Source organism: Dermacentor albipictus, chromosome 3 (genome assembly GCF_038994185.2).
Source record: "Dermacentor albipictus isolate Rhodes 1998 colony chromosome 3, USDA_Dalb.pri_finalv2, whole genome shotgun sequence".
Classification (NCBI taxonomy): domain Eukaryota; kingdom Metazoa; phylum Arthropoda; class Arachnida; order Ixodida; family Ixodidae; genus Dermacentor; species Dermacentor albipictus.
Window position 1 is genome coordinate 136,855,968 of NC_091823.1, and position 144,179 is coordinate 137,000,146.

A 144,179-nucleotide genomic window follows, 5' to 3' on the forward strand; every position below is an offset into this window, starting at 1 on the left:
TAAATAGTTTAGCTACTGTGCTTCGACGTAACAATATTACTGTAAGCACCTTATTAGTCCAGTTTTGTTTAACTCCTTCATATGAATTATAATGGAGTGGCAACTGAAGAAAATTTTGAGAGATTAAGGTGGAAAATGAAACTGAAGACTAAATGAGGCACTGCAATGCTGGTTTCATAAAAAATTTAGTTGTGCAATTGACTGCGTATACTATATATTGAGGGCTTTTTCATCGAGCATGGAAAAGTGTGCAAATATCTCGGAATCTGAATACCCGGTAACCTTTTTCTGGCTCGTGCATGTTGGTTACATCGTGGCATAATTTCTCAAGGGCACCTATCGCTCTTAAATTGGCGTTAAGAAATGCCTTGGTCGTTCCAAACTGGGTCATGTATGGTTTGTACGGGACCCGGACCGTGAATCTGGCATATGTGCTTTAATATATATATATATATATATATATATATATATATATATATATATATATATATATATATATATATATATATATATATATATATATATATATATATATATATATATATATATATATATATATGGTTGATAGGCGCGGTTGTTGAAGAGCGGTCTCGCGGCAGCTTGGCTAACGTCGTTCTCTTCTTTCTTTCATCTCTTTGTCTGCGCTGCAGGTGTGGTTCATGACAACTTGTGACATTTCCCCGCTGGCAGACGAAGCGCGCCAGGCGAGTCAGTCATCTCGTGGGTTGTAACGCCTCAGACGCGCGACGTGTCACAAACTGTCATGAACCACGCCGCCTGCCGCGCAGACAACCAGGTGAAAGAAAGAAGAGAGTGACGTTAGCCAAGCTGCCACGAGACCGCTCTTCAACAACCGCGCCTATCAACCAGATTCATCTGGTTCTGCATTAAACACCTCGTGTATAACATTTGGTGGAGCTGTGCGGGGTAACTCCCACGACCTACAACGGAGCCACCAGCACAAGAGCTACGCCGAAGCCGTCGCCTCGCCGGACTTTCGCCGCCGCGCTCAATCATGGCCCCAGAGCAAAATACCCTCGCCAGCAGTGCCTTGGCGAGCCTAGTCCCTATCCAGCACTACCGAGAGCCACGCACGTTCTCGGTGAAGGCAGAGGAAGATGTGGATGAGTGGCTAACCCATTATGAAAGGGTAAGCCAATACAATAACTGGAACGCTGCCAGTCAGCTTAGGAACGTTGTTTTCTTCTTGGCCAGCACGGCGTTGGTATGGTATGACAACCACGCGGACATGCTAACTACATGGACACGCTTCGTTGAGGAGATCAAATAGTGTTTCGGTGACTCGGACGCAAAGAGGAAACGTGCGGAACTCACATTAGCCCAGAGAGCTCAGGTACCCGGCGAGACTAGTACTACCTATATCGAAGAAATTTTGAAGCTGTGCCGTACCGTGAACCCTCAAATGACAGAGGAAGATAAAGTGGGGCACGTGGTAAAAGGAATAGTGGAAGACGTGTACAACTTCCTCATTGCTAAAGAGAACTTGAACACTGTATCAGAACTGATACGGCACTGTCGTATGTTCGAGGCGCTGAAGACTCACCGAATCACACCAAAGTTTGGACGGCTGGCCAATGTAACGACTGTAGCAAGTGTTGACACGAGTCCTCGGCTCCGTCCGCCACCCGCCACATAGTCCGCGAGGAGCTCCAGCGACATGAAGAACAGGCGTGATTCATGACATCTTGTGACATTCATCCTATATATATATATATATATATATATATATATATATATATATATATATATATATATATATATATATATATATATTGTAGCAGCACCGCGCGACTGACGCAGAGAAGGAGGAAGTATGGTGCGCGCTTTTGCTCGGGGTACTCCGCGCCGGTTGGGCATTGCCAGTGGCTTCCCCCTGGACCTCTTTTCCCCCTGTAAATAAATATATTTTGTAACATCTTTGGTGGAAGTGCAAGGAAAATCGTGGACGATCCACAACGCCCCAGCTCTACGAACTGCCCGATGGAGTAGACGCTTCGCCGGTTTGCGACTACAACAGTGGACATGGCCGATTCTGGAGAAGGCAATGACGACCCCACCTACGGCGAACCAGACAGGAATCGCGCAAGGCAGGCTGGAAAGAGGACACCACTGTGGGAGCCATCATGTTTACGGGGAAGGCGAACGAAGACGTCGACGACTGGCTGAAACACTACGAAAGAGTAAGTCGCCACAACCACTGTTGCACTACGAAGCAGCTCGGTAACGTGTTTTATGCGAAGCATACTAGCCGCACAACCACGCTCTTCCTTGCTGCGCCGCGCGCGGCCGCGTAGCTACCATATCCCCGATGCTCGACGAGCGTTCGGGCTGGCATGGGCCGCGTGCGTTCGTAGACGGCGCCGTCGTTTTCAGTGCTGGCCGCGTCTGTATCCGCACGCTCGTCGCTGCGTGTCTGTGCAGGAGTCGCGGAGGGGGGGCATCGACTGCGGAGGGACGCCAGGCCAGGCGCAGGTACTTGCCAAATTACAAAAAATGTGTTAAAAGGTGTAGGTTACCCTTTACTACCCTTTATGGCCGATGCCTGTACTAAAGTGTTGACTCCGATGACTGGCCCCGAAAAGACTTGATCCTGCACACAGAAATGTGGCGAGAAAATACAAGATAAGCGATGTTCAAAAAAAGAGCCACTACTTTACTGATCACCACAGCGTATTTATTGGTTTGAAAATAAAGGAATAAGCAGAGTAACGCATGAGTTGTTTCTTCGTCTAGCCGAACCAAATATAGCCAAGCAACAGCAGTTCACCAGGCTGAACAGCGGTTCAACGACTAAAATAAAGGCTAGTATGCTTCGCATCCTGGGCTTAACCTTAGCTAAGCCACAGCCATTTTTTTTTGTTTCTCGCTTGAACCGCGCTCCTCTGGTTCTAAAACCATGAGAACGTTCTGACAAGCTGGGATAGGTTTGTAGAAGAATTCACCAAGTGTTTGGGGGACCCGGTCTCTAAGAAAAAGAAGGCTCAGCAGACGCTTTCACGACGAGCTCAGTTACCTGGCGAAACTTGTATAACAGACATAGAGGCTGTTTTGAAATTATGCGGAACTGTCAGCGACACTATGACATACGAAGACAAAGTAGGACATCTGCCTAAAGAAATTGCTAAATATTTTTATAATTTTCTTATAACGAAGGAAGATCTTAGTACTCCGTCTGATTTGAAGAAACACTGCCAGGAGTTTGAAGCGCCGAAAATGGGAAGAATTTCCCGAAAGTCGTACGCTTGGACAATGTCACCCCGATTGCAAGTGCTTCTGTCCCAGCCCATGATGACATCTTCTCAGTGAATCGGCAAGTGGTTGAATAAGAGCTTGAATGCCTTATCGTTCGTTGTTGGCAACGCTCATGTGTGCCATCAGTGTGCATTTGACGATCGCTCTCATCTGCCACCGGCCACCTGGGCACGTCAGAGTTACCGAGAGCCTAGCAGGACTTATGCTGATCCTCCGGAAGCAGAAAATTGCCACCGCAACCGACAAGTCTGGGAGGCCGGCAACGTGCACCACAACGAATAGTTCCGTGGGGTCCTTCCTCTTACAACTAGCTTGCGAGTTCGTTTTTACCTGCGACATCTGTGTCACCGGTGTCACCCGTGACAAGCCGCGACTCCCGCATTTGCTACAGCTGTGGTGTGCCTGGCGACATTGCTAGGTATTGCTACCGCCGCCAGCAGAGTGCTCCACTGTGTAATGCTCTTGCATCCCTTGTGCCCGCTGACAAGCCCTGGCCGTATCCCAGTGCCTATCAACGGCTCCAGTAGGGGCGCGCGAACCGCAGTGACTGCCCCGTTTCCGAGCGCAGCCTCACACCGCCACCGACACGACAATGGCGCTCTCCGTCACCTCGTCGCCGCTCGTTGTCACCTCCGCCACTGGGAAACTAGCTCGTGCGAGTGACCGGTGTGAGGCCACAATATATTCATCTTCATCAAGCCCACTTGCACCCCCTTGCAAGGGGGTGCAAGGGAGCTTATTATTGCACCTCCTTGGGCAATAATCTTCCAAAACAATGTTTGTGTTTCAGTTGACAAGGTGAGTGCTTTTGCTATAGTTGATACCGGGGCTGCAGTTTCCGTTACGAGCCTGTCTTTCAAAAATTGTCTAGAACAAGAAGTTATGTTTTCTTGGGATCGGAACGTTACTTTTCGCGGAACTTGCGGGGAAATGTTACGCCCACGTGGGGTATGTTCTGTTTCAATTATGATATGGGACCAGACATTTCGAAGTGAATTTACTGTGCTTGCACTCACAACTTATGACATTTTAGGAATTGATTTCTTGCGTGAGTGGAGGGCAACATTGGATTGCGCCACTGGCGCGATTTCTCTTCGCCGCGACGCGCGAACTGCAATGACAGATAACCCCAGTGATGCTGCTGACGTTCTCCCCGTATCGAAAGATCTGTGTTTGCTCCCTGAGACTGCAATGCTTGTGCCTCTCAACACTTGTCGCTCTCATGCGGGTTCTTGTTGTGGTTTAGCCGAGCCAGATTATAACAACGCGCTCAAGAAAAATGTTATAGTCCCTCGCTCCCTCGTTTTCGCCACTGATGGTCGTACTCGTTTGCGGACAGTGAACGTTTCAACCCCATCCATAACATTGCCGCTAGGACTTAAACTGGCAAGTTTTGACTAACAAACCATTGTCAGCGTCGGAAAGGTCGAAATGTCAACTGCGGGAAAAAAATCCAACCTCGATTGCAGTCATTATACTTGTGCTGACTTTAAGCGCATTATTAACAAGTCGCTGTCTTCTAGTGAGCAGTGTCTGCTTCAAGGAGTGCTCGCTCGATACGTCACAATGTTTGATTTTGCTTAAGACCAATGAGCGTTCCATGCACCACCTTCGTCTCGTGTGCAACACCGCATCCATACACTGCAAGTCACGCCAATTCGTCAGAAGCCTTATCGCATTTCACCTTCAGAGAGAAAAGTCATCGCCGAGCACGTCGAATAAATGTTACGGAATGGAGCGATCCAGGAATCATGTAGCCCCTGGGCTCCTCCTGTGATCATAGTCAAGAAAAAAGAAAACTCATGGAGATTCTGTGTAGTCTATCGCCGCCTAAACACCGTCACAAATGAAGACGTGTACCCCTACCATGACTAGACGACGCCGTCGACTGCCTTCACTCCGCATTGTATTTCTCTTCGATTGATTTGCGATCAGGATATTGGCAAATTTCAATGCACCCCTCAGACAAGAAGAAGATAGCCTTCGTGACACCTGACGGTGTCTGAGGTCAATGTTATGTCCTTTGGCTTATGCAACCCTCCAGCAACATTCGAGTGATTTATGGATACCGTGCTCCGCGGACTCGAATGGGAAATTTGCATGTGCTATTTGACGGCGTTATTATCTACCGCCGAACCTTTCACGAGCACAATCAACGCCTGTCTATCGTTCTTCACTGTATCCTGTGAGCTAGCATTACCTTGAACTCAATGAAATGTCATTTAGGTGAGCGTCAAGCCTTCGTACTAGGCTTTGTGGCCGACAAAGACAGCATATGACCAGACCATGAAAAGATAGCAGCGGTTAGCGACTTCCAACAACCACACACGGTGAAAGATCTGCGAAGCTTTTTGGGCCTTTGCTCATATTTCCGGCCCTTTATTAAAAATTTCGCCCAGCTTGCTTCTCCCGCCACGTCTCCCTTTCACAAAGACCCCTCATACTTGTGGACTGCTGACTTTGAGTGTGCGTTTCAGCAGCTGGAATTCTTGTTGTCTTCTGGATTGGTTCTGCGGCATTTGGATCCGCAGGCTTCAATTGAACTGCATACTGACGCCATCAGTGTGGGTCTTGGCGCTGTGCTTGTTCAGATCTGGCGTGGCCGTCAGCATGTCATTGCCTATGCTAGTCGGACACTTACAAAAGCAGAAAAAAACTACGCCGTAACTTAACTCGAGTGCCTAGCAGTCGTATTCGCCATTCAAAAGTTCCGTCCGTATATGCACGGCCGTGCATTCACCATAGTGACTGACCATCATTCACTCTGTTGGCTCGTTGGGCTGCGTGACCCACCTGGATGGTTGACCCGTTGAGCTTTGCGCCTTCAAGAGGACAGCTTTTCCGTTAACTACAAGAGCGGACGCTGTCACATGGATGCTGACTGCCTGTCCCGTCTCCCTTCGTCGAACACTAAAGCTGACGATTATGACTTCGATGACTACCTAGTTTCCATCTCTTCCGGCTTTTCAGACTTGAGTACCTTTGAGAGCAAGCAACGTTGCGACCCTACCTTGAAATCCCTACGGGCTGCTGCACGTAATCCACCAGGAACAAAACCGTTTACTTTTCGTAATGGTTTGCTGTACAAAAAGAATAGTCGGTTGATGGTCCTCAATTGCTTCTAGTTGTGCCCGGCAATCTGCGTCGTGCTGTCCTTCGTTTTATGCATGATGGTATCACGTCCGTGCACCTTGGCTTCGCACGCACAGTACACCGACTTCGCCAGGGATATTTCTGGCCCAAGCTCTGGAAAACAACGTAACAGTATGTCGCCAGCTGTACAGTTTGCCAGCTACACAAGCAAACTACGACGGCTCCAGCAGGCTATATTCATCTAGTTTGGCCACCGACATTGCCCTTTGAGAACGTCGGCATCGACTTACTCAACCCGCTCCCAAAGACGTCAGCTGGCTACCACTGGATTATAGTATGCGTTGATTATCTTGCTCGCTACACGGAAAGCGCGGCACTTCCATCTGCCACTGCAACAGATGTCTCATCCTTTCTATTGCATCACCTCATACTACGTTACGGTGCTCCACGGATTGTCATCAGCGACCGTGGGCGATAATTCACCGCCGAGGTTGTTGAAGAAATTTTACAGCTTTGTGGTTCTGCATATCGTCATTCCACTCCTTACCACCCGTAAACCAATGGCCTCACGGAGCGCACGAATCAATCCCTTACCAATATGATACCAATAGATGCCGCTCGTGACCACAAAACATAGACGCCGTCTTACCTTTTGTAACGTACGCGTACAATAGTGCCAAGCATGAAGTTACTGTTTATGCGCCGTTCTTCTTGCTGTACGCACGCGCTCCCCAGAGCTTTCTGGACACTATTATACCTTTATCGTGTCAAGGAGATCCTTCAATCGCCCAAACTCTGTGTCGTGCTGACGAAGCACGTCAACTGGCGTATCTTAGGACGTTGTCCACACAAGGCAACAGCAAGGTTCGCTACAATGTGCGGCATATCACCGTCAGCTTTACTCCCGGTGACTATGTTTGGTTGTGGACACCTGCTCACAAAAAGGGATTGTGCTGCAAGTTTCTCGCCACTTATTACATTGGACCATTCCTTATACTCAATCACTTGACTGATGTGAACGGCAAGTAATCGGCGTTCACGTGTGACGCAAGTTGTTCACGTGGCCAGACTCAAGCAGTACCATCACAGTTCTCGTTAACTCACTCAGCGAGCTTCGCCTGCTCTCACGGAAAATGTAGCAGCACTGCGCAACTGACGCAGGGAAAGAGGAAGGAGGGTGTGCGCGCGTTGGCTCGGGGTACTCTGCGCCGGCTGGGCCTTGCCTGTGGCTCCCTACTGGACCTTATTTCACCCTGTAAATAAGCATATATATATATGCATACATATATATATATATATATATATATATATATATATATATATATATATATATATATATATATATATATATATATATATATATATATATATATGCTGTCCATCTTGGAACTGCGTTCCACAAATACGCGTCCCTGTATATGTTCTTAAGTTTAACGACGACGATAGCGCACTCCCATGTGATCAGGTTCCCCTTAAGCTCTATCTATAGCTCTTCTACCGGGTTTTCATTTCAACCCTGTTGCCAAATAAATGCATATCGATTGAAAGGGTTCTGCGTAGGCGTGAGGGAATATGTGGCTTTTTTTTACCCGCCGTGGTTGTTCAGTGTTAGCTGCTTTCAGTGTTAGCTGCTTTTTTAGTGTTCAGTGTTAGGCTGCTGAGCACAAGGTCGCGGGATCGAATCCCGGCCACGGCGGCCGCATTTCGATGGGGGCGAAATGCGAAAACACCCGTGTTCTTAGATTTAGGTGCACGTTAAAGAACCCCAGGTGGTCGAAATTTCCGGAGTCCTCCACTACGGCGTGCCTCATAATCAGAAAGTGGTTTTGGCACGTAAAACCCCATAATTTAATTTAATTTTTAATATTTGGCTTTCGAATAATGAGTCAGATATTGCCCTCTTCGATTTGGTCCTCCAATCGCATAGCCATTATTTGATTAGGTTCTCAAATAATACAATGCTTATTTTTTGCATAGGCGTCAACGTCGCCGTGAGGTTCCTAAAGATCCTAGTGCTATAACATTCCACCGCGTCCCAGACGCTGTATGTTGCTGAGGCGAGAAAGAAGGTGGCTTGATGGGTGACCAATTTTGGATGTCGCGTGATAAAGCACGTACAAGGTTGGCAGGGAGAGGGGTAAGTGAACTCGTGGTACCGTGATCATGCTAGTTAGGGGTGGGGGAAATTGGAGGCAGGTGAGCGCGCGTTTCCTTCTCTAGCCCGGCCACACGCTACCCGCGCCCTATCTGGAAGCAATCTTCGGCGAGGCGTAGCGTCGGCAAGATGAGATGGCTTGTGGATACATGCGCGCTGTCTTCAGGCGCACCTAGTGCTGTAGGTCGCGTAATCAACTGCGTGCACCTGTGACACGCAGTGGCAACGCATGCTTCGGGCCGACTACTGCAGTTTAATGGCGCATCGCGGATATCGTGGTTTGGACGCCTCTAGTTTTACTTCGAGGCTAGCAGCATCACCGACCCTAAAAAGAAAAAGGACATCTGCTGATGCTGCGCGGTGAGCTGACGTACGGCATCGTGGGCGCCTTTGTGCAGCCTTGGTGAAGTGGCCTACGAAGACATTACCGCGGCACTTCAGAAACACTACGAACTGAGGCCATCCGAGGCCTTCAGCCGAGAACGCTGCCAACCACGTTACCAGTCGGAGGGATAGATGGTGCGTTCATCGCGGCGCTAAAGACCCTGGTCGCCGACTGCGATATCGGGACGCTATGCCCAAAGAAATTACGCCAGCAGCTACCGGCCTTCACCGCGAAAAAGAAACAGGCGAAGGGGACACTCAGCAACACAAAAACGCGAATGCCGCAAAGACGATAATGCAAGTTGAAATGCTGCACAATCCACCATCAAAAGTGCTGTATGACTTACATAACGCCAGGCACGCGACCAAAGATCATGGTCAACCTTACTGTCCACCACGAGGCCATAGAAATTGAAGTTGATTCGGGAGCAGCGTGGACGCTCATCAGCGAGGATACGTACCGCAACGCATAGCCACAGAACGAACCGGAACCTTTAGATGAGTGAGAACATGGTCAGGACAAGATCTGCCACCTCTAGGCAATGGCACTGTAGAAGTTGCGTACAACGGAACTATTCGAAAACTGCGTGTCGTGATTGTGAAGGGCACTAGATCCAAACCCTTGGGCACAAACTGGTTCTACCCTCCCACGATCGTAATCTGCGGCACCAACCAGGCAGCAACAGAAAGCCCGATTGAGCGACAAAACCTGTTCAAGCGGCTGCAGAAGAAGTACGAGGTGGTCTTCTCTGGGGAAATTCCAGGACACAACGGGCCACCGGTTCACCACGAGCTTCATCCGGACACCAGTCCGACATTTTGGCACGCCAGACCTATCCCGTTTGTTCTGCAGCCTGCCTGCGAAACGGAGCTCAACAAACTGGAACAGAGTATCGTTGAGTCTACACAACCTCACCACCATTGGTCGCAGTGAGAAAACGGAAGCCTTCCTGTTTGCGGGCACCAGCGATTTACCGTAGACTTGTCGACAACATCGTCCTCGCACCCGCTGCCAGCACCGCATAAAGTCTTCAATACACTATACCGAGGAAACATTTACAGCATCCTGGACCTAACCCAAGAAGTCCAGCAGCTGAAGGTGAGCGAGAAAACAAGCGCTCACCATCAGAGTAATGTGCAGGGTTAAACGACTGCCATTGTGACTAGCAGCAGGCCCTGCAATCTTGCAAAAGTACATGGAATCCCAGTTTCAAGGAGTCCCTGGCATGTACGCCTACTTGGGCGGCGTAATCATCAGGGGCAGAACCAGTGAGGAACATGCAAGTCGCCTAGAGCTTGTTCTGGAAAGGCTTGCTAGCCCGAACCTCCGTTTGAGCATGAATAAGTGTGGCTTCGCTGTGCCCCAAGTGAATTCTTTAGGTCACCTGATCGATGCCAAACGAATTTGTGATAATATATGGTACGCGGGAGTTGGAAGCATAAACATATGAAGACAGTGCGCCGTGCGGTGGCGAAGAGAGCCATCATCATCATGCACACCGATTTAGAGCGTCGACAGTGGCTCCTCAAAAAGCGTGGCGCGAGTGTGTGGCCCGTGACCCCGTGGCGTGAGCAGTGCGCGAGGTTCGGCGTTCGACGGCAAAGAGCTTCCTCGCTGGGCGTCTGGCCCATAGGAGCTGAGCATGTGTTGGTGGGCAAGTTGGTTAAGCATGATTACAAAAACGACGCCGAATAAAACAACACACGAAGAAGGGAAACACGAGACAGCACGTAGGCGCACTAACAACTGGGTGTTTTTATTTCTTGACATAGCAATATATAGCTGCTGTCAAAAAACAACAAGAACTAAACAGGGCAGTCATCTGCATCGCACAAGGAAGCGAAGATACAGAATAACATTTCAAGAGTCACTCTCAAGATATGCCAGCTCCTTTGTCGAAAGCGAAACTGAGGCTTCACTGATACATTCAAGACCGCGCTTTTTTATCTCAAGCGCTTCCAATATCTCCCTAGTGAGTTGATGGTCAGCTCTGTACAGAACACCGGTTCTATCGAAATCTGGGATGCACTTGTGCGCCTTACAATGCGCACTTATATGACCGGAGAGCTCGTTTTCCATCTTATACCTATGCTCATGTAATCTGTCATTCAGACATCTGCCCGTTTGGCCTACATATGTTGAACCGCACGACAAGGGGACCGAATAAACTACTTTCTGTACACATCTGACATGTTTCTGCCCATGTTTTTTTGCGCACACCTGTTTGTTTTCGCGATTTCCTGCGTTCACTTTGGCACACATCAACCCAAGACGTTTCGGAGCGGAAAATATAACACGAACACCAGATCGTGTACCTACTTTTTTGAGATTGTGCGAAATGCCATGAACATATGGAATAATGGCAATCCTGGTTTCAGAAGGACGTGCTCGACCCTGGTTTACAGCGCTAGGATGCTTGAGCTGTTTGAGCATTTTTTCCGCAACAGATATGATCACATGGTGAGGATAACTTGCCCCATTGAGGCTAACTTGAGGATAACTTGCCCCATTAGTGTTCGTCGGTTGTGACAGTCCAGAATTGGAGACCCAGTCATCATTAATATTGACAGAGTTTAAAACAGCCTTGCATCCTCTAACCCTGACCCATGAGCTTCCGGCTGATAACTGTTTAAGATTTTTAGATTTAGAGTTAACTTTCTCATCGTGTCATGTGTGCTGGCAGTTCAAGCCAAGGGCTAGCAAACCTCTCCTCTCCTACCATTCAGCTCATTCAAAAGTAATAAAACGAGGCATCATTCAATCATGTTTAACCAACGCACTTAACAAGGCATGCGTGCATCAGCTGCAAAGCAGTTTTCATTGTCAGGTCAGCCGCCTCAATGGGGCAAGTTATCCTCACCATGTGATCATATCTGTTGCGGAAAAAATGCTCAAACAGCTCAAGCATCCTAGCGCTGTAAACCAGGGTCGAGCACGCCCTTCTGAAACCAGGATTGCCATTATTCCATATGTTCATGGCATTTCGCACAATCTCAAAAAAGTAGGTACACGATCTGGTGTTCGTGTTATATTTTCCGCTCCGAAACGTCTTGGGTTGATGTGTGCCAAAGTGAACGCAGGAAATCGCGAAAACAAACAGGTGTGCGCAAAAAAACATGGGCAGAAACATGTCAGATGTGTACAGAAAGTAGTTTATTCGGTCCCCTTGTCGTGCGGTTCAACATATGTAGGCCAAACGGGCAGATGTCTGAATGACAGATTACATGAGCATAGGTATAAGATGGAAAACGAGCTCTCCGGTCATATAAGTGCGCATTGTAAGGCGCACAAGTGCATCCCAGATTTCGATAGAACCGGTGTTCTGTACAGAGCTGACCATCAACTCACTAGGGAGATATTGGAAGCGCTTGAGATAAAAAAGCGCGGTCTTGAATGTGTCAGTGAAGCCTCAGTTTCGCTTTCGACAAAGGAGCTGGCATATCTTGAGAGTGACTCTTGAAATGTTATTCTGTATCTTCGCTTCCTTGTGCAATGCAGATGACTGCCCTGTTTAGTTCTTGTTGTTTTTTGACAGCAGCTATATATTGCTATGTCAAGAAATAAAAACACCCAGTTAGTTGTTAGTGCGCCTACGTGCTGTCTCGTGTTTCCCTTCTTCGTGTGTTGTTTTATTCGGCGTCGTTTTTGTAACCATAGGAGCTATCGCCGCCCGCGCCAATACGCCACACCCGAGTCAACGCTGTCGCCCGCTGGGAGGTTACCTCGCCCCGCTCTTCCGCTGGACAACTGGTTCAGGAGGGCTGGCGGTCCTGAACCGGTGCGATCGAGTGTTTGAGGGAGCGGCCACAAGGCTACCCCACCAGCTGTGGACGCGACCGGGTGACTGCGGCCGTGGGCTTCCGAGCGCATACCCCGCCGAAGGGAAACCGGGCACGCGGAGGCTCCCGTTTATCGACGGTTGAGCAGGGCCACCTGAGCCCCGCGAGGTGGTCCGACCCGGCTGTCCGACCCGGCTGTCCGACCCGGCTGTCCGACCCGGCTGTCCGACCCGGCTGTCCGACCCGGCTGTCCGACCCGGCTGTCCGACCCGGCTGTCCGACCCGGCTGTCCGACCCGGCTGTCCGACCCGGCTGTCCGACCCGGCTGTCCGACCCGGCTGTCCGACCCGGCTGTCCGACCCGGCTGTCCGACCCGGCTGTCCGACCCGGCTGTCCGACCCGGCTGTCCGACCCGGCTGTCCGACCCGGCTGTCCGACCCGGCTGTCCGACCCGGCTGTCCGACCCGGCTGTCCGACCCGGCTGTCCGACCCGGCTGTCCGACCCGGCTGTCCGACCCGGCTGTCCGACCCGGCTGTCCGACCCGGCTGTCCGACCCGGCTGTCCGACCCGGCTGTCCGACCCGGCTGTCCGACCCGGCTGTCCGACCCGGCCGTCCGACCCGGCCGTCCGACCCGGCCGTCCGACCCGGCCGTCCGACCCGGCCGTCCGACCCGGCCGTCCGACCCGGCCGTCCGACCCGGCCGTCCGACCCGGCCGTCCGACCCGGCCGTCCGACCCGGCCGTCCGACCCGGCCGTCCGACCCGGCCGTCCGACCCGGCCGTCCGACCCGGCCGTCCGACCCGGCCGTCCGACCCGGCCGTCCGACCCGGCCGTCCGACCCGGCCGTCCGACCCGGCCGTCCGACCCGGCCGTCCGACCCGGCCGTCCGACCCGGCCGTCCGACCCGGCCGTCCGACCCGGCCGTCCGACCCGGCCGTCCGACCCGGCCGTCCGACCCGGCCGTCCGACCCGGCCGTCCGACCCGGCCGTCCGACCCGGCCGTCCGACCCGGCCGTCCGACCCGGCCGTCCGACCCGGCCGTCCGACCCGGCCGTCCGACCCGGCCGTCCTACACCGCTGTCCGACCCGGCCGTCCTACACCGCTGTCCGACCCGGCCAGCCAACACTGCTGTCCGACCCCGCTGGCCGACATCGGTTCCACGAGGTCTTAGACACGGTGACACACGCTTCCGCCGGAACTGTAGGCCAGTCATAATCCACCGATCCATAGATATAGTGCATGTCGTCTATGAGGCATTTTGGGGAACCGTCTAGTGTGTGTGCCGTTATCTGTGTTGTGTGCGTCAATACAAGCCTGATGTGTGTTTGTGCTTCCGCGTGCTGCTTCTGCCTTTTTCTGAAGTGATCCGGCCCCAATAACATCACAGAATTCACCCCACCAGCGGCAAGGCGCGGGCCATCACGGAGGCACGCGCTCCACCAACAAGCAGGAGCTGCAATCCTTTCTTGCGCTCCTAACGTTCTATGAGCGGTTCCTAGAACACCGAGCAATAGTGGCTAACGACCTTTACAACCTACTGAAAAGCGACGTTCCCTGGAATTAGTTGCCACGCCATCAGAAAGCATTTGACGCCTTGAAGGAGCTGCTCTGTGACACCGTAGTGCTCAGGTACTACGACAAGACGTTGCGTTACTCTTGGCATGTGACGCGCCGCCTTGCGGCCTGGGTGAAGTTCTCTCTCAAAGAGACGATCAAGGCAGAGAAGCAGCGATCGCCGTCGCTTCCCGCGTGCTGTCGCCTGGAGAGCGCAATTATTATCAGTTTGATTGTGAAGGAGCGGCCATCGTCTATAGTGCCACCCTTTTTCATGAATATATCGTGGGCAGACATGTGACGATTCTAACTGATCACATGCCGCTTTTGGGCATCTTGGGGCCCCAGAAGCATATTTCGCAGACGCTGTTGCCCCTTATGACCCAATGGTGTATTACGATGTCGGCGACTTCTTGTACCGCCCAGCAGCAAGCACCAAAAAGCCGATGCTCTGAGCCACTTACCCTCAGCGAAACCATTGGGGACCCGCCTCAAGTTGCCTGCGTGTTGATGTTCGAAACGCTACCAGGGCTTCTGCTAACAGCCGACCAGTCACAATGGCAACACAAGATGACCGTTTATTGTCCAAGCTGTACAAAGCTCTACAGGAAGGCAGCGTTAAAAACTTAAATGAAGACAACTTCAGCGCTTTTTTGCCAGAAAGTTATAGAGTTGAGCTGCCATCGTAGTTATATCACGCTAGGATCACGAGTTGTCATTTCAGGCCAACTTGGCTCACAAGTCACGGTTCTGATCCACGCCGGAGACAGATATGTGGTGCAATGAAGTGCGCCCGCAGCTACATGTGGTGGCCGGGAATAGACAAGGATATCGAGACACTTGCGGCAGAGTGCACAGCTTGCCAGACCAATTAACGTTCTCCGCCACGATGCCCAGTTCCGGATTTCGACAGACGGAGCACACCTTGGCACGGCCTGCACCTCGATTTTTGGAGGCCCAATTGACGGGTCCAAGTTTCTGGTAGGTGTGGACGCCTAGAGTAAATGGGTTGAAGTTCGCCGTATGAACAAAATAATGTCGACAGCTGTTGTCGAAGGCCTGTGTTCATTGTTTGTAGCGTTTGGACAGCCCCACAATGTGGTATCAGACAACGGAACCGTGTTGTGCCGAAAGAAATCAAGAAAGCTTACAGTGACAATGGCATCATGGCGGCAACATCTGCTCCGTACCACCCAGCCATAAACGAACAGCATGAATGCTACCTTGGAGAGTTAAACGCGCTCTCGCAAGATACTCTACAGGGCCAATACAGCGGCGCATCGCGCACTTTTTGTTCAAGCAGAACGCAACCATCCCGAATACAACGGGCCAGATCCCCGCAAAGGATATGCTTTTGTGCAAGCTGCAAATACACATCTGGGTTATTCTGCTAGAACCGCCTTCAAAGGCTGCACGAGAAAACCAAGACTCTCCCCACTGTCGGAAACTCTAAAATAAGCGTCACGTGCTTTCCTGCCTGTATCAAGGATAGCCCGAGTGGGTGTCCGCCATCGTGAAGTAACGCATGGGCCTGAGGTCTTGGCTACTTGATGTCGATGGGACGGTCGTTCACCAACCCAATCAGCTATGCCACTTAAGAGAACCTTCCCCGACGTCTGACATCGCCAGAAGTAGCCGCCGTCAGAGTTCTTTTAACATTAAATGGCTATTATCAAAGGAACATGGCGTTCCTGAAGCGAAACTCCAGCCACAGCCAGCGAATCCGGTGGAGCAAACCAGACACAGGTGCGCTCCAGACAACACGGTACCCACACGGCAAGAGTCGACACAGTAAGCCTCCCCTCCGCGCACTCCCCCCCCCCCCTCTTCCGGACAGCTACCCTGCGCAAAACTAAGGGGATAAAAATTGCTATGTTCAAGCGATTGCTAAGTAGCGGTGTGCGAATAGTTATATTTGCGACCGAATCGAATACGACTTGCATAGTGTTAGAAACAAATCGAAGCGAATAGTTTTCGAATAATGAACAGCTGTTATCACAGTAATTATTAAACGTTATTCACATCCTAGTGCTCTAGATGTTAGGAAGTTTCGGTCGTTACATGGTACGTTATGAAGCGTTGTTTATTGAAGAAAATATACAGAAATTCTGAGAATTGACTACAAATGCGAACACATTCTCTGGCTCAGCTTTTTAGTTTTTTTATTTTATTCCCCAAATCTCTGTTGGCCGACCCACAAATTACAAGTTGGTCCACCCCTAAATTTAAGTTGGCCCACCCACAAGTCCAAGCTGACCCACCCCAAAATTTCAGTTTCCAACCCTTTTGTAGATGCTAGCTGCCGTTTAGTGAAAGCGGGGCGCGATAGTTCCCCGTGACAGTGCGTGGACGGTGACCTGGCAGCACGTGCTCTTTATTCTTTCGATAGAGCACGTCTGAGGGAATATTAAAAGTATGGTTATGTGACTCCTCGTCTGGTCGTCTTGCTCTTCCCTCCTGGCTTTCGCGCTCACCTCGCAGGTGCATCCCGATTCTTTTATACGAAAATACAAAGTTGAAACTACAAAGAATGCAGAAAATCGGCGTCATATGGTCTATTCATGAGTCCAATGACTGGTGTACACCTATAGTAGTCGCCGCAACGCCCTCCGGAGACGTAAGAATCTGCGTGGACCTTACACAACTGAACCAACACGTTCCGAGAGAATGGCATCCTACTGCATCTGTGGAGCAGATTCTCGGAAGTCTTCACGGGGCCAAAGTGTTCTCCAAACTGGATGCTAACTCTGGATTTGGGAAATTCAGTTTTGCAGAGATTCTAAAAAGCTCTAAATATTCATCTCACCTTTTGGGCGCTTCTAATTCACTTGAACCGGTAATCGTCTGGAATTGCGTCTGCTCCTGAATACTTCCAGAAACAAATATCATCCATTTTAGAACACATCAACAGAGTTGTCTGTCACATGGACGACATCTTTATCTGGGGTTCAAATGAGCATGAACACAATGAGACACTGAGGAATGTGCTCCAGCCACTCGTCAAGGCTGGACTGACATTGAACGAAAGCAAATGCTTGTTTAATGTCCAGCGCCTTGGGTTACTTCGACACTGGCTAGACCAAGGCAAAATACGACCAGACGAAAGGAAGGTTGAAGCCTTTTTGAATATGGAGAGCTCAAGAAAGAGGACCGAGCTGCAGAGAATTCTCGGCATGGCAACATACCTCGCCATATTTGTTGCGAATCTCTCCAAGTTCTACAATCGCTTACTCTCTTGCGTGAAAAGTAAAAAAAAGCAAGAGTTTGCTGGGATGCTCCACAACAGCAGGCGTTCAACGGATGAAACTCGGTGCTCTCTTCTCGCCCTGTCCTTCGAGCTTACGATCCATTGAGAGAAACAATCGTCACGGCAGATGCCTAGTCCTTCCTACTTGGGGTATTAATCAGGCAAAAGCAAACGAATGGCAAGTTTTCTGTAATCGCTAACTGGTCAAGATTATTCTGAGAGACCGAGAAGCGTTACGCTCAAATAGAGGAAGAGGCTCTTGATGATTCAGTGTGGGCATGTAGCAAGTTCAGCGATTACCTTGTCAGCAAGCTGTTCAAGCTGGAGAGGGATCATAAGCCTTTGGTTCCTATCTTCACTTCTAAGAGCCTTGACGACCTGACGCCTAGATTGCAGGAGCCAAAGAATAATGCGATACTACTACCAAGTGCGATACCAGTACTTTGCCTGGAACGTTTGATGCCGTACGATAGCGTACGTTCCAGGCAAGGACCTTGTAGCCGCAGACACTCTTTCCAGAGAGCCTCTACGAAAAAAGAAGACACGGAGCTCAAAGGAAACATGGAAGCTTTCGTATGCTGTTTGAAAACTTCTAATACCACAAAGGAACACTGCCTTCAATGGGTAAAGGGATCTCAGCAAAGAGACCCTATTTCTGCATAACTTTGCCGGTTGAGCAAGTAAGAATGGCCCTCCAGGCGAGATTTACCAGTGGACCTAAAGCCCTTCTACGAGAATCGACACCAGCTCACTCTGGAGAACAAACTGCTCCTCTATGCTGCTCGAGTTGTCGTCCCTGCTTCTTGTCAAAGGCAAGTCCTGTGACTCTTACATGAGTGGCACTTCGGCATAAGAAAGACACTTGCTGTTAGCCCTTTATATGTAGGAGCTGACGTCACATCCCTGGTGAAGCAATGTCAGCAATGTGCCGAAACAAGATTTAACAGGAGAATGCCGCTAATAAGCTCGTAACTTCAAGAATGACCGTGACGGCGCATTGCAATAGACTTGTTTCACTTTAAGAGCCAGTGGTGGTCGACAGCGGCACATTATTATTCAATGTACCCTGAACTGGTTCGGCTGGAAAAATTCACGTCCGCAGCTGTAGTCAACCACTGCAAGCCATGTTTTGCACGCTATGGAATTCCTGAGACAGTGGTTTTCGACAATAGCCCGCTGTTTTTGCCGACCTAAATTTAAGTTGGCTCACCCGCAAACTTAAGCTGGCCCACCCCCAAATTTCAGTTGGCCAACCCCAGATTTCAGGGTGGCCCATCCCCAAATGTAAGTTGGCCAACCCAAAATTTCAAGGTGGCCTACCCCCTAATTGCAACTGGGCCACCCCTGAATTTCAGGTTTGCCCATCCCCAAATATTAGTTCGCTAGCCCCCAAAGACAAGTTGGCCCACCCCAAAAATTCAAGTCAGCCTACCCCAACATTTGAGTTGGCCCAACCCCGAATTTCAATTTCAATTTGGGAACCCCCCCCCAAAGTTGGTCCATCCCCAAGGTTCAGTTGGCCCATCATCTAATTTAGATTGGTCAAACCAGAAAGTTGAGTTCGCCCATCGCCAAATTTCAAGGTGGCCCACCCCAAAATTTTTGTTTGGCCACTCCTAAATTTCAAGTTTGTCGACTCCCAAATTCAAAGTGGGCCCATCCCCAACTTTTAGTTGGCCCATCCACAAATGTAAGTTGGCCCACCCCCACATTTAGGTTGGCCGACCTCCAAATCTTAAGCTGGCCCGTCTCTACCATAGGCTTCCCCATGCATCTTTTATTGGGCTCTATGCATCCCGATGGTAAAGTTTCGAATTAGGGATGTGGTTTTGTTAACAAAGTTCTCTCTGTTCAGAGTTTTTTGCTTGTTTCAATTGTGTCTTACGGCTTATAAAGCTACCAATCTAAAATTACGCGAGTATAGGGATTAAATGTCCTAACTTCGCAAATTATGCATTCTTTGTGCAGATACGAGCCATTACACTTTTCGGGTGACACAGAGACTTTGCTGGGGTTCTCGCCAAAAGATGCTTATGCACTGTGAAGACCCTGTCAGGAGGCATTGTTGCCTCCTTTTTTCGCGCCTCGTGGACATCCTGTACCATCTATGTATGTCCGAATAAACTGAATTGAATTGAATTGAATTCAATTGAATAAAACACAAATGGAGAATTAGGAGCAATCAAGTAGTTTCTTTGCATGCGCATGACTTTTCAGAGAGTGTGAATGATCGCTCAATAGCATTTAACGTAAGGCTTACTAAGAGACGTAGCCTGCGCCACTGCACAATTCTCATGTTTTATCCCCGCGGAGGTGAAAATTTACCCTACATTTGGTTGAAATTTATGGTTATATGGGTGAAGTTGACGTCTCGAAATATTCTAAAAGTATGCGAAAAATATTTGCAGTTACGAATAGTGACTATGTGATTCGAAGACCGAATCGAATAGGACAGTATTCGATTCGTTATTGGAAAGTTTCGAATATCCCCACACCCCTGCTCCTCTACGAGGTCTACGAGGTCCCCTTGTTTCCGCTCGCACCAGCCGCCACCGACGCGCTGTCTTCCCTTCTCCTGACTCTGTCCCCGCCGGCGGCTCCCGAGGGACAGAGAGCGAAAGGAGACGACTTCGGACCACGCTGCGTGCAAGTCTATCTGAAATAAACACTGTTCCTTGGCATGAACGCCTTTTATTACAGCTACACAGGACATAACGTAAGCGTATGTTTTTCTGTAGTTTATATGGCCTATAAAACTACGAAGCTTACTTCATATAGTTGTGTAATACTTCGCTATTACTATCAATATCGCTTCCCATTTCGGGACTTCCTTCTGATGCTCTTTGTATTTTATGTCACAGACTGCACAAAGTAAGCCAAAATATTGAAGCGAAAATGCGATACCTTTTATCACCCTATTCACAGTCAAGAAAACGTACTAAGCCCAAGGCGTCCCTACGTCATCTAGACGTTTCCGGCTAAACACCATCACTCGAAATAAAACGTTATTTAGACACGGCATTTGGCACTGGGTATTGTCTGGTACTATTTATAGATGCTGCACCGGTGTTTTCTCATCAGTTTAAGGCCGAGTAGACTTCGTTGGAAGATACTTCCTACAAAAGAACGACTTTGCATCTACTAGAGGCACCATCTGCTACGACAGTTCGAACGACTTACAATGTGCTTTCGTCGCGACATATACAGATAATAATTGACTCATGATATTTAGTTTGCATGCGCCGCACGATATAACTTTATGATCTTTACATAATAATGCACGGCCCCATGTTCTTTAAGAGCCCTGACTTTTTGAACAATCTTCTTAGTTTTTCCTAATGCATCGTTCATCTTATAATCAAGCATGCTTCACAATATACAGCGTAGTAACAGGAACGTTCAAATGTTGGGAATATCAGGACGTTAAAATTGTTTAATATTATTTGTGACATGGCTTTGCATTATTCTCAAACTAGTTGAAAAAGATTTTACAATGAATTGGACTTGCTTATGAAATTTTCCGATTCGTATTCGATTCGATATAATCACTCACTAGTTCGTATGTGATTTGGTCTCAAAACTGTTATATTCACACACCCCTAATTATGCGCGATAGTGTATGGTTGCAAGGATCGGAAACTAAGCTTTGTTTCAAATATAAATTTTCCTAAGAAATAAAAAGCAAAATCTTGCACTTCTTGTGCGCTTTATTTGTTGTCACGGAAATGAAGACTAATTACTTTCGAGTTTCGAGGCGTAAAGATTACGTGCCTAGTTTGCTAGCATTAATTTGAAGCTAGTTTACAACGAGCTAATTTGACAATTGTTTTAGCACCTATTTGTTTTTTATTGTGCTCCAGTAAAAGAAAAAAACATTGGGCCATTCACTTAAACAAGTAGATAGTTCCCGTGAGGTGGATGTCACTGAAGTCAGTATATATAAAAAAGCACAATCGGCCCAACAAAAAACCCTGCAGTACACCTGTAGGTACAGAATAACTGAAAACCTCTGTCTTGCGGAGACATGCTTATATCTTCGTTGCTGCCAGGAAGACGCCCCGAGTCAATATGATAGTGTTCTTATCGGCTGCTCATGTCGAAGCCAAGATGCGCAGCCCGCAGCCATGGAAGAAGCTTCTCACTGGGCGAAGGGGTGACGTGGCAGGAGCTCTGGCGCGTGGTAGTGGTGCCGAAAAAGATCGCCGCAACACTGTCCCCCAGATACTTGGCTCGAGTTCGTGTATTTTGGATGCACAGCAGAGAACCATAAAGTCAAAGCGAGAACTTTTCTTGTGCTCGTCGTGTAAATGCTACGATTATTGCTACAAGTATGAACCTAGTAGGCCAAGAACACGCTCTGCCATAACGAGAGTTTAAGGTCCTTTCTACTTCATCCCACTCCCTCAACTATAGTTCAAAAGGCATTGATTGCCCTTCGTGCTTCTTTTCATGTTGCCATTTGTTTGATAGAAAAGCCACAGGCCTGCGCGGCACACGCAGCACAGTCAAAGCGTTAGCTGGGGGAGCATCTCCATAGGAGAACATCGTAAACTGTTTCAACAGGGTAATTGCAAGCAGTAAGTATAATGAAAACCGTGTTCTTGTTTGCGTACGTTTATTGAACCACACTCACGTGTGCTTTATGGTCCGAAAAGTGGGTCGAGAACGACCTGCAGCGTGGCAATAAGGGTGCTTTTCTGTTTGGAAATACATAGTGTATAAAATTCTAAATACAGAAAACCAGTGAGCGCAGAGTGGCATTGTGCATTTGACCCAAATTCCACGCCCAGGTTGTCTTGCACACAGCGTACGAACGAGGCATTGTGGGGATACTTCGCGTTTACGTTGAAATAACCCGTAAAAATAAGGGGAACATTGTGTTGAGGAACGAAGGTCTATTCTAAGAAAGTCCGCAATCTTCCCATGTTGAGAAACTTGCGAAACATATGCACTGAGGCATTCAAGATGCCCTCTGAGTTACGCACTGCGCACACGTCTATTATGTCTACTTCCGATGCTCTTACGAGTTTGAATGGCACACACTCATTTCTTCGTTCGTACATTTCCGCACCGGAAGGCCGGTGAGCAGTTCTATTTGCTGAACCGCCACAACTGTCCACACACGTGTGAATCACATGTGACCACACATGTGGAGGACCCCAGGTCTTGGAAAAACAGAGCAGGGACACTCGCATTAAGATGTAGTCATGCATGACGTCAAAACTATGCGCAGCCAGAGAACGTGCGTTGAGAGAGGAGATGGCAAATTGGTCGAGCTGATCGAGCAGTGCTAATCAGCGTTGCGTGATGGTGTCAAGGCGATGTTGCAGAAGTCTATGAAATACGTCGCACAGTGCTCCATCTGGGTAATCGGCGGCGTCGTCATACGTGACGTCGTCTTCAAAGTTCGCGATGTAAAGGCTATCAAGTGAAGCGGATCCACTCAGTGCCACGTACACAAGTTTTGGGTGATCATGTTTGTTGTATTCGTAAACGACGCTAGTATATTTGCCAACTTGAGACTTATGAACAGTTATTGTAGTGACCTGCACCATGGGAAACTATGTGGAGGCATGTGCTGTCAACCTTACGCTCCAGCATTGTGGTCACCGCGCGTTGTTCAATTGGTACCCATTCGGGGTGGACCGCGCTCCTGAGTACCCTGCGCAACGGTGCCGACTTTAGCCGTGCAAGTCTTCCCATGGCACCACAGACGACCCTGAGCCACAATCTCTTTGCGAGTCCCGACTCGTCTACCTCAGTGTGGGAGACATTTCCAGCTGCACCATTGACCACCCGGTCCATTTGGCTTATGTGGACAGCTGTCATATACGGCGAAGCTCCCGGGCGTCATTTCCGTCTGTTTACATGTGAGAATCTGGACGGCGAAGCTCCTGAGCCTCGCTTATTGCTGCCCGCAAACGAGATTCTTCGCGACGAAGCTGTCGGCCAGCATTTTCGGCTGAGCGCAACGTGAGAATCTGGACGGCGAAGCGCCTGAGCCTCGTTTATTGCTGCACGCAAACGAGATTCTTCGTGACGAAGCTGTCGGGCAGCATTTTCGGCGGAGCGCAACGTGAGAATCTGGACGGCGAAGCTCCTGGGCTTCGTGTATGGCTGCACGCAAACGAGATTCTTCGCGACGAAGCTGTCGGGCAGCATTTTCGGCTGAGCGCAACGTGAGAATCTGGACGGCGAAGCTCCTGAGCCTCGTTTATTGCTGCACGCAAACGAGATTCTTTGCGACGAAGCTGTCGGGCAGCATTTTCGGCGGAGCGCAACGTGAGAATCTGGACGGCGAAGCTCCTGGGCTTCGTGTATGGCTGCACGCAAACGAGATTCTTCGCGACGAAGCTGTCGGGCAGCATTTTCGGCTGAGCGCAACGTGAGAATCTGGACGGCGAAGCTCCTGAGCCTCGTTTATTGCTGCACGCAAACGAGATTCTTTGCGACGAAGCTGTCGGGCAGCATTTTCGGCGGAGCGCAACGTGAGAATCTGGACGGCGAAGCTCCTGGGCTTCGTGTATGGCTGCACGCAAACGAGATTCTTCGCGACGAAGCTGTCGGGCAGCATTTTCGGCTGAGCGCAACGTGAGAATCTGGACGGCGAAGCTCCTGGGCTTCGTGTATGGCAGCACGCAAACGAGATTCTTCGCGACGAAGCTGTCGGGCAGCATTTTCGGCTGAGCGCAACGTGAGAATGTGGACGGCGAAGCTCCTGAGCCTCGTTTATTGCTGCACGCAAACGAGATTCTTCGCGACGAAGCTGTCGGGCAGCATTTTCGGCGGAGCGCAACGTGAGAATCTGGACGGCGAAGCTCCTAAACCTCGTTTATGGCTGCACGCAAACGAGATTCTTCGCGACGAAGATGTCGGGCAGTACTTTCGGCTGAGCGCAGGTGAGAATCTGGACGGCGAAGCTCCTGGGCCTCGTTTATTATTGCCCGCAAACAGGATTCCTCGCGACGAAGCTGTCGGGCAGCATTTTCGGCGGAGCGCAACGTGAGAATCTGGACGGCGAAGCTCCTAAACCTCGTTTATGGCTGCACGCAAACGAGATTCTTCGCGACGAAGATGTCGGGCAGTACTTTCGGCTGAGCGCAGGTGAGAATCTGGACGGCGAAGCTCCTGGGCCTCGTTTATTATTGCCCGCAAACAGGATTCCTCGCGACGAAGCTGTCGGGCAGCACTTTCGGCGGAGCGCAACGTGAGAATCTGGACGGCGAAGCTCCTGGGCTTCGTGTATGGCTGCACGCAAACGAGATTCTTCGCGACGAAGCTGTCGGGCAGCATTTTCGGCTGAGCGCAACGTGAGAATCTGGACGGCGAAGCTCCTGGGCTTCGTGTATGGCAGCACGCAAACGAGATTCTTCGCGACGAAGCTGTCGGGCAGCATTTTCGGCTGAGCGCAACGTGAGAATGTGGACGGCGAAGCTCCTGAGCCTCGTTTATTGCTGCACGCAAACGAGATTCTTCGCGACGAAGCTGTCGGGCAGTACTTTCGGCTGAGCGCAGGTGAGAATCTGGACGGCGAAGCTCCTGGGCCTCGTTTATTATTGCCCGCAAACAGGATTCCTCGCGGCGAAGCTGTCGGGCAGCATTTTCGGCAGAGCGCAACGTGAGAATCTGGACGGCGAAGCTCCTAAACCTCGTTTATGGCTGCACGCAAACGAGATTCTTAGCGACGAAGATGTCGGGCAGTACTTTCGGCTGAGCGCAGGTGAGAATCTGGACGGCGAAGCTCCTGGGCCTCGTTTATTATTGCCCGCAAACAGGATTCCTCGCGACGAAGCTGTCGGGCAGCACTTTCGGCGGAGCGCAACGTGAGAATCTGGACGGCGAAGCTCCTAAACCTCGTTTATGGCTGCACGCAAACGAGATTCTTAGCGACGAAGATGTCGGGCAGTACTTTCGGCTGAGCGCAGGTGAGAATCTGGACGGCGAAGCTCCTGGGCCTCGTTTATTATTGCACGCAAACAGGATTCCTCGCGGCGAAGCTGTCGGGCAGCATTTTCGGCGGAGCGCAACGTGAGAATCTGGACGGCGAAGCTCCTAAACCTCGTTTATGGCTGCACGCAAACGAGATTCTTCGCGACGAAGATGTCGGGCAGTACTTTCGGCTGATCGCAGGTGAGAATCTGGACGGCGAAGCTCCTGGGCCTCGTTTATTATTGCACGCAAACAGGATTCCTCGCGACGAAGCTGTCGGGCAGCATTTTCGGCGGAGCGCAACGTGAGAATCTGGACGGCGAAGCTCCTAAACCTCGTTTATGGCTGCACGCAAACGAGATTCTTCGCGACGAAGATGTCGGGCAGTACTTTCGGCTGAGCGCAGGTGAGAATCTGGACGGCGAAGCTCCTGAGCCTCGTTTATTGCTGCACGCAAACGAGATTCTTCGCGACGAAGCTGTCGGGCAGCATTTTCGGCGGAGCGCAACGTGAGAATCTGGACGGCGAAGCTCCTAAACCTCGTTTATGGCTGCACGCAAACGAGATTCTTCGCGACGAAGATGTCGGGCAGTACTTTCGGCTGAGCGCAGGTGAGAATCTGGACGGCGAAGCTCCTGGGCCTCGTTTATTATTGCACGCAAACAGGATTCCTCGCGACGAAGCTGTCGGGCAGCATTTTCGGCGGAGCGCAACGTGAGAATCTGGACGGCGAAGCTCCTAAACCTCGTTTATGGCTGCACGCAAACGAGATTCTTCGCGACGAAGATGTCGGGCAGTACTTTCGGCTGAGCGCAGGTGAGAATCTGGACGGCGAAGCTCCTGGGCCTCGTTTATTATTGCACGCAAACAGGATTCCTCGCGACGAAGCTGTCGGGCAGCATTTTCGGCGGAGCGCAACGTGAGAATCTGGACGGCGAAGCTCCTAAACCTCGTTTATGGCTGCACGCAAACGAGATTCTTCGCGACGAAGATGTCGGGCAGTACTTTCGGCTGAGCGCAGGTGAGAATCTGGACGGCGAAGCTCCTGGGCCTCGTTTATTATTGCACGCAAACAGGATTCCTCGCGACGAAGCTGTCGGGCAGCATTTTCGGCGGAGCGCAACGTGAGAATCTGGACGGCGAAGCTCCTAAACCTCGTTTATGGCTGCACGCAAACGAGATTCTTCGCGACGAAGATGTCGGGCAGTACTTTCGGCTGAGCGCAGGTGAGAATCTGGACGGCGAAGCTCCTGGGCCTCGTTTATTATTGCACGCAAACAGGATTCCTCGCGACGAAGCTGTCGGGCAGCATTTTCGGCGGAGCGCAACGTGAGAATCTGGACGGCGAAGCTCCTAAACCTCGTTTATGGCTGCACGCAAACGAGATTCTTCGCGACGAAGATGTCGGGCAGTACTTTCGGCTGAGCGCAGGTGAGAATCTGGACGGCGAAGCTCCTGGGCCTCGTTTATTATTGCACGCAAACAGGATTCCTCGCGGCGAAGCTGTCGGGCCGCATTATTCGGCTGAGCGCACGGGAGGTTGCTCGCAGTGGCGTAGCCAGAAATTTTGTTCGGGGGGGGGGGGGGCTACGCCACTGGCCCCATATATATATACATATATATATATATATATATACATATATATATATATATATATATATATATATATATATATATATATATATATATATGTGGGGTCAGTGGCGTAGCCAGAAATTTAGTTGGAGGAAGCTTCAGCTCGGGTGCTCCTATTTAACTATATGTAGAAGGGGAATTCGTTTTTCCCTACAACCACTTCACCAAATTTGAGGAGGTTTGTTGCATTTAAAAGAAAAAGCTTAATTCTAGTGACTACTGGTTTCGAATTTTTCATTTAGGTGGTCAATTATTTATTAAAAATTGCCCAAATCGAAAATTTTCAGAAGACGAAACTATCAAGTTTAAAACTCCGTGACTCAACAATGAAAAATGATATCACAATTCTGTGAATTGCACCTAATAGTACATCGACAGCGGACAAAATAGATATGTTACACATCAATCGAAAAAAAAAAATTTAGTATTGTGGAAATACGGCTTGTGCAGAACCCTTGTACACACCGTAACCAATTCACGTAAGATACAAATTCACATTGCAAACTTGTCCAATTTGACTGTTATAATAGATGCCGTTTACAGAACCACAATGTCTGTTTTTCATGCATAGCTATTAGTTTGTAAACGTCGTGCTTCTATTTTTTCAAGCTTTCGAATTTTTCAAAATATTTTAAACAAAATTCAAGCCCTAAATCGAAGTTGTGTTTCCAACAGAACTAGAATTTAACTTCCTCTCTCTCAAATGCAACCAATTTAAATAAAAGCGATTACCAGGATTATCTAAGAAAAGCGTTTCTGCGTTTTACGAGTATTTGAATAGGCCGCGTCGGATTGGGCCCGAGCTAAAGCTTCTTCCTAAACAATTTGTCAAGGGATCAAATCCATGAATAATAACTGCATTGTCATTGCCAAATATGCTGCAAACGAATTCTTGAACCCTACGCACAGTCAAAACAATAAAATATGTATTTTTTTATAAAAGAATATACTCGTATGTGCCAAAACTTTTGCCCAAAATAACTGATATCAATGCTTCCATATTTTTGTCTATTTATTAAGTAAATAAAGTATCACATGAACTTTAGAACTATATCATTTCGAAACCAGGAAAGCAGTGCATGCCGCTGATATGAAAAATTACAAAGCAATGAACTGAACAAGTTGAGGACCAATATGTTAATGAAACTTTGTCATTCAAGAACCGTGCTTACTTTCTTGTATATATGCAATGGACAGTGAAACATCTCAATGACGCTGTAATTTGTTTTAATGTATTACGCAGGAGCAGCTGTCACCGGTCGTGTATCGTGAGTAATTGCACCGAAATTATAGTCGCAACAGAGGGCACGTATAAAAAGCAGGAATTCTGTAAGATATACCAGGGCAAGTCAAATGAATGTGAGCCAACAACGGGCTACTTTATTTAAAAGTAGTCTTCATGAGAATTTAGACATTAATCCCATTGACTAACGAGTCGCGTGATTCCCGTCTTATAAAACTCCTTGGGTTGCTGCTTCAAAAAGTCTGTATCTGGTTCCCTTGAGCTGTTTTTTCGGTTGCCCCAAAATGTAGAAGTCGCAAGGTGACAGGTCTGAGCTGTATGGCGGATGCTGCAGCGTTTCCCACTTGAACTTTGCAGTTTTGTATTAACCACATAAGCGACGTGGGGACAGGCATTGTCGTGGAACAAGATGACCCCATTCGTCAATTTTCCACGTTGTTCGTTCTTGATTGCGACACGCTGCCGTTCTGGCGTTTCACAATATCGGAAACAATTCATTGCCTCTCAAGATTTAGCAAATTCTATCAGTAATGGACCCTGACGACCGAAAAAAAAGTCAACAACACCTTTCCAGTGGAAATGATGGCCTTTGCGTTCTTTGGGTGTGGTAAATTCGAATGTTTCCACTGTAAGCTTTGCCGTCATGTTTCAGGCTCGTAGTGGCACCAAGGTTCGTCCCCGATCACAATTGCACACAAGAAGTCGTCATCCTCGTTGTGATACCCGATCAGAGTCAAGGCAGCGCGAAACTTCTCCGTCTTCTCGCGATGGATCAAAATCTTGGGGATCCATTGCGCACCAAAGAGCCGATAACCGAGAAGCTCATGAATTATGGCGTGAACCGAACCATGACTGATGTTCAGACCATCTGCCAGTTCATCGATGCTTATCCTCCGTTCTTGTTTCATCAGCTCATGAACCTTTGAAATTGTGTGGGGGTGATTGCACGATGGTTTTGGCCCGGTCTTGGAATGCCTTTACAACGTCCTTTAAACCGTTTGCTCCAACGCTTCACAGTGGTCAATGAGATGCCGTGTTCAACGTAAACGGCAGCCATAAGGCGAATAATTTCTGTTTTGGAAACACCTTTAGCTGTCAAAAACTTCGCGACACCGAGCTGTTCAACTTTTGAAGTGTCCATTATGTGACGCAATCATATTCAATCCAGTGTATGAGAGCATTAAAGAACATTTATCTTCACACCTGCGTGTCACTTTTGTAAATGAGACATGCCGTACTCCTACGCGCATGCCTCGCAGATAATGAACCGAACCATTATTGCGCGGTTAGGGTAGGCCCACTTTCATTTGACTCGCCCTCGTACATTAGAAATGCAAAGATACAGTGGGATATACAAATGTGAAAATACGGCTTGATAAAGGACAAAAAGTGTCACTGGAAACAAAGTTCACAGCATGTGTACACAAAACCTCGCAACAAGATATTTAAGTATACGTATAAGTCTCCAATGAGTCTATGTATGTAAGAAAAAGTAACTGTATATAATGCGTCAAACAAGGCAAATAAACATGTTGCACAATCATAGATTCACAGAATCCTAGATTCCGCCCCCATTCCATCCACTCCCCCCGATGTATTGCGCGCGACGGAAGGCGGCGCGCTTGGTCCCCGCTTTTCTCCTTTGCGCACACAAGACTGAGTCATCATCGTCGGCTCTCCCATTCCACCTCCTCTCCTACGCTTTCACTCGCATATACAGCATGCAGCGCGTGGTCACGATTTTATCACCCTTGGACTTTATACGAAATATGAGGGCGACGGCGACGGCAGGAATGCGCCTGGAGTGTCCATATAATTGCTTTCGTAATAATATAATAAGCGTATCCGGCAACTGAAGCGTCCCGTCACCCATTACTTTCCGCAAAAGAAGTATCAAAATCGAACTTTCACCATGCGACAATTCGCTGCGCCGCAACAATGATTTTTTTTTCTGTGGGGCGGAGGCACCGAAATAAAAAAAAAACGCATAGGAAAGTATGTTGGCCAGAATCAAATGCCTACATCGGGCACCTAATGGGGCTACGGAATTAATACCGAAGAAAACATGAGACGCTTGGCCCACTGAGAACCATGCGCATACTGCTCAGTATCCTACACCGGCGAAACAAGACTTTCCGGAAAGGTTCCGCTCAAGGAATGCGGTGCAATCCTTCGAGTCCCCACAGTGATGGCGGCGAGCGACCATTCTTTTTTTTTCTTCTCTGCTGGCCAGAAAGCTTCCAAAACTCTGTCAGGTGAAAATCCACTCGGCTGAAGCAAACCGAACGCCCACCGAAGTGCACCGCGCGGTGGTCGGGGCCATACGAGAAAAACATATGCGCTCTGGCTCGCTCTGGCAGCCCGCGGGTGGGTAGGGTAGCGAGAACAAAAAAAAAAAAAAAAATTGAAGAGGCGCAATGTGTCCTCCGCGAATAAAAGTCAAAGTAGAAAAAATAAATAAGAACGTAGTTACTTTGGCTGGCTTTAGTGGCTTGACATGGATGTTGTGGCGTAGGTTAAAAAAAATGTGGATATTTTTTATGTGACATGACGGCACAAATGAACCACCCCAACGCATCGTCTCATTGGACCTCGCTGCCTGTTTGTCAACTCGCCTGCGAGTGTATTGATTTGGCTTGTCTCGTTGTATGTTCCGATGTAAGATTTTAGAAAAGTCAGTGGGCCTTTGGCGTCAAATGTTTATAACAACATTAAACCCACAAAGTTCCGCAATAGAAAATTTAAAGCACAACTTTGGAAACGTCAATGCACGTTTCACATCAAGAGCTTATGAGATTTATACCCATAAAGTTTCGCAATTGATATCCATGCGCTCCATAGATTCCGTGGCCTCAGTGAGATGCCGCGGCGAGCCCGCTCACCATCAAAGCGCCCTTGAAACTTTGTGCTCGGATGGCACTGCTTGGCGTTATGTGACTGCCGGTGTATGGGCGTTGCCACGAAATCCAGCCCGAGTTCGCAATCTTCGCGGTTAAATGTCTTTTCGAGCGTCAAAAAGACATTCTAGACAAAATCCAGAGTGGTTTCCGGCGCCGGGGGTCGCTTTGGTCGGCGGTGCATGGACAGCACGAAAAAATTTCGGGGGGGGGGGCTCAAGCCCCATAAGCCCCCCCCCACCCCCCTGGCTACGCCCCTGGTTGCTCGCGTAGATGTGCCTGATTTACGGCCACACGCACTTGAGGGTCTTCGCGGTAAAGCAGCCGGGCTGCATTTTTGCCAGCCCGCACTTGAAGGTCTCAGCGGTGAACCTGTCGGGCGGCATTTTCAGCGGGAAGCGCTAGAGGGTCTTTGCGGCGAAGTCTTCTTGCGCCGATTGGCTTCTGCTGCGCTCTGCACAGTGGTCTGCTGAGCCCGAAGTTGTCTTTTTGCAGCCGCGTGCGTAGCTCTACGAGTCGCTTCTTCAGAAGCGGTTGGTACCTTGCGAGGAGGTGCCATACCGCGTTGCGACGAGGTAACGCTTGTAGGGAGACTACACGGCACACCATATGTGTGCCGTGTAGTCCCTTAATACGTGTCGCGATACGATGCAACTGGAAAATGCAGGGTCGAACTAACTCAGCCAGCAGGAACAGTAACAAGAACGGATTGTTTAATACCGCGGGTTAGTCACTCCTTGCTCGCTTTTTTTCTTCCAAATAGTGGTATGTCTTCTTTTCATCATTATCCTTAGCGCACTACAGACGCGGCATATTCCTACCTTTCTAATGACGCATTGTCCCAACGTGAAAGTTTAGCGTGTGCTGGCATGAAACATTAAAACGCGAATAACTTGGATAGGTGTGGCTTTATAGGGACCACAATATGGAAGTGCAATGCAAAGTGAGCACGTATCTACTCTACGCGGCGCGCCTGTGACATCGCATGACTTCTCGTGCACTAGGCGACAGCTGGGACGGACACAGGACACCGGCGGCGGCGATGGCGGACACCATTACCAGCGGACATGGCTACTAAAATGAACCTCTAACAGCTTACGATGTGAAATGTAGGCTAGTTGCAGAGAAAGTTCATTGCAAGCATGGAGGAGGACGTAATTCGTTCTTTCTACACGGGTGCAATATTTTCGGGTACGAGGCACTGCTGTAACGAGCGAATGAAGCAAAGCAGACTTTATGTACGCCAGGAGAATGGGTGAATATATACGAGGCGATGCCCAACGCAGTGCCGGAGTAAGAGAAAACGGAACGAATGACTAAAATGTGGAACAATTGGTCTGGTTACCTAAAATAAATTTTTTGCGCCCTTTCAGGAGACATGAAATATAAAGAACGATACGCTTAACTGGGTAACATGAGGAATAATATTTAATTAGTATTTTGGCCGCCAGCGGCACAAAAAAGAAGTAAAACACAAAGAAACAGGTGTGGGGAGCTTTCATGTACTACGGCATAGGAGGCGTGCACTCTTTACACATCAGTTTCGAATACTTGCTCATCCCTGCTATCCATATTTACCTGAGCTGGTTATAATGGGAAAATTATTTTGCAGGATTTGTCCAGATGGTGATTTTAAGCTTGTTAACGCTTCTACGTCTGATGCTTCCATTCGGTAAGTAAGTCCTCTTGAATGGGTTTGGAAAGATTCATTATGTGTAAGCGTACTCTTCTGCGCAGAACATTATTGCGTGCGCGCGCACGCGCGCGCGTTTGTGTGTTTTGTAGGGGTGCTTGCACAGACATACGCAAAAGCGTGTGAGGTCACTAACATGCATACAAAACCAAAAGGCGAGAAGCCTGAATAGCATGCCAGTAGCGAGTATTATTTAGGCCAAGAAAGGGACTGAATTCTGGACAGGATACAAAGATATGGCGTAGAACCCGAAGCATGAAAAGCCCTAAAAAGAGGCAAAAGATCAACACGTCGTCATAAATTAACGTCGCAAGACAAAATAAATACCGACACTGAAAGGGACGCCTTATGCAGAAATGTTTAGAATTATGGAAAGCAGCGAGCACCGGCATCGTGGTTCCTGCCGAGCAACTGTGCTTGTATTTTTATTACCCGCCGTGGTTGCTCAGTGGCTATGGTGTTGGGCTGCTGAGCACGAGGTCGCGGGATCGAATCCCGGCCACGGCGGCCGCATTTCGATGGGGGCGAAATGCGAAAACACCCGTGTGCTTAGATTTAGGTGCACGTTAAAGAACCCCAGGTGGTCAAAATTTCCGGAGTCCTCCACTACGGCGTGCCTCATAATCAGAAAGTGGTTTTGGCACGTAAAACCCCAAATATTATTATTGTATTTTTATTTTTTTATAGATCGGCCTATTACTGGTCTTTAACACGAACACAAAACGTCGCAGTTTCTCCCGAAAGGCGAAGCATCAATTGCGATAGCCTACATGCAGACGGCTGTACTAAGCAAGGACAGTCGTTTTTATCGGCCGTATAAACTCGTCTCGGCTTTGTACAGAAGATCACAGTGACATCGGTGGCGGCAATGCGCCTGGAGTGTCCATATAATTGCCGGTGCAATAAAAAAGAAAGTGCTCACCTTGAAACGATGCACATGAAAGATATAATACAGGCAAAAGAGACTGTCAACTGATTAAACAGATAGAGAGGCGCGTTTCAAGATAGCCTCGTTCGCCCCCCCCCCCCCTCTCACCCTTGAAAGCAACATCTGGCTACACTAAGATTTACAGTCCTGGCGACTCAAATGAAATAATGGGGCACGTAAATGGCTGTACTTATACTCCCAAGCTTTTGGTGAACTTGAGACACTCCAAATACTGCGACGCTGCCCAAGAGTCATGCCTTTGCATTTTTAACTTGAATTTTATAGAAAATAAATCGTTCCGTATACCGTCTGAAACATTTCGCATGTGAAATCAATATAAATGAAATTAACCCATTGTGCTGTGTACATCTGCGCCATGTAGCTTTCATGCGAAGACTAATGAGAAAGCAATTTTATATAGAATGTTGGTTTAGATGTCGCGCTTACAGAATGATGCAGAACCCGTATTTGTAATGCGAATTTCATAATAAGAATGCGCCTAAAAATTTTAATATCAGTTTGAACTAACACGCAAGCTCCTCTTAATGCAAACAAGTAAACACAAACGGCATGAACACATTTTGTCCCATACTAAACAGCAATATTCCAGACTACAGAATAGCCCAAGTTTAGGCCGTTGTATTCAACGCTTTTAAAGGTCCTTGAGCAGAATATGGACAATAGTAACGAGGACGATCACGTTTGATAGGCGTAGTATATGTAACGAAATTATTGTAACGTGTGTGTAAGGGCAAGAAACAACATATTTCTCTTTACAAACGCGTGAATTTTGTCGATTCACTCACGCACGCATTCATGCTAAGGAAATGGACACTCACAGTATAGTTTGAAGAGGGCAATACCAAACGTATGTATACAAATATACGCCAAAATGTATAAGTGAAATAGCAAAGTCATTACTTACTATGTTTAGTAAACATTAGTGGTTCCTGATCTGAGACATAGGGTACGCTGGTTATCAATAAAGTTATAATTGTTTTGGGTGTTCACCAACCGTTCCGTCAGTATGGAGCATCAGTCACATAACTATACAAATATTTCTGCCCCCCCAAAAAACGCTCTGCAAGATTGTCCGTAACGAATTCTAGAGCCGGACTGCTGGAGCTGATGCATTGAGCTACTACCCGCCGTGGTTGCTTAGTGGCTATGGAGTAGCGCTGCTAACCACGAGGTCGCCTGATCACACCCCGACCACGGTGACCGCATTTCGATGGGACGAAATGTAGACACCCGTTTACTTAGATTTTGGATGCACGGTAAATAACCGCAGATGGTGAAAAATGATTCCGGAGTGCCTCACTACAGCGTGCCTCATAATCACGTGGTTTCGGCACTTGAAACGTCATAATTTAGTTTAATTGAGATACTCTAGCAGCAAATGAATATGAACTTTATGAAATTTTATTTGTAGGCCTATAAAGTTACAACTACGAGGTTTAATTTATAGACTTTACCGCAAAAACGATGCCCAATTTATAATGAGCTGAGCTGGCTGAAATAGCTATGCAATGCTACGAAATAGCTACTAAATAGCTTCGAAACTATAGCACAGTGGACAGCAACAAGCTCCAAATTGTTCTCGGTCTATGAAACACGAGCCATATGAAATAAACAAAAACAAATGACTGAAATGCGATAAACTTCTTAGTAACGACAAAAAATAAACTTCATGTCGAGCATGGCAGGGAGAACTGGGGCACAAGTACGACCACGGCAGAGCGACATCAGAACAACCATGACAGCAAGAGGATAATGAAAACGATGCGCCGACGAAGACGCCATGACGATGGCGACAAGGACACGAGGGCATAAACTCTACGTCGATGTCATAGGTTCACAATGGCAATGATGGATGACGACAGCGACGCATCCACAACCCACAAAATGTGAGGACATCTCAAACGTTTTGTTCTGTCGGAGCACTTCCATGTTGACCTGCGCTAGCTTTGAGCTGCTACTCGCTCCTAGGCTTAGCACCGTTTTGTGCATGCGCCACATGAACATTGAAACGCGACTAAGATAGCGGGTCCCTAAACAATCGACTGCACAAGCACTCGCAGAGTCAGGACCAGCCGAGGCACGCACCCGAGCAGGCCACACTTCCAGTTTGCGAAAATTACAAAGCATGGCGGACAGATTGGTAAACCCGCAGTGTACTTGAATGGAGCATGCAGATGTGCGCAGGCAGAATCTTGGTGCGTCGTTTTAAAGATGAATCATGCTTTTCAGCATAAGCACAAGAAGGAGCAATGCCAATAAAGTTAATTGCGCGCTTTCAGAATTGCATCCAAATAGTTGTGTTGCCAATGAAGCATTGCTTAAATTGTATGTCATAACTCATCTAAAAGTCACAAGACTCAATGACCGACAACTGCATTACTGCCAATAGCAGTTATAGTACTTTGACTACATTGTACGTTTAGAGAGTGCTAGAGAATCTGCAGCACCAACTAGGACTCTTGGTAAACATTTAAAGAATTTCAGTGCCGCCGGCATGAAAAATGAAAATTTCTCAACACCTAAGAGGGTATCCCGTAATCCGTAAAGACAGCGTCAATCTTGCATGGCTAGATCGACCCGTCGCTAGACTCTTTCATGTCCTCCGTCCCCTTCCAGCAGGATCTCCGAAGATACGGCCAGTTAGCGATCACTCCGAGAGTTGGCTTTTACTACGTTTGAGATTACTCCTGGCTGATCGAATTTTATGTACGTTCTTCACGAACGCATAGATCATGAAGGAAACACGTGCAGCAATATGAGAATGTCAATGGAGAGAAAGAAGAGCGTTCGAAAAAAAAACTTTCGCCTGCACTGTGTTTCAGTGAAATGCGTTCATGGCTGAAGGCTGTGACACCCTGCACGATATGAAATTCGCAATACAGCACAGTCTTTACGAATGTGTGTTGGGACTATCGTCCGTTTGATTCGCAAAGGCGCCCATGCATGTATAGCTGTGAGCATTCTGGGCTTCAGCACTCTCTACGCGAGTGTGCTTCTTTTGGTTACACAATGCACGCCAAACATAAACCATTGTTTCTAGAATGAACCAACACGATTGACACACATTTTATTGCCTTCTGCTAATAGCTCAACAATTCATTCATCAAGTAACTGCAAACAGCATGCAATTTGCTTCGTTTGCATAGAATAAATCAGTGCTTCTATTAAAAAGAAACTTCCTGCTATGAATCTTGTACATATTTCGTACGCTTACAGTTTTTCTTGAGTAATGCAAAGTGAGAGCACCTGAAAATTTTCATTAAAACAAAATAGAATGTTGGTTGAACCTAAGCAGATCTTTTGTATAGTCCGCATAATTATGTAAGCAAAGTCTCATACAAGTATGATGGTTTTGTATCTGTGCTTTGACAAGTCATCCTTTATTTTTTGCGTCCAGGTTCTTCATTACCGCAGGGTGGTCGAATCGAGCAGCGAGCAGACGCCCAGTGCCATGGACAGGTGAGCTCATTTATAAACAAAAGGGTAGGTGCCAATGCACAGGCTTGTGAGTAACTTTTCTATGAAAGGAATTGCAGTGGGCTACGCAGCGCCAATCCCAAACTTACGCGAAGTGGCCACATTTTTCAGATCGTTGCACTTAGTTTACTTGCGCATGTATGCCAACTGTCTCAGATATAAATAAAAAAATGAAACAGTCAAGTCCAAGTGGATTTATTTAAAGAAGATTTATTTTGACAAATTATTGAATAAATGTTCCTTATTAATAAATGTCTACCCACGATTTTTCTGTGAAGGAGGGACAGGAGCATTGCCACACAGCACTTAGTAGTAAATGAAATCGCATGATGCCATGGTGGTCAAGGCTTTAATTGAGTTGACGAGCAGTGAGTTGAGCTGAGGCTGTGCTTAATCAGACTCGCCGCGGTTGCTCAGTGGCTATGGTGTTAGGCTGCCGAGCATGAGGTCGCGGGATCGAATCCCGGCCATGGCGGCCGCATTTCGATGGACGCGAAATGAGAAAACACCCGTGCACTTAGACTTAGGTGCACGTTAAAGAACCCCAGGCGGTCGAAATTTCCGGAGTCCTCCACTACGGCGTGCCTCATATTCAGAAAGTGGTTTTCGCACGCAAAACCACATAATTTAGTTTTTTACCTAATCAGGAGAGCAGTTTATCTGTCCCCTTTACTACCCTTAGTAGGCCACCCTGAATTTTGTATTTGGCAAAGAAAACGTGCGTGCTTGACGGTAGCTCGTGCTTTGTAAAGTCTACATGGTCATTCTCCCGGAACAAAAGCAGAAGAAGGCCACAGTACGTTATTATCGTCTGCGTGAATGTGCAACTCGCAATGCTTACACGTCACGTTCGCAATGCTGGGTCACCGCCATCTTGCTATGAGCAAGGCGTATTAGTTAAATTCTCGTAAACCTTAGGGATGAAGATTTATTACAAGCGCAAATGAAGGACTTGCTCGAAAATAGGACGTACGTGCCTAATTCTTTAAAACTGATGATAGTGCTAAAAGGTACGAACACCTGATGAAAAGACGACACGATGACGAGGGAACGCTATCGCTGCCGTCTTTTCACCGTATGTTCGTCTCTTTTGCGCTACCATCAGTTTTAAAGAATGCATCACCAACTAGCCCAGCACCAAGTTTTATTGACGTGCCTAATGAGTGATAGATACCGAGGAGACCATGTTACTTAGACGCTCGCAGAGGTTTACCCTGAGGGGTGAGGGTGTCTTGGAGCAATACGGCAGAACATGTCGCCGTTGCTTCCTCTTCGGAGTTCGTAGAGGTTTACTCTGAGGGCTGAGGGTATCTGGGAGCAATACGGTAGAGCACATCGACACTGCTCCCTCTAGGGTACTGGGGGCGTATGGGAGTAATACGGCAGGACACGGTGCCGCTGCTTCCTCTTAGGAGCCCGTAGAGGGTTACACTGAGGGGTGAGTGTGTCTGGGAGCTATACGGCAGAATACGTCGCCGCTGCTTCCTCTTAGGAGTTCGTAGAGGTTTACCCTGAGGGGTGAGAGTGTCTGGGAGCAATACGGCAGAACACGTCGCCGCTGCTTCCTCTTAGGCGTTTGTAGAGGTTTACGCTCAGGGGTGAGGGTGTATGGAAGTAATACGGCAGAACACGTTGCCGCTGTCTCCTCTTAAGAGTTCGTAGAGGTTTACCCTGAGGAGTGAGGGCGTCTGGAAATATTACGGCAGAACACGTCACCGCTACTTCCTCACCTTAGAGGTCAATTTCAAAAACTACACTTATTCTCAGTGAAATTTACCTATACGCAGTTATAGCAAATGTTCCTTAACTCACCCCATATGAAAAAGTAAATAATTCGAACTAGCTCTTCAAAGATTCTAGCCGGAGAATTATTCTACTAGAGCATTCCGCGTAGAATTCGGAGAAATTTCGCCGCGACCGAGATGTCATAAGCATTGCAACTCGAAAGGCAAGGCTAGCGTGTAACGGGAGCGGTGTGGCGGATGGCAGTCACAGACCAATCGTTAAGACTGTCGCTCCGAAAGGTACCCCAGGAACACTTAGCTCTTCTTGTGCAATTTTTTCGTTATGTGGCACGTGCCTGCAAAATTGCCCCTGCACCGCGCGTATGGCAAGCACGTATTTCGCTGGAAGTTAATGTGAGGCCTATTGCAGTTCCACGGTCGACGAAATCAGTATCCTGTTTAATCGATGACGTGCTCTATGTTATATAATGGCAGACATGACATGACCATGGATGCAAGTGGTAAGCTAACTGGATATTGAAAGCAGTCATGTAGAGTCGTTTCGTTTCAGGAAGCCTCAGCAGCTCCTTTTTTGGAAAGGGCTGTCGAACGCCATCTGTGATGGCAACTGAGGAACAACCAGCACTGTTGATCAAAGACAGCTTGTTAGGTCCCATGTGGTGCCTTTGCGCTGTGCATGATCGTATTGACGCGGAAGCATCAAATGGCCCATTGAGCGAAAAAGCAAGTGGCGTCTAGAGCAGCGAAACGACACCTAAATTCCCATTAGTTGAGACGCCACGTCACGAGCGCGCCTCGACGGAGCAGATACCATGTCGCGACGGCGCATGTCACCAACGCCGTCTGTGGCATGCGGCGATGGCACTGCAGGCTGCAGCTGCTTGCTGGCTCGGGCCGTACGTGCCGTTATGGTACACTACTCGCAGGCCAAAACTAGGGCTGCTTAGCGGTGCTGAATTGGACAGTACTGATTTCGCATTGACAACTCATAAGAAGTGGTTAGGTGTCCTCGGATATGCTTATTCCATAGGAATTTACGGACGCTCGAGGCACATTCACGCCGTCAACGCTGCTACTACCGCTGTTGTCGCGCTGTCCTGCTGACGCAGAATGCGCATTTCGCGCGCGGAATGTTAGACAGCCTCAAGGAACGCAGATTACACCTTTCTGCAAAACGACGAAATGAACATACAGTCAACAGTACTCCTCGATGGCGATGACGCAGTAAGGGCAGCATATTGCTTTCCACTGGTGGCATAAGCGCTGTTTGCACGCGCACTATAAGCACACTAGCGTTCATGCTGACTTGCTGTGTGTATGGCCTGAGTTGAGAAGTAAAAAAAAATAATGCAGAAACTGCACTGGAGTTGCCGAAGTAAGCGCAGGCATTGTGCCACTTGCTCATCTTCACGCAGCCCGGTGTCACTATCAATCTTATCAAACTTGATCCGAACAGTATAAACATTCATCAAATCAAGCTTATCGAATATTATCAGCCTTATCGCAATTTATCCGATCCTTATCAACCATTTTCTATCCTTATCAAGTTTACCCGACATGACTCGACCCTTATCAAATATCATCGGTCTTTCTGTATCTTATCGCACTCAATACAACCCTTAATTTTTTATCAACCCTTATCGGTCCTTATCAACGTCACCAGAATTTATCTGATCATTACAAAGCCTTATTGCTCTTTAGAGCCTTATCCATCCACGTCGATCCATTATCAGCTGTTTTAAGACCTATATTTAGGACCTATATAGTTTAAGTGCATGCTCACTGACCAGGAGAGGCAAAGCAGAAGGGTGGGTATAAAAAGTAATCTGCAGAAAACTGAAGTAATGTTCAACAGTTTCGGAAGAGAACAGCAGTTTACGATAGGTAGCGAAGCACTGGAAGTGGTAAGGGAATACATCTACTTAGGACAAGTAGTGACCGCGGATCCGGATCATGAGACTGAAATAATCAGAAGAATAAGAATGGGCTGGGGCGCGTTTGGCAGGCATTCTCAGATCATGAACAACAGGTTGCCATTATCCTTGAAGAGAAAAGTGTATAACAGTTGTGTCTTACCAGTACTCACGTACGGAGCAGAAATCTGGGGGGTTACGAAGAGAGTTCTACCTAAATTGAGGACGACGCAACGAGCTATGGAAATAATAATGATGGGTGCAACGTTAAGCAACAAGAAAAGAGCAGATTGGATGAGGGAACAAACGTGAGTTAATGACATCTTAGTTGAAATAAATAAAAAGAAATGGGCATGGGCAGGACATGTAATGAGAAGGGAAGATAACCGATGGTCATTAAGGGTTACAGACTGGATTCCAAGGGAAGGGAAGCATAGCAGGGGGGGCAGAAGGTTAGGTGGGCGGATGAGATTAAGAAGTTTGCAAGGGCGACATGGCCATAATTACTACATGACCGGGGTAGTTGGAGAAGTATGGGAGAGGCCTTTGCCCTGCAGTGGGCGTAACCAGGCTGATGATGATGATGATGATGATGAACCTATCATCACTTCTTTTCATCCTTACCAACACATTGGCTGTTTATCTTCAAGTGTTGCGCGGTCGGTGAAGGAATGCCCCAACGGAAAGTGCATCCCGCAAACACCAAAGACACCTGTGTTTGCCATAAAATTTTTGAAATGTCAAAATTTTCCTGATGTCTGCAATGCTCCAAGTTAGCTCTACCTGTCGTCCAAAAGATGGCTTTTATTCCACCATCACCCAATCGTTCAACAGAGCCATCATAGAAATTGTTCTCCTTGGACATCAATTTTGTACCACGGGTAGAACACATTCATGTGGTTCACACATGTTCCCGTTCTGCAAGCGTGCGTGTGTAGCCCAGTTTATTGTTTCCAAAAAGCATTCTCGAAAAAGCATTCGTGCGGCCCGAGCACCCGGATCGCAGTGAAACCTCGCCATACGGGCGCGCCATAGACAGTGGAGGCCAATTAGCATAATCTGGTCAAAAGACAGTTCATCATGGTTTTCTATAGATAAATGTCTTATGCCCTGTGGATCTAAAGGAAAGTCTTTTTTTATAGCCCTCTAAAGTACATCCGAAAAGAAGACACCCACCCAACAGTCTAGACATACATGATCTATAGTTTCTGGTTTCTTACAGATCAAGCAATGTGACCCCCAGGGTAAGAAAACACCACGATCTTCTCAAAAGGTTTTGACTGTCAATGTACCCATGTGAAGCTTAAAAAAGAAAGACTTGGTCCCTGGCGTTACTTGCATTCTTTTCACCCGCTTAAGCACGTCTTGTCTCTGGCCTCCACTGTATATGGTCCTGTACCTTGGCACAGGGAGAACTACATCGCATACATCTTTGTACAGAGTTTTAGGTTTCACTGAAAAAAGGTACTCATTTGAAAATCTAACGGACAAGAGCCGTACACATAAAATAACTTCTTTAAGAAATCTACCAACAGGACTGCTCATATTCTTTGTACAGACTACATAGCCAGGTAACGAGCTCCTTAGCCTCACTTGGCACACCGTGCGCAAGAAAGGACCGTTTAACTCGCGAAGAAATAAAAACCGGTTATATATATAAAAAAGCATGTTTAGCCCAGTGCGTAAGACACTCGGCTTCTGAGTGTGAGGTTTGATGGTTCGGTTCGATTCCGAGCGAAGTTCGATGTTTACCATCACGAAAGTTTTGTCTTTTGAATTTGTTTTGTTTTATACATTACTTATTTCCAATGGTTAGTCTTAGCTGATGGAAGGAGTGGTTTCCTCTTTGAGGAGGCATACAAATGCTGAGGCATTTAAAATTACGGAACAATCAATCAAACGATGACTTTCTACAGTAATGTCATTAGCATTAATGCAATGCAGCAGACATTGTATTGCTGAAGTCATGTTCATTTAAAATCCCTAATAAGCATTCTGAGACTTCCGTTTGTTCTTGTATACGCGACATTGTCTCGGGTATCGGTCCACTTTGCTATGGCACTCGCTTGCCTAGATCATCCACGAGCATAACGGTATGACGACAATGGAGTAACGATGAAGCAATGACGCCGAAGGACCTAAGGAGGCTGTATGACGAGGACGCCTGACGACAATGAGATGACAATCGTACAATGACGAGAAAGTGACAATGACAGCGCTAGCACAGTGGCAGGCCGACGTGTGTATGACGCCATGACGACTGTGTGACAACATATGCTTGACAGCAACTATGGGATGGTGATGAAATGACAATAATGGCATCAAAATTACGGCATAATCACAACCTGATGAAACAGTACCACTAGGATAGCAAAACCAAATAAAGGGTATTAACGTCGATGGATTGAAGCGGTGATATGACGACCATGGGATGAGGTTTCTGACGAGATCACGATGATAATGTGACTATGATGGCATGACAAGTGTCGAATGTCGATGTTAGAACCAAGTCGATGGAAGGACCGATAAAATGACCCCGACGACATTATGACGACGACGCAGCGATGGCGATGGCGTGACGACGACGTATGGCGAAGATTGTATGATGTTGTACATGGCAAGAGTCGGATGACTAAGCTGGAGTGCCGACGATGGAATGAGAACGACGGCATCACAATGACGGTACGACAACAAACGCATGCCAACTGCATCACGACGATGGTGTAAAGACGACGTCATAACGAGAGTCAGGTGACGAAACTAGAATGACGACGACGGAACGATCGCCATGGCGTCACGACTGCGAGCAGATATGTAGTGTCTCAAGCTGGCAGACAATTTGGGTCATTCAGTTCGCGTAAGAGGCTAGCTAGATGGTAGATATAGATACAGATAGGTAGGTAGATAGACAGGCTCAACATGCATGAACTTGGCAAAAGAATGCTGATTGCACTGAGAAAAGGGGCCAGTATATTGTGACGGAGGCGAGAAGTAGGCGAAGGACATATTTATGGAATATTAACAAAGGAAGGCAGGGCAAGAGAATAAGTCTGATCCAATCCCGTGCAAACGCCTTCATCGTTGTCTTTGTTCGCGTTCATCCGTTCATCGCGTTCGCCCATGTACAGATCGCTACGTAACATGGCCCTCATCAAGCGCCGTCTTGGCGCTCGCTATGAAGGCCAGGAGCTACAAAGCAATACGGCTTTAGGCGGTAAACACGAACAACATGAGTACGTTGAGAGGAGGGCGAAGAAGCAAGGCCCATGGACACAATCTTGTGACTGACGTCACCGAGTTGATGCAGCACCTTGTAGGGCCTGCTGTAACGTGAGAAGAGTTCGCTGATAGGCCAACGCGTCGGCATGGCTACCGTAGGAGGACCAGAGAACCAGGCGTGAAGTGCACGTCTCTGTGTCGGCTTTTGTAACAGGATTTTTGGGATACTCGCGAAGCAGAATCCCAAGTTGACGAGCTGCGTGCGCTCGGGCAACGACTTCACTGGCATAATCAGTAAGCGAGTGAAGAGCCGAAGAAAAGATAGTCTTGAACCGCAATGCAGGATGTGGGGCAAACAGTAAATAAAACGGTGAATATCCAACGATGTCGTGCCGCGTCGAATTATATGCAAAGGTTATTAATGAGGTGCTGTCCCAGCCACGGTGATCAAGTGAAAAATACATGACGAGCATTTAAGTTAGCGTTCGGTTCAGGCGCTCAGTCAATCTATTCGTCTGAGGACGACAACTGGTGGTTAGCTGATGTTCAGTGGAGCAGGCACTAAAGATGTCATCGACCACTCTTGAGAGGAAGTGCCTGCCGCGATAGGTGAGGTGCCATCGAGGGGCGCCATGACGTAGAATTACGTCGTGGAGGAGAAAGTCAGCGACGTCTGTCGAACAGCTTGTCAGCAATGCCCTGGTAATTGCGAAGCGCGTGGCGTGGTCTCTGGCGACCGGAATCCATTTATTTCCTGGGAGAGACGTAGGGAAAGGGCCTAGGAGGTCAAGACCAACACGGAAGAATGGCTCTGCAGGGATGCCAACACGTTGTCTCTGGCCTGCAGACAGCGCTGAATGGCGCTTGCGGCATGGCCTGGTTCACAAGCAGCGACGTAGCGGAGCACACAACGCTACATGCCAGATAGAAAAAAAAACCGACGCCGGATGCGCGCGTTTGTACACGAAACACCTGTGTGACCGGCTGTAGCTACGTCGTGAAGCTGGTCAAGAACGCTGGGGCGTAGATGGCGAGGTAGGAGAAGCAGAAGCTCTGGGTCATCTGAGCATAGATTACGACGAAACAGAATGTTGTCGTGTAGCTTAAACAGGCAAACAGAAGGCTCGGGTGATGGAGAGGTTAGACGGTAGATGATGAGCCGTAAAGACGCCTCTCATCGCTGTTCGGTAGGGACATTGACGCGAGTATTAAAGAAAAGCTTTTTCCCCTCTTTCTTCGATTTTATACTGCTGCTGTTGTGGTCCTGCATGCTGCTAACGCCCGCCACCTCAGGACGTAGTAGAGACGCATACCACAAACTCTGGCTGCGTCGGGAAGTGGTTGAGACGTGGCCATGTCACAAAAACATAAAAGGCATGTGCTGTTGGTGTTTTGTTTCAAGACGTGTTTATGAGCTGTCATTCTCGAAATTCCGAGGAATAACTTCATAAAGAATGTCAGACAAGGTTTGTGCCACGTGGAGGGCCTGCGTGGTTGTGGTTCAGAATGGTTGTTCGCCAAGCGACGCCCGCGGCGTTGGCAATGGATTTTCTGCGACACGGCGCCCTTAACGCTTTCGCGTTAACACATGACAGGAGTGTGGCACGAAGGAAAGACGATCCGAGCAGTTCGTGTCAACATTTACACTGCGTAGCATGTGCACAATGCCGTATTGACGCAGTAACTATGCGTGACCCCCCCCCCCCCTCAAATGCAGTGCAGGCGCTGCCGCGCTTGTCTCTGTGCTCATCCGCAACAGCAGCTACAGTTTAGGCAGGAGGTGGGAAGAATGTTAACGCGGGAATCGAGAGAAAGAGAGGAGGCAGTTTTGTGAGCTACAACGCTACAACCCGGAATGGCACCGAAGCGTGGACTTAGTGACGAGGAGACGAAGGCTCGCATAAAGCGTCGAGCGGAGCAGGCAAGGCAACATTTGACATCATATCATGACTGTCGTATGCCGTCAGTGTATCACCGTCAAATAACTTCAATGAACGCAAACAGCAGGCAAACCTTCGCTTACATCGATTTCTACAGTGCGTGGGATTTGCATATTTTTTGTTCATCTTTATCGGGTGACCGCGTTTCACCGTCTCAGAAATGTTATCGCTCAGCACAGGACGCGCCTGTATGTATAGGAAGTTTCTCAAATACTATGGATGGTTCTATTCGCTTTCTGTTGCCACCGAACTTCGTGCAATCTGATTGCATGTATGCGCGACTTGACTTGGGTAGTACTCTCTGCAAGGCACCAGCGATGACTCAGGAATCTTTGATTACTCATGTGTAAAAGCCGACGCGCTTGATCCGTTGATCAGAACTTGACTACTGCCGACTGTGTTCGCCGCTGTCGTTGTTGTTTGATTGTAGCCTGTTTTTGTGGGTTCAAGTTGGCCCAATAAAAGTTAGTTTTGTCAGTAACAGTATTGCTACTGTGTTGTTTTCCGTCACTAAAACGTCACAAAATCGTCCAAAGCAGGATTGACAGTACGCAGGCGCCTGAGTCAGGGTCAATGAGATCGGGAGCATCGACAGGGTCCCGTGACAAGCTATCTGCATCTTGTTCCCAATTTGTCAACAGTAACCCAGTATCCTTGGAGCCGTAGTGCCCAGCGAGCGAAAGGTCCAGACAGATCCATGAGCGACGAGAGCCAGCAGAGGGCATGGTGGTCTGTAATCACAGAAAAAGTTGGGCCAAGGGCGTAAGGGCTAAATTTGGCGACAGCCCACACTAAAGGCAGGCACTAGCGTTCAGTGATAAGAAAGTTTCATTCGGACGATGAAACAAGGCGACTGGCGTAAGTGATTACACGTTCCTTGGCGTGCTGTTTTTGGCAAAGAACAGCCCCAATACCATGACCACTGGCATGTGTGCGAAGTTCTGTAGAGATGAGGGGTTGAAATGGCCCAGTCTTGGTAGTGTAGTGAGTAGACGGATGAGGGCCGAAAGCGAAGATGCTTGTTCTGGACCCCACTCGAAGGGAACGGCCTTCTTCAAAAGTTCACTAAAAGCGTGGGCGATGTCCGGGAAATTGCGGAGAAAGCAACGAAATTAGGAACTCCGGAACTCCGTACGTATTTGGCTGAGCACGGCACGGGAAATTGTTGCACTGCTCACACCTGGTCGGGGTCTGATTGAACGCCGGCAGCACTGAGGAGGTGACCGAGCATAGCTATTTGGCGTTGCCCGAAATGGCACTTGGTAGAGTTCAGCTGAAGAGCGGCTATACGGTTACGGATAGAACGGCTGATAAACGGGTGAACTGGCTGCCAAACGTAAGTGAGTAGACAATGACATTGTCTGAATAGCATAGACAGATGTCCCACTTATATCCTTACAGCAGAGAGTCCGTCTTGTGTTCGTAAGTTGGTGGGGCATTACACAGTCTGTACGCTGTGATCTTGGGCAGTCTTTTCGCGGTCCATAGGGTCGACCGAAATGTATCAATAGCCGGGCCAAAGGAGAACGGATGAAAAATATTGAGCTCCATGAAGACAGTCGAGGGCATCTTCGATGCGAGGCAAAGGGTAGACGTCTTTATAAGTTACTTCGTTAATATTCCGGTAATCAACCCAGAAATCCCTGCTACCGTCCTTCTTTTTCGCGAGAACGAAGAAGGAGGCTCACGGGCTGGACGAAGGTTCGATGGCGTGTATCATTTTGTCGACCTCATTCTGGATGACGCGACGTCCGTGATGGGCTATGCGATGTCGATGTCGGCGTATAGAATTGTCGTCACCAGTGTTAATTTGATGAGTCATGACAGTTCCTTGGCCTAGAGGGAGGTCGTCGAAATCGGATGCCACGATAGGACGCCAGGACGCGGTTCAGATATTGAGCTTGCTCCTGGGTCAGATCGGGAGTGATCATCCTGTTAACGTCATCGAGAGGCGAAAGAGCAAAGTCGGCCGAGCAGAAGACGGCGAAACATCTGTACCCAAACCGGCAATCTTTCAGGTGTCAAGTGTGGAAATTGTGGCCAGCGACATGCCTTGTAGGATAGCCTTAGTCAACAGGCTGATATTGAGAAGGGGAGTGACGTAAACAAAGGTGTGAGCAAGGGTGGCATCGCAGGCTAGCAAAACGTCGATAATTGGAGACAAGACGTAGTCGTCATCGGGAATATGTGAAGACGTCAAAGTAACGTATGTAGCAACGTGAGGCGGCAAGCGAACGAGAGAGAGAAAATGATAAATGAAAGGTAGGGAGGTTAACCAGGACTGAGCCTGGTTGGCTACCCTACACTGGGGAAAGGGAAAGAGGGACGGAAAGATTAAAAGAAGAGAAAGTCCGCTGAGGATATCAGTCGGTCACTCAGTCCGGCTCACAGACGCTGACTCAATCCGGTAGCTTTCAAATATCGCAGCAGCGCTTTTGTGGCCTTTTGTAGCTGCGATATGCGAGGCCATGGTCCCAAGATCTTGTTAAAGGTGAACGGCTTTCCATCTAGCTCATTGAGAGCTGTGCAGAGGTCTTGCCTTTAATTTTCAAAAGAAGGGCAGTAGCACAATAGGTGTTCTATGGTTTCCTCGACACCACAGGCATTGCACTCGGCGCTATCAGCCATTCCAATAAAAAAATGCATATGCATTGGTGAATGCGATGCCCAAACGTTAGCGGCACAGCACTGTTTCCTCATTTCGCGGGAGACCTAGTAACAGCCGCAGTTGCAGTGGGTCTTCGCAAGAGGACGTTGCTGCCGTGTTGGGAAGTCGGGCATACGCGTCAACAATGCGCCGGCTTTTAGCCTGCCACTCATTTATAATAGCGTCGAATGGTGCAAAATTCCCCCACATTAAAAGGCTGAAGGTCCGTGCAAGGTACGAGGATCGGACATGTTATCTTGCCCTACCTTTCTTTCTAAATATTCTGTAAATATATCCTGCGCCTGGAACTCGCCCCCGTCAAACCTTGCTGGTAGTTCATGGTATGTTACGCCTCGCACCGGAACGCCATAACGGCCATCGTACCGGACGTCTCTCTTCAATGGCGGAAGATACGGCACCTACATCAGCGCTTGCCACTTCAACGGTCGTGCTTGTTTAACTCCGGTATCATGGCATGTTATGCGCTTCCGGTGAAGCAGACGTTGAAGACTGGCTCGCGGAGAACGAACTCGCGAGTGCTAACAAGCGATGGGACCCTTCCCTGATGTTGGGAAATACTGTATTCTTCCTCAAAGGCACTGCGAAAGTATGATTCGATAACCACGGAGCTTATATCGGCAGCTGGGAAACCTGCAAAGAAAAACTACCAGACTTGGTTGGGAAGCCCGTTGGCTGTAAGATCGCTGCGAGAAAGAAGCTCGCGTCACATGCATGGACGCCTACAGAATCTTACTCCTCGTACAGAGAAAGACGTGTTACCGCTATACCGAAAGGTGGATGCCGAGATGCCGGAGGTCGACAAGGTAGGACAAGAGAAGATGTCTAATCCGACCCACGTTCAAGCGTCTTCATCGTCGTCTTCATCGCTCTGCCAAGCATCGTGTTCATTCATGTACGGATCGGTCAGTAACAATAATATACCTAGCGATAGCGTGCCCCCAACCTTTGGCCGAGCACCAATGCGAAGGAGCCGGCACCTTGCGGTTACAAAGCATGGTAGAGTCGTCCTTGATAGTCTACTTTTGAACCTCCCTGATCCAGATGAAATTCACAATGGAACGAATTCCGACTTCGCTCAGCTCGTCACACTGGCACGAAGAACTTATTTTATTATAATGGGTTGTTTCTAGTTGGTTTTCCTTCAGTGAACTGCAGGTTTAACAAGCCGGCACCTTACGCGTGACAAAAGAAGGTGAAAACGGAAGTTCTACAGGAAACGCACAAACAGCAAATGCATGCGGAGGAAAAATGGCAAGCTCATGATTTCAATTTGGGAGCAAGACCCCAACAAGCAAACACGCATTATAACAAGCTTGATAACGTCGTGTGAATTACGCTGGTTGTCACAAATGGAATAATTGTAAACTGACACGGAAAGTTGCTTTATAGCTTCCTGTCCATTCCTTGTCGGCAGATAATTTGTAATTTCATATTACTTACGTGCCTTTTCCACGTCGTACATAATTTTCGCACAGATGGCTCTTTTCATGGATAACGGTTGTAGCAATTTATTCGCTGTGATGTCTGTCTAAAGAGTGTGTTCAAACAAGTCGCCCTCTGTAATAATGCAGTATTGGCACCTTTTCAATACGTCCAATGTAGCTTTTTTGATGACGCAAGATGGTATCTCACTGCAGGCCTCAGCAATCGCTGCCTTTAGCCCTTCTGGTGTAGTTGTAGGTTTGGTCTTTCACTTGGTCTTTCACATGTCCCCACAAGAAGAAGTCAAGAGGTTTTAAGTCAAGTGACCTCGCAGGCCATGCCACTGGTCCATGCCACCCATCCCACTGGCGTTTGAAGGCTTCGTCAAGCCAGGCTCGGGCAAGGCTGCTGCTGTGAGCTGGTGCACCGCCGTGCTGATACCATGTTTGCTTTAAAAACGTAAGAGGAAGATCACAGTGAAAATTTTCGACTGGGCCTTCCAAGAAGTTGGTCATGTACCGCTGAGCAGTCAGCATGTTGTCAAAAATTATGGGGCCAATTATTCTTCCGCCAAAGATACTGAATGACCATTGGTACTGGTGTCTGGTCTGTGCCACCCAATGCGGGTTCGCATCGCTCCAGTAATGCGTATTATGGATGTTGACTTGAGAACTTCCTGAGAAGGTTGCGTCATCTGTCCTGAGCATTTTGTCAACAAAATCCGGTATTTCGTTACTGGTCACAAGGATCCAATTTGAGAAATCAAGCCGCCATTGAAAGCCTCTTGCAGCTTTTCATGCAGTTGGAGGTGACACGGATGCATTTCAGCCTTGCTAAGTACTCTTGACACTGAAGACCTTGAAATGCCGACCTCACCACTCAATTCAAGCACGCTGGAATGAGGGTTTGCAGTCATGGAAGCCAAAATGTATGCTTCAGCCTCTTCAGTGATGAACCCCTTTCTGTAAAACTTCATTTGGGCTTAGTTGGTACATATTTCTGAACGGCCCCTTCTGTGCCGCGTCGTCTTGAAGCTACCTGTTTTTTGCAGCGTCAAGTAACTCCTCATAATTGTGTTCACGCAAGGTCTTCCCCGACATTGCCGATTTCGGTGTACCTTGACAGCTTTCCTCTTGTCGCGTGTGCCGCTCCCAAGGCTAAGACCATGTTCGCCTTCTGCTCGCTTGAGTGCGGCATGCTTTAGGTACTCCAAACAAATTCTTCGAAAACGGTTGCGTGGCACGACAGTAATAGAAAGTCGATCTCACATGCATCTAGCTGCTGGCATAGCTTGGAAGAGAAGCGGCGTTGTAACAAATGATGCTCTCCCTCGCACAGGTTCCAGATGTATGATGCATGTTTTGTGTGTATTTTTCTATTCCGCACCGACTTGAACGCTGAACAAAAATTGCTCTTCTCGTCATATCGGAATAAACGGCTGATGACGGCGCATTCTTCGGCGACAAGCGCGAGCGGTCGCTTACGAAACGCTGGGAATGTCAGAGCCAAGCAAAGGTTGAAGCCCTTTCTCGTAAGTGAAGAGAAGGCGCGGCGCTGGCGATGTTTTTACAACTCACTGATGAGAGCGCTGTAATCGTGGCGCATTCGGACGAACAGAGCGCGCTGTCACGTGGTATTTTCTAAACTCCGTAGGCTTTCGTTTTTCTAGAATGAAAACGGCCACGCTAATTCATTGGCAGTACCTGTGTTGGGCAATATTTGTAAAGCTCCCCAACTTTACCATTGACGTATGAACGTCTAAAGCTATATTTAAAAAGTTAATTATCTCAGCTAATTACTCAAGAAAAGACAAGCAAAAACTGGTGCTGTGAGTTTAGATAAACGCTAACAACATGCACGCAATTTCTGTTCTGAAGAACGCATAGGTTTTTTACAAAATCTTGGTCCAAGTTAGCTGGGACGCCCTGTATATTTGCAAGTTTAGTAAGCGCACACTTTAGACGGGACAAAACCAGACAGGTTCAGGAGAAACACTTTGTTAGCACAGGTTAGCGTTTGCCCTCTTTGCCTAGTTTTGTACAGTCCATAGGATGTGATTAATACACCTATAAGTTTGAACCAAGTATATCAGCAACACGTGATACTAAACTTCACGTAGTACATTTATCGTGCAATGCATGATAAATGGACTAATGCACTAAATGCATGGTGAATTCTTTTTGTGGTCATATATTGTGAAGTGCTTCACGCCGTGTGGGTAACATTTCGCAAAGCGTATCGATTCGATAATGGAACTTCATAGTGTTTATTGATGTGATCTGGTTTTCTTGCTGCTTCAACTTGCCGGATATAATCAGTAATAGTTTTTATTAAACATTGCCGACAGAGTACCCGGTATCTCAAGCACGCGTTCAAAAGTGCCTATAGCTAGGGCAGATTGCGTTCAGGGAAAATCTGATTATGCATGTTGAACTCAATACAGAAGAGGTCGCGGACGTTGAGCGCCTTAATATTCAATGCTACAAAACCTTATGGAAGCAGATAATAAAAAAAGTGACACTCCGTGCAATGGTATTAGAAAATCAGTACTGGGTGCTGAAACGCTCGCGTTAACGCCGCGACTTCTTTCCTGCGTATACAGGGTCTCCCACGTAACTTGAGCCAACAATTTAAATATGAAAGGTGCGTCGGAAGAGAATTGAACCGAACGCATACTATTCGCAATGGCCTATAGAACCTCAGACAATTTTCTGTTTTCCCCATAACTCATTAATTAGGTTTAATTACCCAACTATTTAATTATTGGCTGAGGTCCCCAAGTGAAACAGCAGATTTGTAGAGCACCTCCACAAATCACCTATCGAGTTGTTTCTTGTACGATACGGCTCACGTAGTCCTTTTTTCCGGGCTGCAGAGAAAGCCCGCGAAACATTAAAAAAATGCCAGGATATACGTAGCGAAAGCTAAAGCATAGCATGGTTAGCCTTGGTTAATCTTGATTGGAAGCCCAGGTTAGTCTTGTTGTCTAGCTATGTTGCGGCGTTTAGTCAGTCGTTCGGCGCGCTGTTCGTCTGGGTCCTGGGCGATTCGTTTCCTCTTCATCTCGTTCCGATGTAGATTCCAGGCCTCCTCCTGCTTATCAGAATTGTCGCCGTCCATACTGCCACCTCAACTGTGGTTGCGGCGCACGCGAGCTCTCCATTTCAATCCTCCGACATGTTATCAGGCATGGGGCGCAGCTGGCGAAGCAAGCGGAGGCGAGCGCAACGACGAGGAACGCGTGTGACGCCATACCAAACGACGGCGGCAAAAAGGCGCGGCATTGCGCAACGGCGAAACTGTGGCGCGCTGCTACTAGTGGCGCATGCGCAGTAGTGACTAGGGTGCAAGAGAGAGAGAGAAATATCCGCCGCGAGGCGCGCGTTCTAACGTCATATTAATGTCCCTTTACGTCATACGCCTCCTCCGAGCACCGCCACGGCGAAATCGCAAGTTCGCGGCCAGTAAAGCTTCCGCTTAAAAAAAAAAATGGCTGTGGCTTAGCTAAGGTTAAGCCCAGGATGCGAAGCATACTGGCCTTTATTTTAACGCGACAGCGTTAAGGAGCTCGTTTCGCAGAAAAGCCGGTGTCGTCGGCGTCGGCTCAGGCGTGCGGCGCTTGCTCAGGCGCATATTTCGTTGTCGCGCCGAACGCTGCGTTGCTCGACGCTCACCGCGTCCGATGCGGGGCGCGTAGTCGCTGCGCCGTAGCAAAGCCACCTAGAAACAGTCTCTGTAGCACGCCGCAACCTTCGCTTCTCATTCCAACGAGCAGCTCTGTCTCCAGGAGGCATCTCACCTCGTGAATGTCTAGCAGAGTTGATCAAGCGCAGCTGCTTGCGACGGCGCGAGTTGGAGCCCCGTTTCTCCTCTGTCGTGACGTCACGGTGTCACGTGGTATTGAAGGCGACACCGCTGCGCCTGAGTAGCTGGGTTGAGCTCTAGTAATATGCTTCGCATAAAAATCCACGTGACGGAGCGTTTGCGCCGTGATATCGTGCTGCTCTGAAGCGTGCGTTCGGTGAACAAGGTCGGCTCCCGTCATATGACGGCAAAAATGCATGCTGCGGGCCGAACGCTGCCGAGGAGATCAAGAACGCGCTACCACCTTCTCGATGCTAGTCACGACGCAGCCGACTTTGTTCACCCACGCACTCTTGAGAGCAGAAAAATACCACTGCGCAAACGCTTCATCACGTGGCCTTTTTCATATTTCACGGGCTTTCTTTGCAACCCGGAAAAAAGGACTACAGGAGACGTATCGAAAAAAACAACTCGATCGGTATTTCCTGAAGGTGCTCTACAAATATGTGTAGCGTAATTGGAGTCCTCAGCCAATAATCGAAAAGTTGGTTAATTAAACTTATTTAGTTCGTGAGTTAAGGGGAAAATTGTCTCAGTTAGTGTAGGCTATTGCGAATAGTATGCGATCGGTTCAATTCGCTTCTGACGCGCCTTTCATTTTTAAATTCTTGTGTCAGGTTACGTGGGACATCCTGTATAATCACTGCGGTAAAGCTGTTGGTTATGTTTAATTTATCCACTAAATTCAATGCCAGGAAATTTACATCGATCTTTCTACGATGGACAAAGTCGTCTTCTAGTTTATATTATACATTTCAATGCGTTTTCGTAAACAAACCTACGCTAAGCATTGAATATGTTTGTGCTCATATACTATTCATGAATATTAGCGCTTTTATACGGTATTGCCTTGCTGATATACACCATTTATAAACTATTCTACTTTGTTTCCGGATTCCTTTGATTTCTACGCCTCTCACACATCTGGAACTTGCAGACAGGGACTCCTTGTTACGTAAGTATACATCCAAATTCCCATATCATAGTTCGCATTGCTGAACAATGCTATCTGTTGTCAAGATAGCAGAAACTTGGATACATGTAGGTTATATGGATTTTTACGCAGGTCTTAATGTTCCATACGAAATGGCTTATTTTTTGTGGAAATTGTGTGTCCCAAACCTAGTGATGAGGTCCGAAAAATTAAGCGCCTATATATTATAGTAATGCGTGGTAGATGAAATGGAGATATGTGTATTATTATTCTTTTCTTTTGCTTTGCGGGGTACTGTATTCGAAAATACTCATCTATAATACCACAGCGCATCTACATACGTTGGAAAAAGTGCTTATTTGTGTTGTTTTTCAAGAAATATTCATTCGTCTCCTGTGAATTAGTATCCTGTACTTGGCTTCTTGAAGTGTTTCGGAAATAAATGAACGCAGCATAAATGCTGTTTTCATCCCAGTATTCTGTGCTATCTTCCGAAAAATAGCATAAAATTGCCGGTAAGTCTTTTCATAATTATTTTATGCTAAACTCAGTGGCAAGTGGTCATCATTGAACGATGTATTATCATGTTACCTATTTCTTAGAGGGGAGGTGTATATGGCTAGAGTACCATGAAATTTTCATGTCCACCCACAGAAACTATCATCATCAATGGATAATACCCGCGTAAATAATGGTTCATGCCCACGTATGCACTAATAACCTCGTAAGCAAGAAATGAATTCAACAGCTCATACCTCCGTAAGACAGAGGCTACAAGCACTCAGCAAAGTGAAGCGAACTGTGCTCGCATTCTTTGGAATTAGGCATACAACATAGATAACGGCATGTCTCGGTGAAACCTAGTTGGGCATTGTTGAGTATAAGTTGTGATGCGGAGGTCAAGCGTGGTTGAGATTCCCGAAGAGCAGCTCGCTTAGAAGCGCAATGGCGCGAGCTTAGAGCAGAGTGCGACGGCGGCGTGCGGCAACCACCGAAGATCGCGGTGCCCGAGAGGCCGACCGTAAGCGGCAGGTCAGACGGGACGACGCGTGTCGCGCATCAGAGAATGCGGCGAAGAGACGCAAATGTACATTCGATGTCGAAATGCATTGTCGAAAGCTTCATGGCCACGCCCTTTGTGGGAGTTAGTTGCGATGACACTACAGCTCTGGTCGTTGTCGGTGATTTCGATACAGATGTGTCGTGATCCAGAAGAAGGTGGTTTACACGTTTCATGTTGGAGACGTTTCACTTGCGATGGCACACCGATCCGGCCCAACCGACCACCCACTGGCGTAGGTGCATCGTTTTGACATTATCAAAGAATGTGTCAGCAGTTTCGAGTATGCCGATCAATGTACATAGTAGCGACGACAAACCATTGCGACCGCTATTACTAAGTGACAGTGAGTGATGCAATCAAGTCTTTACCTCAAGTTTTCTTACCACCATTTTTACAGCTCAGCAAAGTGGTCATCCACCTTTGCAGGGTGGAATGACCTTGAATTTTTTTCCTTTAACCTGAAAAGTCAATTTTTCTTTTTACCATCTTGAATTTTGGGCTATACAGACTGTGCAAGTGTAGTCTGTCCTGCAAATAATGGTTAGCGCAGAAGGTTCGGTATATTTTTGTTGCGATAATTCTTGCCATGCTTGATAGACTGGCGTGCTGTTTTACAATGTGTAACGAACAAACAACTCCTCTAGTGGCGAATGGAGAAAAAGCGGAAACCCTCCGTAGGCGCCGAGGTGTCGCAACTGAACTTGGGAATTTTGAGCGCAGCTGTTTGGGCGTATTGAATTCGCGATATACTGGTGGGAAATAATTTGATTCTGAATGACAGTGGTGGCGGCGGTGGCTCGGTGGCGGCGTTAAGCCTCTGCTTGGACACTTTTTTTTAGCAGCAGCAGTAGACGAAGCGTTTTCACCGGTTGCGTTGCCTATTTCTAAGAAAGAAGACGTGAACACGGGACGCGCGGATGGCACGGAGTGCATGTTTTAGCGGCGGCGGCGCAGTTGCTCTGAAGCCCACGACAGCGCTTTGTTTCCGTAGCGCTCGCCGTATGCCTGGTTGCCGCCGTTGAGCATGTCTCGTGCGGCTCTCCGCTTTCCCCCTTACCCTTTTGCCATACTCTCCTCCTCCACCTTTCTCCTCGCGCTCTCCCGCTGAGCTCGGCGTTCGCTCTCTCATCATTCTCTGCGCTCGTTCTCTCGGTTACAAGCGACGCCGACGGATGATGAGGCGCGCTAACGCTCAACGCAGTAACGGGCGCCTGAGCTGGGCTCTAAAAATGCGCCTCCTTTCTACTCTGTGAAAGGGGATTTACTGCAAAGCTACAGCAAACGTTAGGCTAGAACAAGTGACGTTAGACAAGTACCACTCGCAGCTGACAAACGAGAAGAAAGGGGGTTAATCGAGGGGCCCATTTTTTTATTCTTATCATGAGAAGCGAACAAACATTGACACCAAGGACAACATAGGGGAAATTTCTTGTACTTGTACTTGTAATTGCTTGTACTTGTCAGCTGCCATCTGAAGTCTGAGTGGCCGCAGCCGCTAGCTGGCGGGACTGTTTTTGGAGAATGTTTGCCATAATGTAGATTGCAGTCGCAGCACATGCCGCGTGATAGATACAATGGCCATGGCGGCCACTCATCAAGGACAGATACAGTGTGCGCCCACGTACGTCACGCGAGTGTGCACGTGTGCGAAAGCGCAGTGTACATCCTTGTTCCACTAGGCCCTACGCTAAGTGTAAGTGCCTTATATAAGTAATTGAAGTTTGCAAAGTAAATTGCGTCCGAAAATTCATAAAGTACGACTTACACACAAGCTGCATACATGACAACTTCGGTTTGTAATTCGAGTACAGGAGAAGGCATAATTCTCTCACGTGGAAACTGAAAGACTGGCCCTTCTCCAGGCTGCCGTTTGAGGTCTGTCTGAGTGGCCACGACCGCTAAGTGGCTGTACTGTTGTTGGCTGGGCACGAGCCCACGAAAAATTCTGACCAACTAGAGGCTTACACCTTCGCTGTGAAACATAGCTTGACCTCGTGATGAAGGGATGGTGCGCTTATAGTTTTTTTGCAATGCACAGATAAGCAAAACAATCAGAGGTGCACCATTAGAAAACATCGCACTCTGAAACTCTTCGAAAGGAGAAGTGCCAGCCAATCCTTATGCTGAGCAGGTATTCAATTATTGAAGGTGGCAGGCCAATGGCGTAAATCTCTTACGAACGAAATTATTTGGGAATTTGGCCCCCTTTTTTGCAGTGGTGATCTACGAACATCTTCTTTAACAACCTTGGAAGGAAACTATGCACGTAGGCAACGCTCTCATCTTTCTATATTGAGCCACTATATATTGCCGGTTCGTCATTGAAATGCTCGCCAAACGCTAAAATGCTTGATAAAAAGGTGTAATTTGTCTTTTAACCATAGTTCACTTCCTCGAACTCGGTCACATTTTAACATAAATCTCCTCGCACAGTAAATTATTGCATTATTAAAAGAAATCTAGCATTCGTTGATACTTTTTGTTTGAAGGGAAATATTTTCATAGATGATTTACTAATTACAGGTTCTAGACCGTGGATATAATGGAGAAATAGACTACAAGCGAGGCACATGCAAAGGCGAAAAATGTCAATATACCGAAATTCCGAAAGGGTGTGAAAGCAAGCTCAAGCATCGCCAGGTAAGAATCTAGGAATCATTTAGTGTTGTGACTGTGATGAGAAGAATTCGTGTGCATGTTCCCGTGAGATAACTAGAGAATTATTATGGCGAAATCCTGATGCAGCCCATGAAGCGAAAAACCCGGCGTCCGTCCGGCGTTAGCATGCGATGGTACCAAAACCCACGTGACTAAGTGAGGACGTCACGTTCCCGGCGCTGGACCTGCTGCGGCTTGCCTTGCGGTATGCCACGGCCAACAGCCGCGGCGTCGGATAGATGCCGTGGCTCTTGGGTCACGGCGTCTGTTGGGTCACGGCGGGTTGGGGTCAGGCCGCGGTGTCTATCCGACGTCGCGGCCTACATCCAAGAAATCGGCCTCGCCCACTCTCAAAATTAGATTAAGGTGCATGGAAGGGGATTAAGGTGGCTTAACGTATAGTTTTCATGCAAGGGGATAACTTAAAGAAGTCCTTATACTTTCGCATTGAAACCAATTAAGAATACCTGAGTGACTGTCACTTTTTGTTTTGACATTGCCTGGATGACTGTGCCCTGAAGCAATAATATAATGAAGTGTTAGCATTAAAAATTGTTTTTTAGCTGTCCAAGAATATATTAAAATAATAATTTCTGTGGAAAAAACGCAACCAAGTCTCGGCTATTGCTATACATCTGATTATTATCTACAAACCGCTGTCGCATGAAAACCACTCATATATCGAGCAAACTTTATTCACAGCAGAGATAACTGAAGTTTGGTCGGTACTAATCTCAAATAAGTTGGAATCTTCTACGGTTATTCTGTTTTCCAAGTTCTTGCTCTCCTATGATAGTGAGCTCTCTCGCAGCGTGTCACTGTTTCTGTCCTTGCTGTGCGCCTTGCGGAGTACGACGTGCCACTGTGGGAGAAGAGCGAAGGGAACTGAAGGCCTCGATATTTTTTTGCTGGTCATAAGTATGCGAATTTACAACGAAGCCTAACAATGATGGGGAGATTTGCTTTGTTTAACTGACGTGCCAGAAATAATAATGGAAAGGGACGTGAATGTGAGCCGTAGAGAGATAATTTGAAAAAAAAAATTTAATTTACATGTTTCGGTTTGTATAGTACTTGCACAGCAAGGCGGCGCCAATGATTAGTTAGCAATTTTAGGACGAATGCGGTGGGCGAAATGCGGTCATGCTCAAATCCGATGAAACACTTTATGCGATGCAATTATTATTGGGATATCAGTTATATGAACACTCCAAGCGACATATTTCCTTGTAGCGCAAGGTAAACAAGGACAACAGAAAGGCAAATTGGACACACATAGCGCTGTGTTTGTCAGATATGTCTTTCTCTTGTCCTTAACTAGCTTGCGCTACAACAAAATAAGAGATGCCGTACCAACAAGCCCCTGTTGCTATCCTCAACTCCAAGCGAATTTTCGCCGTCGTTGTCGCCCTCGACGTCGACTCAACATCAGGTGGTGGGCCATATTGATGGTGGTCTATATGGAACCATATGGTGCCCCATATAGATGCTTCGGTATGATAGGATAGATGCTGTATTACTGAAATGTCGAAGTCGATGAAACTATGTTTTATGGTTTTGACTGAATGCTTCCTCAGAACGTTCGGTAAGTGCAGCAGGCAAAGAAGTCATGAAGAATTTTACTTGCAGCGCTTGCGTCGAGAAAGACATTAAACAAGAGCAGAAAATCCCATAAATCCCAGAGGCCGAATTGACTGTAGCGCACCAAGCGGCCGGTGTTAAAACTTGAACCGCACTCGTTTCGGGCGCGCGTGTTTTGAACGGTATCAGGTACGCGTTACGCTCGCTGCGCTGATCTGCGCGGCATAAGTTTTTGTTTCTACTGCTCAACCGTGCGCGGTTTCAATGCGGAATCGTTTCATTATTTAGTTAAAATGACTGCGAATAATCTTTACAAGTCTCCATCGAATCTGCGCCATGTGAAATTTCATAAAGTAGACGCAAGAAGCCTTGTAAATGAGGAAATGTTTATTTTGCTCTACAGAAATGCTCCTTCGGGCTTCTTATGCATTCATGCAATGTTGTCGCACCAGGTGAGCAGCGGCAGTTCCAGTAAGACGCTCCACAGGGAGGCACAAGCTGAAAAAATTAAATTAAGAGCATGTGTAATTTTGGTGTTTAGACCTTGTAGGAATATTGTGTGCAGAGGCGAAACGTGCGAGAGCGGTGTATGGGCGGCATTACAAACAAAAGCAACGCGCTTTTACATACATGGGGTAGAAAACACCCGGCACATCCCAAACACTACCACAAAATCTGAAGAAAACATCCGATTTCCGAGCATTTCTCCATACCCGGACATTATTTTCCGAATTTTAAGAGCACAAATATATGGGCGACTGCAAGTTTTCGACACAGCTTGACCTCAGCCGACGCTATGGTACGCTACGTGCACAGCACCGACCTAAATGCTCCCAACTAGACCACGCTAGATGCTCTCAGAATGCCTCTTACTCGACCTCAAGACGAATGCGTGAGGGAAGACCCTGTTATTACTCTTTCTGAAGACGTCATTTCCGATTTACAACTTCCTGGCTTTATGGATTCTCGGCGTTATTTTTTGCGCGTTTTACCGGTGCAAGCAACGCACTCCCTTCTTATCAATCTTGGCAATCGCTCCTCGCGTTTTCATAAGTGTGAGTACCGGAAGCAGGTATATGTTGTTAGAGGGCCATAAAAAAAGGGTCACATACTTTGTCCTCTAAGATTCAGTACGTGCGAAACTAACGGCGGCACCATGTGCACGACCGAGCTGCTTTTTCGCTAACTGCGTGACAAAGCCAGGTACGGCGAGCGTGCTCAAAAAGGGCCGAAATAAGTGACAATAATGTTATATATATAGAACCCAAAGAAAGCGTTGCAAACATGCCCCAGTGTGATTCAGTACACGCCAAACTAACTGGCCACAACGGCCAAGTTGTTTCTTCCTAACTGCGTCACAACGCAAGGTGCCAAGCGGTAAGCCTAAATTGCTTGATATTCCGCGCAGACTGTCGAACACTATTTCTCACCTTGGCGTTGTCCAATAGCGCAGTGGTGGGGTGTCGAAGTACAGAAAAAAATGCAAGAATACGCCTAGAGCCTAAGAAACCAGGCTACGTCCAAAAAAAAGACCGACGAGTGGCCCAATAGGCGTGCGCACACATGCGCAGCCGGCCTCACTCGCTTCTGTGGCATGTATGGTGCATGACGCATGCATCTGGCGGTGTGTCACTGTCGTGCCGCTAGGTAACACAAGGAAAACAAGCCGCATTGTGCATATTCATTTATATGTAAAGCATTTTAATTTTAGCGGGAAAGAATATCGAAAACTAAAACAATTCTGTTAACTTCATTTAACATTATTTCTGTTTCCGATGCTCGCGGCAGCTAAGGGATGGTAATAACACTGGCGCATTTCTTGCTTCAAGCTTTCCCCGAGTGTCCGCTCTAGTTGAATTTCTTTCTCTATGCTGTGTGCCTAATATCTTCTAAGGCAAAAATCAGAGAACGTTATTACAACTAACAATGCCAAAGTGATGTAATTTCCCCGGCTCCAGTGCCATTGCTTTTCAGCGACAGCTCAGAAAAGCTTGCGCGATACCATTAAATACCTTACACTGGTTGCTAAAGTTTTCAATGGTGCCACAAATTTGTGTCACACTTGAGCTAAGCATAAACGACATACACTGCGACATATATTAAAACTGGAATGAGGTCTTTGATTTTGGTCCGTGTCTGCTCAGAGACTACCACATTGCACTTAGGTCGCGACCTCTCCTTTTCCTCTTGAAGTCCATCCCACTGCTGATCCTCGTCGGCACAGTCTACAGATTTTGTGGCCACCAACGGCTAAGCTTGTTTTTACATGCGTACACTTACCAAATGGATGCATGATACTGAGCTCCTGCAAGCTGTCTGTACTTCCCAAAGCGATCCTCCACAGCCATCCGGTTGAATTTTTTCGAACAGTACGTAAGACAACTTCAGCTCATCTAGGCATTACCTGGCAAGTTCAATGAGGCAGTAGGTTGTCTGATGAAGGGCAAGGTGAGTTTCTTTAGTAAGCTTGTGGGTGTCATAATCTTTGTTTTTTTCTTTCCATTTATTCAGGTAGTTGAGGAGGTTGGAATGAAAAATTATCTTTGGATCGTCCATAGAAAACACTGGCTCTTGGAATAGGTCCCTTTGTCTAGTGCATTTGCATGGTGTTTTCACATTCACAATTTCCCACCATTTCACAATTATCTCTGTGAAACTAGCGGTCCCTTCATCATGACTCAAAGTATGCTTGTCTGATATGGCTCCAAGGGCCGGGGCAGGATGTCATTGAATACTTGCAAAACAAGTTTTACATTTTGCTTTTCAATACCAGATGGAAAAAGGCCTTTTCTGGACAATGTATAGGCATGCCTAAGGAGCTGACAGGGCTCAATAATGTAGTCATCCCTCAGGGTGTCGAAAGACACCGAGAGCGTGTGCTGTTCTTGTGTCATTTCTTCGCCGAATTCTTGGAATGAAAAACAGTGTTGGCCATTGCGCTGCTGAATCGAGTTTCTCCGGATGCATTTTACTAAACGCAGAGCGTCTATAAAGAAGAACAGTTGCCCCTCAGCTGAACATGGATGCAGGGTAAAGAAATGTTGGGTGATCACGGCCTAGGCAAGATGCAGAGTTCTTGAACTTTTCCATTGCCTGTACGTTAATTTTGTTTTCGGTTACGACACATATTAGTTTGAAACCAATCTTCTCAAGTCTACACATGATGTGCTTCAGTAACCCGTGCAAGAAGTTACCATTGGCGCCTCGTGCGGGCACTATGTGAGCCACTTCTTTGAACTTACAGGTTAGGCTCTGCATCATTAAAATCATGACATGGTTAGCAGCTTCAGCTGAATTGTGGGCAACGCCAGATACACCACCACCTTCATAATCGAAGAAAGGTTTAATGTGGATTTCATCCACCATCAGTATGGCAGTGTGTTGGTAGTAATGTAGGTCGGAAATGCTTGTAGCCATGTACTTCAATAATGTAGAATCCTCATGCTCTAGGTGATGGTTCATGCCATATGATGAGCATATATATGTAATCGTCAGGGGGTGTGGCAAGATGACATTCCCGTAGCTGCGCATGTACTTGTAGGCGTGGGGCGAAATTGTGAATGAAAGGCAGCTGAACACCATAAATTCAGCTGAAAAGCGCCTCCGGATTCTGTTCACTCGTAGCAACTCCAGCTGCTGACGAATGGATCGAATGCCACGAGCTCTGTCCACTGTTTCTGTTTCGCTCAGCTTATCGAGCAGGAAAACGATGGCTGGGAAGATTTTTTCTGCGGATTTCTCGGAAGTTGAGCCCAGTTTGCTGTCCCATGTTTGGACCCTACTGAGCAATTCTACTTCCCTCTTGCTCTTTGCGGTCGTTGGAACGAGTAAGCAAGATCGAAGCTTTGTTGTCAAACACTTCATGAAGTGGAACGTAATTGCCGAGCCCGGTTTGATGGTCACAGAATACTTAATTCATAGGGCCTCATCTTCAACGATGTGGAGAAGAATGATCCGCTCAACGCCCTTAACAGTATGCTAGAATGAGTATTTCTTTAGTCATATGCAGACAACTATTCCTCAATTCTCAAAATTCGGTCTGCGTCTTTCTCTTGACGAAATGTCTCAATGGATTCTGCAAGAGCCTTCTGTTTTGCTGAAGCGTCCAGACGGATCCACTTGGCCTCTGGGCACTCTTTTCTGGCGTTCTCAGTCGACAAATACGTCGGACAGTCCAAGAATTTCGATGGAACTGCGCCTTGACGAAGACGCGGATATGGAAAAGAAGCCGTAACTGTTCTCCCTGAGGCATCATCCAGGTATGAAGTTTCCTTCAGGATATCATGTGAGCAGAGATGTGCCTCGGATACCTAAAAGAGAATATCACCTCTCATCAGTAATTGCTCTCTGTGATGCACCATAAATGCAAATTTGTGAAACGGTGGTATCCACAAAGAGCTCTTTTCTTTTACATTTTCTTATCACACACAAGAGCTTGATTTTTGGCATAAGAGTAAATACAATATAAAATATAACTTGAAACTTAACAATAAATAAATTACAATATTTGTTCATTAGAGCGATTCAATGTACACATCTACTTGGCGTACGAAAGAAGAATGCCAGGACGTTACTTAATGGATAGTCGTGATCCCTAGACGAAACAGAATCACAAGTTAACCACCGTTCTTCAAATGCAAATGGAGCCGGCGCGGAACGAAGACATGATGCCAGACATGATCGCACCGATGCCATTTTCTAAAATAAAAGGCTGCTCCACACGCCAAGAAATTAGCGTATTTACATTATTAAGTAAGCAGTTAACCACGACGCTTGCTTCCCACGATGGCATATTACTGAGGAATATGGAGATTACTTACCTTAGAGTTCTGCGTAGCGAAGAACGTCTGTCGGGGTATTGCGCGAATCCATTTCTTGCGCAGTTAGTCACCTTGCACGAACCTGAACACGCGGGCTTTGCACTCTGCCATGTAGTTTCTGCGGCAGTGGCGCACACAACACTTGTTTGGCATAACACCCTCCCAAGCATTCCGCGACTGCACCGACCCGTTTTCTGGACTCATTGTCACCGCAAGCGCACAAAACCCCGCAACAGGTGAAGCACAAGAGCAGCACGTGGGCATACAGTACCCTGTTATGACAGGAAAAACCGAAAATGGCGACAAAAAAAGTACGGTGGACGAAGCCACGCAAAACTCATCCGCGTGACAAAGTAGTGACCAGAACTCATAAAAAGAAAGTTTTATTTGCAACTGCTAGTTTTCATTTAGCAAAAAAAAAATCGCTGTCTTGAACTATCCTGGCATTTAGCTAATTTCGAAATTAGAGCTTAAGATCGCCATGTGGCTCAGGCGCAGATGACTATCCTGCGAACGCGTCTTTCTCGGTAGGCCAAGTCTCTTTTCACTTGCCTTCCCTCCTGCAAAACCTGCCAAACTTGTCAGCGACCACTCCCTTGGCCCCTAGCCTCCCGGCCTCCCGTGGCCTCCTTCAGATGATGACGCGCGTCACGTGATCATCAGGAGCGCTTCGGCCTTCAAGTCTAGAGGGTGTTGCCACTAGCCTTCACTGTGCTTTCACATTCAAGCTTTCCTTTTCACCCATGTCGCTCTTTCGGAGCCCACCTCCTGAAACTTTCTGTTCCGTGGGAAAGGAGGGGGTTGCTGTCAGAAAATTTCGGGGGGGGGGGCGTTTGACCCCCTCCCTGGCTACGCCAATGGGTGATAGTAGATAGATAGATAGATAGATAGATTCAGAACAGCTGAAGTAGCGAAAAATCGCTCATCGCAATAACACATTGCGTGAGGTATTGACGCGTGCGTAGTCCTGTTTCTGTGCACGCTAGTCATATGCTGCTTTCTTCGCGGCCACGAGTACTTCCATGCGGCTCATTGATGTGTATAAAAAACCCGGGACACGGAAACCATCAAGTTTCGTGCAGTCTCCTCTGCTTGCCGTAACGGAACAGTCGCTTCGCAAAAGTTTGACGTAGTAGTTCTGCGGAAACCCGCAAGGGGGAGAGAAGTAATGAATAAAGGGAAAATCAGACATCCACCCGTTCGTAGCAATTGCTACAAGGGAAACCCATACGGGTTCCTCGAAAGAAAAGCCTCATAGTTGAAGAAAAATTCGTCCTGGTCCTGGACTCAAACCCGGGACCACCGCCTTTCCGGGGCAGCCGCTCTACCATCTGAGCTAACCAGGCGGCTAGCAGATGGCAGGGCGAGGTCAAATTTGTCGACAACACGAAGCCAAGATATGCAAAGAAAGTATGGGTCTCCCTTGTAGCAATTGCTACGAACGGGTGGATGTTTGATTTTTCCTTTATTCAGTCTCTTCGCAAACGACGAAGTCGACACGTGAACTTGGAGCGCTTACTGCTTACATTTCTTTCACATACAAATGCAGTTCTGGGTACTGGTTTATCTCCGTGCGCTTTCTATCCGCAAAGTAAAACGAGCAGGCTCACAGTAAAGGTGTTGAAACCTCGTAAACAGCAATGTTATGCCGTTATCGAAGGCCCGCAGCGTGGGAAGGCAAGACGTATACTACCGCGTAGTTCACGACAAAAAACGAATACCAACCCGAGCAAGATTTCCGGTCACGAAGTCCTGTCTGTTTAAAGCCACTGTAATGATGTAACGTTTCTTAGGTGCTGCAGAAACCTGTGGACAGCCAGTGCACTCCACACAAGCACAAGCTTTTATCTCCGTGAACGTCAATTACAGGGCTTTTGCATGAGCAGCTCCCTCATTCGCTGGTTGTTGGTGCAGCCAACGACGTAACCGTGCTGCCTGGGCAATTAACATTTGTACATCGCACTGAAAATATGCAGTATGAACACTTCTAAAGCAAACAGCTCATCAGAGGCGGCAAGAGCTGCCTAAAAACTCAACAACATGCAAATACGCACCCGAAGTGAGCCCATTTTCTGCCGTTTTATGCAGTCCGTGCAGCTGTCACCAGACGCGGCTTACACTCGTGCTACGAGGCTACAAAATTCTGCTATATAGGCGTATTGCCGCTTCAACTCTAACGAAGCAATTTCACATCCTGTGCACTCCCTCTCGCGTCAGATATATATACCTATCATGCTTGGTAGCCACCGTGTTCCACCGCAGACAAAGCCCGCATGCTTGCTATCGCTATGATTCGGGCGAAAGTGCAACTAATAAAAGACTGTGCACATTAATGGACAAGCTATTTGTGAATGTGCAAGCAAACGGCCATTGCGTCTTATATTACACGTGTCAGTTTCATGTTACGACCAATTTCCGTAAAAGAACTATCAACCTATTTTTTGTGCAGGTAGAGCCTTACTCAGTGTTCAAAGCTTGTATTGGATTAACCGTGTGGTGGGTTCATCACCTAGAATTTTGCAACTCTTCCTTCACTTCCACTTTCTTTAGACGACTATCTCGCACAGCTCTTGCTGGGCAAATCTTTCTACAATGTTCAACGCCTCTCTTACACTTAAAATCGGCTTCCTCTGCCATAAAACTAATATCTTCGACTGCGAAGCCAACGGTTTGGCAGAAAACCGTCTGGCTAAGTAAATTCATAGTACAGCATTTGTAGATCTTATCAACTGCCGCTAAAACGACCAAATTTACGTTTCGGTGCCCGTGCGGAAATATTGTTCACGACACGCTTTGGCCTGGTTTCTTCGAAGTGGTGGGTGGCGAAAGCCCACGCCGACCTCCGACATACAAGTAATCTTCGAGAGTCGTCCGAAGTCTCGGAATGTTATAGCTGTCAGAAAGTAGAAAAGACGCGATAAAAAAAATTCTGCAGCTCAAACGCACGTCTTTAAATCTATGCGAGGCGAAGTTTTCGTGACGTGGTAAAACAAATTTAGTAAGCTTGCCCATTTTCATTCCTGCATCCTTGGCGTAAAGGAAACAACCACGCGCCCATGTTCTCTCGCGCACCCGTGCTACACAGCGTGAAAAACGTGGCGATGACCTCAAAGATCCATAGTTGGCGCTGGCACCATATATACCTGCGATTGTTACCCTATGATGGCACCATCGGACTGTGATCCTGCGAAGATGAGATTTCATCGAACCATCGAACCATCAGACATGCGATTTGTAATTTTTTTCAGTTTGAGCTATTCGGCAAGATAGCAGCAACACCCAGCAGCTACGGCCAGGAATGTGCAGGAAGCGTTGGCAACGAACGGTTCCCTTGAAATCGAACAGGTGATGTGATAGGGAGACCGAATCGACTGCTCTTCTTTTATAAGAAAAAGAACAACGAAAAGAGAACTGCTTTGCAATAATTGCAATGTGATGCTTTGAAAAATGGAACTGCTTCAATCAAAGCATGAAATTGTAATTCTTACAACTGCACAAATCAAGACATACGATACTACGAGTGATCCTTCATTTGGGCAATAATTTATTTGACATGGCATCTTTAATTGAAATAATCATAGGGAGTCGTTTGCCAAAACTGCTTGTTGCGTTGCCTGTAAGCAACCGAACGTAACCAAAACTTGTAATATCGCTTAATCTTCTGAACCGCAATACCGATGCGTATTACACTGGGTTATTTGTGGAGGGGAAGGAAGTACTTCAGCATGCTTGCGTCGCATGCTCAGATGGTGCTGTTGTCGCGCTGCGCATACGCAGCCAAGTAGGTTTAGCCTGTCGCTTAACATTATGAGAGGCGTAGCTCGGCATTACTTTTGTCGATCCGAGCGGGAGTGGCCTCGTTTGAGAGAGCCCGTCCACTCACAGTAGGTATCATTCATAAAGATTATCGAGAGTTGTAACGCTTATAAGTCTGCATTTTTTCCAGAAATTTGGTGGCTGCTCCCTTATGGCTCGATTACTCGGGTAGTTACCCCACTAGCTACAATATAAGTTCGGCATTTAGGTTTGCGATGAGGAAGAAACTGCAACTTGTGTATTGAGTTACGTAAGCTTTTTTACTCGAGTGCCCAAAATAATATGTATATGTGGGTACTAAGCATGGATATTATAATGAACGGCATGAAAGTACGTATAGAAAAGGCATGTCATTGAATACAGTCAAACGTTTGCAAAAACTTCAGGATATTTCTATCGAAGATAAACCGAGCCGAAATCACTTCCGAAAAGTGAGCGAATTACCTTATGCACTTTGGCTACCTTTAATGAACGACGAAAACCCGCCGTGTTTGCTTAGTGACTTTGATGTTGCGCCTGCTAAGCATGAGGTCACGGGATCAAATCCCGGCCACCACGGCCGCATTTTGATGGGGTGGAAATAAAAGAAACGAACACCTGTGTACTTAGATTTAGATGCATGTTAAAGAACCGCAGGTAGTCAAAATGAATCCGGAGTACCCCACTACGGCGTGCTTCGTAATCAGATCGTGGTTCTGGCTCGTAAATCTTCATAATTTAATTTCTGAAACAAGACTGCGAGTCGGCCTAGTTGGAACAGATTAATCTTAAAACTTATTGTGCGCAAACAAACAGGGACGAAGAATAGAAGAAACACAAGGACGAGCGCTTTTCTAACAACTGGTTTTATTTTTTGTTATTTTTTTGTGCGCTCGTCCTTGTGTTTCTTCTATTCTGCGTCCCTGTTTGTTAGCGCACAATAAGTTTTAAGATTGAATTTCTGCAACGAATTACATTGCATAATTTTCATGCAGCTGCACATTTATTCTTTTCGTTTTTAAGGTTTGAGTGTAAAGGCTACGACAATTTTTAAGGACTCAGATTTCGTGGTTGAAATTTTCACACACACACACACAAACACAAACACACACAGACGCACGCACGCACGCACGCGCACACACACACACACACACGCACATACGCACGCACACACACACGCACACACACACACACGCACACACACACGCACACACGCACACACACACACACAAACACACACGCACACACGCACGCACACACACACACACGCACACACGCACACGTCTCGTTTACCGTTCTGGCGACAAAACATGCTAGCTTGTATGTCCGAGCATTTCTGCTGCATCCGTGAATAATGAACTAAAATTGTATTCTTGAATCAAAAAGCTTGCACAAAAGAAATGAAATATACATTCATAATATTGCTGTGTTAGGAGAAGCCGTCGCGTCAATTACATGTCTATGGAAAACGAGATTCGGAAAGCCAATATTGGAAATCATAAATTTTCTTCTTTCAGAGTCCCTCCGGTAAACAAGTTGGTTGTGCGTTTACATGTTACGAGGATGGACAGACGAAGTTTAATTATTTTCTCCCAGGCACAAAGTGTCGGGTAAGATATCTTGCCACTTTGTTAGACGAATACTAGCACACTATGTCGTAGACTGTTTTAAGCATTGACCTATAGTACATAAAGTCCCTTCAGAAGTTTGTTTTAGCGTAGCCAGCGCTATAAAGCGCCACCTAAGTGATTTCCTAGAGAACAACATTATTTATGTTGCTATTTAACTTCTGTAAGTTGAGAGGAACACGGACGTCTCAACGTCTATGTCCTCTCTCTTGTCTCGATTGTCGCTCTACTGTTACATATGAAATTTCTACCTTGCGCTTGGAACTTACAGCGATAACTTTTATAATTTATACAATTGAACTCGCAATGTTCCACGCACAATGTCGCGCTAGAAACTTAGACTCTGTTTATCCGTTTGAAGGTGAGCCCCAAATGCAGGTCGTGCAATAAATAAAACAGTGGTTTGTTTCCGCTGATTTGTCTTGGACCGAGGAGTCAGGGAGATGCGCACCCCGGCCCATGTAGCACAGGCTTTCAATGTTGACTGGAACCTATTTGTTTCTATGCTATGTACATAACAGGTAGATGCTAGGCTAAAGTTTCATGGCTCTTGTTGGTCCATATACTCGCGACGTGTCATATTTAGCAGACGTTCATGGCGCTTGATCGTTCAGCAGTTTTTTCTTGCATAAATTCATGAAAAACGACGAAACCGATTGCCACTACGTCTGCAGTAAGCAAGTATCCTCGCCCTCTAGCCGGAGTGCAGCACTCATCTTCTTTTCTTCACGTTAATATCATTCAGATGGAAAGACCAAAATTGCTTTAACTTGCAATAAAAACTTGGCGTTTGTACATATTTTGCGGACTGCTTGGTTTTATGCAGTTACCGTGAGCGGTTGTTGCTTCTTAAGCATTGCTAAAACGTTTATGTTCGGGCCTGCTCTTCCGCATAAAATTAGTGGACCGCCTGTCTGCTTGGGAAATTGCTTATATGACGTACCATTCCTAGATTTCCCTGCATATAAAGTTCCAGCCAGAAGAAACGAAAATGTGCTTTTAAAGTGAGGAATACCAACCCATCCAATTTAAAATTTCTGCTTGGCTGCGACTGTGCCATGCAGCCCTATGGAAACCATTTGCCGGAAAAATTGACAAGTATTGCTTTGAGGAGAGGCAGCAGTGCCTTGTAGGCAGAATAAGACAAATAAATTGTTGTATTGTCGCCGGCAGCATCGTGTTCGCTAGAGGCTGTCACGACTAACGCCATGAAAGCTAAAAAATTCTGCTAATGTCGGGACCACGTTTCCTCTTCTAACAAATGTTATCGCTTAGGGCAGAACGCACCTGCGTGTATCGGAAGTTTCTGGAATGTTGTCGACGGTTCTACCCGCTGTCTGTTGTCACCAAAACTTGTGCGATTTGGTTGGATGTATACACGACGCGAATTGTGTAGAACGCTCTGGAAGACACACAGGTACCAGTGATTATTCTGGGACCTTCGATGGCTCAGGTATAAAGCACGACGCGCTTGCCCCGCAGATCAGATTTCGAAGATAGCCGACTGTGTTCGCCGCTTTCGTTGTGCTTTGAGTGTAGCTTGCTATTGCGGACTCAGGTTCGTCCAATAAATAGTCAGTTTCGTCGTTCACAGTTTTGAGGCTCTTTTCTTCATCGTCACTACAAGGTGACATTTGGTGGAGGTACTTTTGAGCTTATGTACCAGACACCCCATAAACCCCACACAACGAAGACTACCCCAGCGTTGTCTCGAACTATCGAGCACGCCGCAGGCTACAAAAGGCGCCCCCGGAGCACGGACTTTTAGTGAGACGACCGCAAGGACAGCCGCCAAGTCACAACCACAATGACAGCTCCAGCTTCGCCCTTCGTGCTGCAACAGCCCAGAGAGCCACTGAGGTTTCCTAGATCATTGTTTGAAGACACGGAAAACTGGCTTGAAATGTATGAAAGAGTCGCCACATTTAACAACTAGAACAGCGACGACAAGCTGGGCCATGTCTTCTTCTCACTGTGAGACGCCACAGGGACGTGGTTCGACAACCGATAAATCACCTTAACAAGGCGAAACCTTTTTCGCCGCGACTACGCGCGGACCTTCGCGAGCGTCGTGCGCAAAGAGCGAGTGCCAGCTCTGCCACGGTGGTCGTATTTCGATGAGGGCGAAATGTTAAAATACCCGTGTACTTAGATTTATGTGCACGTTAAAGAATCGCAGGTGGGCTAAATTTTTGGAATCCTCCAGTAAGGCGTGCCTCATAATCAGGTCGTGGTTATGGCACATAAAACCCCATTTCTTCAACTGCTCATAGAGACTACAGGCACTGTCACGGAAGACATGACCCGTCGTTTCCGACAGGCCGACCCAGAAATGTCTGAGGAGAAAAGAGTCCGCTTACTGATCCTGGCCGTAAAACGACGAGCCTTTCGCCGGAGTAATCCGCAACCTCGCGAATAACGTAGCTGAGTTTTTAACAGAGGCCACGGCGCTTGAGCAGATGTTAAAAAGGCGCATCCACAAATATAACCGCCAAGTGCTTTCGACAAAGAGCGAAATTCAAGCACTAGGTTCCGACGAGCTTCGAGAGACGATTATAACTGTCGTACGTGAAGAACTGCGAAGGATGTTCCCTTTGACGCCGCCTGAAGTAGCATCCGCTGCTGACGTTGTCCGAGAGGAGATTCAGCGGTCACTTGGAGCCCCTGGAGCCCCGCGGCCTCAGCCGGAAGCGAAGACTTATGCCGCCGTCACGCTCCCCCCTTCACGCCCGCGCCAGGGCCCTGTAACGCTACAGTTCCGTCGTTCACCGACGCAGCCGCCAGATCGCCCTCCCTTCGCTTAGCGCAGTTACACAAGGAAGACAGAGGTGTCGCACGCTGCAGACCACCGCCCGTTCTGCTACCACTACGGAGAAGCGGGCCACGTCTACCGCCGGTGCCCAAACCGTGACATGGGTCTGCGAAGCTTCGCCGTTAATGCGCGGCGTCTACAGCTTGGCGAACGGCCTCGTGATATCGCCGACTACATCGCCGCAAGCACAGTGGAGACTCCGACCTTCTCCGTGTTCGCTCTCACCAGGATGCTACCTGTCGCCGCAGCGCCGATCGTAGAGAGGACAAGCCCATGAGCAGTCTGTAAGCCCATGTCCGGAAAACTTAAAGCAGTAACCGATGAAGGCACGGTTGCTGTACTTATAAGTACCGAAGATGCTCCACCGCCGTCGACAACGTAGTAAAGGCATGGCGCCGTGCCGACGAAGTCTCGAAGCAAAGGATACGCCGACATAAGAAGACCTGACGAAGAGACGTACTAGGTACAGAACAACGCGATGCAGCCGGGATGCGACGCCACAACCCATTTTCAATGCATGACAAAGAACCACTGACCTCGATGTGCTTCTCGACGGCCACAAAGTAACCGCTCTAATTGACACTAGAGCCGACAACTATGTCATCAGTGTACCCTTCACCGCCCTCACTTCCGGACAACTTGAGGACCCCTTATACTGCCGAATGGCATCTAAACAGCACGAATTAAAGTGCATAACTAGACTTACACTGCGACTTTCGTTATCCTTCGAAAGTGCACACGCAACGTTTTTCTCAGCATGGAGTTTCCGAATCAGCATAGCGCAGTCATTGACATAAAGTCAAAGTCGATCAAGCTGTCCACAAACCAATAGATACCTCCCGAGACAACTTCCAGTCAGCATATCTTGACAGTACATAAAAACCAAGTTAGCATCTCGCCTCGCGCAAGCATTCTCATTTCCGTCGGCATGGAAACAACCGCAGACGTAGAAGGCGTCATCGAGGGCGACGAACGTCTACTGCTCGACCGCGAAACTTGCATCGCAAAAGGGATCGTTCGACTGCAAGAAGAAAAGAGGAAGTTGTGCTGACAAACTTCAGCCAGGAGTTCAAGCATATTCGCATGGGCCCGACAATCGCATATATTGAGGACATTGTGGAAACGATCAATGCGTTTATCCTGCCAGACTATGCCGCATATACCTTGACGACCATGGTACCAGGCTTCGACATAAATCCAAGTATCCCCATGAGTAAGCAGCAACAGCTCAAATGTCTTCTCCGACGGTACAAAGACTGCACTTCGACGGCATTCAGGATTCGACAAGTGCCACTTCCAAAGCATCGCTTAACAACCGAAGAGTGCGCTCGACCACTCCGCCACAGCCCTTACCGAGTTTCGACGCGAGAACATGAAGCTATAACGCAACGAATCGGTGAAATGCTGCGCGACGACATCGTCCAGCCGTCCAAAAGCCCGTGCGCTTCTTCGATGACTCAGGTATTATTGTCGACGCTCTTGCTCCCGAGATTAGATTTCCACGATCGCCGATTGTGGTCGCCGCTATTGCGCTTTGGATGCAAGCTGCTTTTGGGGGCACAGGTTCGCCCAATTGAAAGTAACTTTTGCGACTGTTTTAGTCATCGTCGCTACAACGTGACAATATGTCGTTGATAAGTTACTGCATTCTTTAAAAAAATCATGATGTTATATTTATTCAAAAAGTATTTATGAATCGGAGAGCTGGAACTGGAAATGAAGCAAAAATAACATTTATTAAATTATATCAATAGCTAAAGGCACTGCAATACTTTAACAGTGGAGCTGTTTAGGCTTTAGTTCTGCCGTGGAGGGCTACTAGAAAACACAGCACAGCTGTGCGCCGCGTCGCGTTGCCTAGCAACCACCTGCGAGAGCACCGAGCCACGTAACATCCACGCATCCCACGCGCGTAGGGCGCAGTCGTGACGTCACAGGTGAGTAAAAGTGCGGAACAGCAGGCGCGGCGACACACGTATCGTCTCCTGTACTCCGCGCGTGCGTGCTGCTACCATGGGAACACCGAAGAAAGTCCGGACGCTCGAAGAAGTGGATTATCAGGAAGAGCACTGTACTGCCCAACGAGAAGTGATGCGTTGCCGCCTAGCTAATCCGGAACATCGCGCTCATGGTGCGGTTGAGAAGAGGCGATGCCGAGTCGAGGATCCCGAGTTTTCAGTCCAGAGAACGCGAGAGTCGGCGCCTGAACGCGTGACGTCGCCGAGAAAGCGATCCCGGCCTGCGGCTGCTCCAAAACTTCCATCGTCAAGCCCGCCGATACAACTTAGCAAAGCCTAGCATAACCTCGTAATACCTAGAAAAAACTTACGCATGCTTACCATAACGCCGCAAAACCTAGAAACCACTTAGCCAAACCACCAAAAACTTAAGAAAACCTAACGCGACCTCACGATACCCACAAATAATTCAGGCAAGCCATGTAAAAGCTAGGTGATCACAAGCTCCGCCATTGACTCCAGCCTTGCACCACGAGTGCAAGCTACGCAGGCTTTTTTCTGGCGTACAGCAATTAAAAGTGAGCGCAAAAAGACGTGTCACACTGGGCGTTGGATTGTGAGCCTACATACCAAGTTATTCACATTGTACTCAACGTAAGAAAAAATAACGCTCGACGTGGCTTTTTAGTCGAGCCTCTCACAATCATAGTGTTTGTTGGACCAACGCTTCTTTTTGGAATATAAATGATTTTGATAGAGAGCATAGAATGTAAATGTGATACACAAGATTTTTTAGTGCAGAATGAATTATATGCAAGAAATCGCACAAAGTAAAAAAAAAGAAACTTATGGCTTGACGCCGTCCTGGCAAATTTACAGAGTTAACCAAAGAGCCCGAATTTATTTCATCAAAACTGCTGAAAAAAAAGGTCATTAGTTGCTTCTTTACCCTAATGAGAAGTTCAGGTGCAATGCCGCTCGCAGACGCTTGAGGACGGCCGAGCCCTTTAGCAGTTTGGTCGTCACAGCGCTGACCAGTCATTACAACACCGGGGGAGACGCCACCATTCGTCAGGAACGCATAATGCGTCCGGGCGGAGGCCCCTGCGAACTTGGGTTCAGGATCTCGTCAAGCCCGTGCCTGCGCACGCTAACACCCTTCCTCCAACGGTCTCTGCTTACGTCGTGGTCGGCAGACACTAGGGCTTTGTGGAAGTTTCGATGCGGCTGTTTGAAGGCCTTAAACGCAGGCGTCCTTGTGGCCCAACGAGAGTAAACCTCTGCAACCCAATAAATGCCGTCATCACTGCAACTGATGCTGAAACAGGCGAAATAGAAAGAGGCTTACGCTCGTTGGGCAGCAAGGAGCCGAGCGTACAAGGCCTTCACCCAGCCGCATCGAAGCTTCCTCGATGGCTTGGTGTCTACTGGGCACGACGTAAGCAGGGGCCGTTTGAAGAAGGCTGCTGGGGTGCGGAGGTACGGGCTTGACGGGCTCCTGGACCCAGGCTCGTAGGGGCCTCCACCCAGACGCATTATGCTTTCCTAACGACCGGTAGCGTCTCTCCCGGTGTTGCGGAAACAGGCGGCAATTCGACGAGACAGCTGTACGGCTCGGCCGTTCTCGAGCGTCTGAGAGTGTCATTGTGCTGCCTACACCGGCCGGGCTTCTCATTAGGATAAAGAAACAACTGCTGCACTTTTTCTTTCCACAGTTTTGATGAGATGAACTCGGATACTTTGGTTAACTGTACGTTCTTCCAGGGTGACGTTAAGCCAGAAATCTGTTTTCACCTTGTTTAATTGCTTGCATTCCCTCTTTTTGCACTTTCTTATTGTCATCCCGTTCCTGTCAATCGATGTTAATGTTTTGTAGACTCAATGCCATAACGCTTTTTGCCGCTGCTACGATTTCTCTTTTATGAAGTGTGTTTTTTGCGTGTCTTTAGTTGCAGCTGGCTTTATTCATTGCTGGAACCGAAGCAACACCTCGGCCTGATAAATAGGACACGAACCAATTCCTTACAATGCCGCACTCAACGAAATATTACCCTGTCAAATAGGTTCCATTTGCAGTGGCTGGATGCGCTCACACATGGCAGGGACTCCTAATACCACTTAGAAAACCTGGGATTCGTCTAGCAGTTTCACCGGTGATATTATGAAGAAAGCTTTATGGCCGGGACACTCTGATTTTCGCAATTTCTTTCAAAGACAGCATATTTTTCATTTACAGCACGCTGTCGCGCCAGGAAAATATGTGGATGGTACATGTTTCAAGGAAGAGCCGAGTGGTGAAGTCCATTGCAGCGACATCCCACCTCCAATGGCTTGCTGAGGATGACAAAGGGAATTACATCACTCGGAAACCACCATTGCAGAGATCTTCTGGGAGTAAACGCCTTGCGTTGTTAACTAGAAGCCTTAATATTAAGACTCTTCTGTTCGAAATAAAGATACAACTTCGTAATGAACTCATGCCTTACGGAGCCCATCCAAATCAAGATATTTAGACGAAAACTTCCATAATATTACTAACTAAATTGATCAATAAACGCATATTTCTTGATTATTAAATACATGCTGCTGACACGACGTCCATGCAGGAAAGGGAAAAGTAAGCTATTTGAAACAACAAAACATGTGAACCCAAAAATTCCAAAGGGGCAAATACAATTTCAGAAAGCCAAGTGATTGAAGTCATCAATGGTGAAAGAAAAAATGAGTATTTAACTATGTTAGTTCGGCGGAAATAGGCGATTCAATCACTGCAATGATTGTGGCGAGCAGCTCTCGCCTTTAGTGGACTTATGTACATTGTATGCTTGAATGCCAATTTGTGATTGAGCAGTTGAGAAATAAATTCAAGCCGTAAATATTTCCTACACAATTCAAGTAACGGAATTTCAATATGTCTCGTTAGTTCAGTGGCACAGCCGAAGATCGAAAATTTGTTGTACAGAAGCCCGACTGGCTGCCTTTGTATTCGTTCAATTGTTAAGGCAATTTGGGCTGCACTGAGTGTTGGTGTCCGTCCGTCCGTCCGTCCGTCCGTCCGTCCGTCCGTCCGTCCGTCCGTCCGTCCGTCCGTCCGTCCGTCCGTCCATCCATCCATCCATCCATCCATCCATCCATCCATCCGTCCATCCGTCCGTCCGTCCGTCCGTCCGTCCGTCCGTCCGTCCGTCCGTCCGTCCGTCCGTCCGTCCGTCCGTCCGAGCTTCGTGATCTCGCTGCTGTAATGGCGTCGTGGTCATGGCTTTAGCCTACCCAGTGGTTCAAAATGTATACCAGCATATGCAATTATGTATTAGTTTGTGATTGTGGCGCCATCGGGGTCTTGGCATCGTCCTCATTTCAACTTTGTCATCAGACATTTGTCATACCGTCATCGTCATTTCAACGGCGTGATACGGTCGTCCTGCATTGTTGCCACACTGCTATCATGATACGTCGCGGTAACCCGACTTAGCTACCCGACTTAGTAACCCGACTCTCGTCTTGCCATCGTGATTTATTTATTTGTACATACTGCAGCGCAATAAGCGCTATAGCAGCAGTGAGGTTAACAGAAGGAAATTACATACAGAAAAATACGATACGATGAGGGGGATGTGCTGGCAACATTCATCTTGAATTGCAGATTAAAATCTTCGGGGTGAACATGAGCGAATAGACCCAGATGAGGAAGTCCAGTTTTCTACGCAACGTAGGCAAAAGCTAAATTTAAGCATATTTAGTGGCATGCAAATAGGATAGGGCATCAAATTCAAGTTGTGATGTCGTCTCGTGAATGACTCTGGCACGAGGTTAGTATAGTTGATTTTTAAGTCTAAGGGAAGAATTGACGACGCTGCGCAAGAAATATAACGATGCTATGCGGTGACGTGAATTTTAAGCGAAGGTAATTCAAGGAACGAAGTGCAGGAAATGGTGAAAATTCACGATTATAACGGTGACATGAGTCTTACACTTTTTTCCTCAATTGCTTCGAGCTTGTTAATCTCACACTGCTTTTAAGGGTTCCAAACGACAGATGCGTAGGAAACAACCGGACGGATTAGCGACATATATAACCGTGGCTTAGTATATTTTAGAGAGTGGGATAGTGTTACGAACTTGGTAATGTGATTTTTTAGTGCTTTGTTATAAATGTAATGAATGTGATTAGACCATGACATGTTATACGTAAAAATAACACCGAGATACCTATACTCAGATACCCTACACAAGCGCAGTTGTTGGAGTAATGAAAAACAGACGGAGAAGATTTTTTACAGAATGACATAAGGACGGTTTTATCAAAGGTAATGTTTATTTGCCGGGGGTTGGACCAAGTGACAAACCTAGCAATGACATTTGGAGGCGGTAATGATCATTAGAACAGTTACTACCTTCGTATAAAAGACAATCATCGGCATAAAGACGAATGTTACAAGAGATGCTAACACGCAAGTTATTTAAGTCAATTAAAAAAGCAGCGGTCCAACTACAGGAGCCTTGGGGCGCTCCAGATGTCACATCAATAGATGCAAAGACGGCCGAGCTGTAACGGACAAACTGGGTACGATTTGAAAGAAAGCTTGAAATTCATTTAATCAGTTGAGGATTATTTAGTACATCGTTAAGTTTAGGAAATGAATTTAAAATGTGATCATGTGTCCAATGCTTTAGAGAAGTCTATAAATATAGCTTCAGTATGGTTGCCAATATTAAGGTTAAGGAAGATGTCATGGGCAAACTCAGCCAACTGCGTCGTCGTACTAAAACCGCGCCTAAACCCATGCTGTATTCCTGCCGGAAACTATAGATATCAATATATGCCGATGATATCTGCATATGGGTCTCCGTCTACAAGCATCGCCGCCTTGCACGAATTGCCCAGGGAACAGTAAAAGCCATTCAGGGCCACTTGGCAACGATTGGATTATCTCTATCAACAGAGAAATCATCATTCGTGCTATTTCCTGGAGTGAAAAAAAAATCTACACGCTTGACGCTGAATTTGGACGGTTACCAGATTCGACAAGTCAGCAACATCCGATTTCTTGGCGTTACCTTATACCACAGGCTACTCTGGCGCCGCGGTGTTGACCACGTTGTGGCGTCATCGTCACGCAGGCTACATGTGCTCAAGCGAGTCGCTGGCATACGCTGGGGCAACCACCCGATGTCAATGCTACGGCTACATACAGCGTTGGTTGCCAGTCGGATCCTGCATCAGCTACCTCTGACGTCACCCTCAGACAGCCAATAGGAGCGCTTAGAAGCCATTCACAGAAAAGGTATCCGACTTTGCCTTGGAGTCCCTCAGCCAGCGTCAAACAAGAAAGTGCTCTACGAAGCTGAGTCACGCCCTCTACGAATTGAGGCTTCCCAGGCTCTCATGATCCAGCCACTACGATTGAGTGAGTCTACGCCTAGTTAAGCCCTCTTACGATGTATAAGTAACAGGCCACGCTCACATTTTTATGCAGCACTGAACATGCTTCGCGTATTAGGATTGCGCTGCTCGAGACAGAGGGAAAGGGTAGAACCACCATGGACATTCGAGGACATCACAAGCAACTTAAGTGTACCACGATTGCACTCAAATAGCTGCATTACCTCTGCAGAAGCCAAGTCATTAGTCCTGGAACATCTGAACACTACTTGCCCGAATCGCCTACAAGTATACACAGATGGCTCTGTCAAGGCAGACGAAGACCGCTGCGCAGCTGCATTCTATATTCCCTCTCTTAAGTTAGACGTGGTCTGGCCGTCTGGACTGTATAGCCTCGTCGACAGTTGTGGAAGGCGTAGCAATAGCTTCTGCTCTGTGTAAACTAAAGACTGTGCCTCCGCAGAATGTGGTTGTCCTTACGGACTCAAAGGCCGCGTTACAACAAGTATACCGTGGTCTGCCATCCCTCAAGTTCCCACGCAAATCACTAGCCATCGTGAAAGAACTCAACAACAGAGGCTTCACAGTAAAGTTTCAGTGGATTCCCTCCCACATTGGTATCTCTGAAAACGAAAAAGCTGATGCGCTTGCATAGGCAGCGCTCTATAATCCTCCGAAAATCAAGGCTTCAAAGTGTAATCAAGTGCGAAAATCTCACATTCGAAATCACTTTGTGTCGCTTTGGGTTCCACCGCATGTGCCCTGCGTATCCAAAGGATTGCACCGAGAGGAAGCCTCACTTCTATATCGAATAAGGACAGGATCTCCTAATACGCCAGCCTAGTTATTCAAAACGGGACGAATGAATTCTCCGAACTGTACGGCATGCAATGAGACAGGAGACCCTGAGCAGTTTTTGTGGTCCTGCCAGCAATTCCAAGATGAAAGAGATGCTCTCCTGAAGAATCTGCAAAAAAAGGACCTTCTGCATGCGAGCCTGCAACACCTTATATTTCCCGTGGGATCAGTTATAGCCCGCAAAGAAACTTCACGTCTCCTTATCGAATTCCTAAGAGAGACTGGTTTGATGGACATATGGTGAAACCCTTCAGCGGCTTTGTGCGAGACGCTCGGGCGGAGCAATTTCCGGCCTTGATCACCAGGCTAAACCCGCCTGTTGCTTCAATTCACCACCACCACCACCACACCACAGCATTTCTACTTAAAGCTTGATCATCGAGCTTGATAATAACGAAGACGGGTTCAAACATTAAACAACAATGCTCAAATAGAATAAAAACCTGAAATGAATAATAAAAAGTTGTTTACAACAATGTCAACCCAAATAAAACAATAATTCTTCGTTCAACTAGTAAATGAATATGGCCGTTTAAAAATAGGTAATGAAAGGTTAATTGTTCCAAACAGAGTTATTACACTGGTACGTCTGTACTTTACAGCTTGGCGATAGGTTACCTCATTCGACCCACTAGTCTTGAATCACAGACACAATGATTTAAACGGCCGTAATCTTGAAAATCTCTTACTTCTGCAAGGAAAAGCTCGTGCGTATGGACTGTGTTTCAAAGATATGATTGAAGGATCAATGTCTACTCAATGTTGAAAATAAAGACGGATGACGCATGGTAGCTGGTAGCAGCAAGTGGACGAGCAGTAATTGTTGCTCGACATTATGGTGCCGTGAAGCCCGAGAGAGGATCTGTCACCGTGAAAACCGTCCATGGGCCGACTAGGCCGCTGTCGCCCCGTCTTTCTATGTGCCGCTTACCCCGTCGCAGTTACCAAAGCCCTTCAAGCAAGCGGCCAATGCCTGCGAACTTGCAAGTCTTCTTAGAAGATTAAGAACACCGACTTTCGTACGAGCTGAATATGCGCAGCAAATCACGATAAAGCACGTTCAAACAAGGACAAAGTAAGGAGTGGACAACACAAGCGCATTAGAAGGCCTTGAAGACAAAGACCTTTGCGCTTAGAAGCCATTCACAGAAAAGGTATCCGACTTTGCCTTGGAGTCCCTCAGCCGGCGTCAAACAAGAAAGTGCTCAGTAAGACAAAGACCTTTGCTTCACCGAAGTCGAAGTTATTATGAGCGACGACGACTAATGCGAAGCTTAATTGACAGACATTCTAGAATACCACGCGACGATCCGGCCCACCCTCCGCTGCGTTCGTTTGCTTCTTGATTCCCGCAGTGGCCTTCGATTACCAGCGAGTGCGACGGCCGCTAGCCTGCTGACTGATCAGCGAGAAGGACAACAAAACTAATTACCATGTGAGACTCCTCTAACGTAGACATCGTAACAAGTGTCAAAGCAACGAGGCAAGCTTCATAAGAATTAGCATGTACCTATTTTTTCCGCCGCACTTCGCATGAGACTGGGGTTCGGGGTGTGCTTTCAGGCGACCAACCATGCAAATCAAGAGCTTCCGAGCATTGAGAAATTCAAGTAGCTCAGCCGGACCTGTGATACAAGGTGTCCGGTAGGCTTGCCTCACAGAACAGAGCAGCCACGGTCGCCATAGCTGTCTTTACAGAGCTTCTCTGTTGTGATGATGTGATACGCGATGGCCATATTGACAGCCTTCAACCATTCCTTCTACCACGAGCACATCACTTAGTACAGACTATGGGTGCGCTTCCGTAGGAATACGCCGTTATCCTAAACCAAATTTTGGCGGCCTATCTGATATAATGTCTCCGATTATCTAACCGCCTGCATGCAAAGAGTTAGTAGGACCAGCAGCTCTGAGTAGAAATTGCGCGCCGAGCAAGCGCAAAAAGATACCATAGCCGCCATTGCTAAAAAGCAAGAAGGTAATTGCAAGTACGCATTGGCAAAGCATTGTTGAACACGCATGCATTGCAAGCATAGTAGTGTACTTCTTAAGTTAAGCTTCAGCCTACGACATCCTAGGCTGAACAAAGCGGTTACCCAAACAGAAGAAGCTTTCAGTGCCGTCTACGTAAACTTTCGATATACGAAGAACAAAAAGCTGTTTCTTGATTCTTTGGCAATATGACACGCTAATTTTCCGCGAAACCTAGTTAACGCCAAATAACGTATCACCAGGCGTTGAGGCTATACATGCAACGGTGCAGTACGTTATTCTGGCCATGGCGAGGGCATCGCCATGCTGTCAGAGAACTCAATCATGAATTTATCAGTGCTCTTACAACAATTGCATCTTGCATAGAGGTCCCCGTGCTAAAGATTATAAAATTAACTTGTGCGGTCGTTTACTGGCTAGTAGCAAGAAAGCAACATTTTTGGTACTGTTGTGATAGCCTTTTAGAAAAAGGTACATTTTTTTACAAAAGTTGTGTCGATGTACATTGTTAGCATGTCAGCGAGGGTCTAATTCAGGTGCTGGGTAAGACCATTCCTCTGCGGGTGGTAGGCAACTGTCCTCCTCTGGCTTGTCTGGCTGTATTGTAGAATGGCTTGGGTGAGTTCCTCCACAAAGGCTATTACTCTGTCCGTGATGAGGACTTCTGGGGCGCCATGTAGCAGCAGGATGTTCTCGACGGAAAATGTAGCCACTTCTGCTGCAGTACCTTTCAGCAGAGTTTTCGTTTCAGCAAAACGGGTGGGGTCGTCCGTTGCCACGACGATCCACTTGTTTCCAGATGTTGACATCGGAAAGGGACCCAATAAATCCATCCCGGTCTGCTGAAATCGTCGGAAAGGTGGCTCGATCGGCTGTAATAATGCCGCAGGCGTCATTGACAGTGTCTTGCGTCGGTGGCAGTCACGGCAAGTGTTCGCGTAATGGCCGACGTCGGTGGTCCGGCGCGGCCAATCATACTTTTCTTGTATTGTTGCGAGTGCTCGGGTAAACCCGAGATGTCCTGTCTTATCATCGTCCACAACGAGAAGCTAGTTTGCACGAGCTGGAGGATGGCTGATCACCAAACAACACGCAGCAAACAGTGTCTCCGATCTTCTTCCTACTCTCTCTCCTTTCATCCTTCCGTAACAATATAAATACACTGCGCGTACCAAGTATTATGCATCACGATTTAAATATATGCAAATACCACGTAACTGGTTATAGAACCACGGTAGTATTGTTTGCCGTCGCTTGGAGATACACAGATTGTTGTTTGCATTCTACTTAATTACGTAATTAGCCTTACTTAAATAATGAATTTCTCAAATATTATAACGAGATGAATAGTATAATTGAGAAAATTCTAGAGCAACATGACAATCTCCCGATTCAGGCTTCTTTTGCTGAACACGTGCTACATCAAAGCATTTTTTTCAGCATGAAAGAAGCTCGCGCAAAAACAAGCAAAGCGTCTAGAGCTGCCACTCGCGAGGCAATATTGCGTAAGTTGCCGTGGCCCTGGGAAAGTTACTCGTGAGGCAATATTGCGTAAGTTGCCATGGCCCTGGGAAAGTTACTGCGAAGCACCAAAAAAGAAAGAACACAATCTGTTAAATTGTGCAAACATATGTGGAAGAGCTCCGCGTGGGAGCGCCACGCTCAGCTTAGCGCAAGCGACGAAAACGCAAGATATCGAACGGTAAATAAGAGTTGGGACGTGGAAAAAAAATGACGGCTGAGGTGACGATGGCGTGACGATTCCGTTGTGATGAAGACAGCAGAAGTTCACCAGAAGAAGGCCAACTTCTGATGACGTGCATGGGTGTATTCTAAGCGAAAAGAAAAAGCATTCCCTCTTTCTGCTCTCCATTCTTAATGAAGATTTCTTTTTATTTACGATTCAACTGATGGCGAAAGCTTCGTAGCGTGCGGAGATGGGTTCGCAGGAGGCTTAACAAGCAACGCTTGGGAAAGGGCGCGGCACTGCTTCACTCCGCAGCGCACGTATCGGTCAGCTTGTCGGAAAAATAATTATTACATATTTAATGCATATGAATTCGTGATTCCCTTGGTTCGCGTTATGAAAAGCTCGAGATCAGTTTTTTATGTAGGGCTGTTTTGTTTCTTCCAATCGGCGCGTTGGCACTTAACATAGGTGTTTGCGCGTTGGAATGTAATTTGTCTTTCACGAAAATAAATTGCAGTAGGAAATCAAATGTTGCCTCCGTCTTTCCTGTTGGTCTTTATTTCGCTGGTGCACTGCACAGACTATCATATATTACCGATTAGCCCAGTCGAGTAGGCCAATTACAGTACACTCCCCTTTACGTACTCCTATTGATAGCGAAAATGTGCCGTCTTTTTCTCGGCACAAGGAATGATTAATTTCATCAGTCGTTTCTTACAAGCACTGACTGCCATCCTGCCAATGGGTTTGTGCCCTCGTGTTTATTACCTCCAATTCGAAATGCCTTTTTACTACTGTGGAAATAATTACAGTGTAAAATAGTGACAAAGACACAGGTCGCGAAAAATTTCCAGAGATGGTTCAACAGGACTCTAAACGTTCGCGTCACGTAATTCAATCATGCCATGCCGCAAGGCACATGCACATAAAATATAATGAAGTAGAAGTAAATAGTAGTCGCGATGCTTTTCTACTCTGCAAGGTAATAGTTCAGCGTATTTCAGAGAACACATAAAAAATCGCAGGTTTGGCTGGCAGGCGAAGCATTGATTGCGATAGGAAATTAGTAGATAGCCATACGAAGCAAGGATAGTACCTTTATCGGCCGCGTAAACGATTAAACATGCTCTTACTAATTAACTTAAGAAATATCATGTCACGCGCGCGCATGCAAACAAAAACACATCTCACTCGATAAGCATGGACACTCGCTCTCAAAACGCTGGCGCGAGGAAAAGTGGCATAGCCGTGAGAGAACTGACCTTCGTGCTACCTCTCGCTTCAACGCGAACTAAGGCGCGAGGACAGAGCGCACACGAAGGTAAATGAGCCCTCGGTGCACCTAGACACTGTACTCATCGCAGATCGCTTTCAAGATATGGGCTCGCGGGGCCGCGCTCAGCCGCGTCATACCCAGCCGCCACCGGAGTAGGAACCCCCGGGCCTGTTGCCACGCATGGGGTTGATGACGGCGTGCCTCTTCCACGCCTTTATCCCTCGCGCGCGAGACCAAGCCGCCATCCTCGGATGATCCACGCATGATTTCACTCGCACCTACAGCATGTGAGGTTCGGCTCAGGTGTTTTCGCACTTCTACTTTATACACAACATCACGGTCACGGCGGAAATAGGCCCGCAGTGTCCGTCCATACAATTCCTATCTCGATTAACTCAAGACCATGGACTGAAACGATTTTCCTAGAATCAGAAACTACGACAACGCAGCAGTCTGGGATCCAGGGCAGCGGCCAGGCAAGAATCATGAAGCTTAAAAACACAAAATAATACTCTGCCCCATGGATTAGTTGAATTTTCGCGGTGTTCATTGACTTGAAGACCGCAATGCAGGCATATTTTTTTTGTTTATAGGAAGTGACGTAGACATTTCTTTTTTCATGTTTAAATCAAGGACTACAAGTTCATAAAAATGCTAGAGTTGTAATTAAACGCCTCTGTGATGCACGATGATCTAAACATGAATCATTCCCGGCAGGAAGAAATGTTAACCAGCTTATAATTTACACGCTGCCAGGATGATGAAACGTACAACATAAAAACAAGGTGTTCTAGTGATACTTGTAACACGTACAAAGGAAATTGGTTATTGTTGTCTGTAATAATTTTTATGGGTTCCTTATTCCTGGTGTAGACTCTAACAAGGCCCAATAACAGTAATATTTCGAGTCGGTCGGAATCGGGTTCTGCAATTATACACTGAAGCTATATTCTTTAAAAATGTTTCTGCGATAGCGGCGCCTTGAACTGTCTTAAAGAGCAATAACCGAAGCCAAAGGGTTATGCCAGGCAGTCTGTATAGAGGTCACATATCACACTCATGAAATCGAGCATCTAGTATATCAGGAAAGCTGCGTCAGAAATGGCTGTGGACACTCTCATGACGCCAACAGAGTAGACGGCAAGGGAATGCGTCTACCGTTTTAATGAAAAGCTGCCCGCACTTTACTAAAAGGCTGCATGTGGATGAAATGACGGCTGTTGTCTGCGTCATTGATCCTGTTTGCGTAGCATTTCGATCTTTAAAACGCTCCGAACAGAAACGCCGAACATAATCAAAGTTTATGGCTTCTTATGGATAAATGATAAAACTTATAACAAGATAATTTCAAAGCGAAGGCACCTAAATACTCCTAAGCAACATTTTATTCCAATGATTGCGCAGCAGTTTGAGGAATAAATGGACAGAGGAACTTCTAAGCCATCCTCAATCAGTCTGCAATTGTGTGACTGTTCCTCATAGTTAGTGCTTCACACACCCAATGCGAAGATACCATTTCAAGCTTCCACTAATCACAGCGCCTCTGAAGACGAGGATGGCAAGTACAGGCCTCTCAAACTTGCAAATATTGCTGTGAACATTTCCGTGAACTTGTCGAGATAAATATTTTGCCACTACAATCTGTAATGTTGTAGAAGCCACGTGTCCGAAATGAAAACCCTTGAAAAAATTAAATTTTTGGCTTGTGTTATATTATTTACAGAAACCCCAATAGCAAACAAAGCTTTGGGGGGCAGTGTGCGCACAGCCTTTCAAAGTTGCACAATTGGTCTGATAGCACAGTCTTCATTATTCTCTTATAGTAGCATACTTCGCCGTTATCGCACCTTTCTCATTTGCCGTGGGAGTGCGAAGTGAAGCTGGAGTGGAAGAGTACAGAAGGACAAACAGCCCATAGTAATAAACAGCCTATGTGGAATACTAAAGTAGCATACACATTATATTTCTTCAAGTAGCGTAAAATGTTTGCAGATAGAACAACATGAATCGCGGCAACCTTATATTCAGCATGTTTACGTTGACTATATAATTCTTACAAAGGTGTCCCATTGAAAGCAGCCATTCGTGTAGTGTACAAGATAACAGAGTTGCATTGATATCGTAATTATTGATCTTGCGCGGCTTGATCATTGGACTAGTTCCAAGACTGTTATCAATATCATTAGGTCGAATGACAAGTTTGCTAAGGATATGTCACCATGAGAGCTGCACGAACAGAATGTTAAACGTCACAGGCTAAAAACTGCAACTGAACATGAAACAGACTCGGGAAAAGGACGCCTATGACGCCGTCTCAGAGCCCAAGTGTCTCTCCATGATGGTACCGTCGCTATTGGTACAGCCAGTTAGGGTGTGGCTTGCGTATCGCCTTCGTTATGCTTAGCTTTACGATTGTACCGTAGCCTTAATGTCTGGGATGCGATAACATAGTGGCATCATCCAATCTGCGCCGCCTATAATTCTTGGCTCACAGAGTGTATCGTTACCGAATCAATAACAAAAAAAAATTGGGCAGCCGTGAGGCACTTCTTTTAAGAACGTGTCATTGGTGGCGATGGGAAAGTAACAGAAGGCAGGGGCGGTGACATTGACGTCACAGTCAATTTTATTCAAGTCAGTTTCAGTTTCAGCCAGCCTGCTAACTAAGATGTGTGTTCTCGTACCGTTCATAACAGCGTTTCTATTTAGAGCTTCATCATCGAGCTAGATAATATCGTAGACGGGCTTAAACAAACATCAAAGAATAATGGTCAAATGCAATAAAACCAGAAGTAAATAATAAAATGGTGTTTATAACAATGTAAGCCTGAAAAAGCAATATTGCTTGGTTCAAGTAGTCAATGAATGTGGCCCTTTTAAAAATAGGTAATTAAAGTTATTTGTTCCAAGCACAGTTATTACGCAGGTACGTCTGTACGTCACGGCGTGGCGAAAGGTTACCTCATTGGACGCACTAGTCTTGAATCACAAACACAATGATCTAAACTGCCATAATCTTCAAAATTTATTCCTTCTATAAGAAACATGTCATGCATATAGAGCGTGTGTCAAAGATATGAATTAACGATCACCGTCTACTCATGGTTGAAAATAAAGGAGGATGACGCATGTTAGCTGTTGCGCGCACCGAAACTGGAAAAAAGAAAGCAGTTCGTGAAAGGTATTGCAGCAAGTCGGCGACCAGTGAAAACGGTCCATGGGCCGACTATGCCACCAGCCCCCTTCTTCCTAGGTGCCGCTACTGCAATAATCATCGCAGTTACCAATGCCCTACAAGCAAGCGACCGACCATTGCGAACTTGCAAGTCTTCATAGAAGCTTAGAATGACAGAAAGCTGAGCTAGTCGGTAAGGATTCATTATGCAAAAAAAGAGCTGAGGCGTTAGACAAAAGAGGTCAGACACAAGAGTAGAGAAGTGGACAACACGAACGCATTCGTGCTGTCCACTTCTCTACTCTTGTGTCCTGTCTGCACGCCTCACCTCTTTTTTGCATAATGAATCTTCATAGAAGATCAAGAACACCGACATTTGGTCGAGTTGGTTGCAAGTACGTATTGGCAAGGCATTATTGAACAAGCATACATTGCAAGCATAGCAATGTATTTCTTAACTTAAGCTTAAGCCTACGACACTCTAGGCTGAACAAGCCGGTTATCGAATGTGAATAACCTTTAATTTCGTCCACATAAACGTTCGATATACCAAGAACAAAAAGTTGTTTTTCGATTACTTGGCGACATGACACGCTAATTATGCACAAATCCTAGTTAACGCCAAATAACGTATCCCCAGGCGTTTAGCGCTATACGTGCAACGGTGCAGTACGTTACTCTGGCTACAGCGACGGCATCGTCATGCTGTCAGAGAACTCAATCATGAATTTGTCAGTGCTCTTACAACTACAGCTTGCATAGAGTTCCCTGTGATAAATGATTAAAAAAGTCATTTATGCGGCCGTTTTTTTGATACCATCAAGAAGAAAGGAATATTTTTGGTACTATATTTATATCCTTTTAGAAAAAGTTACATTTCGAGTGCTTGCTATTTTGGTAATGGCGATGTCCACATTACGATGCTCGACAATTGTGCGAGTTCAAAGCAACTTCTGGCATATAATTGCTACTTACGCATGCGCAAGAACTACGATCGTACTCTTGTGCCATGTCCCGAATTCACCAGGATAGCCCTTTTCCGAAGGGAAAGTTTATGCAGCGAAGCATATTTATCGCTATTTTGAGATGCATAGTCCGCTGCTCATGCAAGAAGGAGGTGACGATTGAGAAGCTCGAGATGCACGCTGTTGCCTGACAGTGTCAGTTTGATTACTGTGACTAGATCGGGTCTATAACAGGAGTGCCGATTCCTGACGCTATATTATAAGTGATGTTTTCAAACTTTTCAGACATATTTTCATCGCCGTTCCTAACATGACGACTACAGGCTTCCAACCGGCTCCTATCGCTGTCGAGACCGGCAGCGCTGCCGCGTTCATCGCTGTTCCTAACCTGTGTAGGATGGGCTTCGAGCCTTCCCTTGCCGCTGCAGAGACTGCTGGCGCTGCGGCGTTTATTGGCGTTCCTGGTCTATCGAGCAAAGAATTTGTCCCAGATCCTGTCACTCGCGAGACCGGCTGCGCTGCGCCTTTCATCGATGTTCCTGACCTGCCTAGCACAGCCTTCGACCCTTCTTCTGTCGCTGTTGAGAACCACTGCGCTTCGGCATTCACTTCGGTTCCTGGCCTGCCGAGCACGGGCTTCGACCCGCCTCGTGCCGCTGCCGATGCCGGCTGCGCTGCGGCCTTCATTGCTGTTCCTGGTCCTTGGAGCACAATGTTTGTCCCAGATCCTGTCACTCGCGAGACCGGCTGCTCTGCGGCGTTTCCCTCTGTTCCTGACCTGTCGAGAACAAGATTCGCCCAGGCGCCTGTCGTTGCCAAGACCGGTTGCGCTATGACATTCATCGACGTTCCTGAACTGCCGACAACAGGCTTCGTACCCGATCATGTGAATGGTGAGATAGACAGCGCTTCGCCGTTCATCACCGTTCCTGACCTGTGGAGCACGGGCTTCAAGTCATCTCTTGTAGCTGCCGAGACTAGCTGTGCTGCGGCGTTCATCGCCGTTCATGACCTGCCGAGCACAGGCTTCGTACCTGATCCTGTCACTGGTGAGATCGGCTGCGTAGCGGCGTTCATCGCCTTTCCTGGCCTGTCGATCACGGGATCCTCCCGCTGTCCTGGCGCGGCTGAGGCTGGATGCACGGCGGCGGTCATCACAATTTCTGATCAATCGGGCACGTGCTTCGTCCCGGCTCCTGTCGCTGACGAGTAAGGCTGCGCTGCGGGGTTCATCACCATATCTGATCTGCCGCTCATGGGCTGCGCACCTGCTCCCTTCACTACCCACCGAACAAGCGGTCATCCGAGCCACTGCCACGACGCCCCGGCGGCTCATAGTAAACTGCTTCGGTGGGGACGGTGAGTGCTTCAGTGCCTGAACTGAGGTTAGCGGCATTAGCGACTAAACCCTATCTAATGTAATGTTGTATGCCTTCTTAACCCGTCTAGTCCTATGTCTACTGTTACGTGTCTAAAGTCGGTATTCTGTTTCTCTGCGTGCTTGCTTTGCACGCGTTGTACATATGATTGGATGCACGATTTTACAAAAATCCAGAACCATAGAAAAAAAAAATCCGCTGACAATTACTATACTTCCTAAGGCAAAATTTGAGCGCAGCTCTATACGGTTTTTAATTTCGTGATATATTGCCTGGCGCGCACAATACCTCTCATGCGGCGTGTTGCAAACTGAAAGAAGTGTGGCATGACTGTTTCGCTACTCGCGATATTGCGAGAGGCAGCGCTTGGGCGACAGGTGGGTGCGATTCAGTGCAGCCGCCGCATAAAGACACCCGCTCACACAGCGCTTTCTTTCTGTATATGCTATCAGCCACGTCATCGGTAAACAGGCGACGTGTTCTACGGTCTCGCCATCTCATAGCCATCGTCGCCGCAGAGTCCTTTTCCGCGGCCCCGTGCTTTTTATCGCACGCTTTCGCTATACGCTCCTTCTCCGCTATCCGTGTCATATTTCCGCTGCTCCCTCCTTCTCCGCTTTTCTCCTCGCGCCCCCTTCACTGTGGCCGATTTTCATCCGCCGATGAGCTCCGTGTTTGACATTTCATTCTTCGCTGTGCTCGTTCGCTCGGTTACGAGGAGCAGAAACTGACGTTCGCCGCAAAAAGGGGCGCCCAAGAGATATGCTCTAAACAGCTAATAGACACCAAGAATGTTAGACATGACAAGCGATAGGCTAACCCAATTTTATAATCACCCATTCAGAAAAATGTTTCCATGTGATGTTGAAATTTTGTTGGTGAACGATAAACGCTTATTTTTTGCCAGCACGATTCCGAAGCACAGGCACAGGCAGTGACTTGCGGTATCTGGTCAGTACTCCATCATATCCTGCCCTTGTGGCACGCACCTGCATCAGTTTTCTATGCAGTGGTTAATTATGCGTAGGTTTATGTACTGACAAATACTGAAGCTTGTATTTAAGTCTATATTTTAATAGTTTGTATTCATAAACATGTTTCGATTTGAGTATGTGTTGCCATAAACAATAGATTGCGTGGCATACCTTTTGGATCGTACACATTCCTGCCGTGCAGTAGGAGACACGTTTAAGTTATGAGGCGTGTCCTCTAAAACTAGCCGACGCTTAAAATAATGCAATTATGCGGTTTTACGTGCCAAGAACTGCATACTATTTGTTGTTTACGTATTGTTTTTTTAATGACGAATAAACTGAAACTGAAACTGAACTGAAAAAAAAACACGATCTCGTTATGAGGCACACCGTAGTGACGGACTTCAGAATAATTTGGCCTACTACGTTTCTTTACCTTGACCTAAATCTAAGTACAAGGGCGTTTTTGCATAAATCCCCCATTGAAATGGAGCCGCCGTGGCCAGGATTCTATCCCGCGACCTCATACTTAGAATCCGAACACCATAGCTACTAGGCAACCACAGCGGGACTGGACGGAGCTGTACCTTCTTGTCACGCAAGTGAATGTGCATAAAGAAATTTCAGAGGCATCTTGCGATGGAGAAAGCGACAGAACACTGGGGAGTGATTTGCCAATTCTGAAAACGTTACGAAATATATTATTGACGACGTAAACGTCTACATGAGCCAACGCTAAGTCAGAACCTACTGGGACTCTCAACGCACGACACGCTATGTACAAAATCGTTAGGACTTAAGTACCCAATCGTGCTACCATCGACAGTCTTTCATTTAGCTGCGACGGGCCTTCTCGATCAATTTATGACGTTCGATTCCGCAAGCTAGTAGACAGTTATAAATGGGGACTACCTAAAGTGCTTCGTCGAGATAAAGTGATTGCTAACTTGTAGTGACATTCAGGGGGCCAAGTTTCGCCTACAATTTGGGTCCTCTCGAGTCGGGAGGCGTGACCGATAGGGGAGCGTCGTTTACGGCAGATCTTACTCAATCAGTGTTGAGTTTCATCCATCCGAGCGGATTTAGGTGTACTATAAAGCACCCCAGGTGGTCTAAATTTCCGGAGTCCCTCCCCCCGCTTCCCCCCCCACGCCGTGCCTCATAATCAAAAAGCAGTTTTGGCACGTAAAACCACATAATTTAATTTAAATTTATTCCAACCGAGCCTTCAAAAAGCAACAATCTACCGCTAAATTGTGAAGAGCGCCACAGAGCGCTTTTGCAATACACTACCCGACATGCTGTCCATACACACTAAACATTTTAACACCCTTAAGGGTGTAAATCAGTTTGTCGCCAGACGAACACCCTAAGGGTGCTGTTGTCTACACCCTACAGTTGGGGTGCCACTATAGCACCCTAAAGGAAGGGTGTCCAGCAAAATAAATTTAGGGTGTAAGGGTGCTCGTCCAAATTAACACCCATCTGTGTGGGTGTTGGAAGGGTGTACACCCTTTTATTTCTAGCGTGTATGGAAGGCAGGTTCGGCAGTACACGCCTTCAATTACTACTATGTACAGCGATCCACGCGCAACTATTGCGTGTGCCAGAAGGTTCAAGTTCGGCTACCAAACGCACTGTCGAACAGCCGGCCTTGAAGCTTCGATGGGCATACACAACACCTATACGTGTGGATCACATTACATATTAGTAATTCATGGTGTATATTGAAAAACCTGTCTTCGCTGCACAAATACAACCTAGCAAACTTGACACTTTTGAGCATGTATATCAACACCAAGGTTATCACGATTTCCATATCCAAATAACATGCAACACAGACTGGTAAGATATATGCTGCATTTTCAAGAAAACGCAAGTATATTTATTGCATGCTGCAATACAGAGTACAACATATACATAAATCACATGAAATATAAACATACACAATCACCACACATCGGTAAGTACAAGAACATGTACATTCCCCACAAAGGTACCTTAAATATATGTATTGATCAAATATGTTATTAGAGAAGAAACTATGTATAGCGGCACTGAAAGAGCCTGGGTTGATTCGCAGTGTTTTGGGCTACATAAAGGACTAAATTTTTAGTATTAGGCTCCAGTGAACGAAAATTCAAGTTTTGATGCCTTAAAAAAAGGCATATTGCAAAGGTGAATTAGGGAAGCAATTGAAATGCAGAGCAAACGCACAAGAAAGACACCTGTTATTTTGTACACTAATGTAATCGCAAAGCATTATGAAAAGTTTGGAAAGTCGATGTAAAGCATAACTGGCCAACATTTTTCAGACTGAAACAATACTTTCCAAGCATAGACATGCTTTAAGTGAGGTTTATGCTAGGAGCCTTATTGCTAATTTTCTATTTCCAACAAGATTACTTGAGCACAAAAAATACGTAGAATTTTTTAGTGCCTACATAGTTTGTCCTCTTTTGTGAAACGAGAGTTCTCTGGGCTAAAGGTGCTGTGTAGCGGTTTTTCTAACTACAATACCAGTTTCTATAAATTTTTGTTTTGTAACTCTAAGGCACTGGTACATATACAATACATAGTTTGAAAATAGGTTCTTTTCTTACTATAAATCAAAAGAGTGCACATTCCACATCTACTAGTGCCTGGGTGCAAAGTGCAGTAGGAGGCCTGATAAAAACAAACCACTGTTGATTAAACGATTTTGCTGAGCACAAAATGTGCACAGTGTTTTAAAATACATAGTAAATTTCTAAATTATTTGCACTTAGATGCAGTAATTCAAGATTAAGGCATGCTATAGCATGTGAGCATGCAAATTAGCAAATATGGTTTAATGATTTAGCCATACTCTGGTTACTAAAAGAACACAGGCATAGGCAGTCATGCAAAAGTTCAAGTTAAATATCACACTGTTAACATTTGCCAGCAAATGGTCGTATCAAACATTATAATTATACTGAACAAGGGTAGTTTCTTGGGATAGTTTGCAATTAATGAGATAAAATTACGTACGGCTTGAATGACAAGAACTTCGAGAGATGACAGACTGCGCTGACTTCCAACAATATTTAATTACGTTGCCACATCATGTGTATTTGTACAAAAGCGGGCATGCGCAGAATATGAGTCACAAGGGGCGTCTAACAGCAAGTGACTGTACTAAGACCATCGTCCTTTGAAAAAAATAAACATTACAATTTCTATCTGTTGAGATACAAGACTTCACTAGGGGTCAGCAGGATAGAGGGGTTACTAACGCACACACTAACTAGTTTTCTAGTGAAATCTGCTTCTATAGTTTCCCGGATGACCTGTGTCTCGCTAAAGCTTCCGTACCTTCAAAGAGGGGCACGCAGCCGAAGTCCCAGCAATGGATGCCGAAGTGGCCTTGAACAGTGTTATGGACGTTGTTATCGTGCTCTCCTAAATGATTGTTTAGGCGCCTGCCTGTCTGTCCAACAAAGTCAAATGAGATATTGTAAAGCTTTGCCTCCTTAACAGCCTCAAAAAATCTTGCTCACACGAGATGCAACATAGCGTTGCTGCACAGGCTGATTGCCTTTCTTGGGTTGGCTACCCTTTGGCCTTAATTTCAGCCATAGCGGAACAGCTTCTGAAGTGCACAAAACATGATGAGCGTGCTCGGTCAAGGAACCAGCCGGTTGAAAGACACAGGTTTGCAGTGCAACCGTATGTTCATGATGTCTCCCATAGGCTAAAAAAGATTAGGGAACCTGCAGAAATCACAGTCCTTTTCTCAGCCCCGGAAAAGCTGGCAAGGCCCTGTAAGTGTGTAAACGCGCCTAAATCACGTCAGAGTTGTTGCTCTGCCGGGCACAGAAAACGTTTTGCGATGTGTGCAACGAATGTGGTTTCCCAAATTCCCATTTTGAGGCAGTAAATATATTTGACAGATAGGCAGGCGCCTAAATGATCGTTTAAGAGAGCACTATAACAACGTCAATAACACTGTTCAAGGCCACTTGGTCATTCATTGCCAGGACTGCGGCTGCATGCCCCTCTTTAAGATAAGGAAGTTTTAGCGAGACACAGCTCACCCGGTAAATTATTGAAGCTGATTTCACCAGAAAACTGGGTAGTGTGTGCGTTAGTGCCCCCTCTATCACGCTGACCCCTAGTGAAATTTTGTATCTAAACAGATAGAAATTGTGATGTTTTTTTTTCAAGTGACCATGTTCTTTTTACAATCACTTGCTGTTAGAACACCCCTTGTGACTGGCTTTCATTTTCTGCGCATGACCCCTCTGTGTATACACACACGATGTGGCAACGCAATAAAATATTCTTGAAAGTCAGTGGAGTGTGTCTCTCGCAGTCCTTGTCCTTCACGCTGTACGTCGTTTTTTATACTGAACAGCCAATATTCATTCAAAATTAGAAAAATATAGTACACATCTGAGCTGGAAAAATGCAAGTGATGCAGCAAATGGCCTTTAGCTTTCCAAAAGAAAAAGAAATGTTCACGGTTAACCACGAGGTGCAGGGACTCCATTCTCTGAGCATCTTGACCAATAAATGCAGCGCATGGCATTGCTGGAATCTTGCATCCTGCATTAGCAAAATAAGAAGAGAATCATGAGAATTCAGTCCGTGCAATTACACATGTACTTTGCGGAAAATTTGATAAAGCAACAAGCTCCTCAAAGTAACAAACTTAATTAATGTGACTGGGCAGAATGCACCACTCAGGCAACTGGGCAAGACAAGTGAAAGGTAGGAGAAGTTTCTATTTTGCAAATTAAGGAATTGCATGTTACTGTGAATGCTAAACCACTGTCATTGTGAACACAAGGCACATACAGCAGCAAAAACATAAATTTACAGTAGCCTTTTCACCATAGAAAATAAGAGTGAGTAAAGTTTAGACTACCAATGACATCTCTCAACAACAGACATTTGTCCAAGAGTGTGTATGTGACCTTAATACAAAATTGACATTATGAAATCTGCAATATATCTGCATTACACTTTATAAGTACTCCAGGTGAGAAGCTTACGGGGTATGGCACAATAAGAGTGAAATGCACAAGGCATTAAAAATGACTGCTTTTACACAACATTATTACACTAGGAGACAAAGAGAACTGTTTTACAGAGAGTGCACACAAAATGAAAATAGGGGAATCCCCAGTGGCATTCTCATTTGCCCTGCAATACATGCATCCAGCCCAACAATATCCAACTCTCCAATGCAGTTTATTAGACACTTTCTGCATCCTAAAATTTATCCTGTATTTCTTATTTACTAATTTAGTAAGAATGGGCATTTTGGCATACTTTCCTCGAAAATTTACCATGTGTTGTCAACTATTTTTCTTAGAGCACGCCCCCTTCTTTCAATGGGTTAGCTTGGCAATGCACTGACAAGTAGTATTCCCTTATTTAAACTTATGATCCTTCCTCATGCTCCCACTTCATGCTCTAAACTGTGATGCCACTCCGATGCAGTTTATGTTAATGTGTGACTATTTACATGGTCCTTCTTTCTGTAGCCTCTCAACTAGAGCCTGAAATTTCTTGTCTCCTAGAACAATCGTCTCTCTTGCCCAAAACATATTGCACGGTTACCCCTCATAGGGGGGGGGTACTGTATATTATTATTATTATTATTTAGTACATACTGCAGACCTTTCGGTCCAAGCAGAGGGGCAATAGAACGTATACAAACAAAAGAGAACAAATTAAGAACAAACTAATACAGATTTATACAAATTTTAGTCACACTGTGTCTGTAAACTGTCGTTCCAGTCTGATACTGTTCTGATACTGGTACTGATACTGGTATATTAATTTGTCGTGTGGAACCTTATCGAAGGCTTTTCTGAAATCTAAAAATATTACATCTATTTGGCCATTATTGTCTATGAGTTTTCACATATTCGATGAACCTCAGAGACACAACCATTTCTCATCCTGTGTTGCTACTACCCGCATGAGTCACAATGGTTGTAAATTGGCTACCTGCCCTCTCGCTTAAAAGTACATTTTGCATGTGGAAAATAACCACAAGCATCACATTTCATTGAATGAGTGCTCCTGTGCATGTTTTTTTTTCCGTCCTGTAATGGCTAAGTTCAACATGGTCAAGTTGTTTGAAAACTGTCTAGCCTCAACCAATACTTTGTGTAGTTTCAAAATTATGATATATTCATTTTTCAAAACTTTTACCAAATTAAGCATGAGACATTTTCATGATGCAAATGAGGTAAGGTTGTGCTCAGAGACTATGATAGGCCTGCTATATCCTGCAAAACTATGTGAAATGAAATATGCTTGCAATTTTCGTGAGCAGCTAGCTCAGTACAATTAGGCACATTACCTGCGGAAACATTCTTTTAACGCTCCCGAGAGGTCCTGGTTTCTTGTAATTTCTTCAAATCCATTGCAGTCTAGATTGCAATCCAGTGCATTTTGATTTTGATATTGTATTCAAAATAAAAACAGCTGAAATTTTAAGGTTTTGATAATTATATGGGAATAAATTAAAGGTAGAAGAGTGTAATGCAATGAGCAAATAACAAGCTCATTGCAGAGAGTAAACAAATATTCCTTTCCTGCAAATAAATTGGTAGCAGGAAGGTCATACGAAATTAGCAGTGAATGCACAATAAAGAATATGATGCTACAATACCCTGGCATTCTGTGAATATTCTTGCACAAAGAAAATCCTCATTATGAAAGACCATCAAGAAAATGCAAATGTATACTTTGGATCAGCAGTCATACCTGCAGTATGCACTGTACCATCGGCAATATTTACAACCACAGACAACTGCACATCATATCAAGCTTAGGCAGCCAAGGAGCTTGAGTTTTAAATAATAACTTGACTTATTATATTACCTACACAACTATATCTACTTACAATGTTGTCTTCTCAACCGCTTTCAAGAAGACATTAACCATCTGTCTGAAGGCGAACGCAAGTGGCTTGCTCTTGATGGGGGGCGCCAAGGCTGGGCATTGTGAAATTGCTGCTACCATCTGCATGACCTGCGAGAAACGACGCTCTAAGTACAAGATAAACAAATGCTATTAGAGCAAAAGACAAGATCATTGGCAATGAGCCTCGTTTTGGTTTGCACGAGAAAAGCCAAGAATATGGACTTTGTGCTGCTTACTGAAGAAGAAGCAAGCCTCCTTCCAGATGTTGCAGTCATGCATTAAGATTGTCACACAGCTACATGCTTGTATGCTGCTGTCGCCAGTACGCCAGTATGCTTTGAAATTTATTATTTCACGTTAAATTGATTATTGTGTTTTCTTGCCAATTCTTGGCAAACAGACCAGCAATGAAATAGCTCACTTACACACATACTCCCTTTTGAGGAGAGAATTCACACACACGCACGCATGCATGGGCGCACACACACGCACACACATGCTTCTACCACATGAGCAGCTTCCTGTGCTTGACACACACACATTTTTTATCCTGTGTCACTCCTACTGCTAAGGCATAAAAAATCCTTTGTGTTACCAAGCCCAAACTCCTCAACCTACACCTCCAGCTTAAACACTTTCTCGAGAGCCAGGACAAGCCTTCTAGCTTCCCCAGTGCTCCAAACTGTAGTTACGAATTTCAATAGGGCTATAGGCGACAGCTCTCGAAGGGCATGCAAATTACCCAGAGACCTAAAGCTTGTATATGATACCTCTAAAGCACAACACTTCAAATTTTCAAAATTCATTAAAGCTCCTGAAGACAATTGCTATATACGTAGAACGTCTCGAATAACCTGCCGCTAACAATTTCAGCGGTTGTCTGCATCAAAAGAAATGTGGGCTATTGGGAAATCCACGTCTTTAAGATCGGAATTGTTGTAATGGCGAAACACACTACCAGATTTCTTAATCATTTATTTATGCTCTGGATGTAACGTTCCTTTCACAATAAAAAACAAGGATATCGATTCATCAGGGCATGGGAGGAAAAAGGACGAAGCGTATACTTGGCGCCTTCCCACTGGTCCTCCCGAGAAACGGCGCCTCATACAGCAGTTGTCCAGGGTGGCTTGAAACCAAACTCGGCTTTCAGGCGGGAACACTCGCTGCACCAAATCGGAAGAGTTTTATTGCGAGTAAAACTCTACCGGCCTCATGCAATACATACGCACGCACACAAAATGCACCCACACGCACACACAAGTATACGCACTCTCAAAGCGCAGACACAAAAGCGCGCACGCGCACATTGATGAACACAAACAAGCACACATACATGCATGCAGGCACGCTAACACGTGCACGCACACACAGCGACCCACAGACAACACACTCACAAAACACGTACGCACTAGACACGCGCAAACACGCCGGCCCATACAAACCGGCATGTACTGAACGCACGCGCACGCACGCACGCACACACACACACACACACACACACACACACACACACACACACACACAGCGAGCCGAGCGCACGCACGCACGCACGCACACACACACACACAAAGCGAGCTGAGCTGAGCGCACACACAAATCAAGCCGAGCGCGAGCACGCGCACACGCAGACAAAGCGAGCCGAAAAAATGCTGAAGGCGTCCGGCAAGCAGCAACAGCAGCACGCGACCGCATCAGGGAGAACCAATACCGCGCCGGTTCCTTCGAAAGGTGGCTAAGCCAGTCCTTTTTCTACGCGACGCAAAAGTGGTCGACCACATTTAACTGAAGTGCGAACGACCGTATTACAAGCAGCCGCGCTGAACGCACAAGAGAATCACATCAATGAACGTTCAAGCGCTGAGAAACAAAGCGTAACTATGCAGGCGCACCACGCCCGATGTAGATTTGACAAACATTAGTCACACGGGACGCGATCGAGGTAGTTAACTTGCCCCAGTAGGAGTGCAGCTGCTCTTGCTCTTACATTAGCGAATTATGAATTATGCTACGAGATCACAGTGAGATATTTCCAAAGCGAACAAAACAAATACCAAATAAAGGGGCACTTGCCTGAAAGTTTCCATCATGCCAGTACTACCGACCGGGCACGTTGCAACTTCTCGTTTCAGCCTTCGTGGATCCATCTTCCAGTGCGTACGAACGCTTTGCTTTGAAGTGGGGCACGAGTAATACACAAAGCATGGGCCACATCTTTTTCCACCCCGCGCGCAAAACTAATCACACGTTTAAAATTACTTCGCACAGCGCGCGACGCGAACGCACGCGAAAACGAGCATGATGGCGCAGCTTCCGCCTTCCCGTCCTGCCGCGCGCCGAAGTGATGGTACAGCGTCGGCCGTCACTTCCGGTCGCTTTTCATTGGGCATGGGGCGGCCGCGCAAATTGAACGTTTATTCTGACAGGTTTGCTTGCTCGCATGGCCGCCTGTTTGCTGCTGCTTCGTTGTGGTCTCTAACTAGAGCGGTGAGGCGGGTAGTTGCTACTACGTTTCGTGCCGTGCATTTTATTTTGGGGTGGGGGGCGCAGTCTGTGCTGCATCACTGAGGGTACAGTACACAAATCGGGACCGTGAGCGAGACGATCGGCGCTCTGCTGGTGCGATTAGATTATTCGCTGCGTCCGAACGAAGCAACTTTGTGAGGTCACAGTGTAGTTTCAGCGATATCATGGCTCGATAAAGACGCTCACATCTTGGTCGTGCGACAGCGACGCGTAAACATTCATAAGGAGACTGAAGACTGCGTTTGCAAGTGCGTATGCTCTGGATAAGAAATTACAGCTTTGACGACACCAGCCCTTAATATATAGGCTCAGCCTTACAAGCTGTATTTGAGGACTTAGAACGCACTTAGAAAGCAGATCAGTAGCTTAGTAAACCTCTGAATGAATTAGGCAAGGTACGTGAAAATTTGGGTTTGAGAACTTCCAACGTGATCTCGCCTCTATAAGTCTTCTTTATGGATTCACCATGCAAATTGTACGTTGATGCCATTGTACAGCAGAGGCTCAGCAGAAGCAATGTATCCAAACAGCTTCTTCCATTTCACCACTTTTTGTTGGGCTATTAAGGGCACCGAAATAGTAGTGCAGAATTGCGCAAGTTGCTCTCGTGTTTTCGCTCTGCTACTGCAGTTTTTCTAGAAGTGTTTAATTGCATGTTAATATTCCTGTGAGCACGAAAAATAATGATAATGGAATTGTAAGTGAAAGGGCGTTCTTTTTCTGGATGATACATTTTTGGAGTGGCCGTCATGCCAGTAACATCAGAATCCTTGAAGAAATATCGACAGTCATTTAGAAATGGGAAAACTTAATCGCTTCACGCATCTACACTTGCAATTGTCACGTGACCATGATACGTTACTTCATACATTGTCACGTGTTCTTCACAATTCTACCTTAATCTCCCGTAATCCACCGTGCTATAGTTTGTACGAACCTTAATGCAATTTATTCCACCCTTATTCACATTGTTTCACATTATTTACCCATAATTGCTCATACTTAACGTTGTTGTATTTACTACCTTCTGTATCACTACTGACGTCATTCAAGACGGTGATGACTTCACATTTTATTTATTTATTATATACATTCAAGGCCTAGTAGGCACAACAGAAAGAAGTGGTGAAAATATGCAATAATTGCAATGCAGCGCAAAAATAGAAAATCAAACCATAATTTGAACGGCGACCTTGAATTAGTGTTGTCACAAATTGAGACTGTGGAGGCGGGAAGGCGGTTGCATTCAGTGGCTGTTCTTGGAAAAAAGGAAGTATGGCACATCAATTTTGTGTTGATGGTCGATGCGAGACGAGAACTTCGTGTGGTGAAAAGATTTTCTTTACGAGAAGGGTTAAATTAGCATATTCTATGAAAAAGACAGAGACGAAAGTATTTGCGACGTAACCAAAGGTCAGGTTCACCTAGTGTTCTTTTCATGGACGTGACGCTAGAATGAAGTGAATAATTTGAGAGAATAAAACGGGCGGCGCGGTTCTGAATGCTTTCAAGGGAAATGACAAGATTGGCATGAGCAGGGTCCCGTATGGATTGTTGTTGCGGAGAACGCCACCTTTCCTACCTGAAAGGCCATGAAACGCTTTCGCATTAAAAATGCAATACATACACACATTGCTCAATGCGTGGACGTGTACACGTTACTCAGATTTATGCATCAATACGTTCAACACCCTTCAGGCGTCGATTTAACACCCTTCTTTGAGCAAAGTCACACCTTATGTGTGGTATCCACCCTTGTGATAGGGTGCTTTGGCCGAAAAGGGTGCTAGAAGGGTGTGGGCATGGGTGTAAATGCCGAAAGCACCCCTATTAACACCCATAAGGGTGTAAAAATGTTTAGTGTGTATACGTCGACGTGGAGCGGAAAACTATGGGCGAAGTCTTTCTCTACATTGCACTCACGTGCAACACGGCAGCGATGGAGACGACGTTCGTAATAGCTCAGTGGCTATGGTGTTAGGCTGCTGAGCACGAGGTCGCGGGATCGAATCCCGGCTACGGCGGCCGCATTTCGATGGGGGCGAAATGCGAAAACACCCGTGTACCTAGATTTAGGTGTACGTTAAAAAACCCCAGGTAGTCTAAATTTCCGGAGTCCTCCACTTCGGCATGCCTCATAATCAGAAAGTGGTTTTGGCATGTAAAACTCCATATATTATTATTATACCTTCGTAATAAAGTCCGTCTTGTGCTGTACAGCCGCTACATTGCTCTATGCACGCCACCCAACGTGAATAATGAGGATGTTCGCATTGATATTGGCGTCTTCCAAGGGGACTTTTAGTTTACAGGGTGCAATTTCACACAATTAACAATGTACAATTAACTGGTGGTCTCTGCGCTCCGGCCTGTGCACCGCCACATCCCTGTGACAATATGCACCAATAGTACAAGCGCTGCCTTTTACTGCTGTAGCCTTCATTTTTTTCCCGTGACAGGGTTCCAGCAGTAACCTTCACTTAAGGAGAATGCTTAGCATGCGAAATAAAAATGTTTTTAGGGACGCTACTATAATGTAAAATTATTCCGATATGCCTCTGTCATTTTTCTCGAACGCTAGTCCTGCGGTATTGGTTAAAAATTTTTCTGGCTATGGCCAGTTCATTTCTGTGTCACATGACTTCAGAAAAACCACGAAATGTCATGTAAAAATGACGTGTATGTACTATATATGCATGAATATGTGCAAGAAAGCTAATTTTTTTCGTAATAACCGGAGACTCGTTCGCTCCCAAAGGTGCAGAAAAGGGCTGTTTGCCGATTGTTCTGGCACTCAGCTACTCGAAGATGTCGGAGAGTATAGATTTGTATGGGTATAATACATTTTTTTTTCATCGCATATAATATAACGTTACTGAACACCTTCGCCATGTATGCGACATCACGCTGGCTATTCTTATTCGCTGAGAACCTGTTTTAACGAAGTTTCTGATTTTCTGTCGCACGCTGCTATGGTTTTCGACCAGCCATCGAAAGCTAAGGAAGGGACAGCGGACCAAGCCTAGAAGCCGGCACCACTCTCCTCATCAACTTATATACTTTCACTGCGCTAGCCTGGGCCTACCGAAACCCTCTCCATTCCTGCACCCTCCTTGCTTCTTGTCAACCAATTATATAAAAAATGACGCAGTTTTACCCGAAAGGTGAACCACTAGTTGCAGAGCAAGTGTATAGAGAGCTATATAAAGTAAGGTAGTAGTTTTATCGGCCGCATAAACTTGCAAAGATTCGATTACGATCTAAATTAGCAAGCATGGCGTTAGCAAGCAGAAAGGCACTCACTGTGTGCTCATTAGACATTGGAGCATAGAGGGAAAAAGAGAAAAGAAAGGAACGGCAGGGGAAGCCCACTTCCGGTTTGCTACTCTGCTTTGGAGGAACGAGTGAAGGGTGAACAATGAGAAGCAAGCTGTCATATTTCTCATTGGCCTCTGTTGTATGAGTGACAGTTGCGCAATTCGCCAGTTGAGGTTTAGTTTTCGGGGTGAAAATAAACCGCATTCAATTCGCTACTGAAATTATCTGCGTCAGCTTCTGGCACGTCCTTAAGTGGTTGTGAAATTCAAGGATGGTGGGCTTTAGGTCTTGCACTGTAATAAATCGTACAAAGCTGTTAGTAAAAAAGTTTATTACTCTAATTTTAATTATTCGTTCGTTATTTTTACTTTGACTTACTTTAACATGTACGGCTACGTGGCAACAACAGCCCAGAGAAACTTGCTTGCCTATATGGTATCTTCTGTGGGTATTACAAATGTGCAGCAGATGTTCTGAAAGACCTTTTATACGACTAAAACGTCTTTATTTGTTTTCATAGCAGTGCTACATACTGCTTCTTTTCTTTGTTTTTTGTACAAGACTTGACACGCAGTAAAGGAACTGTACAGTAGAGAGTTAAATAAACTCGCGGCTGTATCCAAGCAAAAAAAGCCAGAAGCTGAACTAAAGGAGTGCAGCTGCGCGTCTGCCTGCCAGCAGAAAAAAAAGAAAGAAAAAAAGGCAGCACCTCTAAATGCCCCTTCAAGTCAAATGTTCATTGAATTTGACGTCGTGCATTCGTCGAGAATTCACAGCTAGCATGCATAGATGTTCGTTATCTCTATAGCGAAGTCGTACCAAGCCATCATGTGCTTTCCGTGACTCTGTACTGACAAGTAGCACAGTTTAGGCAGTGGTAGAAACCCTTGCATATTAGAAAATACCGAAGCCTACAAGTTAAGCATGCCAGCTTTAGTTGCATTGACGTCACAAAAGATAGCGGCTTAGCCTACCTTTGAATCAGAGCTACCTTACGCAACATCCCGCAATAACTATCAACATTTCAACGCTTGTGTGTTATGCAGCTACGATAGTTTCGGGGACAGAACAAAAGAAACCTATGTCGGCAGCATCGCTGTAATAATAATGGCGGTTATTGTTTTTGTATAAGCTTCTCGTCTAATACTCAAGCTATTAAAATGGCATAATTTTGAAAGTTATATGTACCTTTAGAATTGAACTCTGTTTTTGAAACTCTTATGCTGACAATTCCTAGTCCTTCAATATATAACACGTCCCGTTTAATTCGCCAAGATCGAATGCCATTAGGCACTAATTGGTCTGCAGCTACGGCGCCTGATTCCTTTACTTACTTATTTTAGCTCGTGGGCTCCAGAGCTCCACAACGAGTCATGCATTATACATTGTGAGGTGGACATTCAGAATAGTGGTCTGGGTTAAATGTCCAGATTACATTTTATGGCAGACATGCTTGGCGTTTGCTGGCGTTTGAAAATTAGTTGTAAGGAGATACTGAAAGTCAGCAGTGCTTGGATGGGTTTTGCATGACGCACAAGCATAGGTCGAAGGACACCTTTGTATGACGCAAAGAAGACTAGCTGACGAAAAAGAGAGGTGCATTCTTTAGAGCTTTGCGCGGCTACCGCTGAAAGCTTTAGCTGAATCTTCGTTTCGGTAAGAATAGTATAGTACGATCAACTTGAAATAGTGCACTAGGATTCATTGATACGGTCGTATTTCATCATGTGGAATTAAAATGCAGTATGAATACTTGTAAGTGTTTGGTGCGTAAAAAGTTTCTCCTGTCGACTTCTTCCTCTGTTTTTTTTTTGTCGTTGTAGCCTGGTTACCATACGTTACTAAAACGAGTTACCAGGACGTCTACACGTGAAATCTATCAGGAACAGTGTTTAATAAAAAGTACGGCCGCTACCATCTCGCCATGACTCCCTACAGTAATGCCTTCAGCGTGCAAGCGATCCAGTGCCACAGCGCAATGTAGGAAACGTGTTTAAAATCATCATCATCATCATCATCATCGTAATCATCATCATCAGTCTAGTTACGCACACTGCAGGGCAAAAGCATTTCCCATACTTATCTAACTACCCCGATCATGTACTAATTGTGGCCATGTTGTCCCTGCAAACTTCTTAATCTCCTCCGCCCACCTAACTTTCTGCCGCCCCCTGATACGCTTCCCTTCCCTTCGAATCTAGTCCGTAACCCTTAATGGCCATCGGTTACCTTGCCTCCTCATTACATATGCTGCCCATGCCAATTTCTTTTTCTTGATTTCAACTAAGATGTCATTAACTCGCATTTGTTCCCTCACCCAATCTGCTCTTTTCTTATCCCTTAACGTTACACCCATCATTCTTCTTTCCATAGCTCATTGCGTCGTCCTCAACGTAAGTAGAACCATTTTCGTAAGCCTCCGGGTTTCTGCCCTCTACGCGAGTACAGGTAAGACGCAGTTTAAAATCAGTAGTGGTCATATTGAGACCTACATTGCTTCGGCTGCACACGACGTACACTGTTTCCGGCCCCGGCCCACTTTACTATGCCACTTGCTTACCAAGTCTCATTAGAGCATGACGATGACACAATGGCGATGTTGCAATTATGAAGAAAAAAATCGCGTCAATAGGACTGCAGAGGCGATGTGATGACGACAGGTCGCCGCTAATCAGATCGGAATTTTGGAACAATACTGATGGTACTGCGGTAGCAACGTGTCAACGCTGGCATGAAGGCATGCGGATGACGAAGTTGCAATCATGACGATGGCATGATCATGACCTAATGACGACCACGGTATGACAGTCGACGCGTGGCACAGACTGTCTGATGACGACGCAATGACAACGATGGCATGACAAAGCGATATATTGACGATTGAAGGACGATAACATGATGTTGATAAAGAGTGAAAAAAAAAAGATAAATGAAAGGCAGAGAGGTTTACCTGGACTCAGCCCGGTTGGCTACCCAAGACTGGGGAATAGGAAACGGTAGGGAAATGTTAAGAGAAGATGAAGTCCACTGTGGCTATTGCCGACGTGGTAACAATTTTCTACGCTGTATACAGTGACGGTCACTTCATTGCCGGCCGCTATGGCATTGCGACTTAAGGTATGACAATCAATACATGGTTGCGATTGTATGGCGGCGATGCAATGACGCTATTGACAAAGCAATATTGTTATAACAATACTACGAGGACGACGGCGTTACGACGACTGACTGTATGTCGACAACGGCGTTAGGATGATGGCATGAACAGCGTCGTATGACGAAGATGGAGAGACAAGGGTGAAATGAGCCCGATGGCTTCACGGCGACGGTATGAGGACGGTTGCATGAGGACTGCGTGACGACAACAGCATGATGAGAGCCTGATGACAAACATGAAAAGACGACAATGCAACGAGCATGAGGACATCACAGTCACATATAATATGGCCCTAGTAATTACAGAAGTGTGTGACTGGGTCAGTGCAGAAGGCGTGGCGACGACTAACGACGAGTCGAACGAAGGTTTAATAGTGACGATGAAACGACCACGACCACGACTATAGATAGATAGATAGATAGATAGATAGATAGATAGATAGATAGATAGATAGATAGATAGATAGATAGATAGATAGATAGATAGATATGCTGTACACACCTCAAGTAGGCGAAACACGCTAACCATAATAACAGGATTTGGCCAAGCTAAAAAAGAACACGTAATCACATTGTCGGTAGGAAGATATTAATGAAGTTCTAGATTTAAAGCATAGTTCGGCAGTTCAAAACTGGAGGCAGTGGAAGTAGCCCACCAGCACGGATATTATCATGACCATGACATAGGGCGAATACCGATGAACACCGCCGACTGCCATAACGCACGTCGTGAAGCGATCGTCTGAAAGGGCGGCTGGTCATAGTAATTTGTCCAGGGAGAAAACAATGGGTGAGATCTTTGAAGTCTCCTTGAAGTTCTGCTTTGCGGTGACAGATAGCGCGGTTGCCTGGCGATACTGGGGCATCTTCATGCACGCTGGGAAGTGACAACGTATAGATGGTGAGGAAAATAAGATTGACGTGTCAAGCATGTTGCTATTCACAATGTCATCATGCTATCCCTTTACTTCACTATGCGGCTGCGGGTCGTGTTCCCCAGTTGTTCAAAGAATGATGTCTATGTTCAGCATTATGCAGCAGAAGCTGTTTATCAATGCCGCCACGTTTTACACCAAGCCTCCTATATGCCTAATTTTCATAGTACATAACATGATGCATTGCCCTGGCATTCATATTTCCAAATTGATTAAATATGATACATTCACTTCTGTAATGTATCCTAACGCATACGCCTTGAGATACTATACTAAACATTCTTTCTGTATTTTTATGGAGGACTGACGCATGCCAACACTTATGCAGGTTGGGGCGCTGCATGACAGTGGAAAAGTCGCACACACCTGAACTCACCTAGAATTGAATTGCATCCTCTCGACCCATCTAAGCAAGTGCGGCTGTTACCGGGTCTTCCACGAAGTGAGCAAGCAATTCTGTGCTTCCCATTGTTTTAACATGTGAGATAGAATTTTAGAGAGAATGGAGAAGGAGAGGCAGTTCTCAGAGAAGGAGAGGTGGGCAATGTGATGTGAGAAGCCAAAGGAAACCTTACTACTTACGACAGTGGATGCGGAGAAACTGGATAAGCTTAAGTTCAAAGTACAGTACAATACGCTCCTGGTATTTCTGAAAAATGAGTAACATGCAAATATGTCAAGCGGACAATTATGAAGGGCGTGCAGAAGCAGAGTCGCGTTAATTAATGCGAGCCGTAAGGTCCTTGCAAGAGTACGGAAGCCGTGGACCGTCAAATTCACATTCTGTGCCTGCCGCTCTAGCTTTGCAGTCATGGCATTGCTAGTGGTCATGGATTTTATCCAGACCACAGCAGCCGCATTTCGACGGGGGCTAAATAGAGAACGGACGCGCACTTAGATTTCGGGACACGTTAAAAAACATCACGGTGCCAAAATTAATCCGCAGTCTGCTACTACGACGTGCCTCATAATCCGATTGTGGTTTAGGCATGTACAGTCCCGTTATCTAATTCAAGTTTAATACTTCTGCCCAGGTGCGTTGTGCCATGGGGAGTGATGACTATGCTCAACCCTCTCAGAGGTTATGAAATATGGCCCACAACGATGCCTCAAGCAAACACCTCTCCCTGTGTGTTCTGCGTGCTACGCAGACAAATAGCAGTGTTGCACGCATTTTAGCTCTAACATCAAGTCACCGGTCCAATTTTAACCTAAACGTGAGAGAAATGAAGTTTCGCCGTCAACACCACCTTTAATTATCGTTAATAAGCAAGTTTCGCTTATATCGTTTCCCACCGTGCGTGGCATTTGTGTGATTCTTTTATTTTGGGCTATTTTCGAATTAAAGTGTAAGGTAGACTTAAGGCTATGCGCAGCACAAATGTTTTTTTATTGACGCTCCCATGATATTGTTATATAATGGATGGAATGGCGGATCTCACGTTTCAAGGCAACTCGTCTGTTTCATGGAATCCCGGCAAGGACCTTTCGTTTCCATTTGACACAGTAGGAATCTTCAGGACGATTCGAAAAGTCAAGTGCACTACAAGAAAATGAAAAGACAAACCGAGTTTTTTGAAAAAGGTCACTGATCACGTCCGCACTCCACGAGTTCTAGATGAGGAGCGTCAGTTTTCTTTTTACGTCATATACATGGAAGAATGCTCACGCACTTCCTTTAACCGAACGTACAGTCATTCTTGTTTCTGCGGTTTTGTCAATGCAAATGGGCTTTGATATGTGCGCAGGGAAATATCAAGAATTAAGCATGGAACAGCTTTTTGCAAGGTCGTTGGCATATGGCAACGTAGGCTAGTAATGTCAAAACTTTAAATCTGATTGCTTGACTGATTCCACGAAATTGTGATGCTTGTGCGTCCTTTGCGGCATTTCGGGAGTTCATATTTTTTATATTTTATCAGGTATTTTACTCAGCTTCGAAGACTGCAGCCGCTTTGTTGTCATGTAGGTTGTTCTGTACCTCCCCTCGGACGTCCTTCAAATTCTAGATGTACCCACTTAAATGCTAATTATGGGCCGGGAAACTTTTTACTTGCGGCCACCACATCCGCAGTATATAGCAAAAAATGTTTCTTGCGAAATAAGTGCGAAAGGTGAAGCAAAAGAAAGCACTGGCGGGTGTATGCAAAGTACCATGTACTTTTTATGCTGTGCGGTACACCCCCTTCTTACAAATATTGTGGCAGTGGTGCTCTTCCAAATGCGTTGGTGCTGTTAGTTTTGCCCCTTGCGCGCTTGCTGAGACTACTTACTGCTCTGAGAATGCATTGTCAGACGAACTCGACGCCATTGCTCCACTTGTTCTCGATCCAAGTGACATTCTTTTCTTTCCTTCATAAGAATGCCGGGCTAGGCCAAGCGAAACACAGAACCCTGACAGATGCAAATCGATGACTTGCCTTCTTGCCTCACGTGTTTTATCCCCAAAAGCAGTGGTGGCCATTGCTGTAGAGGAAACAGTGGGGGAGTGGGTGGAACTTGCAGAAAAGTTTCTCATCCTAGCATACCGGCTGGACTGCGCAAAAACACGATGCCAGACACATCACAGCAGCGTGCTCAAGGAGTACGTGCATAGCCTCTGCGAGACGTAGCTGTGTTTGTAGATCAGAGATGTTGTTGAGGTCAACAGCTGCGTCGAAGCTTTGTGTCCTAGGCACCGCGAAACTGCTTCCCGGTGCCAAAGCCATGCAAAAGTTTGTAGTAGCAGTCGCCGTTATATTGTCCGTAGCTTTTTACGCAGATGGCGCTTTGAAGACACAAAGGGCGTATAGCGTCATCAGCGTGTTTGGCTGGAGTTTTGAGCAGTGTCTCTTTGGTTGTTATTTGGCTTTGCAGAATGCAAACGTATCTATCTATACAGCCGTGTGTGTCCTTACGAAATAAAGGCGCGCAAGGCACGTTTGACATATTGTCAACGGTAAACTCCAAGTCCTAGTTCCTAAGAGCATAAAGAAATGATCAATGAACTGAAAAATATTCAGATGCAATACTATTGTATATACGTAGACCAGCGTTTTCATTTTTATATAAAGATGAAAAAGACAGTGCCACTTGGGGTTTCTTGCAACCTCCTCAGGTAATCTAGATCACCATTCTTGATTCTTCAAGCGTCATCTTGCTCATCTATATGTATGCGTCATAACCGCGCTCTGACGTCGCAAAAGCGTGGTAATTTATGTGGGATATAGTCAAGGCTGAAGCATTACACGGAGTAGTGGCAAGGAAAATTAAACAATCAGAAAAAGAAGAGCAATTATTGCTATAACAAACTAAAGATAAGCAGGAACAAAAGTGAATCTACATATGTAATGTTAGCCGTGGCATTAACAAAGAAAATCGCAAGAAACACAACACGATCAATACGACAAATGAGATGGTGGTACAGGTGTAAGTCCTATTCATATTAGCTGGGCATATTTCAAATAGGCATTATTTCTAATCATTGCAATTTCCGCCGGGAGGTGTTTCCATTCAACAGATGTGCGTGGAAGACATATAAACGAATCTGAGTTCATTCAGCTTAGATCGCATGCACACCTTCTTAGGATCTAATCATCTAAATACCAACTGCGGCCACAAACGATTTGGTTTGTAGCTGGGAAAGATAATACATGTTATGAAGCAGACATAAACCGAGTTTTACCGATGTGACCCAAAATTACGAATTTCACTTCAACTCAGATATTTTAGATTGTATCATGTGCTTTGTGAAGGAAATTGGACTTCACTAAAATGTCTATTTGCTGTCTTGCATTCAAAAGTGGGACGCATCTCCTACCCTGTCAAACTTGTTTTAACTTTAAACCACACATTCTAAATCTTCAAGCTGAGAGCACTGCTATCAGAACTATAAGAATAATAATTGCTTTTTCAGCTATTCTCCAAGTCCATGAGGGCGACTTTATTTACAGTTATGTTTCCGGTATGTCCTTTCAAAATATCTTAACTTCTCCTTCAAGGTAACGGGCATTTCTTGGGCACACATTAACATCCAAATTTATTTGCACGCTGTCACGGTATTCTCTTCTCAGTATTGTCACGTGGTAGTGATGGTTAAGAAAGCAAAAATGTTAATGGCGAAACTAGCGTTTTATTAGGCTAAACTGTGCCAACGAAAGCAAGTTGCACTCAAAGCACAGCCGTAGCGGTGAACGTGGTCAGCGGTCGTCGATATCTAATCAGCGGGTCAAGGGCATATGCTTTTATAGAGCAGTTACCGAAGGTTACTGAGTAATCGCTGGCGCCCACGTATCTTCCAGAAAGTTCTACACCAATCGCGTCGCGCTGCATGCAATGAGATTAGACAAGGTTGAGTGACAACAGACAGCGGATGGAAACATCGATAACATTCCAGAACCTTACGATAGATGCAAGCGTGTCCTGCGCTGAGCTACACGTTAGGCGGTTATACCAGGGTGGGGAAACTGCCTATACTTTCCTTGGGACACTCGGTCCCACACAGCGGCAGCGCCGCTTACAACCACTGGCGGTTGCCGGATATCCAACTGGAAATAATTCACAAACAAAACAATGCCTTCATGACGTCACTGATGAGGTCAGAAGCCAGAGGGCGCGCTGCCTGTAGGAGGTGGCTTGCCGCGAAGCCCTCCTTTTGCACTTCGCATGCGAGCGGGCTGTGTTCGTGCTCTCTGGCAGATTCGCTGGCTGTGCGGCGACATTGGCCAAAACGCGGAGCAGAACCCGCCGAAGTGCACCGTGTTTACGAAGCGCTTTTTTAACGCGATAATGTTAAGGAGCCCGTGTCACATAAAAAAAGATTTTCCAACCACGTATGCCCGCGCCTTCCTGTGACGCAAGGAATTGACTGAAATAATTGCATTTCTCAAGATAAACTACGTAAAAAATTCTAAACTGCGACTTGCACGCAACCATAGACATGATAGCTCTCGGATTGTAATTTGGATATACGGGAAAACCTAATTCTGTTACGGGAAAACTCAAAGAAGCCCGTTCACACACAGGAAGCGGCCGCGTCGGCCGCCATTTTGCGCCCGTTGGCGCGGTGGGTGTCCTGGGGGCATGGAGGAAGAAAAAAGATAGGAGGGTGCATTACGTCACGCAGCCGGCCTTCGCAACCGAACGCTCTGTGAAGCCACAGTGGCGGCCTAACACGTCACCTCTCGCGTCGAGATCACGGAGGAAATTCGATAATTGCTGAGAGGTTTGGTTACCGACAGTTTTTATTCGGTGCGCGCTCGGCCGGCAGCTGCTAGCTGCTAAGGTGGAGGCCTCGGTAGCTGCTCAGCTGCTCTGCCTGCATCTGTGATCTCATTTTTCTCTGGACGCTTGTTTACTGATAGCCTTTTAGAAAAAGTTACATTTCGAGTGCTTGCTATTTTGGTAATGCCGATGTCAACATTACTATGCTCGACAATTCTACGAGTTGCAAGCGACTTCTGACACATTTTGCTACTTACGCACGCGCAAGGACTATGACCATGCTATTCTGCCCTGTCGAGAAGTCACAAGGATGGAACATTTCCGAAGGGAAATCTAATGCAGTGAAACTTACTTATCCCTAATTGGAGAAGCATAGTCCACTGCTCATGCAAGAAGAAGATGACGATTGAGATGCTCGAGGTAAATAAAGGGGAAAAAAAAGACGGAAGACAGGAACCGCAGCGAGCCCACTTCTGGTTTCTACTCTGCTTTGGAGGAAGCGGTAAAAGGCGAACAATAACAAACAAGCTGTCATATTTCTCATGGACATCTGCTGTATGAGTGACAATTGCGCAATGCGCCCGTTGGGGTTCAGTTTTCGGGGTCAATCAAATCCGCATTCACTAAAGCTGCTGAGTTTATCAGCGTGAGCTTCTGGCATATCCGTTAGCGCTTGTGAATTTCGAGGATGGTAGGCTTTACGTCTTGCACTTTAATCAGTCGTATAAAACTTTCGTTATAAAAGTTCAATACTCTAGTTTGAAATATTTCTTCTTTATTTTTCCTTTACTTACTTTAACTTGTACGGCTTCGTGGAAACAACAGCCCCGAGAAACTTGTTTAAGAGGAAGCTTTAGCTCGAGTGCTCCTATCTAAATAGATGTAAAAGGACAATTAATTTATCAAGGCAACCACTGTACCAAATCTGATGAGCTTTCTTGAATTTAAAAGAAAAACATAAAATCTAGTGACTGTTTGCTTGGAATTCTTGAGTTAGGTCTTTAATTTTTTATTAAGAATTGGCAAAAATCGAAAATTTTTTAAAAACGAGAATATCAGGTTCACAACTCTGTAACTCAACAACGAAAACGATATCACAATTCTGTGAATTGCATGTAATAGTACATCTAACGCGTACAAAATCGATATGTTATATATATATATATATATATATATATATATATATATATATATATATATATATAATTTAGTAATACGTAAGTACAAATTTTGCAGAGCCCTCGTACCGAACGTAACAAATTCACGTTCTTTGTAAAATGACATACCGAATTTGTCCGCTTTTAATGATCGAATGGGTGCGTTTACAGAACCGTGATATCTGTTCGTGATGCAGGGCTATGAATTTGTAACCGTCGTGCTTCTATTTTTTTCATACGCCTGAATATTCGAAAATCTTTCTAACAAAATTCACGCTCTAAATCAAAATTTTGATTCCAACAGTAACTAGAATTCATCTTTCTCTCTCAAATGCAACAAATTTCATTAATATCGGTCCAGGGGATATCTCAGAAAAACGTTTTTGCATTTTACATGTATTTCAATAGGCCGCGTCGGAGTTGGGCCCGAGCGAAAGCTTCCGCTTAATTGTGGTATCTTCCATGGCTATTACAAATCTGCAACACATGTTCTGAAAGACCTTTTATACTAATAAAAAACAACTTTACTTGTTTTATTAGCAGTGCTACAAACTGCTTTTTTTCTTTGTTTTTTTTTCGTACACGACTTGACACGCAGTAAAAAACTGTACAGTAGAGAGTTTAATAAACTCGCGGCTGTATCCGAGCGAAAAATGCCAGAAGCTGAACTAAAGGAATGCTGCTGCGCATCTGTCTACCAGCAGAAAAAAAAGCCCAACACCCCTGAATGCCTCTTCAAGTGAAATGTTAATTGAATTCAACGGCATGCATTCGTCGAGAATTCACAGCTAGCATGCATAGATGTTCGTTATCTCTATGGCGAAGTCATACGAAGCCCTCATGTGTTTTTCGTGGCTCAACACTGACAAGCAGCGCAGTTTAAGCAGTGGTAGAAACTCTTTTGTATAAGAAAATACTGCAGTATACAAGTTAAGCATGACAGCCTTACTTGCATTGAAGTCAAACAGCATTGTGGCTTAGCCTACCTCCGAATCTCGGCTACTGCACACAACATTCTGCAATAACGTTGACCATTCCAGCACTTGTTTGTTATACATCTGCGATTGTTGCTGGGACAGGACAAAAGAAACCTGCTTCGGCAGCACTTCTGTGAGAATAATCGCGGGAATTGCTTCTTCATAAACTTCTCGTCTAATACTTAAGCTAATAAAATGACATAATTTTGAAGGTTATATGTACCTGTAGAATTGAACTCTGTTATTGAAACTCTTATGCTGACAATTCTTAGTCCTTCAATATATAACACGTCCCGTTTAATTCGCCAAGATCGAATGCCATTAGGCACTAATTGGTCTGCAGCTACGGCGCCTGATTCCTTTACTTACTTATTTTAACTCGTGGGCTCCAGAGCTCCACAACGAGTCATGCATTATGCATTGTGTGGTGGACATTCAGAATAGTGGTCTGGGTTAAATGTCCAGATTACATTTTATGGCACACTTGCTTGGCGTTTGCTGGCCGTTGAAAATTAGTTGTAAGGAGATACTGAAAGTCAGCAGTGCTTGGATGGGTTTTGCATGACGCACAAGCATAGGTCGAAGGACACCTTTGTATGACGCAAAGAAGACTAGCTGACGAAAAAGAGAGGTGCATTCTTTAGAGCTTTGCGCGGCTACCGCTGAAAGCTTTAGCTGAATCTTCGTTTCGGTAAGAATAGTATAGTACGATCAACTTGAAATAGTGCACTAGGATTCATTGATACGGTCGTATTTCATCATGTGGAATTAAAATGCAGTATGAATACTTGTAAGTGTTTGGTGCGTAAAAAGTTTCTCCTGTCGACTTCTTCCTCTGTTTTTTTTTGTCGTTGTAGCCTGGTTACCATACGTTATGAGAAAAGGTTTATTGGCGGCTCCTAATTTAACGGCACAGCAACCGGGAACGGCGAAGCAGCCCGAAGCACTGTCCAAACGGACGCCAGCAATCAACAGCGCGAGGCGAGACGAGCCGCGCGTTGGCGATGCGGCTGTGCCGCGAGGCGCGTCTTCTTCCTCACAATCTCCCCTCGGACAAAAAGAGCCATCCTGGCGCCTTAAGAATCGGGAGGCAGAGGGTCGTGGTAGGGCTTGAGTCGCGAGACGTGGACAATGTCACGTCCACGCCGGCGCAAGTCTTCAGGTGGTGAGAGGGGCTCAATGAGAAAATTCACCGGGGATGTTTGCTCCAAGATTCGGTAAGGCCCTTCGAATTTTGGGACGAGTTTCGAGGAAAGCCCCGGCGTTTGGAAAGGGACCGACAAACACACAAGAACGCCTGGAGCGTAGGTCGTGTTTGGATGCGTGTCGATGCGGTTTTCTTTCTGGCGCTGCTGTTGCTCTGCCGTAAAGGAGCGCGCTAGCTGGCGGCATTCTTCGGCTTGTCGGGCGACGTCGGAAACAGGCAGACACTCGGAGGCGTCAGGACGGTATGGAAGGAGCGTGTCGATGGTATGCGTAGGCTCGCGGCCATACAGGAGGAAGAAAGGTGAAAATCCCGTAGTGGCCTGGATCGCGGTGTTGTATGCGAACGTGATGAATGGAAGGATGCGGTTCCAGTTACCATGATCAGATGCCACGTACATAGAGAGCATGTCACCAAGGGTGCGGTTAAATCGCTCTGTGAGCCCGTTAGTCTGTGGATGGTATGCCGTGCTTGTCCGATGAATAATATGGCATTCCGAAAGCAAACTTTCCACGACTTCGGAGAGGAAGGCGCGACCTCGATCGCTGAGGAGTTCCCGAGGTGCGCCGTGTCGAAGCACGAAGCGATGTAGGACGAAAGAGGCTACATCCCGCGCTGTAGCACTTGGTAAAGCAGCAGTTTCGGCGTAGCGTGCCAAATGATCAATAGCAACTACGATCCACCGATTGCCGTCTGGTGTCATAGGAAGCGGGCCGTATAGGTCGATGCCGACGCGATCGAAAAGTGTGGCAGGGCACGGGAGCGGCTGCAAGGCACCAGATGGGCGTAAAGGCGGCGATTTGCGGCGTTGACAGTCAAGACAGCACCGAACAAACTTGTGTACAAAATTGTACATGCCGCGCCAGTAGTAGCGGTGGCGAATTCGTTCGTACGTCTTGAAGACTCCGGCATGGCCACACTGCGGATCGTTGTGGAAAGCGGCACATATTTGAGACCTTAAGCTGCGGGGAACCACCAGAAGCCACCGACGACCTTCAGGAGTGTAAGTGCGTCGGTGCAGCAGCTGGTCACGAATGGCAAAATGAACTGCTTGGCGTCGGAGGGTTCGGTATACAGGGATGCTCGACGATCCAGAAAGATAGTCGAAAAGAGAAGCGATCCACGGGTCATGACGTTGTGCGGTTGCAAAGGAGTCCATGTCGAGAGATGACACGGAATGTGCGGAAGTTGTTGCGCAGGCCGAGTCCGGAGGTAAAGGTGAACGAGACAAGGCGTCTGCGTCGGAGTGTGTGCGTCCGCTGCGGTATACGACGCGAATATCGTACTCCTGGATGCGTAGTGCCCAACGGGCTAGGCGGCCAGTGGGATCTTTCAAGTGGGCGAGCCAACAAAGCGCATGGTGATCTGTGACCAAGTCGAATGGACGCCCGTACAGATATGGTCGGAACTTGCCAAGTGCCCATACTAAAGCCAAGCACTCTTTTTCGGTCACGCTGTAATTGGCCTCAGGCTTCGTCAGTGTGCGACTCGCATAGGCGACTACATATTCGGGGTGGCCCGGCTTTCGTTGGGCGAGTACGGCGCCGAGACCGACCTCGCTGGCATCTGTATGTACTTCAGTTGCAGCTGACGGGTCGAAATGGAGAAGAATAGGTGGGGAGATGAGAAGACGACGCAGCGTAGCAAAGGCGGAGTCACATGCAGGGGACCAGCAGGAGAGGGCGGCGTCACCGCGTAGAAGCTGAGTCAATGGCGCCATGATAGATGCAAAATTTCGAACAAAGCGCCGGAAATATGAGCATAGGCCCACGAAGCTTCGAAGTTCTTTGATGGTCTGAGGCTTTGGAAACTCAGCGACTGCTCGAAGTTTTGCAGGATCGGGTAGAACGCCGTGCTTGGACACAACGTGGCCTAAAATGGTGAGCTCTCGCGCGGCGAAGCGGCACTTCTTGAGGTTGAGTTGAAGGCCAGCGTTCGTTAGACAGGTCAAAACTTGTCTGAGGCGGAGCAGGTGAGTAGGAAAATCAGGCGAGAAAACCACGACATCGTCGAGGTAACACAGACATATAGACCACTTGAGGCCACGCAGCGTGTTGTCCATGAGTCGTTCAAAGCTGGTAGGGGCGTTACAAAGCCCGAAAGGCATCACCTTAAATTCATATAAGCCGTCAGGCGTAATGAATGCGGTTTTCTGGCGATCGCCGCAGCCATCGGGACCTGCCAGTACCCTGAACGCAAGTCAAGGGACGAGAAGAATTCTGCTCCCTGAAGACTGTCGAGAGCGTCATCGATGCGCGGCAAAGGATAGACGTCTTTGCGCGTTAAATTATTTAACCGACGGTAGTCGACGCAAAAGCGAATAGACCCGTCCTTCTTGCGAACGAGAACGACAGGAGATGCCCAGGGACTGTGCGAAGGTTGGATAACATCACGGCGCAGCATATCTTCGACTTGGGTGGTAATGACACGACGCTCGTCGGCAGAGACGCGATACGGGCGTTGACGTAACGGCTGATGTGAACCGGTGTCAATGTAGTGCTGCACTTCCGACGTGCGGCCCAGGTTAGGTTGTGAAACGTCGAATGAACTTCTAAATTTGTGCAGGAGATCAAGAAGGTCGGCGCGTTCGGCAGGTGTGAGGGTATCGGCGATGGCATTCGAGAACGCATCCCTGGACGCTTCTTCAAGCGCGGACATCGAAGATGGTTGGCCGGGGTCGACATCAAAAGAGTCTCCAGGGACGTCAACCAAAGACGAAGAGTCGAGGAGTTCCACAAAGCCAAGGCATTCACCAACGAGCAACGTAATAGGCGCACAGAGGGGATTGTAAAAGTATATATTGCCGCAGCCGCCAGCCATGTCAAGCGTCGCGAAGGGTAGTGGGAGAGATTTACGGCTCATGAAGACGTCGGACGGTGTGAAGAGGACCGTTGCATCAGCGCTGGCATCGCAAGAGACGGGTACGAGGGCGAAGGAGCCAGGTGGAATATATGTGTCCGCGCGCACGGTAAGTTTACAAGGGCGGTCGCAATCTTCGTCCAAGGGTGCGTCACAAGAGGAAAATTCAACTTCGGCGCGTGCGCAGTCGATCACTGCTTTATGACTGGATAAGAAGTCCCATCCGAGGATGACGTCATGCGAGCAGGTGGGAAGAACAATACACTCGACGATGTAAACAATGCCATGAATAAGCACACGCACAGTACAGGCTGCGTGCGGAGTGACGTGCTGCGCGCTTGCCGTACGAAGCGACAGTCCAGAAAGCGGCGTGGTCACCTTGCGCAGTGAACGGCACAGTTTGGCGGCTATCACAGAAAGGGCTGCGCCGGTATCCACAAGAGCGAATGCAGGAACACCTTCGACACAAATTTCGACCACGTTAGCAGGAGAGGCGCGAGGACTTTGACAGTTCGAATGGGGCGCAGTTCTTGCCTCTTGAACTGCGACGTTCAGTTTTCCTGGTCAGGTGGTGCGGGTCGCCGACGCATTGGGGAGAGCGAGCGTCGGCGAGGGGATGGCGAGCGACGCGAAGGAAATTCTGGGATGTCAGCACGAGCGTACGGTTGGGGGGGAGGAGCGGCGTATTGGCGAAATGGCTGGCTGCCGTACTGGAAGGGCCGCGAGGCGTCGCCGAACGCTTGAGGGCGACGGCGGCAATATCGGGCGACGTGTCCGGGAGTGCAGCAAGAATAACAGATGGGTCGATTGTCAGGTGTCCTCCAAGGATTAGCTCGCGGTGCGGTCCAAGATGTAGCATGGGCTTCCGGTGGCAGCGGTTGAGACTGGGTCGTGAAAGACGCCTGTGGAGGCCTGCGTACTGCCTGCGCGTACGTAAGAGGCGCGGCCACAGGCAGGACTGGCTGCGCATAGGTGAGAGGCGTGGCGACAGGCTGCACTGCCCGCGTAGAGTTGAGATTCGCGGCTGCAGGTGGCTGATGGTGTGCGGAAGGGACAACTTGGGCGACCTCTTCGGAAATGAGGGTGCGGAGCGTGTTTGGAAGACGGGAGGTGGGCTCCTGAGTGAAGGGGACTAAAGAAAGTTGGCGGGCAACTTCCTCACGCACAAAGTCCTTGACCCGCTGAAAGAATGAGGATGGGTCGTACATGTCAAGGCTCGCCAACAAGTCGTCGCTTCCCAAAGGACGCCGAGTCGAGGCGCGTTGCTTCCTTAACTCGTCGTAACTTTGGCTTAGGCTGACAACTTCAGACACAGTGCGCGGATTCCTGGCTAGGAGCATCTGGAATGCGCCGTCATCGATGCCTTTCAGTATATGGCGAATTCGCTCAGCTTCGGGCATGGCGGCGTTGACTCGTTTACAAAGGTCCACGACGTCTGCTATGTAGCTTGTGAACGTTTCTGCCGTGTGCTGTGCTCGGGCGCGCAAGCGCTGTTCGGAACGCAGCTTGCGAACAGCGGGTCGGCCGAACACTTCCGTAAAGGTTGTCTTGAAAACTGACCATGTGGGCACGTCACGTTCGTGGTTGTGAAACCACAGTTGGGCAACACCAGCCAGATAAAAGATGACGTGAGTTAACTTGGCTGGATCATCCCACTTGTTGTGTGCGCTCACCCGTTCATATGACGCAAACCAGTCTTCTACGTCGTCGTCGTCTGCACCGCTGAAGACCTTGAGGTCCCGTTGTCGTGGAAAGCCGGTGCAGGTGACGGACTGTGGCGTCGGTGCCGTTTGGGAGGAGCTGTCGGTCATGGTGGGTGGGAGCGTTCGTGATCTCAGCTCCAGGGTTTCAAGCGACGGGGTTTGAGTCCCCGCACCTCCACCAATTGAGAAAAGGTTTATTGGCGGCTCCTAATGTAACGGCACAGCAACCGGGAACGGCGAAGCAGCCCGAAGCACTGTCCAAACGGACGCCAGCAATCAACAGCGCGAGCCGAGACGAGCCGCGCGTTGGCGATGCGGCTGTGCCGCGAGGCGCGTCTTCTTCCTCACAGTTACTAAAACGAGTTACCAGCACGTCTACACGTGCAATCTATCAGGAACAGTGTTTAATAAAAAGTACGGCCGCTACCATCTCGCCATGACTCCCGACAGTAATGCCTTCAGCGTGCAAGCGATCCAGTGCCACAGCGGAATGTAGGAAACGTTTTTAAAATCATCATCATCATCATCATCATCATCATAAGTCTAGTTACGCACACTGCAGGGCAAAAGCCTTTCCCATACTAATCTAACTACCCCGATCATGTACTAATTGTGGCCATGTTGTCCCTGCAAACTTCTAAATCTCCTCCGCCGACCTAACTTTCTGCCGCCCCCTGATACGCTTCCCTTCCCTTCGAATCTAGTCCGTAACCCTTAATGGCCATCGGTTACCTTGCCTCCTCATTACATATGCTGCCCATGCCAATTTCTTTTTCTTGATTTCAACTAAGATGTCATTAACTCGCATTTGTTCCCTCACCCAATCTGCTCTTTTCTTATCCCTTAACGTTACACCCATCATTCTTCTTTCCATAGCTCATTGCGTCGTCCTCAATGTAAGTAGAACCATTTTCGTAAGCCTCCAGGTTTCTGCCCTCTACGCGAGTACAGGTAAGACGCAGTTTAAAATCAGTAGTGGTGATATTGAGACCTACATTGCTTCGGCTGCACACGACGTACACTGTTTCCGGCCCCGGCCCACTTTACTATGCCACTTGCTTACCAAGTCTCATTAGAGCATGACGATGACACAATGGCGATGTTGCAATTATGATGAAAAAAATCGCGTCAATAGGACTGCAGAGGCGATGTGATGACGACAGGTCGCCGCTAATCAGATCGGAATTTTGGAACAATACTGATGGTATTGAGGTAGCAACGTGTCAACGCTGGCATGAAGGCATGCGGATGACGAAGTTGCAATCATGACGATGGCACGATCATGACCTAATGACGACCACGGTATGACAGTCGACGCGTGGCACAGACTGTCTGATGACGACGCAATGACAACGATGGCATGACAAAGCGATATATTGACGATTGAAGGACGATAACATGATGTTGATAAAGAGTGAAAAAAAGATAAATAAAAGGCAGGGAGGTTTACCTGGACTGAGCCCTGTTGGCTACCCAAGACTGGGGAATAGGAAACGGTAGGGAAATGTTAAGAGAAGATGAAGTCCACTGTGGCTATTGCCGACGTGGTAACAATTTTCTACGCTGTATACAGTGACGGTCACTTCATTGCCGGCCGCTATGGCATTGCGACTTAAGGTATGACAATCAATACATGGTTGCGATTGTATGGCGGCGATGCAATGACCCTATTGACAAAGCAATATTGTTATAACAATACTACGAGGACGATGGCGTTACGACGACTGACTGTATGTCGACAACGGCGTTACGATGATGGCATGAACAGCTTCGTATGACGAATACGGAGAGACAAGGGTGAAATGAGCCCGATGGCTTCACGGCGACGGTATGAGGACGGTTGCATGAGGACTGCGTGACGACAACAGCATGATGAGAGCCTGATGACAAACATGAAAAGACGACAATGCAACGAGCATGAGGACATCACAATCACATATAATATGGCCCTAGTAATTACAGAAGTGGGTGACTGGGTCGGTGAGAAGGCGTGGCGACGACTAACGACGAGTCGAACGAAGGTTTAATAGTGACGATGAAACGACCACGACCACGACTATAGATAGATAGATAGATAGATAGATAGATAGATAGATAGATAGATAGATAGATAGATAGATAGATAGATAGATAGATAGATAGATAGATAGATAGATAGATAGATAGATAGATAGATAGATATGCTGTACACACCTCAAGTAGGCGAAACACGCTAACCATAATAACAGGATTTTGCCCAAGCTAAAAAAGAACACGTAATGACAATGTCGGTAGGAAGATATTAATGAAGTTCTAGATTTAAAGCATTGTTCGGCAGTTCAAAACTGGAGGCAGTGGAAGTAGCCCACCAGCACGGATATTATCATGACCATGACATAGGGCGAATACCGATGAACACCGCCGACTGCCATAACGCACGTCGTGAAGCGATCGTCTGAAAGGGCGGCTGGTCATAGTAATTTGCCCAGGGAGAAAACAATGGGTGAGATCTTTGAAGTCTCCTTGAAGTTCTGCTTTGCGGTGACAGATAGCGCGGTTGCCTGGCGATACTGGGGCATCTTCATGCACGCTGGGAAGTGACAACGTATAGATGGTGAGGAAAATAAGATTGACGTGTCAAGCATGTTGCTATTCACAATGTCATCATGCTATCCCTTTACTTCACTATGCGGCTGCGGGTCGTGTTCCCCAGTTGTTCAAAGAATGATGTCTATGTTCAGCATTATGCAGCAGAAGCTGTTTATCATTGCCGCCACGTTTTACACCAAGCCTCCTATATGCCTAATTTTCATAGTACATAACATGATGCATAGCCCTGGCATTCATATTTCCAAATTGATTAAATATGATACATTCACTTCTGTAATGTATCCTAACGCATACGCCTTGAGATACTATACTAAACATTGTTTCTGTATTTTTATGGAGGACTGACGCATGCCAACACTTATGCAGGTTGGGGCGCTGCATGACAGTGGAAAAGTCGCACACACCTGAACTCACCTAGCATTGAATTGCATCCTCTCGACCCATCTAAGCAAGTGCGGCTGTTAGCGGGTCTTCCACGAAGTGAGCAAGCAATTCTGTGCTTCCCATTGTTTTAAAGTGTGAGATAGAATTTTGGAGAGAATGGAGGAGGAGAGGCAGTTCTCAGACAAGGAGAGGTGGGCAATGTGATTTGAGAAGCCAAAGGAAACCTTACTACTTACGACAGTGGATGCGGAGAAACTGGATAAGCTCAAGTTCAAACTACAGTACAATACGCTCCTGGTATTTCTGAAAAATGAGTAACATGCAAATATGTCAAGCGGACAATTATGAAGGGCGTGCAGAAGCAGAGTCGCATTAATTAATGCGAACCGTAAGGTCCTTGCAAGAGTAGGGAAGCCGTGGACCGTCAAATTCACATTCTGTGCCTGCCGCTCTAGCTTTGCATTGCTAGTGGTCATGGATTTTATCCAGACCACAGCAGCCGCATTTCGACGGGGGCTAAATAGAGAACGGACGCGCACTTAGATTTCGGGACACGTTAAAAAACATCACGGTGCCAAAATTAATCCGCAGTCTGCTACTACGACGTGCCTCATAATCCGATTGTGGTTTAGGCATGTACAGTCCCGTTATCTAATTCAAGTTTAATACTTCTGCCCAGGTGCGTTGTGCCATGGGGAGCGATGACTATGCTCAACCCTCTCAGAGGTTATGAAATATGGCCCACAACGATGCCTCAAGCAAACACCTCTCTCTGTGTGTTCTGCGTACTACGCAGACAAACAGCAGTGTTGCACGCATTTTAGCTCTAACATCAAGTCACCGGTCCAATTTTAACCTAAACGTGGAAGAAATGAAGTTTCGCCGTCAACACCACCTTTAATTATCGTTAATAAGCAAGTTTCGCTCATCTCGTTTCCCACCGTGCGTGGCATTTGTGTGATTCTTTTATTTTGGGCTATTTTCGAATTAAAGTGTAAGGTAGACTTAAGGCTATGCGCAGCACAAATGTTTTTTTATTGACGCTCCCGTGATATAGTTATATAATGGATGGAATGGCGGATCTCACGTCTCAGGGCAACTGGTCTGTTTCATGGAATCCCGGCAAGGACCTTTCGTTTCCATTTGACACAGTAGGAATCTTCAGGACGATTCGAAAAGTCAAGTGCACTACAAGAAAATGAAAAGACAAACCGAGTTTTCTGAAAAAGGTCACTGATCACGTCCGCACTCCACGAATTCTAGATGAGGAGCGTCAGTTTTCTTTTTACGTCATATACATGGAAGAATGCTCACGCACTTCCTTTAATCGAACGTACAGTCATTCTTGTTTCTGCCGTTTTGTCAATGCAAATGGGCTTTGATATGTGCTCAGGGAAATATCAAGAATAAAGCATGGAACAGCTTTTTGCAAGGTCGTTGGCATATGGCAACGTAGGCTAGTAATGTCAAAACTTTAAATCTGATTGCTTGACTGATTCCACGAAATCGTGATGCTTGTGCCTCCTTTGCGGCATTTCGGGAGTTCATATTTTTTTATATTTTATCAGATATTTTACTCAGCTTCGAAGACTGCAGCCGCTTTGTAGTCATGTAGGTTGTTCTGTACCTCCCCTCGGACGTCCTTCAAATTCTAGATGTAGCCACTTAAATGCTAATTATGGGCCGCGAAACGTTTTACTTGCGGCCACCACATCCGCAGTATATAACAAAAAATGTTTCTTGCGAAATAAGTGTGAAAGGTGAAGCAAAAGAAAGCACTGGCGGGTGTATGCAAAGTACCATGTACTTTTTATGCTGTGCGGTACACCCCCTTGTAACAAATATTGTGGCAGTGGTGCTCTTCCAAATGCGTTGGTGCTGTTAGTATTGCCTCTTGCGCGCTGGCTGAGACTACTTACTGCTCTGAGAATGCATTGTCAGACAAACTCGACGCCATTGCTCCACTTGTTCTCGATCCAAGTGACATTCTTGTCTTTCCTTCATAAGAATGCCGGGCTAGGCCAAGCGAAACACAGAACCCTGACAGATACAAATCGGTGACTTGCCATCTTGCCTCACGTGTTTTATCCCCAAAAGCAGTGGTGGCCATTGCTGTAGAGGAAACAGTGGGGGAGTGGGTAGAACTTGCAGAAAAGTTTCTCATCCTAGCATACCGGCTGGACTGCGCGAAAACACGATGCCAGATACATCACAGCAGCGTGCTCAAGGAGTACGTGCATAGCCTCTGCGAGACGTAGCTGTGTTTGTAGATCAGAGATGATGTTGAGGTCAACAGCTACGTCGAAGCTTTGTGTCCTAGGCACCGCGAAGCTGCTTCCCGGTGCCAAAGCCATGCAAACTTTTGTAGTAGCAGTTGCCGTTATATTGTCCGTAGCTTTTTACGCAGATGGCGCTTTGAAGACACAAAGGGCGTATAGCGTCATCAGCGTGTTTGGCTGGAGTTTTGAGCAGTGTCTCTTTGGTTGTTATTTGGCTTTGCAGAATGCAAACGTATCTATCTATACAGCCGTGTGTGTCCTTACGAAATAAAGGCGCGCAAGGCACGTTTGACATATTGTCAACGGTAAACTCCAAGTCCTAGTTCCTAAGAGCATAAAGAAATGATCAATGAACTGAAAAATATTCAGATGCAATACTATTGTATATACGTAGACCAGCATTTTAATTTTTATATAAAGATGAAAAAGACAGTGCCACTTGGGGTTTCTTGCAACCTCCTCAGGTAATCTAGATCACCATTCTTGATTCTTCAAGCGTCATCTTGCTCATCTATATGTATGCGTCATAACCGCGCACTGACGTCGCTAAAGTTGGTAATTTATGTGGGATATAGTCAAGGCTGAAGCATTACACGGAGTAGTGGCAAGGAAAATTAAACAATCAGAAAAAGAAGAGCAATTATTGCTATAACAAACTAAAGATAAGCAGGAACAAAAGTGAATCTACATATGTAATGTTAGCCGTGGCATTAACAAAGAAAATCGCAAGAAACACAACACGATCAATACGACAAATGAGATGGTGGTACAGGTGTAAGTCCTATTCATATTAGCTGGGCATATTTCAAATAGGCATTATTTCTAATCATTGCAATTTCCGCCGGGAGGTGTTTCCATTCAACAGATGTGCGTGGAAGACATATAAACGAATCTGAGTTCATTCAGCTTAGATCGCATGCACACCTTCTTAGGATCTAATCATCTAAATACCAACTGCGGCCACAAACGATTTGGTTTGTAGCTGGGAAAGATAATACATGTTATGAAACAGACATAAACCGAGTTTTACCGATGTGACCCAAAATTACGAATTTCACTTCAACTCAGATATTTTAGATTGTATCATGTGCTTTGTGAAGGAAATTGGACTTCACTAAAATGTCTATTTGCTGTCTTGCATTCAAAAGTGGGACGCATCTTCTACCCTGTCAAATTTGTTTTAACTTTAAACCACACATTCTAAATCTTCAAGCTTAGAGCACTGCTATCTGAACTATAAGAATAATAATTGCTTTTTCAGCTATTCTCCAAGTCCATGAGGCCGACTTTATTTACAGTTATGTTTCCGGTATGTCCTTTCAAAATATCTTAACTTCTCCTTCAAGGTAACGGGCATTTCTTGGGCACACATTAACGTCCAAATTTATTTGCACGCTGTCACGGTATTCTCTTCTCAGTATTGTCACGTGGTAGTGATGGTTAAGAAAGCAAAAATGTTAATGGCGAAATTAGCGTTTTATTAGGCTAAACTGTGCCAACGAAAGCAAGTTGCACTCAAAGCACAGCCGTAGCGGTGAACGTGGTCAGCGGTCGTCGATATCTAATCAGCGGGTCAAGGGCATATGCTTTTATAGAGCAGTTACCGAAGGTTACTGAGTAATCGCTGGCGCCCACGTATCTTCCAGAAAGTTCTACACCAATCGCGTCGCGCTGCATGCAATGAGATTAGACAAGGTTGAGTGACAACAGACAGCGGATGGAAACATCGATAACATTCCAGAACCTTACGATAGATGCAAGCGTGTCCTGCGCTGAGCTACACGTTAGGCGGTTATACCAGGGTGGGGAAACTGCCTATACTTTCCTTGGGACACTCGGTCCCACACAGCGGCAGCGCCGCTTACAACCACTGGCGGTTGCCGGATATCCAACTGGAAATAATTCACAAACAAAACAATGCCTTCATGACGTCACTGATGAGGTCAGAAGCCAGAGGGCGCGCTGCCTGTAGGAGGTGGCTTGCCGCGAAGCCCTCCTTTTGCACTTCGCATGCGAGCGGGCTGTGTTCGTGCTCTCTGGCAGATTCGCTGGCTGTGCGGCGACATTGGCCAAAACGCGGAGCAGAACCCGCCGAAGTGCACCGTGTTTACGAAGCGCTTTTTTAACGCGATAATGTTAAGGAGCCCGTGTCACATAAAAAAAGATTTTCCAACCACGTATGCCCGCGCCTTCCTGTGACGCAAGGAATTGACTGAAATAATTGCATTTCTCAAGATAAACTACGTAAAAAATTCTAAACTGCGACTTGCACGCAACCATAGACATGATAGCTCTCGGATTGTAATTTGGATATACGGGAAAACCTAATTCTGTTACGGGAAAACTCAAAGAAGCCCGTTCACACACAGGAAGCGGCCGCGTCGGCCGCCATTTTGCGCCCGTTGGCGCGGTGGGTGTCCTGGGTATGGTGTCTAGATAGGGGAGGTGTGATGACCGGCCAGGAAAACCTGACACCCGTTCGCGTGAATGCCGCGGGGCGGCGCTGTTGTCAGGGGCGCCGTCAGCACGCGCGGCCGTCCGCTGCGTGTTTAGAGGGAATGCTGTAGTGGAAACGCATTTGATTGAGTTTTAGAAATTTTAGCTAATACTGCGGTCCCTTAGACATCGCAAAGATGGTATTGCGCAACGGTTATCATGCGGTTTTCGAATACGGGGTAACACAACCGAGTTTTCTGCTTGCAGAAAGCGAGCACGTATTTCGGAAATTTCATATTAAAGCCACTAAATCAGCGGGGAGCTTATCTATCGTAGAATGCTCTTTGCACGATTTATATGTAATCGTATTCTTTCTTCTCCGAGGTCAACGCGATAACTGCTAGGATCCCCCGGAATGTTCATTCTCGCCACTAGTTTTTTTTTTTTTAGTTGTGGGCGTTATTACGTACGAAAGCGTTTAAGTTCGTTTACACCTGCCAAATCAGCATTAAACCATGGCATACGTTGTAGTGCAACGTCCTGGAGTCAATTCATTATCACTGCAATTCAAAAACCAGATAAACAAAAGCAACATGTTTCTGGACGAGCAAACTTTATTGCATACAGCAGAATGTACTTCCAATTCTGCTGCTTGTTTCACATCACGCAAGGCTTCGTTCTTTTGCCTTTTTTCTTATCCATTTCCTGGTTAAGGCTCTTCAAATGAAAGTGGATTCTGGTAAGGCAGAAAAACCTGACCACCGATTCTGTAAGTGCCAGGCAATGCTCCACACAACCAATTTGTGGCACCTTTAGAATGCAGACGCGTTCTGCTAAATTCATGTGTTAGCCTGCTTTCAAGAGCTTGAATCAGACGATACAATGACTCCGACGGGTAGAGAAGCCCACCCAAGTCCCACTCTTTGGAGGCATCAGCTGGGAGTTCTTTTGGGACACAGTCCCTCGGCACAAGGCAGGCATCCCTGCATGCTGCACAGCTAGTTGAGAGCACACGCTTCCTGGCCACGTAGCCTGCAATGTACTATACCAAGCGAGCATCGCTTCGTTTTTCAACATAGTCCACATGGTCCACGGCCACTTCAACAGCCTCCATGGGTAATACATCATCTTGTTTCTCATTTTCCAGGAGTGCCTCTTCCGCAGAAAGAAGGGAGTCCAGAAGTCCTGGCGACACGCTTCCACCTCTAGGGCTCTTTGCAAGACTGTAAAAGCTCAAGCACCTGCAAATGTTGAAATTACAGGAAGCAGTTCAGCAAAATTATTTTTACAGCCAAAGATATACAAGTACCTGATGATAAGAATGAACTGAGCCGGGGTGGGGTGATCATTTGCACCGCTTGCCTGCCGTACTATCCCAAACGAGCACTCAAGGCAGTCTTGGCTCAGGTGCGACGTCATCAGGTATCTGAAGCCGACCCTTTCGGTTAAGTACTTCAGGAGGGCCTTTGTGGAATGTATTGAAACACGTAGCGGTTTGTCGGCCCTTGGAATGGCACGCGCTCACTTCAAAAACAATTCTTGGCAAGTCGGCGCACGGAAAAGGGACACTTTTTCCGAACAAGATTTATAACCGGAATCGCACCCTGGTACGAAGCACCACCTCTGAGTTTTTTTCTTTGAAGTTGAAGGCATCTTCGTCAGCCCACAGCAGTTATATATAAGCAGCAGACGCAACAATCTGCAGCAAAACACACCGTGAACATCCGGCGCCCAGGCGCTGTCTAGCCGGACTCGCTGCCTTCTCTGCGCAGTCTCCGCGGAAATGCACACGGCGCCCCGGGCCGCAGCGCTCTGTATTGCCCTAGCGGCAGTCACGCGCAAGGGGATCACCCCTCTCTATGGGAAGGGCGCCGCGGTCATCACACCTCCCCTATCTAGACACCCTATCCTGGGGGCATGGAGGAAGAAAAAAGATAGGAGGGTGCATTACGTCACGCAGCCGGCCTTCGCAACCGAACGCTCTGTGAAGCCACAGTGGCGGCCTAACACGTCACCTCTCGCGTCGAGATCACGGAGGAAATTCGATAATTGCTGAGAGGTTTGGTTACCGACAGTTTTTATTCGGTGCGCGCTCGGCCGGCAGCTGCTAGCTGCTAAGGTGGAGGCCTCGGTAGCTGCTCAGCTGCTCTGCCTGCATCTGTGATCTCATTTTTCTCTGGACGCTTGTTTACTGATAGCCTTTTAGAAAAAGTTACATTTCGAGTGCTTGCTATTTTGGTAATGCCGATGTCAACATTACTATGCTCGACAATTCTACGAGTTGCAAGCGACTTCTGACACATTTTGCTACTTACGCACGCGCAAGGACTATGACCATGCTATTCTGCCCTGTCGAGAAGTCACAAGGATGGAACATTTCCGAAGGGAAATCTAATGCAGTGAAACTTACTTATCCCTAATTGGAGAAGCATAGTCCACTGCTCATGCAAGAAGAAGATGACGATTGAGATGCTCGAGGTAAATAAAGGGGAAAAAAAAAGACGGAAGACAGGAACCGCAGCGAGCCCACTTCTGGTTTCTACTCTGCTTTGGAGGAAGCGGTAAAAGGCGAACAATAACAAACAAGCTGTCATATTTCTCATGGACATCTGCTGTATGAGTGACAATTGCGCAATGCGCCCGTTGGGGTTCAGTTTTCGGGGTCAATCAAATCCGCATTCACTAAAGCTGCTGAGTTTATCAGCGTGAGCTTCTGGCATATCCGTTAGCGCTTGTGAATTTCGAGGATGGTAGGCGTTACGTCTTGCACTTTAATCAGTCGTATAAAACTTTCGTTATAAAAGTTCAATACTCTAGTTTGAAATATTTCTCCTTTATTTTTCCTTTACTTACTTTAACTTGTACGGCTTCGTGGAAACAACAGCCCCGAGAAACTTGTTTAAGAGGAAGCTTTAGCTCGAGTGCTCCTATCTAAATAGATGTAAAAGGACAATTAATTTATCAAGGCAACCACTGTACCAAATCTGATGAGCTTTCTTGAATTTAAAAGAAAAACATAAAATCTAGTGACTGTTTGCTTGGAATTCTTGAGTTAGGTCTTTAATTTTTTATTAAGAATTGGCAAAAATCGAAAATTTTTTAAAAACGAGAATATCAGGTTCACAACTCTGTAACTCAACAACGAAAACGATATCACAATTCTGTGAATTGCATCTAATAGTACATCTAAAGCGTACAAAATCGATATGTTATATATATATATATATATATATATATATATATATATATATATGATTTAGTAATACGTAAGTACAAATTTTGCAGAGCCCTCGTACCGAACGTAACAAATTCACGTGATTTGTAAAATGACATACCGAATTTGTCCGCTTTTAATGATCGAATGGGTGCGTTTACAGAACCGTGATATCTGTTCGTGATGCAGGGCTATGAATTTGTAACCGTCGTGCTTCTATTTTTTTCATACGCCTGACTATTCGAAAATCTTTCTAACGAAATTCACGCTCTAAATCAAAATTTTGATTCCAACAGTAACTAGAATTCATCTTTCTCTCTCAAATGCAACAAATTTCATTAATATCGGTCCAGGGGATATCTCAGAAAAACGTTTTTGCGTTTTACATGTATTTCAATAGGCCGCGTCGGAGTTGGGCCCGAGCGAAAGCTTCCGCTTAATTGTGGTATCTTCCATGGCTATTACAAATCTGCAACACATGTTCTGAAAGACCTTTTATACTAATAAAAACAACTTTACTTGTTTTATTAGCAGTGCTACAAACTGCTTTTTTTCTTTGTTTTTTTTTCGTACACGACTTGACACGCAGTAAGAAACTGTACAGTAGAGAGTTTAATAAACTCGCGGCTGTATCCGAGCGAAAAATGCCAGAAGCTGAACTAAAGGAATGCTGCTGCGCATCTGTCTACCAGCAGAAAAAAAAGCCCAACACCCCTGAATGCCTCTTCAAGTGAAATGTTAATTGAATTCAACGGCATGCATTCGTCGAGAATTCACAGCTAGCATGCATAGATGTTCGTTATCTCTATGGCGAAGTCATACGAAGCCCTCATGTGTTTTTCGTGGCTCAACACTGACAAGCAGCGCAGTTTAAGCAGTGGTAGAAACTCTTTTGTATAAGAAAATACTGCAGTATACAAGTTAAGCATGACAGCCTTACTTGCATTGAAGTCAAACAGCATTGTGGCTTAGCCTACCTCCGAATCTCGGCTACTGCACACAACATTCTGCAATAACATTGACCATTCCAGCACTTGTTTGTTATACATCTGCGATTGTTGCTGGGACAGGACAAAAGAAACCTGCTTCGGCAGCACCTCTGTGAGAATAATCGTGGGAATTGCTTCTTCATATACTTCTCGTCTAATACTTAAGCTAATAAAATGACATAATTTTGGTGGTTATGTGCACGCTTAGAACTGAACTCTGTTACGGAAACTCTTATGTTGACAATTCTAGGTCCTTCAGTACGTTACACGTCGCATTCAATTTGCCAAGATTGAATGCCATTAGGCAGTAATTGGTTTGCAGCTACAGCACCTTATTAATTTACCTGTTTGTTGTACCTCACGGGCTCCACAACGAGGTATGCATTGTGTGGTGGGCATTGAAAATAGTGGCCCAGGTTATACGACCAGATTACATTTTATGGCAGACTTGCTTGGCGTTTCCGGGCATCTGAAAATTACATTAGCAAGTTAGTTTTATGGAGATATTGAAAGTAAGCAGAGCTTGCATTGGTTTTGCATAGCGCACAATCATAGGTCGAATGACGTCTTTGTATGGTACAAAGAAAACTAGCTGATGAAAAACAAAGATGCATTCTATAGAGCTTAGAGGGGCTACCGCTGAAAGCGTTAGCTGCATCTTAGTTTCGGTAAGAATAGTATAATACGATCAACTTGAAATTGTGCACTTGGATTCATTTATACGGTCGTATTTCACCATGTGGAATTAAAATGCAGTATGAATACTTGTAAATGTTTGGTGCGTAAAAAACTTTTCTCCTATCGACTTCTTCCTCTGCTTTTGTCGTTGTACCCTGGCTACCGTACGTTAGTAACTCGATTTACCACCAGGCTTGGACGCGCACTCTATCAGCACAAGTGCTTAATAAAATGCACGGCCGAAACCATCGCACGATGGCTCTCGACAGTAATGCCATTAGCGTGCAAGCAATCTAGTGACACAGCGTCATCCGGGAAACACGTTTAAAATCCGTAGTGGTCATATTGAGAATTTCATTGCTTCAGCTGCACACGACGTACACTGTTTCCGGCTCCGGCCCACTTTGCTGTGGCGCTTGCTTGCCAAGTGACATTAGAGCGTGACGAGGACGCAGTGGCGAATTTGCAATGACGAAGAAAAAAAATCGTGTCCATGGGACAACTGAGGCGGTTTGACGACAGCTCGCCGTTAATCAGATGGCGATTATGAAGCAATGCTGATGGTAATACGATGACAATGTGACAATGATGACATGAGGGCAAGCGGATGACGAAACTGAAATAATGACAACGGCGCGATCGAGACGTTATGCCGGCTACAGTATTACAGCGGATGCGTCGCAAAGACTGTCGGACGACGTAATGACGACAATGGCATGGCAAGGGCGATATATCGACGAATGAAGGACGACAACATGAGGATGATAAAGCGAAAACGATAAATGAAAGGCAGGGAGATTAGCCACGACTGAGCCCGGTTGGCTACCCTACACCGGGTAGAGGGAAACGACAGTGGGAGATTTTGAGAAGAAGAGGATGCCGAATGTGGAGATTGCCGACGCGGTAACAGTTTTCTACGCTATATCCACTGACGGTCACTTCATTGCCGGTCACGATGGCATTGCGACTAAAGTATGACAATCAATACATGATGGCGATTGTTTAGGCACGTGCAGCCTCATAATCCAATTCTAGCCTAATACTTCTGCCCCGGTGGGTCGCGACATGTGAGGCGATGGCAATGCTCAACCCTCTCCGAGGCTATGAATTATGGCGCACAACGATGCCTCAACAAACACCTCTCCCTGTGCGTTCTGTGTACTACGCAGACAAACAGCACTGTTGCACGCAATTTAGCGGGTAACATTAACTCACCGCTCGCGTGTTATCCTAAACATTGAAGAAATTAAGCTTTCGCCATCAACATTACGTTAATCATCGTGAATCAAAGCAACCAGCACAGAAAGCTTCGCTTACATCAATTCTGACGGTGCGTGGGATGTGTATAATTCTTTTTCTTTTGGGCTAGTTTCGAATGAAAGTGTAATGTACACTAGAAACTTTGCGTAGCACAGATCTCTTTTTATTCACTCTCCGGGTGACATTGTTATATTTTTGATGGAATGGAGGCCTTCACGTCTCAAGGCAACCGGCTTATTTCATGGGATCCCGGCGATGACCTTTCGATCACATTTGACACATTAGGAATTTTCCGAAGATTTGAAAAGTGAAGCGCACTACAAGAAAATGAAAAGATAAAACACGTTTTTTTTTTGGTAAAATGTCACTGATCACGTCCCCATTCCCGAAATTCTAGATAAGCAGCGTCAGTTTTCTTTTTTCGCTATTTTCATGGAAGAATGCTCGCGCAATTCTTTTAAACAAACGTACAGCCATTCTTGCTTCCGGCGTTTTCTCAATGCAAATGAACTTTTAAACGTACTCAGTGAAATATGAAGAATTAAACATTAAGCAGGTTTTTGGAAGGTCGTTTGCCTATGGTAACCTAGGCTAGTAATATCAAAAGTTAACCTGTATGCTAAACTAATTTCACGAAAGTGTGATGCTTGAGAGCCCTATATGGTACTTCGTGAGTTCATATTTCGTTGAAATTTTTGCACATATATTACGCGGTTTCGAAGACTGCTGCCACTCTGTAGTTGATCTGTACCTCCCCTCTGACCTCCTTCAAATTCTAGACGCAGACACTTAAATGCTAATAATGTGTCGCGGAACTTCTTACATGCAGCCAGCACATCCGGAGTATAGCAGAAAATCAACTTTTCTAGCGAAATCAGAGCGAAAGATGAACCAAAGAAAAGCACTGGTGGGTGTATTTAAAGTACCATGTACTTCTTATGGAGTGTAGTCCATCTCCTTGTTACAACTATTGTGGCAGTTGTGCGCTTACAAATGCGTGGGTGCTGTTAGTTTTGACCCTTGCGCGCTGGCTGAGACTCCTTACTGCTTTGAGAATGCATTGTTAGATGGGCTCGACACCAATGCTCAGATTGCTCTGGTTCACCAAGCGAACCACAGAACCTTGACAGATACAAATCGATGACTTGCCTTGTTGCCTCACGTGTTTCATCCCAAAAAGCAGTGGCGGTCATTGCTGTAGAGGAAACAGTGCATCTTGAACAGGGGAGGTGTTGGTGTAACCTGAAGACAAGTTCCTCGTCTTAGCATACCGGCTGGACTGAGCGAACACACGATGTCAGACACACCATAGTCGCGCACTCCAGAAGTACGTGTATAGCCTCTAGGCATGTTTGTAGACGAGGGATGTGGTTGACGTCAACAGCTATGTCGAAGCTTTGAGTCCCAGGCACCGCGAAGCTGTTTCAAGGTGCTCAAGCCATGCAATACTTAGTGCTAGCAGTCACCGTTACTTTGTCCGTAGCTTTTCACGCGGACGACGCTTTGAAGAAATAAATGGCGCATAGCATCATCAGCATGTTTCGCTGAAGTTTTGAGCAGTTCTGTTTAGTATTTCTTTAGCTTTGCATATTGTGAACGTATCTTTCTACACAGCTGTGTGTGTTCTTGCGAAATAAAGGCACGCAAAGCATGTTTGACACAGTGTCAACGGTTAACTCCAAGCGCTGGTACCTAAGAGCTTAAAGAAATGATCAGTAAACAGAAAACCATCTAGAGGCAACACCATTGTACACATATAGAGCAGCTCTTTCATTTTGATATAAAAAAAACAATGCCATTTGACTTTCTTGCAGCCTCCTGAGGTGATTTATATCACCAGTCTCGATTCTTCAAGCCTTATCTTGCTCATCTATATAAATGCTTCATAACCTCGCACTGACGTTTTTAAGGTGTGTTTCTTAAATTATGTCAAGGCTGAAGCATTACACGGAGGGGGGCAAGGAAAATTACACAATGAGAAAGAAAGAAAATTATTGCTATATGAACTAAATATAAGCAGGAACAAAAGTAAATCTACATATAGAATGTTAGCCGCGACATTAAACAATAAAATCGCAAGAAACACAACACGATCAATGCGACAAATGAGAAGCTGGTACAAGTCCGAGTCCTATTCATTCGATATTAGCTGGGCATTTTTCAAATTGGCATTATTTTGAATCGTTGCAATTTCCGCCGTAAAGTGTTTGCATTCAAGAGATGTGCGTGGAAGACATATATGATACTGAGTTTTTCGCTGGTTGCTGACTTTTTGCCGATTGCTCTACATATCTGTCAGGGTGCCTTCCAAATGGCTCACTTTCTTGCGAAAGAGGTTAATTAGGTATAAATAAATAAATGGATATAACAAATTGTGTGCAGTAACCTATGAATGCTAATCTCATAAAGAACGTGGGGTTCTTCATTGGTGAAGTTACTTAGTACGCATAACGCTGAATTTTGGTCATGCGTCATCTATCGGCCGCACAATGGAACAGCGAGTTTGTTGCAGTGCGAGATGTGGATGTTGCGCCAAGCCGGTTGTGCCTATGTATTTGTGGCGAAATGAAAATGCATTGATAATCTTAGTGTGCTGGCTTGCATGAAGAAAATAGTTCTGATTGTTTGCTCTGTTCACTGTTGATGCATGTGCCAGAGGTTCAGTGTATATCGTTTGGGGGGGGGGGCAGCGTGATTCTGGGTAGATAAATCATATATTTTCGTCTCATAATCGGGCTCTAAAAGCAGTAGGACAATGCAGATCCAATGCTCTGCAGACCTTGGTGTGCCTGAATATGTCTTGAACCATAAAGGCGAAATTGCATATCGGGAGAAATGTGGTGCAGATGCCAATGAAAAGTAGGTCTTTAACCCGCCATAATAAACATAAATATTGCAGCGCAAATAGACCTTTTGTACAGCTTTAGAGCAATTATTACACAAAACGTGATATGCTCAAACGAGTAAAAGCTTGCTGCAATGCTAAAGTAGGATGAGTGACATGCAGCATATTTTGGCATTGAACATGTCTTGTAACCGCTGATTTTATTGTAAGCCTCGCTGTCACAGCTTTCCCTCTGGCATTCCCTTTACTAAAACATGGCACTGTCTTGGCATTGGTGTCATGATGATGACGGTAACGGCAGCAGTAAGGCTGGTTAAAGGGAAGCTGAAACGGTTTTCAATTTCCATGAATTGCTGGGATTGGGAAGAACAGACTAATAATTTACGGTTCCGAAATTTTTTTTTCTTCGTTTTGTTAATATAAGGGGCGGAAATCGCTTTCTAAATCACCCCCGCGGACACGCCCCCATCGCTTAGCGCCAGGTGAGGTGGTTGCCAGAGGAGAGAACCGGCGAGAGTTACGTCACTCGCGGGGACCGAGCTGGTGGACCGGCGTGCTGTCATGTGCTGGCATGCCTCTTTCCGTCCTGCGCTTTACTGAACGACCCCACGAGAGATTTGCTGCCGCCGCCGCCGCTCACGTTTGTTTTCTTTTGCGATTTTCGTTAACTGTTCTTTCCTTCTGTGCTGCGTGAGTGCCTACAGCCAAGGGCGCCCAACATGCCCTCGTTCTGTGCAGCTTTCGGCTGCGCAATCACAGGCGGGCGAGACGATGTGGTGCTTCACAGGTTCCCGAAGGACAAGAAGCTTGCAGTGCAGTGCGGTGAGGAGAGATAAGTTCGCTCCGGTGAAATCAACTGTGCTGTGCTTGGACCATTTCCGCGATAGCCGGATAGCCTTACGACAAATGCGGAAATACGGTGTTGCTAGCGTTGTTATATTCCGTTTCATACATCACGTGCAACGCTGTGGAGGCTTGAGATACTTCTTGCAGTGACTGCGTTCGCACTTAGAAAACGTTCGGTGCTTCTTGACCCGATTTTTGAGAAAATTTTGCATATATAAGCTCAGTTCTGAATGAAAAAAAAAGAATTTACCCATAGAAACAATCCGTGTACTTATACGGCTGCTAACACTTCTTGTAAATATATTTTATTTTCGGCATTCTTTAATTGCAGCCCGTCGCGGCAGCTTCACGTGCATGCTCGCGCGAGCAAACGCCGCTGGCACGCTGCGAAGCATAGAAGGAGACGCGCGCAGTAATACATTTTGGTGACCGGACTTCATGCGTAGCTTCCACAGCGTCGCACCTGAGGTATGAAATGGAGGTATGAATGGCTTGCCTAATGACATTCGACGTACGGTTGCGGTTATCGTGTTTACCACACGGCGGTGCTAAAACTGCCTAATATTTTTATATCAACACTAGCATGGAGCACGAATACCGATTATTGATTGAGCCACAATCGCAAAGTCGTCGAACCGTAGTATGAATATTGCACATATAATACCTCTGGCCATCTCTGGATGTGTATGATAAGCAACTTCCATGACTATACCTCGCAGCACTGCATGTGCACGCTTTGAAACGCGGCACTTATGTTCGCGATCGTGTACCAACACTAAAAAAAACACGGGACTTTAGACAAGCAGCGGCAAGGTGCTTGACATCGCGGAATCGCACCCGTGTTTACAATCTAATGAGAAGTTAGTGCTTCGGCATTCTTCCAGCAGCAAGTTCCCAGTGGCACTTTAGCGCTCTTTTTTTCCCGTCATGGGAATGTGCAGTTACATGAAAAAAAAATGGCTGTGGCTTAGCGAAGGTTAAGCCCAGGATGCGAAGCATACTAGCCTTTATTTTAACGCGATAGCGTTAAGGAGCTCGTGTCGCAGAAAAGCCGATGTCGTCGGCGTCGGCTGAGGCGTGCGGCGCTTGCTCAGGCGCACATTTCGTTGTCGCGCCGAACGCTGCGTTGCTCGACGCTCACCGCGTCCGATAAACAGTCTCTGTAGCACGCCGCAAAATTCGCTTCTCATTCCAACGAGTAGCTCTGTCTCCAGGAGGCATCTCACCTCGTGAGTGTCTAGCAGAGGCAAGCGCAGCTGCTTATATACCACCGCGACGCCGCGAGCGACGGCGCGAGTTGGAGCCCCGTTTCTCCTCTGTCATGACGTCACAGTGTCACGTGGTATTGAAGGCGACACCGCCGCGCCTGAGGAGCTGGGTCGAACTCTAGTAATATGCTTCGCATAAAAACAACAACCAGCTAAGATTTCCAACGCGCGAGAAGGTGCACACATCGCTCTCGCTTTTGGCACACTCAACATCGTCGTTGCCGCCGTTGCCGCCATTGTTTTCCGTATCGGCTGTTGGTTCGAACATGTACGGCGAAAATACAAGCTGTCCGAGACAGCGAGGACGTTCCATAATGCTTACAACTCAGCTATGAAGCCAGAACAGAACAGCGTGCTACGCTCTGAAACGGCGGCGCCGACCGGCGACTGCCGCGAATAACCTCACAGCGGCCCCGACCAAACACGGGCAATAGCGGCGTTCGCGCGATACCCTGAGACGCTGGTGCGCGTTTTCACGAAAAAACAGCCGCTTGCGCTTGTTTCCGCCCTTTTAACGCGATAGCGTTAAGGAGCTCGTGTCGCAGAAAAGCCGGTGTCGTCGGCGTCGGTGTCGGTGTCGGCGTTGACCGTGAGCGATAAATCACGGCAGGCACTCCATAAACAAAAAGCAACTTCCAAGATGGGCTGGGTGGGAATCGAACCAGGGTCTCCGGAGTGTGAGACGGAGACGCTACCACTCAGCCACGATTTCGATGCTTCCAAAAGGTACAAACGCGCCTCTAGTGAATGCGGTGTTGCCTTCGAAACGAGCCGTGGAAAGTTATACTGTGGTGTATATCGGTAATTATGAACATGTAACTTACAGAAGTCGCAATTACACGAGTAGCGAAGTGCGTTTCGCTGCATTTCTTCTGCGCTTTCCGCACACGGAGAGCCATCTTGCGGCAAACACAGAAGACCCCCTCCTCTCCATGTACGGCGCTGCCCCGACAGATGGCGCGCCACGCGCACATTGGAGCTGTCGCGGCTCGGACTCTCTCCCCTGACAACGCTTCGCCTTGCTCCCTCTGTAGAATCAAGCGTCGTTCCTTTCTTTAGATCACTATCTCTCTATCTCTCTGCCCGTGCCGATCACGGCGTTTGGCTGGCGTGCATCATTTCCCCCTCCGGGATACCGAGTTCTTTAGTTCGCTCCGCTTGCTCAGGCGCACGTTTCGTTGCTGCGCCGAACGCCGCGTTGCTCGACCATATGGCTCGACGCTCACCGCGTCTGATGCGGGGCGCCTCCTAAGTGATGGCTGCCCTGTAGCCCATTGTCTTACACCCATTGGCGGGTCGACGGGAACGCTATCGCGTTCCACTCTTGAAGGCGAAGCTTAAGCGTCCTCCAATTTTTTTGAACCAGATATTCGTGTTCAGGGGACTCAAAACTGTAGAATGCCGCAGAGAACTCATTTTTTTCGAAAAGTGTTTCAGCTTCCCTTTAAGTACCGCGAAAAAATGACAATTCCTGTGCGGAAGTACATACATGACAAGGTGGCATGATTCGATGACAAAAATAACAGAATGTTAGAAAATAAAAAAAACATCAACATAGACGTTAAACAGCTTTATAATTTAATTCATTTTGTGAAGGGTTCACCTAAGTGAATGCGAGCGCCAGCTGAAAGATGCTTACTGGAGGTTGAACCAATGATGTGGATAGTTTCGGATACGGTGCACGAAATTCCTCTCGGAAGTCCTGCAGTCACACCTATCTGAATGCGGAATTATTCACCGCACTACTACTATTTATCATCCACAGACCAATGGCTTAACAGAACGATTCAACAGAACTTTTGATGACATGCTATCAATGTATGTGGCGTCGGACCACTCAAACTGGGATCTTGTACTTCCATTCGTCACGCATAGAACACTGCTTCTCAAGGCACTACCGGATTCTCACCATTCTTTCTGCTTCACGGCCGCCATTTCTCCAGCACCATTGATAAGGTTCTACCGTACCGGCCGGACCCTGCAGATTGCTCACCTGTTTCTGCGGTCGCTCAGCGCGCTGAGAAATGCCGACAACTGGCCCGTTCTTTGACGTTTGCTCAACAGTCCCGCCAAAAAGTGTCATAACCTCAATCATCCCCTTCGCCCCTTCCCCGTCGACTCACTCGTGTGGGTTTGGGTCCCGCCTGTCGGTGCTCCTGGCCTTTCGTCCAAGCTCCTCCCGAAGTACCACGCGCCCTACCTCGTGGTTGCGCAAACATCACCAGTTAACTACGTGATCGAACCCGTATCGCCACCTCCCGATCTGCGTCTTTGGGGGCCAGAGACTGTGCACATTGTCCGGCTGAAGCAGTATCACCACCCGCTTACCTCTTCTCAAGTCGCCAGCCTGGCTACTCTTCAATTCCGGGGGTGATTGTTACGAAGATCGGCAGGCTGAAGAGCCCCGTTGCCATCGCGTGGCTC

At 46.7% G+C, this 144,179-nt stretch overlaps 1 protein-coding gene and 2 long non-coding RNA genes across 5 annotated transcripts; 1 reads left to right on the forward strand and 2 right to left on the reverse strand.

Moving 5' to 3' along the window:
* The first annotated feature begins 21,987 nt into the window (after positions 1 to 21,987).
* On the forward strand, positions 21,988 to 77,705 carry LOC139057925 (uncharacterized). The gene is made up of 7 exons (XM_070536729.1): positions 21,988 to 22,066; positions 32,806 to 32,865; positions 37,233 to 37,294; positions 55,021 to 55,038; positions 58,604 to 58,720; positions 70,452 to 70,544; positions 77,569 to 77,705. The coding sequence occupies exons 2-7, from the start codon at positions 32,817 to 32,819 to the stop codon at positions 77,668 to 77,670; spliced, it is 441 nt and encodes a 146-aa protein (XP_070392830.1). The 5' UTR covers positions 21,988 to 22,066; positions 32,806 to 32,816; the 3' UTR covers positions 77,671 to 77,705.
* On the reverse strand, positions 63,829 to 67,253 carry LOC139057923 (uncharacterized). Its single transcript, XR_011513097.1, has 4 exons — positions 67,194 to 67,253; positions 66,865 to 67,074; positions 65,140 to 65,257; positions 63,829 to 64,629 (listed from the first exon to the last, which is right to left on the reverse strand). It is a non-coding gene; the product is annotated as an uncharacterized lncRNA (long non-coding RNA).
* Positions 77,706 to 97,429: 19,724 nt separating the features above from the next.
* On the reverse strand, positions 97,430 to 102,237 carry LOC139057924 (uncharacterized). Of its 3 annotated transcripts, XR_011513099.1 has the most exons (4): positions 102,004 to 102,237; positions 100,998 to 101,096; positions 99,911 to 100,038; positions 97,430 to 97,593 (listed from the first exon to the last, which is right to left on the reverse strand). It is a non-coding gene; the product is annotated as an uncharacterized lncRNA (long non-coding RNA). The 3 variants fall into 3 exon arrangements; XR_011513100.1 differs by lacking the exon at positions 100,998 to 101,096 and having other exon boundaries at positions 97,433 to 97,593; positions 102,004 to 102,229; XR_011513098.1 differs by lacking the exon at positions 102,004 to 102,237 and having other exon boundaries at positions 97,434 to 97,593; positions 100,998 to 101,191.
* Between the last annotated feature and the right edge of the window lie 41,942 nt (positions 102,238 to 144,179).

What these genes read in the sequence shown, in the direction of transcription:
- LOC139057925 (XM_070536729.1), top strand. Translation starts at nt 32,817, where the DNA reads ATGGTGATTTTAAGCTTGTTAACGCTTCTACGTCTGATGCTTCCATTC. An exon ending in ACGTCTGATGCTTCCATTCG is followed by an intron (nt 32,866 to 37,232) that starts GTAAGTAAGTCC and finishes TTTTGCGTCCAG; the next exon opens with GTTCTTCATTACCGCAGGGT. An exon ending in GCAAGCTCAAGCATCGCCAG is followed by an intron (nt 58,721 to 70,451) that starts GTAAGAATCTAG and finishes TTCTTCTTTCAG; the next exon opens with AGTCCCTCCGGTAAACAAGT.